At 39.8% G+C, this 144,179-nt stretch overlaps 4 protein-coding genes across 9 annotated transcripts; 2 read left to right on the forward strand and 2 right to left on the reverse strand.

The window, feature by feature from the left end:
* Nucleotides 1-4,549: 4,549 nt before the first annotated feature.
* GPR83 (G protein-coupled receptor 83) lies at nt 4,550-17,528 on the reverse strand. The gene is made up of 4 exons (XM_026505335.3): nt 17,145-17,528; nt 12,821-12,946; nt 10,401-10,534; nt 4,550-7,248 (listed from the first exon to the last, which is right to left on the reverse strand). Exons 1-4 carry the CDS (start codon nt 17,526-17,528, stop codon nt 6,624-6,626), a joined length of 1,269 nt encoding a protein of 422 aa, XP_026361120.1. The 3' UTR covers nt 4,550-6,623.
* A 9,748-nt stretch (nt 17,529-27,276) lies between these two features.
* Nucleotides 27,277-102,587, reverse strand: MRE11 (MRE11 homolog, double strand break repair nuclease). Of its 5 annotated transcripts, none has more exons than XM_026505330.4 (20): nt 102,480-102,587; nt 101,578-101,705; nt 99,602-99,734; nt 94,744-94,904; nt 87,904-87,991; nt 86,460-86,601; nt 83,553-83,667; nt 79,346-79,531; nt 78,265-78,436; nt 77,231-77,311; nt 72,927-73,053; nt 70,466-70,566; nt 69,087-69,260; nt 61,920-61,982; nt 53,304-53,523; nt 52,233-52,313; nt 44,558-44,616; nt 42,049-42,116; nt 33,458-33,536; nt 27,277-30,451 (listed from the first exon to the last, which is right to left on the reverse strand). In XM_026505330.4, exons 2-20 carry the CDS (start codon nt 101,595-101,597, stop codon nt 30,395-30,397), a joined length of 2,127 nt encoding a protein of 708 aa, XP_026361115.1. In that variant the 5' UTR covers nt 101,598-101,705; nt 102,480-102,587; the 3' UTR covers nt 27,277-30,394. The 5 variants fall into 5 exon arrangements, with proteins under 5 accessions (XP_026361115.1, XP_026361114.1, XP_057172683.1 ...); XM_026505329.4 differs by having other exon boundaries at nt 102,436-102,587; XM_057316700.1 differs by lacking the exon at nt 102,480-102,587 and adding an exon at nt 102,077-102,367.
* Nucleotides 102,588-102,672: 85 nt separating this feature from the next.
* Nucleotides 102,673-108,645, forward strand: ANKRD49 (ankyrin repeat domain 49). Of its 2 annotated transcripts, none has more exons than XM_026505327.4 (3): nt 102,673-102,748; nt 105,535-105,889; nt 107,132-108,645. In XM_026505327.4, exons 2-3 carry the CDS (start codon nt 105,632-105,634, stop codon nt 107,591-107,593), a joined length of 720 nt encoding a protein of 239 aa, XP_026361112.1. In that variant the 5' UTR covers nt 102,673-102,748; nt 105,535-105,631; the 3' UTR covers nt 107,594-108,645. The 2 variants fall into 2 exon arrangements, with proteins under 2 accessions (XP_026361112.1, XP_026361113.1); XM_026505328.4 differs by lacking the exon at nt 102,673-102,748 and adding an exon at nt 102,775-103,374.
* Nucleotides 108,646-128,311: 19,666 nt separating this feature from the next.
* On the forward strand, nt 128,312-143,918 carry CUNH11orf97 (chromosome unknown C11orf97 homolog). The gene is made up of 3 exons (XM_026505915.1): nt 128,312-128,456; nt 132,987-133,091; nt 143,737-143,918. The coding sequence occupies exons 1-3, from the start codon at nt 128,312-128,314 to the stop codon at nt 143,916-143,918; spliced, it is 432 nt and encodes a 143-aa protein (XP_026361700.1).
* Nucleotides 143,919-144,179: the final 261 nt, after the last annotated feature.

The raw sequence follows: 144,179 nt of genomic DNA on the forward strand, positions 1-144,179 counted from the left end.
ATATCTAATTTACCTAACATCGTTTATTAAAAAGACTCCTTTCCCCCATTGGTCTTTGCACCCTGGTTGAAAATCATTTGACCATATATGTGAGGGTCTATGCCTGGCCTTTCTGTTCTATTCCATTGGTCTTTATGGCTGTCTTTTAGCCAGTATCACACTGTGTTGATTACCACAGATTTATAATAAGTTTTGAAATCAGGAAGTGTGAATCCTCCAACCTTGTTCTTCTTTTTTCAAGATTATTTTAGCTATTTAGGGTCTTGAGAACGGTTTTAACTAATTTAATAAGCAATAATAATTTTATAATTAATTTAATGATCTGCTAGGTTTCTATTATCTCTGGGCTCAGTACTGGTTTATGCCAAACAAGCTTGAGATGTCATAAATTCCTTTACAAGTTAGGAGAAGTAATGCAAAGACTTTGAGAAATAGGAATAGTGCGGTGGATTTATTAGGTATGGCCCATGCATTTACCCTTAAATATGTCCTCTGAGAGGGGCCAGACCTTTCCAAGTCATAGAGAAACATACTACTGAGAGAAATGCAGACATATATAAAGGTGCTAGAGTGGATCTTTGCCATGTATCAGAAATGATTATGAGGATGCTGTCTTTGAAATGGACTTCCTAATGTGAGTGAGGTTGATGGGATTGGATTCTGGGGTGGCAGAAGCCAAGTAGTAGTACTCACCTCTAGCGACACAGAGAGTATGGTTACTATGAGAATCAGCAGGGTCAGCTCATTAATCAATGATTTGGCCCACAGGAACTTCATAGTGACTACATTATCAGAGGGACCTTGAATAAACAGAAGGACATTCTACTAAGGTACTACTTGATTTGTGTAACAAAATAAAACAAAAAACATCTGTAGGTGTGGCAAATGGAGACCTAACTTTAGCTACTACATTTGAAATCCAGAGCCCCTCATTTAATTTCCATACCCAAGTTAGTTTACAGATCATGGATCCCTTGAATAAAGAAAAGACTATGACAGTATCACTATAAGTGCTATAGTTCTCCCAATCAGCTTCTCCAAAGGGGCTTATGGAATGATCAATCTGGGGATAACTGGACTGGCTTTTCATTCACACCAACTCTTAGAGATGAAAAAAGCCACTGTGGTCCACAGGTGAAAGTAAGAACTTGTAAAGGTCAAGTGATAAATGGAATTTTGGCTTGTGTCACACTCATATGGGGTCCATGGGTCTATCCTGTGGCTAATTCCTGAGTTCCAAAGTGTAGAGTTGGAATACTTAGCAACCGACAGAATCTACACATGAGGTCAGTTACAGTAGAATCAAATGGAAGCCCCCGAAGCTCCTCTTCCCAGTGAAAATATAAACCAAAAGCAATGTCATCTGTCTGAAGGAATCACAGAGGTTGTGCCAATATTAAATACTTCATAGGGGCAGAGGCAATGATTCTTATTATAGCCATTCAACTTACCTGCTTGGTCTCTACCTAAAATAGATCATCAGGTTACGTACATAGGACAAGGAATCAGAAAGTATCCAATTTCTCAGCAGAAGTGCTGGAAAGTAGGTGAGCAATGCTGGTAGGCAGAAAAATGGCCCCCCACATCCTGATTCCCAGAACCTAGGAATATGCTCAGGCAAAGGAGAGATAAGGTTGCAGATGGAATTATGGTTGCTAGTCACTGATTTTAAAATAAGAAGATTATCCTGGATTATTCAGGTGGATGTGATGTAATCACAAAGGTTTACAAATTACATCCTTGTAATCACCTTTGAAAAGTGGAGGGAATGAGCAGAAGAAGAGAGAAGGAAATGTGACTTTAGAAGGTCAGAGAGATGTCATGTTACTGGCTTTTAACATGGAAGAAGCGGTCCATGATCCAAGGAATGTGGGTGGTCTCTAGAGGCTGGACAAGACATGGAAATGGATCCAACCCAGAGCCTACAGAAGAGAATGCAGCCCTGAAGACACCTTAATTTTAACCCCATGAGACCTGTGTCAAATTCTGACCTACCTACAGAAGTGTAAGATAATAAATTTGTGTTGTTTAAGCCACTAAGACTGTGGTCATTTGTTATGGCAGCAATAGAAAACTAACAGAATGTCTTCAAAATTCAGTTAGTTTCTATGTACCTTTTCTTGGGCAACTGCTAGAGAATGTGGTCTTTCAAAATAAAGGAGTAAAGTTAAAAAAAAAAAAAGAGGAAGACAGGGATCTAGGAAACTGCAAGACCTAGCCACTGGGTAGAGGTGAAGGGGGATCCTGGGAAAGCAGGTGTTCTACAGACAGAAAGAGCTGCTAGTCCCGGGAAGATCTGCTAGTCCCGGGAGGAGCAGCTGACAGCCCAGAAGGTATGGAGGAGAGGGGTTGGCAGACACTCCATGTGCATGGTCAGGTCACAAAGGGGCTTTTAACTCTTCTGAAAAATTGGGAAGGAATTAGTGATAGTGACATCAAAAAGTAAGCCAGAAACGAAGAGGAAGTTTTAACTCCAGAAGAGCAAGGTTGTCTGTAAAAAGGAAATATAATTGTCATACCCTACTTGTCTTGGAAGCGAACTCTATTTGTGTGTTTTAATAATACAGACATAGGGGTAACTTGATTGGAAGGATACAGGGAAGAAAAATAAAGGCTTGGACCTCTAGATCTCCATTTTTATTGGTTTACTGCTTGCTTGTTTGTTTATAGACTACAGAGGCACAGAACTGAATTAATCATAATCCTTGGTTTATGGCTCCCTCTTAATGTTGCTCCCAACGAAAGCTAGAACCTCGACAATTACTTATAACCCATCACCCGACATGTCAACCCACACCACTTCTCCTCCTCTCAAGTAACCAACAGCCTAAATCCTGTATTCATGATTCCTTTGCCTTCTTCACTTTTAATCTGAGCGCTTTACATTCATGACGAGTCTGAGGATAAGGTTCCTGCCAGGCTAGAAACAGGAGGAGAGAAGCTATTAACATCAACCTCTTTGTACCCATAAAGCAGCAAAGAGCTTATTCTCAGCAAGAGAGGCTACAAAGTCTCAGAAAGGAGAGTGAACTCCAGGGCTTTCTCACATTAGAATATTCTTTAAGTGCCATCCAGCATTGCACGTACCTTATTGGTTCCCTCTTTAGCTACTCCTTGAAATGAGAGAGAATGGCGGGGGCAGCTACACAGAGATGCCAAAGGAAGATGCTAATGACCTGATCTCAGCACTACGACCATCTTTTACCACCTACAGGCAAAACTCTAAGACGAGCTTATTTTCCCAGTAGATGTTCCCCTGACATCTTCCAGATTTGCCCCTAGCCCCAGACACTCTGGTATGCCTCCTATTATCTAGAGCCCGTACCTTGGAGAGCTGCACAGAGGCCCTGGAGGCATGCACATCATACCAGTTTGGAGCAGTGAGGGTTTTAGCTGAGTTCTGCCTGTGCCATCTGAGGACCCCGAGGCTAAAAGACAACTGTTTGCCTTGGCAACCTACCATGGTCGGTCAAGCAGGGCACCAGCAATCTGGAAGTCACTTACGGTCTGTTTGGAAGATATTTCTAACTAGAATTGAGTTCTCAAGGCAGCATGAGATCCTGCCTGTACTAGAACCAAGAACTCATTGGCCATGGAGCTGTGAGGGCCTCAGGGTCCGCCTAGTCAAGCATTTCCAAAACATGTAACTCAAGCACTTATTTTTAGGATGGCTAACAGGTTTTACCCCCAAAGTGTCTCAAAATCAAGGAAATTTGTAGAATGTTGAATTAAAAACAAATCAAAATTCTTTTTCTACATGCTTTCTCAAAATCTAATTTCCCAGAAGGTAGCGTTTTCCCAATTTTGCTGTGTGATCTATAGCTGAGCCTGTCTCCTCAACCGCAATATAGAAATGATACCCTAGAGGATTGCTGTGAGGGTGAATGAGATCATGAGCTGAGAACCATTTAGCATAGTATCTCTCATATTAGGTGTCAGCAAATCTTACTTCCCTTCTCCTTTTCATTTTTCTTTCAAGTCTTCTCCTAGATGCAGTAAATTACCTCTATATACAACCTTCCGTGATATTATGTGATGCTGATTTCCTGGGCTCTGGGTGGCATCAGAGTAATTATGTATACCACGAAGGCCCCTACCCAGCTTACCTGGTAGGACAAGGGGACCCCAGGCCCAAGGGGGCAGAAATCCTGGTCAACACAGGAATGTGGCATCCATTGCACACTGTGAGTGGCAGAACCAATCCCAAAGCTCCAGGGGCAGCTCCGCCTCCTCCCGAATCACCAAGGACTCACGAGTGGAGTCCTGGGTCCTCAGCACAGATTCATAATCACTAAAGAGGGGACGTGGCAGCCAGCTCAATGGAAGAAGCCCTAGACTGAGATCAGAGGTTTCCAGCTGGCTATTTACCCTAGCCAAATCATGTCTGTGCTTCCTCAGTTGTAACACGCAGCGGTGTGGGCAGATGGTCTTCATGCTCTCTTTGTGATCCACATGGACCCCCATTTTAAAGGTTACCAACTGTGGTTTAATCAGAAGTCCAAGAAGCATAGTCCATGCATCCTAAATATATTTTATTGAGACTGGAGCATTTACAGTAAAGTACTCATTATGACACATCAGAAAGACTCAAGTTCAACAACTTTTACATTCACAAATACAAATTGCCTTTTGCTCTGAGGCACACAGAGAACAAGGGGAATGGGGGAAGACAAGGTACTGATGGGAGACCCAGACCTAATGGGCCATCTGTGGGTCTTCCCCTGCAGAGAAGGGCCTCCTCTGACTTGGCAGCATTTCTAGATGCCCTCAGCAAGGAGGAAAAGTGACGCTTTCCCCATGAGTCCAGAGCAGGACAAATTATCTGTAGTCTTGCTGCTTTTCTTTCTGGTTCAAAGAATTTCTATGGCAGCATTAAGATGAAACCATTTGCTACTTGACATCACAGAGACAGTAGGCACAGGCCTGGAAGCATTCAACCTGAAAAATCCATCTTGGGATCCATATGGCTTAGAAGCCTCTCTGTCCCATGAAAGTCAAACATTTCAAACATTCTCATAAATAGAGAGAGTAGGAAGCAGATGATATGACCAAGTTCAGTTTCAATGAGCAGTCAAGAGACCTAAGTGAACCTTGGACAAAGCCCTTCTCCCCAGACCTCGGTTTCCCACTCAGCTCCATATCCGTGTTTGCTTTCAAGATCTATCTGGTGCTAGAAAGAAACCTAAAACCAGTGTGCAAATGGCAATTGTTTAGGGTGGGTGAATTTAGTTCTATTCTGCCTGTGTCTCCTGGGTGACAGTGAGTCACTCAGGACCAGACGGAAGGTGATGAAAACACTCAGTCTCTGGAATGAGATTTCTCTGGCATGTTGAGTCCTTAAGGACTATCACGGTGTCATAGGTTTCTGAAGGTGACATGTGAGCCGCCAGGGTGATGTTGACAAGTGAGTCGTCTTTGGGGAACTGGCATGAAGAAGCCTTTTTATTCAGACAACACAGAAAAGTGGCCTGTCTAGACAGCTTGGGAGGATTTGAAGTGTCTAAGTGCAATTATTTCCGGCATGTTGGAGAGCCTGCCCCATCATCTCCTGTAAAGGCAGGGCAATGTTTTACCACCTCTTGTTCCATGTGAGTGCAGGAGAGAAGGAATTATGCCTCCGAGATGAGTTTTGTTCCCCGGTTCATCACGATGGCCGCCATCCGAGACGAGGTACTTCATCCAGGCCTTTCCCACCACTGGCTACAAGATGAGGGCAGTCTGTTGGCTCCATGACAGCCTTCTCCTTGGGTTCCTCTCCCACCTCTTCTTCCACTTCTTCTGGTGGACACCACTCCTGGGTAACAGTTCTCTGTTATGCCCTGTTTCTTGCTTATCTCTACATGGAAAACTGTAATTCAGAATGGAAGGAAGAGTGCGCACACACGCACACAAAGGAAGAAGTTGCAGATAAATCCACAGCATATTAACGAAACTCATCACCGTTGGTGGCAGAAGGGGGTGATTTTTGTTTTCTTCTTTGTGCTTTCCTAATTTTCCCAAGTTTTAATAATAATTCTTCTTTAAGAGAACTCAGTAATTCCTCTTTATTTTAAGGGACCAAATTGGTTCTTTCTTGTCATCTATCCAGCCAGATGCCACACCATTGTGATTCATCCTGGCACAGGTCTTCAGAAAGTGAGGCAAAATAAACCTTCCATGTCAGCGGTGGCTCCCTCACTTTTCACTGGCCAATGAACCTTGTTCAAGTACAGTTCTGTGCATTGGGGTCACACTCAAAGTATGACTCAGTTATCCTTTACGAACATTCGGTGGCAGGGAGGATTGTTAGGCAGCTGGCTGAGTCAGCCCTCGTGTGGGCTGAAGCTGTCCTGGGTTTGCTGGCTCAGGGAACCAGGGTGATACACCTCACAGCATTTCTTAGACAGGAATTCATAAACACATGTCTAATTGGTATTTGTCTTTTAGTTTTCACATCAAATGGGGTAGGAGGCTAGACAGTGTTTCCTAGGCAATCAAGGGTCCTATGGCTTCTATAGGACCTTGTTTCCGGCACTGTGAAGGTCATGTGTGAGAGGACAGGCTTTTTTCCAGGCTCTGTCCTCAGGCCCTTTTACAACCTCAGCTGGAGACAGAGCCCTCCCCCTGCCTCTTCCCACCACCCTCTAACTCATTGCCACAGTGGGCTCCACAGAAGACAGGTCTGTCTTCCCAGACTGGAGTTGGGAGGAGGGCAAGAGGTTGCTGGCTAGTGGAACCCTCCGGCCACTGCTCTTCTCTGTCCAAGCCACCCTGAAGGAAGGGACTGGGGAGGGCGGCCTTTCCTCCTGGGGCTTGGGCAGCCTTTGGCACATGCTCAGTAATGCCTTCAGCTCAACCCTAAAGTTCTCGTTGAGCCAGCAGTAGATAAACGGGTTGTAGCAAGTGCTGCTCGTGGCAAGCCAGTGGAAGGCGAAATAGAGGGCATTGTTGGTGTGGATGACCTTGCTGGACAGGAGGAGGACATAGCAGTTGAGGGGGAACCAGCAGAGGGCAAAGAGGACCACCACCAGCATCAGCATCTTGATGGTCTTCTTCTTCTTACGCCGTAGGGCCAGGTACTGCTCTGTGGTCACATCCCCAATTGTGTTGCACAACCACAGCTTCTTGGCCACTCGGGCGTAGGCCACGGAGATGATGAGGAGGGGTAGGATGTAAAGCAGGATGAAGGTGGCCAAGTCCAGGTACTTCCAGAAGAGGTCAGCTGGCTCAGGGAAGTCTGGCAGGCACAGGGAGCGGACAATGTCCTCACTGGTGGCAGGGGAGAGAGGGAGAGACAGAGACAGAGAAACAGAAAGAGGCAGAGAGAGAGAGAGAAAGAAAGAGGAGGGTTTGCCATTAGCGTGGAAAGGCCTCATCCCAAGAAGCACTGCCCTTTCTCCCCCTTGGGCTCCTGGCACATCCCTTAGAGTGCTTTTGCTATAGTGCAATTATTTGATACATTTCTGGCTCTCCGACTAGGCTGGGAGTTCTATAAAGATAAGGAAAACACCTGCTCTCTCTGTGTCCTCTTAACCTTATATTATTCTTGGCCTATAACACAGACCCAGTAAATACTTGTTCAATGAATGAATGTAACAGTGGTATTCCTAGTCTTAGAACTAACTCAACCTGAGAGTACAATGTACTCAGGAAATCTTGGAATTCCTCATTTTACTACCTACTTTCATTCCAGAGGGGAATTAAGGAGTGGGGCAAAGACATGATGGGTTTTAAGAACGTGAGTGGCAAAGCCTGAACTAACATACCTTCAGCCATTCATGTAACAAGTATTTATTTTTTATGGAATGCACCTGGTCCTCTTTGAGGAACCCCCAGAGCAGGGTTAAGAGTGTTAAGAGTGTTAAGACTCTGCAGATTATGACCTGCTGATTGAGGAGGCACGAGCCACCCATGCAGGGTTGGCAAGTATCTCCCTTGGCATCCAACCTCCCACTTTGGCGAAGTGAAAACCCTAGGGCCATTTTGATGGAAGGTGCAGTTTCAATACACTCACACAAAGGAAGCAAAGTCACAAGATTTATTACTTACAAATCCCAGAATGGAGGCACAGGGAGCTGGGGAAAGGGCAGTGCTCTGTCCCGGGGTCATGAGCAAGCAGGAGATAGAGGGCAGGGTTGCAAGCACCTATGTGTGGAAGGTGGTTGGGGCGGCGGTCACTCATTTTTCACAGCCTCGACTCTGAGTGGTCATTTTAGGAGGTGACCCGGGAAAAACAAGGCAGGGACTTGTGGTGGGAATCCTAACCCCGTGTCCTAATCTAAATGTCCAGACTATGGGTATGAACAGGGTTGTCATATTGCAAAACGTCTGAGCAGCAACTCAAAATGGCTGCTTTCTCCTCACACCATGTGGCTTGTTGCTCTTGTCGTATGTGCTGGTGGCCATCACTACTAAAAGAGAGAGAATTCTCTTTGCTTTTGTTAGCAGGAAAAAAACACAAAAGCCCAGCTCCCCATGTGTACGGGCAGATGGGAGTCTGAGTGCTCGGGGATTTGGGTATGTGATTCATTTCAGTATCGTAGAATTTGGGAAGGGAGCCTTTATAAATTACAGTTGACCCTTGAGCAACATAGAGGTTAGGGGTACCGACCCCTGCACAGTTGAAAACCCATGTATGACTTTCGACTCCCCCCAAATTAAACTACCAATAGCCGACTATTGACCGGAAGCCATATTGAAAACATAAAGTTGATTAACACATATTTTGTATACGTATTATATACTGTATTCTTCCAATAAAGTAAGAAAAAGAAAATGTTATTAAAAGCAGAAGGAAGAGGAAATACATTTATAGAGCTGGGCTGCATCAATTGCAAAACCCACACCGTTCAAACGAGTGTTGTTCAAGGGTCAACTGTGGCTGAACCAGCCTTCAGGGCTTACTCTCTTGACCCTGCCTGTGTCACAGAAATGTGTGTTTTTAACTGCACCCCTCAGGAGGAGCAGCACATGGCTACCACACCAGCACTGTACCCCCCTCATCCCCTCAGATCCCCTCTACTGGTCTGGAGCGCCAGGCCGCTAGCTCCCGGCCAACCCTGTGATCTTGTAGGTGCCGAGCTTCAGGGGCCACTGAAATCATTTCCTACAGATCCCCTAAGAGCCACAATAAGAGCCAGAAGGGGCTGGGAGTTTCCATTTTCCCCAGGGAAGCCTGGAATAGGAAAGCCCCGCTCCCTTGCCTCAAGGCCGAATGCACTCTGTTACCTTTGCTCTAGAGTACCCTGTGCAGCTGGCTGTGGCTACCCAAGCCATCCCTCCAACCCCCAAGCTCCCCCTTCCCTTCATCTCTCTCCACTTGCTATCCTACGTCACCACTCCCTCAGCCATGACCCCTGTGAGCACTTCCTTAAAATCACAAAGCATGACCTGTATCTCAGGGTCTGTTTCTAAGGAACCTCATCGAAAACACCTATGGAACTGATGAAAATCACTCGAAGCTCATTCATTCATCCATTCATTTATTCAGTAAGTAAGTATGTGCTGAGGGCTTGTTATGTGGAGACAGTAAGTCAGGTATTAGGTGACAGGAGGGCAGCAAAATCAGACATGGCGCCAGCTCTCCCCAGCCTTACAGTCGAGCCGGGGACAGCACCTTCAGTGAACTAGTAGCACACACGAGTGTTTAAGTAAAAAAAAAAAAAAAAAAATGAAGTGCTTTGAAAGAAATTCTCGTTCTGTGAGAGCATATGACACAGAAGCCAGAACGGGACGTAGGGGAAGTGGAGCTTCCTGCCTCGGACACACGGACACGGGCATGTTTCGTCCACAGGTCGGGCGAGGGAATTCAAACATCGCCACTTTAGACAAGGCCCGCGTGACCTTGAATCTCAGTCTGTGTGTGTACACTTCCCCAGGGAAAGAAGTTGTTCGCTACTGCCTTGACCTTGCAGATAAACTGGGTGGAGAACAAGGAGGGAGCTAAAGTTGTTGAGAGGAAAAGAGGAGAAAGAGCGGAAGGAATGCCGCAGATAGGCCCGGGCTCAGAAGCAGGAGGTCGGGAGAGAGACAGAGCCAACAGCGGCGGGCAGCACGTACTGGGGAGCTCGCAGGCAGAGGGGCTCAGACTCCCCTCCGTCAAAGTCCTTGGAGGCCCCAGGCTGCTCCTTGCTAGTTAACTCACCTGTACTTTTTTTCTTTTGAATTTTTTTTATTGTTATGTTAGTCACCATACAGTACAGCATTAGTTTTTCATATAATGTTCTTTTTTTTTATAATAATTTTTTATTATGTTAGTCACCATACAGTACATCCCTAGTTTTTGATGCAATGTTCCATGATTCATTAGTTGCGTATAACACCCAGTGCACCATGCAATACGTGCCCTCCTTACTACCCATCACCATTCTGTCCCATTCCCCCATCCCCCTCCCCTCTGAAGCCCTCGGTTTGTAACTCACCTGTACTTGAAGGTAAATAATTTCTGGCAGATGGCGTGTGGGAGTGAAAAAAACGTAGCCATGGTCCAGATGACTGTGACGTAGATGGCACCTTTTGTGATGGAGATCCGGGGTTTTAACGGATGCATGATGACCTGGAAAACAAGGAAAGTGTGCATCGCCGGCTGAAGAAGTTCTGAAGCAGACGGAATCCTGTGTGGCATCGCGGTAAGGCAGGTAAGTCCTATTTCTCGAGAGGCACCCCTTCTTTCAGGATGAAGCCCCTGGGCTGCCCCGGCCTCACAGCTCCCCTCCAGGGTGTCGGCTGGACTCAGAGGTCTCCTGTCGCTCATATGTGGCAGAACCAGGGTGCAGCGAGGGGACGGGGCAGGGGTGGAGTAGGAGGTCTGCTTGTGTGACAGCCACAAGGCCAGCAGAGGAAAAAGCCATGGTCAACTCCACCTTGGGATCTGATCACGCCCTGCCCCCCCCCAATTAGGTTATGGAGGGCTCTGAGAGGGTCTGAGGTGACAAACGTGGAGAGGAGACTCTCCCCACCTGTCATGCGAAGTTGCACTGACATTTATTTAAGGGTTCACAACACTGGTGATAAAATTCTCTGATTTGTTTATTTAAACTATTGCATTTATTGCTAAAATTGCAGTGGGGTCCGGTTTTCCCATGCCTATAGTAAAGCTGGGTTGTAGGCTTTGGGCTGAAAGGCATCTTGGAATTTCTACAGTATGACAATCCATCCTCCTGAAAGGTTTAAGTCAAGACTTGGGAATTTCAAGGCATCCTCATTTTAAGAGTAAGAGCATTATTTCTTGAAAAAGGCATCCTGAGACGGGTGACTCCAAGGTCAGGGGGAGAGGTCATGAAGAGCTGCCACTGCCAAAGATGTCATCCAAGGATACAGTGAACACTCTGGCTGCGTCCCCCCAAATTTTTCTCGTTTTTTCCTAGGTTTTATGGGAGGAAATGACTAGGCTTTAGAAGCTGCTCAGCACATCCCCCTTCTGGATTTTGTCATCTCTGCCCCTCACGCTCCCTCCTTGTTCGGATTGCTGAAGGAAGTGAGAGCCTGGGTCCGAGGCCTGGACATCACTCGAAGATTTCAATGGCTTTGGGACAGGGCCCTATTTCTTGGGTTTATGTCACAGCAATGTAGTCAATGTGGGCAAGACTTATCCCCTTGTTCCTCAGACTGACCCGTCTTTGGCCCAAGGGTCAACTGTCCCTTAGCTATGTTAAATGGGTGTAAGCACAGGCCAGGTAAAGGTGATCCAGAGTCCCTCTTGTTGAATGAGGGGAGAAGGTTAAGAAAAGGCAGAAAAATATTTGTATGCAGCCTTTTCAGATTTTCCCCAAAGCATTTGCAATATAAATGCCAAAATGATGGAATTTCAGGGCCAAAGAAATCTCATAGTTTGCCAACCCCAGATCCCTACCAGATGATGAATGTCCTCTAAAACACCCCTATCAAGTGTCACCCAGCCCTTGCTTAAAAATGGCCAGGAAATGAAACTCATTACCTCCCCAGGCAGCTTTGTTGTGTTAGAAAATTCGTTCTCATACTGAGCTGTGTCTTTGAATCTGCATCTTTGAAGCCTCTCTCCCTTGGTCTTTGTTTGCACCTCTTGGAGCTACTGAGAATAAATCCTACCCTCTCTTTGTCCTGCTGGCTCTTATGATGCTGGCCTTGTAGGTGCCCCTGAGCCTTCTCAGAGTAGGGGGGGCTAGTGATCAGAGCAGAGGCTTGAAGCCAGACAGACCTCAATGCTAATCCTAGCTGCTTCATTCACCAGGCAGGTGATCTTGGGAAAGCTAAGCGTGCACTCTCCTGAGCTTCCATTCCTCGATTCAGCACAGACCTAAAGCTGCAACATGGATTTACTATGTTAGCACCTGCGAGGTTCTTGCCACGGAGCCATCCTCTTCCAGGATAGGCACGCCCAGGCCCTCGTTGGTTTCCTTAACCATATCCACCCATGTGCGTCTGATGGGGCAGGACAGTGAGCAGTGCCTTCCTGCCCTACCCTGAGGCCTGCTCCTGCCGCCTGGACACCCGAGCTTGTCCTCCTCAATAACTGGGACCAGGGAGTATCTATCTCCCTTGTCTCTTCCCTGCAATGATTTGCCAATCTCCTTTCATCTGCGATTTTCAGGTTTGCTTTTCTACCCCCCAAACAAGCTCATTAACTTCTGAGACACAAGATGGAAGCAATGAGCCTTTGTTGGAACAAACTGGGAATAATGACTTTTTGTAGCACTCAGCACACATGTTTTAAAATGCCTCATCTAAGTGCTCTTACTGGCCAATAAGAAGACAAATACACTTATTGGAAAATGTGCTAAACAGTGTCGTGAGGGACCCTGCAGTTCCCTGAGAAGCAAAGCCTGAGGGGGAAGGACAGGGTGTTGGGGGTAGGTGCCCTCACCTGGTGGCGATCAACAGCAATGGCCGTCAACGTCAGTGCTGAGACGTGCAGGGAGCAGTACTGGGCAAAGCGGCTGACATGGCACATGCCTTTCCCGAACACCCATGTGCTGTTCACAAAGCGGACCTGGAAACCGGCCCACAGAGTCAGAAGACAAACAGGCCTTGACCATGACACCCACCCCCCGTGGCCTCTGAGGAGTATCCCTCAGGAGGCTTCTTCCAGCTCCTCCCTTCCTCCATTCTACCTACTCAGTTGTGGGTCACCCATGATGTTCTCCAGTGTGACTCACTTTCAACCACTCGATTCAACAAAACCTAATCATATTGCTGGAGCCAAACCTTGTGAGGTGTCAGGAGAGCATGGGAATCCGTGAACTTTGGACTTGGACTTGCTGCCTCTGCTAGTTTCTAGCTGTGTGACTTTGGGCAAGGTATATAGTCTCTCTGAACCTCAGTTTCCTTATTTGCAAAACAAGGCTTAAAAATCTCTACCTTGTACGCTTATTGTAAGGATGAAGGTTTTAAAAAGTCTATAAAGGGTAGAATACCATGTCCGGCAGATTGGTAGAAAGATATTATTAGAAATAAATAGTAGCTATTTTTCTGGTAATAATAAAATCCATTCTTAGCCCACATGAGTTCAGACTTAATAGGGGAGACACATCTGAAAAATCATAACACAGTGTGGGGGCTGTGCTCTCTAATGTTGACTAAGCAAACCTTGCAATTTCATCGGGGAAGGGGATCGAGGGGCCTGGAGAGGGGGTGGGCAGGGTGGGGAGAAGACAAGCTCCAGGACAGCGCGGGGCCCTGGGAGCAGGCCCAGGCCTCGTCCCACATCACCCAAGGCTGCCTGTTCACTCCCTCAGCGCTCCAGCCTCTCCTGAGTGATGCCCCACACCCAAGAAAGATCAAGCGCTGATTCTGAACGAGTCTGGGGAGAGCACTCAGCTATCTCAGGCTGCAAGAAGGAAAGCATTCAATGCCCTACAGAAGGCCTGCACGAAGGGCATGGGGGCCACAAGCTGGGGTGGGAGGGGGCTGACAGAGAGAGGAAAAATGATAGAGAAAGAAACAGAGCAAGTCAGTTGGACAGAAAGAATGTCATGCAGTGATTTACAACAGAGGATTTGCCCCTTACGACTCTCACCCGGGACAAGGCTCTTAGGCTCTATGAGCTTCGCCGTCCTCATGGGTAAAATGGGCGAACCATTGTCACGAAAATCAAACAAGAGGTAACACGCGGAAAGTAGGTAGATCAGTGCTTTGTACAGAAGAAGCACTTACCACGATGAACTACCCTTGTTATGACATATGCGACACTTGAGAGGAGCTTTCAAGAGTAAGTAGCCTTTGTAGCTGGGGCTGTACTTGGCCCGCAGTCGGAAATCCCAGGCCCTGTCTGAGGAATAAGCAGTGGGATGGTTTAGCCGGACCGTGTGGAAGAGAGTCGTGAGGGACGACGAGTGTGGCCAGATGCTGAACTAGGACAGCAGACCGTAGCTTTACTCTCTCTGGGGTTGGCGGGTAGCAGCCATACGAGGCTTTCGAGCAGTCCGTTAACATTATGGAGCTAGACATCCTTAGCGACTCCTACTTCTCACCTCCCACATTCCATACATTACAGAGCCAACCAGGGCTGCCTCTCAATGGCTTTCAGATCCATTTCCTCTTCCCCAGTCCCAAGGCCCCGGCCCTCGTGGAGTGCCCCACCATTTCTCACTCGGACCGTTTACAGCCTCCTAGCGGCTTCCCCTGCCCTCCGGTCTTGTCCACTTGCCATTCAGCCTTCACACCACTGATGGTAATTTTCTTAACTAAAAATCAGATTATTGTCACCTTCCCACTTAGCATCACCTTGGCCCTCAGGACAGACCCAGATGCCTCTGGAGTATCCAGGCCCATTCCCAAGCTGGCCACAGCCTTCCTTTGTGGCCCATCTCCACCTGTCTCCAGCTCCCGCACACACCCCCACTGCGCTTCCTGCCTCACTCCTCACTCCAGCTGCCACCGCTCCTGCCTCACTGCTCCAGATCCATCGAGCCACTCAACATCCCCTCAACACACCATGAGCTTTGATGCCCTTTGCCTTTGTTCTCCGGGTCCCTCTGTCTGCATGGAATGTTCACCTCGACCTGGAAAACTGCCCTTCCAGGCCCCTTTGAAATGTCACGTTCTTTGTACAGTCTCCTTTGACCCTCTCCTGGGCCTCTGGCAGGACGGAGTAAGTGATTCTCTCCTCCAGCTCCCACCACACTCCGTGCACGCCTCTGCCATGGGAATTGTAACTGTTTGCTTTTCTCTCAATGACCAGAGCTGAACTTCATGCTCACCGTCGTGTGTAAAGCGGACAGGAAAGGAGACCAGGGAGGAAGAATATTGTCACCAGCTCGCAGGAAGACAGGATGCCTTACATTAGAAGACCCTTCCCCAACCCTTTCATCCTCCCTGCTGGCCAGCACCTTGTAAGCTCTGACAAGAGTTTAGATTGGGGCAGTTCCACGGGTCAGGTTCAAAGCCAAGCTGTGCTGGGTTATCTTGGGAGGAGTTCTGGGTTCTCAGGACCCTGCCACTTCCTCTCTTGCAGAATCATCCAATGCAGGACTTGTCAGGTCTCAGCAACAGCCTAGGCTGGGGTCCATGGCTTCTCTCCCTCCCCTCTTGTGTCTGCTGAAGATTCATTCTGCATCCTTCTCTGGGCAGCATTTCTCATCCTGGGTGGCCCAGCCCAACCCCAGCATTGCAGACTGTCAGGATAGAAACCAAGGGTTGGGGGGCAAGCCAAGGGGAGCCAGGGATAAACTCTCTTGTGCTTCAAGGTAACAGGGGGTAGGGGATGGGGTAGGTATTGGAAGCCCTTTTGTCCTTGGTTAGTGACGAGAAGATTCTGAGTAGCCAGGAATCGATACATATTAGCTGGCCAGAGAGCAGGAAAAGTCCATGGTTTGGAGTAGTGGAAGCTTAACATGGTCCTCATGAGGTGGCTTAGTGGACAGACCCCTGGACTTGAGTCAGGAAAGTAATTCTTATCCTGGCTCTGCCAATTACTAGCTAAGTGACTTTGGACAAGGGACTGAACCTCTGTCTGTGCCTTGGTTTCCTCATCTGCAAAATGCAATGTTCTCATAAGTGAGGACAAAAGAGAGACTGTAGTTTTAAAATGTGAGATTCAGCAGGATGTTCACACAGGTGGATGGACTCGTGGGAGTTCACGCTCTTCCTTTGGCGTGTCTATTATTTCTAATTGAGAGTGTGTGTGAGACAGACAGAGAGAGGTGTGAACAGATACTACTTTGGTAATAACTCACATAACAATAAGGTTATTCCATAAAGTGAAAAATCATAACTCATGCTACAGAACCCTAAGGGATAACGAACCGTCATTAAACTGTTCAGTCCTAGCCCTCACATCCCACACTACCCAGGAGCACCACACTCCCAGGTCACGGAGGGACGGAAATGGTACCACTAAGCCGAGCAGCCGGCATGTGGAGGGGAGCCTCATCTGCCGCCCACGTGCACGTGCCCCCAGCCTGGTCCTGGGACCCAAGCCCACCTCATCCCCATCTCTTCCCCAACACACACTTCCTACCACAGGCTCACAGTCAAACCACAAAAGAGAAAGGCAATTTAAGTGGTCCAAGAAAATGCACGTGAGTTTCCAGTAACAATTAGTAATTGTTTGATATTGCAGCTGTGGCACAAAGCAGCATCTTAGGGTGGCGGTGAAGGGGGGCACTGAATGGGCTGGACTTCGGGGATGAGGGGTGACTTAGCAATCCCTGCCAACATTTCCAGGAGCTTCCATATACTGCTTGATATCAAATAGCCCAGTGCCCAATGATATTAAATAGGAAGTGGTCATTCGCTCCTGGGTGACTGCAGACACTCCAGTCATTGACCCCAGTGCCCCCAGCTGCAGAAGCTCAGGCTCAGAAGGTGATGAGACAGAGACAGAAGAGAGAGAGAGAGAGGACAGAAAAACAAAACCACAGACAAGGACAGGAAGAGAGGGAAAGGGGAGCATAGAGACCGGGAGGGAAGGACAGTCACAGGGAGGGAAAAAGATGCAGGCACAAAGAGAAAGAGACAGCAAGGAGGGACAGAAAGTCTGCGAGACAGAACAGAGGACAGAGTTGAGACTTGAGCGAGGAGGGCAGAGGGGAAGGAGCCGGAGAGGCGCAGCCAGCCAGCCCCAGGGAAGCCGGAGGAGGAGAACTGTGTGGCCCGAGGAGAGGGGCCGGGGGAGCCGGACGGGAGGGCACGGAGGGCCGAGGAAGTAGAGCCGCGCCCGCCGAGGCAGGCGCGAGCCGGGGCCTCACCAAGGTGAAGGGCGTGTTGAGCAGCGTGATCATGATGTCGGCGACCGCCAGGTTGACGATGAAGAGGCTGGTGGCCGAGTGCATTCGCTGGTTCTTGAAGATGACATGACAGACCAGGACGTTGCCGAAGAGCGAGAAGACGATGATGAAGGAGTAAGCCACGATGAGCAGGGCTTTCACCGTGGGGTTCTGGGACTCGGCCCCGTAGCGCCTCCGGCCCACAAAGTTCTGCCAGTCGGAGAAGGTGTAGTTGCTCCAGAAGAAGTGCGAGGCGTTGGGCACGGCCAGGGCCGCCTCCAGGCCCGGCTCGTCGGCCCGGCCCTGGGGGCGCTCGGCGGCTCGCACCAAGGGGAGCAGGCAAAGCAGCACCCCGCGCGGGCCCATCCTGCGGGAGCCCCGGCGCCCGAGCCCGAGCCCGAGCCCGCGCCGACGTCCGCGGGGAGGGGAGGGCGCGCGGCTGCGCTCCGGGCTGCTAGCCGCACCTGTCCGGCTCTGCGCAACACCGAGGCTCCGGCTCCCGCTCCCACTCCCGCCCAGGCTCCCGCTCCCGCCCCGGCTCCCGCCCCGGCTCCGGCTCCGGCTTCGGCGGTGGCGCGCGCCCGCTCCGCCAGCTCCCGGCCGGCCGGATGCCCCTGCGGGAATGCAACCCCGCGGGGCTTGCAAGGCTCTTTACCCGGCGCGCCCTTTCTGGCGCTGCACCCCGCCCGCTCCCACGCCGGGAATGCAACCCTGCGGGGCTTGCAAGGCTCTTTCCCCCGCGCGCGCTCGCCCGCTGCCTTCCTGGCGCTCCGCACCCCGCCCGCTCCCACGCCGGGACTCAAACTCTGCCCGGCTTCCAGGGCTCTTCCCCGAAGTCACACTCGCCGCTCCATCCCGCCTCAGCCTCGTTACTGTCAAGGGAGCAGGGGCGGGCGGAAGCCGCCCCCGGGGGTGCCTGGCGACCGTGGCGGGCACGCCGTCAGGCTGGGTGTGCGGGCTCCAGGCGGCTCCCCGAAACCGGGATGCGTTCCACCCGTTTCCGTCTGAGCCTCAGCCGGGCGCGGTTTCCACACGGCGGCGGATCCCTGAGTCTGGCCGTTTTCGAAACAAGGCGAGCTTCTCCAAGCCCCTTCACGGACCAGACTTCAGATTTGCTGGAGCGCTTCCTAGGTTTTGTGTCCCTACATGTATTAAAACAAGGAGGGGGGGGGGGGGTTCCAAGGAAACTCTTCAAAGCGGGGCAATCTGCTGACAGGATCAAAGAATCAAAGGAGATAGTAGCTCTGTGCCTCTTCTTGCCACAGAAGCTTTGAAGCTGTAGTTAGGGGTATATTACCCCTGTGTTCGTTCTCTGCCTGCTTCACAGGAAATCTTGGTATCTTGCTCACCCGTTTTCATTCCCACTGTGTAGCGTCTCCCAGTCACCCCAGCCCGGCCACCCACCGACCCCATCCTGTGGAGTCAGGTTCAAATCACAACTTCGTCACTTCTGAGCTATGAAATCCTGGGCAAGTTTTTTAACTTTCCTGGCCTCGGTGAAAAGCTTTCCGGGACACCTGGGGCGCTCAGTTGGTGAAGTGTCTGCCTTCAGCTCAGGTCCTGGGATTGAGCCTGGTATAGGGCTCCCTGCTCAGCGGGGAATCTGCTTCTCCCTTTGCCTGCCACCGCCCCGCCCCCGCTTGTGCTCGCTCTCTCTCCCCCCCAAAAATAAAATCTTTACAAGAAAAAAAAGCTTTCCTTTCCTTGCATGTGAGGTTTCCAGAGACCCCTGTAGGGATCTCGCTCTCTGGTGCTAGATATGCAGTATTCCATTGACTACTTGAAACTGCAGGCCTCACCCCCATTCAAATGGTAAAGGTCAGGTAGACTGTTATTGTAGCATTCACCCTGTTGGGACTCCAACAAATGACTTAAGCCCAGATTCCTTCTGAGAATTCCACTTGGCCCAGAGGAAAGCCTGCTCCTTTGTCCCACGGGAACCCTGGAGAATGGGCCCCTTGCCCCAAAGTCTTCTTTTCTCATGAGGTCATGAGGAGAGAAAGAGGCCCCAGCCACCTCTCACTTTGGAACTTTTCCGGGAAAGTTAGATGTCAGCTTCTGTACCCTCGTCAAGCTTCAGGGATGCAGTTCAAGCTCACCTCCTAATAAGCAGCTAGGAAATGGTTTAAGTGTCATCATAATAAAATACAGGTGCACTTATCCAGGTGGGAGGGAGTTTGGGAAGTCTTCCCAGAAAATGATACTTTGGCTCAATCCTAAGGCACCAGCAAGAGATAGGTCACAGAGGAGGAGGCAGAGGGAAGAAGATGGAGTATTCCGTGAGGAAGGAACCATGGTACCCGCAAAGACATGGAGGTGAGTATGCTTGTGGCACATTCAGGAACTGCAGGAGTGATTTGAACGCTTTCCCGAGGGCACTGGAAATTCACAGAAAGGCTGTAAGTACAAAACTAACAAGATCAGGTCTGCATTTTAGAAAGAACACTGTAGTGACTTCCTGGGAAATAGAGGGGCTGTAGCCAGAGACAGGAGGTTTGGAGGCTATTCAAGTGATGCAGGAGCAGAGGTGAGACCTGAATCAAGGTGCTGGCAAGGGGAGGAGCAAGGGTGACAGAGATAGGAGGGACAAAGCATAGCTGATTCCCAAGTTTTCAGTTTGAAGTCAAGCACAAAAAACACAAAAGATCCTCCTGTGACCTCACCCTCTCCTGGAGCTTTGAGCCTATCTTTCTCCATTATTTTATCAGCAAGTTCAAAGGAGTCCACTCCTGTCTCCAGTTTTCATTTCCCATTCACTCTTTAGGCTACTATGTGTAGGGGAGAGGATGGCGAGCAGATATCCTTCAATTCTGCTGATGGACCTGGTGGGTCCTGCAGGATTAGGTGGTCAGAGGGATTAGGTGACTGGTCCTAGGAGAAGGGACAGGAGTGCCAAGCAGATGAAGTAGTGGGTATTTAGCTCTAGAAAAGAAACCAAGAAACTGCCTGTAGCATGTAATTCAAGAGCTTGGGTAGACTTGATATTCTACTGAGGTGACTTGGCAAGAGTCAGGGAGGCAAGGCTGGACTGTGCTGGTAATTTAGAGAACAGAAGCCTACTTAATCACACTGTGCGCACTGTTGAGAAAGAATGAATGCACAGACTAAAGCTAGTCAGCATCGAGCGCAGAGAAAGGAATCAAAGGTAGGCAGTGCCCTTCCAAGCACTGTCTTGCAAGTACCCTGCTCGGTGGTCTGCGACGGGCGCACTAAGCTAACGCCTTCGCTTTGATTCCTTGCTCCCCATGCCCACCTCGTAGATGTGAGGGCATTTATGCCAGGTGCCTGAAACCTTGTCCCCAAAAGACCGGGTGGCATGTTTTAGCTCTTAGCTTTCCACAGAAGCAAACCCTGAGACAAAGATTCTAGAGCAAGGGTTTATTTGGGAAGTGAAGGCAAATACCAGTAGGGAAGTGGAAAAGCAAGACAAGGATGGGAAGGTGGCCAAGAAAGAGTCTATTGTCAGGCCAGCTACTACTGTGAGCAACTGGAGCTTCATCCTGTTGGGAAATCCATTGTAAAGCATACAGGTCAGCTCGCGGAACCAGTGGACAAGAGCTGGATACCCACCCACCAACTCCTGTCAGTCAGCGGTTAAGGCCGCTCCCAGGGGTGTGATAATTCTCTTGTACTCCTGGCCGTCAAGTAGGCAAGTAAACACCAGTGCTGGTAGTTGGAAGTTGGACTGATGAGCTCTGAAGGGGTGGAGGCTACTCACAATATCCAAGGTTAAGCACAAACCCTAGAATCACTTCCTCTTCCTCTTCTCTGGGCATTTGGCTCTCCACTCAGCCTCCCAAGTTCCCAGCGCCCAGCTCTCCTGGCCCCAATTTACCCTCAACTGTAGCAACAGCCCAGTGCTTAATGAAAGAAGAGCATCCCCCCACCCACCCCACATCAAGACTAGGTTTTAAAAAGAAGTTCCTTCCTCAGGGACTTTAATGGTTCTGTAACATTATCATTTGCTATTATGAAGAAGAACTGGGAAGACACAAAGGTGCTCTTACAGAATGAGACAGCTCCTTCCTTTGTGCATTCTGAATAAAACTGAGGACACCGTGTGTAGTCAGGATGTGCCAAATAGTAATTATATTTCTGTCTCTAATAATAGTCACACGTATTAAATATACCGAAAAGCAGAGAGTTTAACTCTTTCAAAAGGACTTGAGACAAGAAAAATAGTAAATCAGCTCCCCAGCATTCACAAGACAAAGAATTATAGAATAATAATACCACACAGAGGCCTCAGAAGGAAGCGTTTGTGCGCCTCACTACATCAACAGTGCCGGCATCGCAAGCAATTGCTCCTTTAACCCCAGTGTCACTTCCTAAAAAGGTCCTACTTGAGTTAAAAACTCCCCACACCCACAATTCTTTTCTGGTGCCAATCATAGTGGCAGAGGGGAAGAAAGAACAATTAGCATCATGTCAGGCACATGACAGTCACTCGAAGTTGACCTGTTTTAATGGCAAAGGTGGGATGTCATCATAGTGTAGTTACAAATGAATCAAGCAGACCTGAAATATGAAGTATGGCTTAAGAAATTCCCAATAAAAACACGGTGTGTGGGCATGTTACCCTCGGTTTCCAAGTGCACTGGAAATATTCCAGTACACTGGAGCCATAGGCTAAAATGACGTATTTCAGTGACGCCTGGGTGGCTCAGTCGGTTAAATGCCTGCCTTCGGTTCCGGTCATGATCCCAGGGTCCTGGGATGGAGCTCCCACATCGGGCTCCCTGCTCAGCGGGGAGTCTGCTTCTTCTTCTTCTCCCTCTGCCTGCTGCTCCCCATGCTTGTGCTCTCTCTCTGATAAATAAAATCTTTTAAAAAATGATCTATTTGGGATAAGTAAAAGGAAGTACACCCAAATTCCACAATTTGTGGCTCCAAATACTTCTGTAAGTTGTTTGAACTTACTCTGCACTTTTACATAGGAAGTTTTATAAATGATGGAGTGGGTACTGGGCCAACTCACAACAGCCCATTTAATCCATACAGTAGACAAATGGTAGCATTAGTTGTACCACTACAGAACTCCTACTACTGTTGGTGCTCCAGAGTGCCATTCTCCATTGTCTGGTCCTCTTGAATTAAATGTGCTCCTGGGTGACCTCAACCATCTCCATTGGTTGAACCATCACTCACAAGTGACTGCAAGATCTGTATCTCTACTTACCAATCCTCTTGAAAGTTCCAGGTTGATATTATACATTCAACTGTTGCCTGGACATTCCCACTTGGAATACCCCCACACACTTAAAATTCAACATGCTCCAAACTAAACTCATTATGTCCTCTTCTTCCCTCACTTTCTTACACTTGCTCCTTTTCTTGTTCCCCTTTTCACCGTGGTTAGAATCTTGAGGTCATCTCACAGCCTGCCCCGTTCATGATGCTATTGCATTCGAAGATGCTATTTCTGTCTATAATCATCCTGATTCCAGGGCCAGAAAGACTCCTCTTCATTGAAGACCTAGCTGAAGTGTTCTCTCTCCTGTGAAGACTCACTGACCCCCTTGATTTCCACAACCTGAGAACAAGCGGTGTTGCTCTATCTATTCAGTTAAAAGTGCTCTTGTAACTTGACATCCATTCTCTGATGTGCACTTCCCTTGTGGTACTCTATTTGTGACTTATCTGTCAGCTCTTCCAGGCCAGGATGGTGTTATTCCCAATGTCACATCTTAGAGCCTTGCACAGTGCCCAGACAGGGAAAATGGTAGTATATATTGTGGTAGACATTGGACCTGGAGTCAGACAACCCAAGAAGCAAGACTTAGTTTTTCTGGGTACGCCTTTTGCTATCTAGTAGGATCCTGGGGCATATCTAAGTTTTCATCATAGAAAATTACATAAACCTTCATCTTCTAAACTCAATATAAAACCTAACTTCTGTGAAAATATCTCCTGATTCTGTTGCTAGTTAACGACTTAAAATGAGGATTCCTTCGTTAGATCTCTGAGAAGGCAAAGAGAAGATAAGATTCCTCTAACAGGTGGAGCCATGGAGTTCATGTTTCAAAGAGGTTTTCTGTAATCCTACAGGTTGAGTCATATTTCCTAGCACAAGCTCTAAGTCTATGCTCTTAATTGCTATTGAGCTATTTTTCTACTTCTCTTTTATTTCTGCTGTGTGCTTTGTTTCAAATCAGATCCTTAGAAAGTGAAAGAAAATTAAGCATAGTATCTAAACTATTTGGTTAACACTGTATCTTATGGAGGGAGGAAGGATGTTTTCTGTTTTTTTGTTTTTTAAATAATGCCAAGTAAAAATATTTCTAGAACGCATCACTGGATCTGCAACTCATTTTCATAGGATGTAAGTAACAACTATCGTCGATCTTACACTCTTGAAAAGTGTTTTGTTTTTTTTTAATTGTCACTTGAGGTCATTAGCTTTGAGGGCCAGAAAAAAAGTTGTCTTTTCTCATATTAATTTTGTGATTTCTATTTTAGAAAGGTAGTACAACAATAAAGACAAATTCTAGCAATTACGGTTGAAAATTCAGCTTGCAGGCAGTGGAATCAAGGAAGTCTGTGGTGTTTGAAATATGACGATCACAGAGGAAGAGTTATACACAGTGAAGTAAACAAGTCGGATCTAAATGTAAAAGTCAGATCTCGACCAGCCTGGAATTAAGGGCTTACCAGTAATAAAATCTACTTTAAATTGTGTGGGGAAGATGACCACACTACTTATACGACACCTAGAAAGTTACTTGCTAAATAAAGGATCTTAGCAGCAAGTGACTTGAAACTATAAGCATACAAAAAGAGTATGAGCAAATTCCTCTGTAACTTGGGTATAAAGACAGACTTTCTAACTAAGTCCAGATGACGGGGAAAAAAGAAAAAAAGAAAGAAGAAAGAAAAAGAAAAGAAAAAATAGGACTACATTAAAAATAAACTAGTGCATTACAAAAAATACTATAAGCAAAATCAAAATACAAATAACAAATTGGAAAAAATTGGCATTATTAGACAAAGGGCTAATATCCTTAATATAAATTTTTTTTAATCAAAAAAGAAAAGGGAACTAAAAACCTTAGAAAAATGGACAAAACACATGAACAGGCAATTCACCAAAAATGGATACAAAAATGGCCCTTAAACATGTTTTTGCAAGTTCTTCATTCATAATAACAAAACTGCAAACTAAAAGTCCAGTGAGATACTCATCCATTAGATTGGCAAAAAAATCAAACGCTTGACAATAAATTCTGATGCCAAGGCTGTGGAGAAACAGGCAGTCTCACACATTGCTGCCAGAACTACAAAATGGTGCAATCTCTAGAATAGAGAATTTGGCAATGTTTAATAGAACTACATATACATTTACTCTTTGACCTAGTTACTCCAACTTCTAGGAATCTACTCTTGAAGATATACTTCCAAAAACATCAAAATACTAACACATGAGATGAGTATTACTGCATTATTTGTGTAATTGTAAATGTTGGAACTACTTAAATGCCCAAATATGAGAGAATGATAGTGTAAACTATGGTATTTAAATGCATTTGAATACTACGTGGCTATGAAAAAGAGGATCTTTGTAAAATGACATGATTTCCAGCACAGATTATTCAGGGAGGAAAAAAAGAGTGCGCGTGCGCACAGACACACACACGTTTTTGTGTAAGAAAGAAGGGAAAATTTAAAAATACACAAAACTGCTTATTTTAGCAAAAAGAAATGCAGAAAGGGTAAACAGAATGGAATTGCTTACCTACAGTTGGTAGAGCAGAAAGGAGTGAAAGGGTTAGGGAAGGGAGATTCTGAGTACACATTTTGAATGGTTAGACTTCTGGAAGCATGTAAAAGTTCTAGGTATGAAAAAATAAAATTAAATCCTGGATTAAAGGGAAAAAACGTACTATGTAAGGAAATTATTGGGACAACTGACAAAATTGGAATATGGACTATAAAGTATTAAAAAATAAATAAAGGGGCGCCTGGGTGGCACAGCGGTTAAGCGTCTGCCTTCGGCTCAGGGCGTGATCCTGGCGTTGTGGGATCGAGCCCCGCATCAGGCTCCTCTGCTATGAGCCTGCTTCTTCCTCTCCCACTCCCCCTGCTTGTGTTCCCTCTCTCCCTGGCTGTCTCTGTCTCTGTCAAATAAATAAATAAAATCTTGAAAAAAAAAAAGATACTTTAAAAAAAAAAAAAATAAATAAATAAATAAATAAATAAAATTTTGGGGCGCCTGGGTGGCTGTTAAGAGTCTGCTTTTGGCTCAGGTCATGATCCCAGGGTTCTGAGATCGAGCCCCAAGTTGGGCTCCCTGCTCAGCGGGAAGCCTGCTTCTCCCTCTCCCACTCTCTCTGCTGGTGTTCCCTCTCTCGCTGTGTCTCTATCTGTCCAATAAATAAATAAAATCTTTAAAAAATAAAATAAAATAAATAAAAATTTAGTGTTAAATCAATGTTAAATTTTCTGAAAGTCTAACTGTATTGATGTCATGCAAGATAATATCCTTACTCCTAGGGAATATACATTAAGTATGAGGGGTAAAGAAAGGAGCATTACTCCTTGAAACCTACTCTCAAAAGACTGAAAAAAAATTGTATTTATGTGTGTGCATATTCACGTATGCATATGAATATGTATGTATGTAATATACACACATATATGAATAATTTTTTAAATGACAAAATGTTAAAAATTAGTAAATCTAAGTAAAAGGTAAAAAAGTTCTCTATTATTCTTGCAAATCTTCCACAAAATTCAGTATTATTTTAAAATAAAAATTAAAAAAACATGATCTAGGGGTGCTTGGGTGTCTTACTGGTAAGTGTCTGTCTTCAGCTCAGGTCATGATCTCAGGGTCCTGGCACTGAGCCCCAAATGGGCTCCCTGCTCAGCAGGGAGTCTGCTTCTCCTTCTCCCTCTGCTCTTCCCCCACCCCGCTTGTGCTCTCTCTCTCTCAAATACATATAAAATGTTTTTTAAAATTAAAAAAAAAAAACCACGATATAGCTTTAAACCATTACTAAAAAACTCTGTATCGAGACTGGGATGCTAAATCACTGGGGGCTTTTGTCTATGATGGATGGATAGATGGACTGACTGATTTCAGTATTTATAGTAAGGCATTTTAATAAATGCAAAATGGATACCTTCATTTCAGGCATCCTATTTCCAGACTGTCATAGGACCAACAGAAACGCAGTTGTGCCTCTCACCCTATTAAGCAATGGCTTTTTGCCTTTGGCAATTTGCTCCATGTCCAGATACACCCTGTAATCAATTCAAATGCACTAATAGGTAGACTGGAGTTATATTTATAAGCTTACAGTTGAGCAAATACTGATTTTTAAATACAATAAACACGAAACCTTTGAAACTAAACAGGAGATGTGATCAAGGGTACTTAATGCAGTAACGCTGGTACGTCCACGTGAATCATCGGGACTGCAGAGTGGCTCTAAGAAGCAGAAGAGTGTGGCGCAGGTCAACCTGCCTAATACCCACTGCGCTTCTTTCAGTTAATCAACTATCACGTGCCAAGAGCCCTTTGAAAATCATCTTACCACTTTTGATAGCAAGGCACACAGATTAAACATTCTTGCATTTGACCCAAATGGAGTGCTAACATTTCAGTCCTGCGTTGAAAAGCAGCAGTTAGTCCTCAAAACAGACAATGGTGGTTTAACTAAAAGAGGTTGACAAAGCAGATGTGGAAACATCAACATGTCAAGCACCAAGCTGAAAATACACCTTGATACAGGGACTAAAATATTTGAATACATAATTGGGGGTTCTAATTCAACAATTTTTGTCAGTAATCATGCTAAAGTAATTGGAGAAATATGTACCTAATTGTTGGGAGTTAAGTCTGGGGAGAGGATTACAGGGAAATATACAATTTTTAATACATATTCCGATTTTTGAATTTTAAAGAATATACATTGCCTTTATAATTTAAGAACAGCTAAAACTGGATCTAGTGAACGAACAGTAATGTTCAAGATTCAACTGGCTTTACAGAGATCAAACTAAAATTCTAGTGTCTTCAGACCCAGCTAATGAACATTGAGTTAAAGAGGATTAAAAGGGATAAGCAAATGACAAAATACAGACATTTTTTATTCAAGAATATGGAAGCTCGTTGGACTTAGAACACAAATCTTTATTCTATAAAACTTTTACAATAATCTTAATGGTAATTAGCTTTAAAAGCTACAGAACACCATGAGTTAAATGCATGATAGATTAAAAAAATCAGAGTACATTGGGGAAAAGTTATTTTTAAATATTGTACATTTCAAAAGACAAATTTTACAATGGGAGACTTTTTGATTTAATTTTTCTAATAAAGGGGTTTTCTCTTTGTTTATTAAAACATAAAATAGTTTCTTCTTGAACTGATACTTGCAAAATTTATCAAACTGGCAATTTCCTTAGTTACGGGCGGAGCCAGGTGAAATCTGTAAAGCAATTTACATCTAAGATTAGAAGGCTAATTTGGTATTACTGCATAGGCTTAGTATTAGTGCATAGGTTCCAAATGTACTGCAAAACTATACCAACTTCCTCCTTTCAGATTTGCTGTTGCATCATCCCATTTGCCATCTAACGGGGGAAGCACCACCTTGTGGCAAAAATAAAAGCTTCTCAATGACAGAAGTCAAGACTGGTTAGCTGGAGAGAACACTCAGTGGGCTTCCGGGGCACTAGTGAGTCTATTTCTTGACCTGCATAGAGATGCCATGAGTGCTCACTCTGTAATTCTTTATTAAACCACATGACTTGTCTGTTTTTGTACTCTGTAATTTTAAAACTTTAGGGAGAAAAAAACGATTTCTATGTACCTGAATTAAGTCATATGCCTAACTGCTTGAACTTTCTAAGCACCAGTCCTATTTCCTAAAATTTCCTAGAACTACAATGCATTCTTAACCTTGTAAATGCACTGCTATATTTTTATGATAGGAACAAAACACCAGAAAGAGGCATATTCTTTGGTAAATGAAGGAAGGATTTTTCCCTCGGAATGTTTTCATCGCTGCTCTCTCGGCCTCCCAGAGCAACTGCACGTGCTCTGCGATCGTCTGGAATCACCTACACACACCTGTACTAACGTGTCTGAAAACCCAGAAAACCCTAGATTTTATGGCATAGATACAGAACAGCAAAGCTGTATGGCATATTTATGTTAACAATATTCAATCAGAAAGGATTTTCTTTCATGTTTTATTTACCATATTGAAGTGACACAAACTGTTAACAAAATGACTTGGATTTGCTGAGAATTTCACTTCTCTAACTGCCATGGAATCACCTTTCTTAGGAGCTATCGACACGACATTTAGTACCTTTGTCATACCATGGAGCAATTTTTCGAGAAAAAGTCGTCTTTCTTCACAAGAACCTGTCAGCACGCTTTCGTGACTGTCTGCTCTGCGATGACCCTCACGCAAGCACATCTGGGTGGCAGGAGAGAAGAGCCATGAGCTGGCACTGCCCTGCATGCGGGCAGCGCTACATTGCCCAGATGCCGCCACCCAGACCGTCTTCCACTCCACATGGAAAGCAACTCTCATTCCTGGCTTCACTTCTGTGGGGAATAGTAAAGATGTCGGGACATGTACCTGAGAATATTTCACAGGACAACGCTTTCACTTAGTTAATGCTGTCTGCTCACCTAATCTTTATGATCAAGTTGGGTACAGAAAATGTTTTTTAAAAAATATTTAAAACAGATGTTTTATCCCAACATCCCACAGAATGTTATATCCCAGTTCTTGACCAAGGCCATTTCAAAGGGCTATAATATGGAGAAAGCCACATGCAAATGTTCTTTTATAATTTGACATAGTCCAGGTGTGACCATGCCAGTAATCATGAATATTGCTCAGTCAAGTATTTAATTCTACAAGTGAAGAAATGTCAGGCTGTTGGACCACCACGATCTGTGACTTCCCTAAGGAGTCTTTAAATACAGCTACCTCAGAGATGAAAAGAAGAACTTAAATCTGAAGAGGTCAAATTGTTATGTCCTCCCCTGAACATCAGTGAAGAAACACAAGCTTGCCCACGGCCATACCCCCTCAATGTGCCTGATCGTGGAAGCTAAGCAGGATTGGGCCTGGTCAGTACTTGGATGGGAGAAAAAAAATGGACTTAACAAGGCTGCTTCATTAAGATTTCTGGAACTGGCCATGTCTGATGTTAAGATAAAATATTATTAATATGAAATTCTGGCACAGATAGTCCACAGAAGTTATATTTCAATATTTTAATCTAATCCAATGTTCAACTAATTACTCTATCTGAAAAAGTTCTACAATATTTTCTAAGAAAAATAAAGTTAAGAATTAGGTTGTTTTTTTTTTAAAACTTTTCCTTGTAGAAATAGATGAGAGTGCGCTAGAATAAGAGAAAGAGAGAACCATGAAGAATGAAGAAAATGACTAATGGGAACCCGATGGGAACACAATCTTTTAAAAACCTTTAAAACAACTAAAACACAATCTTTTAAAACATAATCTTTAAGAAACCTTTAAAAACAACTAAAATCAAAAACAATAAATCTGAGATTTTTCTCTTTTTTAATACAAATATATCTAATTCTTCAAAGCATAAGGTGCCTCTAACATTCTAAAGTCTCAGTGGTGGACACTATCACAAGCTTTAGAAAAAAAACAATACATAGTAATGAACAGCGAGCTTAGGCACAGTTTCACAAAGACTGTTTTACCTTCAGGAAATCCAGAATCTCTAGAAATTATTAAAATTATAAAGGGGTCAAATTTTATAAGGTGTTTTCCTCAACTGTGGCTAAACTTAACTACATTAAAATACTCATAGTCTTTGATCATGAAGCAGAAACATATAGTGATAGATTTCTTTTAATCCTTACTCTCAAGAATGGTATTTAAGCAAAGCCCTCATTCCATAAGACGTTCACTAATATATGTGAAGAAAATAACATTCTGATTTTATAGAGCAGCCCCAGGTAATGTTAACAACTAGATTAAGAAATAAGGAGAACCAGTATTATCCTGTATGTCCTTGAGCTAGGAAGCTTCTCAATTAAAGGAGTCATGTTCAGGAAATGATACTCAAAAACACAAGTTCTTTACATTAAATTTCCCTGTTAAGTAAGTCTCTTTCAAATTCTTTAGTTAACAGCAATACTTTAAAAATCGTCAGCTGTAAACTCTTAGCTTGCAATGTTTTGATTCTTCCTGAATCTTGAAAACTTCCAAGTTATATTAAATATATTATCTTCTGTTTCTTCTTAAAGAACTCATGTTCATAAAAGGATCGTCATCGTCATCCTGAAATGACATACAAATGTTATGTGAGTGACTGCTCCATGCTTCACTCAGACAAGACAGATATGCTCACGGGTAAACAACAATACCCGTAAAAGCCATTTCCTCCTTTCACAAGAAGACTTTCATTATTCTATTACCTTTATAAATATGAATAGTCTGTTCATTTAGCTTTCCTCCCTTCCCTAGTAGCTATTTCACCATGGAAATAAGTCAATTAAATTCTTAGCAAGCACTGAAAATAATTCATCCTGATATGTGTGTGTGTGTGTGTGTGTGTGTATCCCTACAATATATACCATATGTATTTCTCTCAATTATTAACCTTAATAAAGGCAAATAAGGTATGGGTAAGCCAGGAAAATTAATACTCTTCAAGTCATTTCTGTTTGCTTTTTGAACAGGTTTTTTTCCAATTACATTTTATTACTGGTGTTACCTAATGTTCTGGAAATTCACCCCCCAAAATAATGAAGGCACATGACCTAACTCAGAAATAGCTATAATTCTTATTTCCTGTTACCCATTTCATGCCAGCAGTAAACAGCTACTCTCAGGCTGCTGCAAAAAACCACCCAGCAAGTCAATCTTCCAAATATCTTTCTGGAAAAAGATGCAGTATGAAGAGTTCTCATGCTGGAATGAGGCTGAAGATTATATGCATAGTAAGAGCAGACAGGAATACCAGATATTAGAATTAGTAATTTGCTTAAAGAGTAGGAAAACTAACAAACCTCAGGTAAGCCCAAATTATAAAATTTGATGAGGATAACTTAGAATTGATTCTTACATATTCTCTAGCTAAATATTCAGAAGAAAGCAAATCTGCCTGTAAATTTTTTTTCTTTTTTAATTAATTAATTAATTTGAGAGGGAGAGTGAGCGATGAGAGTACAAGCAGGGGGAGTGGCAGAGGGAGAGGGAGAAGCAGGCTCCCCAATGAGCAGGGAGACCGATGTGGAACCGAGATTATGACCTGAGCCGAAGGCAGATGCTTAATCGACTGAGGCACTCAGGCACCCCTGATTTATGATTCTTTTAAGACATTAATAAAAAGGGATAATTATTTGGTATTAGGATTTGTTGGTGATATCACCATCAACAAATTCAAATGTTAGCTAAGTTAGCTATCTCTAGTGAGAAATGAATGCCTTGAAAAATACAAACTCACATTCATTGATTTATTTTCTGCTATTAACAAAGGCAGAACTTATTAAAAACCAGAGATAAATCCAACTTAAGGCATAATAATTTGCTAATTGTTCTTCTTTGCAGTTAACATGAACTATATACAAATCTTTAACATTTAACATGTCTATCTAGACGCTTGGAATGAACAAATGGGTCCACAACTGCTTGCTTCCCTCCTGGAGGCAACACAGTAGGTATTTCACAGGGAGCCTGAGCTCATGCTGCCATTTTTCTCTGCAGCCTACTGCTGGTGAGTCCTCTCCTCAAGCTGGCTCAAAACCACAGCTGGGATACAGGAACATGACAGCAACAGTTGAAGTTCAAAATGAAAGGTGTGAGTCACATGCTACAGCAGGGATAAACCTGCAGGACATTATGCTAAGTGACATAAGCCAGTCATTAAAAAGATAAATATTGTGACTCCACTGACAGCATGTATCTTGGGGAGTCCAATTCACAAAAACAAAAATTAGAATGGTGGTTACCAGGGGCTGGGAGGAAAGGGAAATGAGGAGTTGTTCAATGGGTGGAGATTTTTAATTCTGCAAGATGAAAAAATTCTGGAGATCTATTTGCACAACAAAGTGAATATACTTCACACTAGTGCACTGCACACTGAAAAATGTTTAAGATGGCAATTCCTTTTAATAAAGATTTTATTAATTTATTTGAGAAAAGTACAAGAGTGAGAGAGAGAGCATGAGCAGGGACAGAGGGAGAGGAAGAAGGGAGAAGCAGACCCCCGCTAAGCAGGGAGCCCAACATGGGGCTTGATCTCAAGACCCTGGGATCATGACCTGAGCCAAAGGCAGATGCTTAAGGGACTGAGCCACCCAGGCACCCCTAAGATGGCAAGTTTTACACCATATGTTTGTACCACAATTAAAAAACTTTTTAAATAAAAATAAAGAAATGGGGTGCCTTGGTGGCTCAAGTCAATTAGGCGTCTGCCTTTGGCTCAGGTCATGATCCCAGGGTCCTGGGATCCAGCTCCTGCTCAGCGGGGAGTCTGCTCCTCCCTTTCCCTGTGCCCCTCTCCCTGCTTGTGCGCTCTCCCTCTCTCTAATAAAATCTTTAAAAATTTTTTTTTAAATCCCCAAAGTAAATAAAAATAAAGAAATGAAAGGGATTATAGAGCTAAGAAAAACATGTGAAAGCAATTCAACAAAAACTAGCCAAGGCCCCTCAGCTGGCTGCCATGGCGGAACGGGAAAGGCCAGGCTTTAACGCCGCCGCTGAACCAACGGATGAATAAAGCCAAGAGGCGAGTCTTGAGTCTGCCTCTTCCCATTCCTTCTCATTCAGGTTAGAAGAGATTTGATCGTTTTCTGGCCCAGACAGAAATCAGAGTTTCTTTCACACGTCCTGCCATGTGGCACTTTAGGCAATATCTGAACGCCTCTGTAAATGAAAATCACCACCACGTACATTTTATATATGAAATGTGTAAAGCATATAGTGAGTACTTAATATTTTATTAAAGTAACATTGAAAACTTCTAGAATATCACCACTTCTCCAAATATAAATGACAGAAGCTGAGAAAAACTATTCTGATCCACAATTAATAGGGCAAATTAAGTAGGAATTCAGTGAATATCATATTTTAAAAATTGGCGGGCCTTTTATATTTGAGTATTTACATTTACAGGTACTCAACAAATGCTACTTGTCGACTCTGAACATTAAGTACAGTTCAAAGGAAGGTTATCAATGCAAGTATTTTAAAAAATAACTTCAAGCAACTAGCTTAGCAGTCCTTATTTAAATTTTATAAACAGCTAAAAATAGATGAGATTTAACAATATTACTTTATTACCTCATCAGATTCAAAATCAACCCCTTTAGCTATCTGGCTCTGGGACATGCGCTTGCTTGATGATGATGTGCTCGACCACCTGAAGCAGAAACATGGAAAACACAAAGAAAATGAACCAGAGAATTCATAAGCCCTTTTAAGATAATTTTTCATTCTAGTAGCAGCCATGAATAAAAAAAGCTGATACCTTCCCTTCAATCTACATTAGAGACAGTAAAAACTTAATGGTGAGGAAAAGGACTCTGGGGCCAGGGTCTGAACTCCAGTTTTGTCATTTATTACTATGTGGCTTCAGACAAGTTACTTAGCCCCGCTGCCTCAATTTCCTCATCCATAAAATGAGGATAATAATTTTTCAGAGATTTACTGTGTTAATATACTAAAAGACTTAGATCAGTGCCTGACATATATTAAACACTACACCGATCCTTGCTCATTATAGTGCCTAGCATACATTAACATGCCTCTACTACCATCCCCCACTCCGGAATACTTTAACACTGAAATATTTGTGTTCAAATACCAGTATATGCTTCTGTAACAAGATAAAGGGATTTCAGGAGAGGCTCACCACTTTCTAGGGCTGCCTCACTGCTCATATTATTCACGTTCAATCCAAATCAAATAGCAAATATATACTGAGTGCTTGCTCTTTTCCAGGTACTCTGATAGGTCCTGGGAAATATCAGCAAACAAGATCATGATTCCCATCCTTATGAAGCCTAACTTGTGGTAATGAACTCATATTCATATGTCTTTTTATCAGTAAGAATTCTAAATCCTCTTCGATCAGGCCACTGCGGCCTATCCAACCTGCCTGGTTCTTTACTGCTTATGAACTAAGAATGGTTTTCCCATTTTGAAATGTGGTACATTTAAATGGTTATACAAATACCTATATAATATCCTCAATTTTGCCTCTTGGTCTGCAAAGTCTAAAATATTTAACCATCTGGCCCTTTGAGAAAGTCTGCTGACTCCCATCTTAAAGCAGCATTAGCTAATTAATTTATTACCATGCTTTGGAATGTTATAGCAAGAGAAGTACGTCTGAAGGTCTTGTCTGGACAAGGAGGTTGAGAATCAAGAGGTCATGTGTCAGAAGGAAAGAAAAAAATCACAGGTTCTTCTGCATAAAAGTAAAGGACAGGAGGATCTGTCATGCAAACTTGAAGGGCAAAATGGCTCTGAGAGTAGAGATCAAGGATATTTATCAAGTGACCCATCTGGGACGTGCCGTGTGCCCATCTCTCTATACTTGACCTAAGCAGGAACTCGTAGTTGCTGACTTGTTTCTATCTGTGACAGGAAGAAGCAGATCATCAAAAGCATAAAGCCACAGTGGCAAGGTAGCAAAGTTAGGTGAATGCGTTCTTTTTGGGGGTTGGGCAAAGGGGGGGCTTATGGAAGGAAACACCCACTGAAACCCGACTCTGCTTCTGATGTCTCCCCAAATAACCAATAGGGTCCAGAAACAAGCCAGTCATCTATGATGGACAGTAGCTTATCTGATCATAGCAAGAGTCCTGAGTTCTGCATCAGGGAACCCCACAGACCTACAGATCTCACCTATAAAGGATCCCCTATCCTTAGAAGTCAACAGTGGGGAGGGAAAGAAATGGTTATGCTGTTTTTATTGCTGGGTCGCATAAATGGGCCTTGTCCTGGATATGAGAAAAGGTTTAATTTGATTTAGCTTCATGTGGAAGGCTAAAATAAATAGAGAGGGTGTGTCAAACTGAGTGCCAGGAGCTGTCATTTTTTTCCCTTTTTGTTCAGATATCATTTGGGGCCATAAACGAGAGTTCCCGTCTAGAGCTGTTCAGCCAAGAAGTCAGTTGTAGCAGCGTTATAAGCACAAGGTAACATGTTAAATTAGCCTTATGTTGTGCCTGGCACATAACAGGTGCTACAAAAATGTGAGTTCTCCACCACTCCAAGGTTGAACGGAATCCTCTCAATCTCTGCTTCTCTCCCCTGGCCCCATGGGGCTGGGTCTTCTCTTATTCGCTGTTTTGAGGGAGGGTCCTCAGTTTATTTGCCACCTCTATCGAACCTGAAGGGTCCTCTTATTCCTAGTACAAGGACAAAGTTAGCAACAACTTTTCCAGGGAAGAGTAGGCTTTCTGTTACCCATCTGGCAGAAGGGAGTTTTACAACTGGAAGTTATTTCCTTTTTCAAGTTAATTGCCAGACATATTAGTGCCTTTATTGCTTACCATTCCTCCTGTTACTCTTGTTCTATTTTCCCTAGCCTGTTATTTAATTTATTTAATAAACACTTACAGAGCTGTTACTGTGTGTCAGGCACTGTACTTAGCACTTTATAAATATTAACCCACTTAAATCTCATAACCCTATGGGGTAAATATAATTATATTCATTTTATAAATGAGGATACTGAGGCACAGAGAAGTGAAAAAAACTTGTACAATGCCCATACCTAGTAAGTCGTAGGGCTTAAGAACCATAAATAATCAAAATAACCATACAATCCACGCCATTAGTAAATAACGCTTCAAAACCCGCCTAAATTATGTCATTCAGTTGCTGTCACCAGAAACACAAATCTACCGTGGCTGATTTCAGATCTGCTGCCAAAATGTTAATTTCTAAATTGCCTCTCATCATTTAAATGGTTCTTACTGCCTGCACAACAGTTTGAGAGGTAAATCTATTATGCTCCGAAGTGACAGCAGAGACAGGTCTGGAGCAGAATGCCTGGCTGTGTGACTGGCTGGGCCACTGTAGGTAAGTCTCTTAACCTCCTGTGCCTCACTTTCTTCCAAGGGACAATGGGGATAATGTAGTTGTAGCTTCATCCCCCTCCTGGGGTGCATGTGAGCACCACACAAGCTAATTCACATGCAAAGGCTCAGAAGAATACACAATTCAGTTATTCGTATTACCTTACGAGTGAATAGGAAAGCAACGGACATTTATTCTACTGAAAAGTAGACAACCCAAAATGGTAACAAAATCAAGATACTTTTCTTTAATACCCTTAAAATATATGTCAAACATACTAAGATAGTATTTTCATTAGTCCCAATAATGAAAAATAAGGACCTCATGCAAGGTAAACTTCTATAATCCTCTCAACTAACGCACTACAGGAAAAAAAAAAAAAACAACTCGGAAACCTACACTTGTTTTTTGTTCGTGTGTGTGTTTTAAATATTTTATTTATTTATTTGATAGAGAGAGACAGAGCACAAGTAGGCAGAGTGGCAGGCAGTGGGAGAAGCAGGCTCTCCGCTGAGCAGAGCGCCTAAAGCTGGGCTTGATCCCAGGACTCTGGGATCATGACCTGAGCCGAAGACAGACTGTCTGAGCCACCCACGTGCCCCTGTTTATGTTTTAATTCACAAAGATAAGAATGACCAAACAGGTACTGAAAGGGACTCTCTCTCTTCGATGGACTGAATAAATCTCCTTTCAATAAATCTCCTTTTCCCTAACCAAATTTGTGTTAGGTTTCTATTGGACCAAAGAACCAAAGGAGTCTTGATTAATATAGGACTCAAATTTAAGACTGTAACTCAAGACTAAGAAATTCTACCCCAATTATCCTCAACTATGGACCACAAATACACAATCTAACCGGCACCTGAGCCCGTCTTGCTATTTTGCACTCCTTCTACCAAGGCCGGCACTGGCTTTGGCAACCCCATACTCTTCTGCGTCTTTCTCATTGCTTCTACTTTTCCTAAATTCTAAAAGTTAAAACTCAAGTACTGGAACACAAGCCCTCTTTTCTAACTTCTCTTTTAGGGTGATAATCCATTCCAATGGCTTCAAGTTAAATAACTGTATATCAGTTATATGCTGTTGAGAAGTAAATTTAGGTATCATTCAAACCTCTTATCTGAGCTCTGGACTCATATATCCAATTGCCTACAACCAATTCCTTCATATAAATTACACAGGCATCTCAAACTTCCCACGTCTAAAGCAGAACTTCTGATTATCTGCCTACCATCCCTTACAAAAATCTGTTTCTCTTCTTCTATGCCTTTCTCAGTGTATGGCACTAGGTATTCAAGTAGGAAACCTGGAAATCAACCATGATATCTCATTATCCTTCACTCCAAATATTCAATACACCCTGACCTCTGTCGTGTCTACCTCCCAATATACCCTGAAACCGTCTACTCTCTTCCTTTCCCCTGCTACTCCTCAGTGCAAGCCTCTGTCATCTTCTGGGGACTACTCACAGCATGCTCCTTTCAGGTCAGCCTGCTTGTACCCTGCCTCCTGTGCTACAGGGATCCTTTATAAACGTAAATCAGATGGTGCCACTACTCTCTCAAAATCCTTCCATGGATTCCCTGCATGTATAATAAAGTCCAAATACCTTACCCTGCTCAACTGTTCCTGCCTCATGATGTACTCCTGCCTTTCCTACTCCTATCTAAAATCCCTTCTTTTCCATGGTTTAGTCACTGGCTCCTAAACTACAGCAAGGTTGTTTCTTTTTCAAGAGATGAAGGATCTGTACTCCAAAACTACAGAACACTCATGAAAGAAATTGAGGAAGACACAAAGAAATGAAAATGAAAAATGTTCCATACTCGTGGATTGGAAGAACAAATATTGTTAAAATGTCTATGCTACCCAGAGCAATCTACACATTTAATGCAATCCCTATCAAAATACCATCAACTTTTTTCACAGAGCTGGAACAAATAATGCTAAGATTTGTATGGAACCAGAAAAGACCCTGAGTAGTCAAAGGAATGTTGAAAAAGAAAACCAAAACTGGTGGCGTCACAATTCCGGACTTCAAGTTCTATTACAAAGCTGTAATCATCAAGACAGTATGGTACTGGCACAAAAACAGACACAAAGATCAATGAATAGAATAGAGACCTCAGAAATGGACCCACAACTCTATGGTACTAATTTCTGATAAAGCAGAAAAGAATATCCAAAGGAAAAAAGACAGTCTCTTCAACAAATGGTGTTGGGAAAATTGGACAGGCACAGCAGAAGAATGAAACTGGACCACCTTCTTATACTAGAAACAAAAATAACCTCACAATGGATGCAAGACCTAAATGTGAGACAGGAATCCATCAAAATCCTAGAGAAGAACACAGGCAGTAACCTCTTTGATCCTGGCCACAGCAACTTCTTGCTAGACATGTCTCCAGAGGCAAGGGAAACCAAAGAAAAATGAACTACTGGGACTTCATCAGGATAAAAACTTTTGCACAGCAAACAGTCAACAAAACTAAAAGGCAACCTACAGAATGGGAGAAGACACTTGTAAATGACTTATCAGATAAAGGGCCAGTATCCATAACCTCTACAGAACTTATCACTCAACATCCAAAAAACAAAAAATCCAGTCAAGAAATGGGCAGAAGACGTGAACAGGTATTTCTCCAAAGAAGACATACAAACGGCCAACAGACACACAAAAAAACACTCAACATCACTCAGCATCAGGGAAATACAAATCAAAACCACAATGAGATACCGCCTCACACTAGTCAGAATGGCTAAAATTAACAAGTCAGGAAAAGACAGATGTTGGTGAGGATGTGGAGAAAGGGGAAACCTCCTACATTGTTGGTGGGAATGCAAGCTGGTGGAGCCACTCTGGAAAACAATATGGAGGTTCCTCAAAAAGTTAAAAATAGAGCTACCCTATGACCCAGCAACTGCACTACTAGGTACTTACAAATATATACGTGTATGTATATGTATACGTATATGTATATATATATGCATATACATATCTCGGGGGGGATATATTTTTATAAAGATACAAATGTAGTGATATCAAGAGGTACCTGCACCCCGATGTTTATAGCAGCAATGTTCACAATAGCTAAACTACAGAAAGAGCCCAGATAGCCATCAATAGATGAATGGATAAAGAAGATGGGGTGTATATATACAATGGAATACTACTCAGCCATCAGAAAAAAAAATGAAACCTTGGGTATTATGCTAAGCAAAATAAGTCAATCAGAGAAAGACAATTATATGATCTCACTCATATGTGGAATTTAAGAAACAAAACAGAGGATCATAGGGGAAGAGAGGAAAAAAAAAGAAACAAGAAGAACCCAGACAGGGAGACAAACCATAAGAGACACTTAATCACGGGAAACAAACTGAGGGTTGCTGGAGGGGAGGGAGGTGTGGGTATGGAGTAAACGGGTGATGGACATTAAGGAGGGCAGGTGATGTAATGAGCACTGGGTGTTATGTAAGACTGATGAAGCACAGACCTGTACCTCTGAAACCAGTAACACATTATACGTTAATTAACTGAATTTAAATTAAAAAGAAAAAACAAACTAATAAAAAAGAGAGAGAGAGAGAGAGAAAGAGACTCCATATGTGCTTTTCCCTCTGCTTTTTGCAAGGCCAAGTCCCTCAGTAAGATTTCAGCTTAAACCTGACCTCAGAGACCTTCCCTGATCTCCCTTTCAAAGCAGATGTCTGTGGCCTGTGACATTACTCTTTATTGCTGCACCCTGATAATTCTGTAGGGGCCAACGGGCAGACGACCCCAACATGGGTTACTTTGGCATGACTATTATTTTGAGTTAAAAAGCAATAAAAACTCAGCAGATTCAGAAAAACCTCTTTACTTTCCCCTCCAATGCCTATATAAAGGATTTAGATATTGGGACCTGTTCTAGGAAGAGAGTGATCACCATAGATAAGTAACTACATTATGAACTAGGTATGGTAGACAGGGAGGAACGTAGCAAGGCTGTTTGGTTTGATCAAAGTCCTCTCTGTCCTACTGATTCTGAGTGGTAAACATTTGTTTACCAAGCATTTACTCTCTTTCATCTTCCTGTGAATTGCTTTCTTTCCTGTTAATGTCCAAGATCCCTACACCCCCTTCTCCTTAGTTCAGAATGACATACATACCTCATTTTGTCTGTCTTAGGAATTTCCACGTTTGTGTGGATTCCCCCTATGTACGAAATTAAATTTGATTTCCTCCTATCAATCTGTCTCGTGTCAATTTGGTTCTCCGCCCAGCTAGAAAGACCTTGAAATGCAGAAGAAATTCTTCCTCCTGGACAATTTCTTTTAAACATTCTTACACACCTGTTGAATATCCCCAAATGTTACCTACCTTCTTTGTGAAGTCTTCGATGACCTATTCTAGAAGACAGTGTCACTTCCCTTTAGATTTCATTACACTTGAATAAAACATTTACTTTGTTGGATTATTAGTGCCTTGTAATTAGCATACTGCTAAAGTGGAAATTCCTTGAAGGAAGGAGACATTTCTTCCATATTTCTACCCCTAACTCCTAGCATAACATGTAACTGAATAAACATATGGATATGGAACTACACATACCAATTTTCCCAACACAGACCCTTAATTCACATAAAGCCTACATTTTCAGTGGGGTCAATATCACACCCAAGGAAGAAAAGTGGTTCTAGGAGATGGGTTAGGTGAAAAATCTGAGATACTACAATGGTTTTGGCCTTTCCCAAGCTCAATCCTACCCAGCAAAATTTCATTCTTTAGTATTTATTTCTCTTATTTTAATTAATTTAAATCTAATTTAATTTTTATCCTTAGGTAATAAAAACAAGGTTGAGATCATGAAAACAAGGGTGAGAAAAACTGAGGTAGAGTTTTTTTCTCATTCTCCCCCTTATTGCTAACAGCTCCAGCTCAGGTCATTACTCTAGGCTGTCCTCCTCCACCCCTCTCCTACAGATGCTTCCTATCCCAAAACCTCAGCTAAATGTCACTCCCTCTAGAAAAGCTTTTTCTTCTTTCATAGCCCATAATTCTTGCTCTGTTTTCCAAGGGACTATGAGCACTCACACCTAGTCTGTATCATAAAATTTCACACATAATTATGTACTGACTAATCATCCTTTAATGGATTGAAATGTGTTCATCTCTCTTTTCCACTATAACTTAGTTACCTAAAGGCAGTAACCATGTTAAAACATTTATTCTGTCCCCCATCAGACCTAATATAATGCTCACATAGTAAATTAGAAAAAACAAGCTCCTGATTATTTTCTTAAATAGAAATTTTCATTAACTGAGCTTCAGTTAAGCAGCGTCCACCTAAAATACTAACACAGAGAAAGGCTAACAGTGCTTCAAGTCAGGCTTAACAGCAAGAATAGCAAAACCCAAAAGGGACGGGAAAAAGCACACAAGTACTCCAAAGGCAGGAAAAATCAATGTGGTCCTCTTTTTAGTGTTTGGCACAGCACCCTGTGTAACTCAGTATGTAAAAATGTGATAATGAAGAAGAGAAGCTGAAATCAAATATTAAAAAAAAACACGAAACTATTTCCTGTTAATTAGAGAGAACACAGAACTCCATCAGGAAAATCCTTGAGTAATAAAGGCAAAAGGAAACCAATTACAGGTTCAGTTTCATTGGAAAACACCTACAATAATGCTGCATCACCTCTATGAACGAGCCTTTGCTCTATTTTTCACTTCTCTATTTACGTGACCAGTTGAAAATAAATCTGTTAAACTCCTATGGCATAGAAAAACGTACAGGTAGAGTTCTGGATAATTTTAAATTTTTCAGAGGTTTCTTCTTGCAGAAAATCACTGCACCTACCTTTGTTCTGTTTTTGAAGTGGTAGGAAAAATGTCGTCTTCCACATCGGACTCATCCACCTCAATCACCTAAGGGAAAAACAAAATAGTGACTAGTTTTTAGGGGAACAGAATTTATCTGAAATAAAAATAAATAGTTGCATCTCAAAAAACATTTTTTTAAATATACAAAAAAAAAAGTCAGAAAAGGGAGCAGAAGCCACATAAAAAGCAATTGTTAAAACTGAAGCTTTGGGGCACCTGGGTGGCTTAGTTGGTTAAGCGTCTGCCTTTGGCTTAGGTCATGATCTCAGGGTCCTGGGATGGAGTCCTGTGTCAGGCTCCCGGCTCAGCAGGGAGTCTGCTTCTCCTTCTGCTCCTCCCTCTTCCTCCCTGCTCATGCATGTTCTCTGTCTCAAATAAATACATATAATCTTAAAAAAAAAAAAAAACAAACACAACCTGATGCTTAGCCTGACCTCCCTCCAGTGTCACTCTTCAATCACAAATGGTATTCTATACATGTCTGAGCTCACTTTTCTTCTGGACACCACGGCAGCCGGGGTACCTAGAGGAATATGCGGTTAAACTGACTGGTGAGTGACTCACACAGGGTCATGTGCACACAGTGCCTGGGGTTTTCTTGGGTTCTAGTGAGGAGTCAGACCATTAGTGTTCCATTTCCACTTTAAAATTCGGTGTAAGACCATGTGGGAAGTACTGGATATCTATCTTTCTATTACATTTATCCCGGTTAAACACCATTTGTTAGTTTTAGGTCCCAGTAGATATTTGTTAATTCTTTTTTTTTTTTTTTAAGATTTTATTTATTTAAGAGAGTGACCAAGAGAGCACAAGCAGGGAGAGCAGCAGAGGGAGGTGAAGAGGGAGAAGCAGGCTCCCTGCAAGCAGTGACCCACCCCCCCCATGCAGGGCTCCATCCCAGGACCTTGGGATCGTGACCTGAGCTGAAGACAGACGCTTAACCAAATGAGCCACCCAGGCACCCCGAGATATTTGTTATTCTTGATTCTATCATCCAAAATACTCCTTATCCCTCTACATTTTGTGTTATCTTGACACTTAATACATATATTTGCTATGTCTTTAATGAATGAGGCCAAGGACAAAACAGTGAAAAAAGAGCACCTGAGATCTCCCCCTCCAGGCTGACATTGAACTATTAATAAAAAATTGTTAAATGTAGTTGTCCAAGAAGCTATGAATCCAGCCAATATTTCTGCATTTTGTCATAAAACTATCAGAAGATTGTCTTATGTGCCTTGAAGGAATCAAATGTATTCAACACTCCTCCAATCTACCACTGTGTAACCACAATCAAAAAATGAAAAAAAAAAAAAAAAAAAAAAGCTGGTTTAGCACAACTTGTTTCTTCTGAACTCATGTTCCTTCCTTACAAGAGAAAAATCCAGAAAAGAAGCTACCTTGTGGATGTGTTGATTTTGCTTTTAGATGATCTGCAAGTGACAGCAGGCAACAGTTGAACACAAATAATAAAATGGAGCTCAGGATAAAAGTTATTAGCACTGGTACCCACATATCAGCAACAACAGGAAGAAGGGGTGGGGGTGGGGGGGGAGATGAATTTAAGGGAGATAAAATGACAAAATGAGAATCAGAAAAGAGAAGTTTCCCGGAAAAGGAGGGTGGTCAATTGTGTCACATACTCAGAGACGAAGAATGAAATTTGAGAAAAATGCTGCTGGGGCAGGTATGATATAGAACACGGATTCTCAACTGGAGGTGATAATAACTATTATTCTGGAAACATGGACATATCTTGAGAACATTTTTGATTGTCATAATTAGGGGGGCTGCTACTGGCATCTGGAGAGCAGAGGATAAGATGTTGCTAAAAACCCTACATTGCAGTGGACAGCCCCTCCCAGTATGACTTACTTGGTCCAAGACTTATCTGGTCAATAGTGCTGCTACTGAGAAACCCTGACACAGAAGCAAGAGCACTGCCTTAGGCGTAAAGACATGTGGGTCTTGAAAGGCAGGTAATAGAAGCATCAAGACCATATAAAATCTTGGAATCCAAAGGAAGTGCAGAGGGCCTATATGTTAAATCTAGAGCTTAAGACAGAGGTCTTTTCACTCTGACTGCTTAGTTTGTCTTGAGGCTAGCTCCAGCCATGAGCGAACAAGCCACAGTATTATGAGAAGTAACAAAAGGAAGCCAGATTTAAATAAGACTTCTGTCTGCACTGAACTCCAGTCTCCAATATTACTATTTCATGCATGGACCTTTTTGGCTCAACACTGTTAACCATGAAAATATTACTGGAAACATACACTTATGGATTTCTAATCATGAGATACAGTATTTAAAAACAAAAACAAAAATCCTAGAAGCCCTCGTCTGGATAATCCATAAAATTCTTTCCAGCTTTAATGTTCCCCACTTTTTCTTCTTTTATTTACTTTGTAGATCAAAGAATTGACAATTCATAATGCGGCGGGGAGCATAAATTATTAACACACAACTATAAAACTTTTTATCTTACCTCTGAATAATTCTTAGTAGCAACATTTCGGGATGGCTGCTGTCTTGCAGACTTAAAGGCTATAATGTGAAAGAATAAACATCCATCATGTTATTCTTAAAATAACTGAGAAAAATTTGTACGTATCTTTAGCTGAAGATTTTGCAAGCTCTATCTATAAAAATCCATGATCGCCAATTATAAAACATTTATATTTTTTAAAATCTAAAGGGAGGTGGAATTATATGTTCAAATAAATCAATGCCGAGCTGCTAGTCTCCTGATTTCCTGGCTTATTCAAATATAATGACAGGTGATGTTCATAAATACACCTACACTAAAAATATTTTATAGAAACTACATGAAGGATAAAATCTAATGGATTAAACTCCAAATATATTGTAAGCCTCCTCATGTCTTCTTTCTCTTACAGTTGGCAGTACCTTTCCCTGTGGCTATATTAGGAGCCATGTGGTTCCACTAACAGCTTTCTTATTCTCCTCTACTGTGTTAGCCATATTCAGTATCTAAGAAAGAAGAGGAAATCCTAGGAAACAGCGTAATCGTTTATGCTATGATAAAACTTCCCACTAAAATCTTTACATTTCAGCTTTAAAAACTTATGAACATCAAGTTTAGCTAACCCTTTACTTTCCCCAAGATCAAAACCATGATACTATGATTTTCTAATAAGAAATATGTCTTTGGTCTTGGTCCCCATTTCTGCCAGAGCTCCTAAAACCCTAGGAAATTCCTAAGTACTAAGAGCCAGGAAAATGTCTTTTGCTATGTTAATGAAGTGACTTTTGGACCAAACCTAAAGCTGGGGGCTGGTTGCCAGGGGAACCAACCAGGAAATGGGGAAATGGAGGTTGAACTCAGTCCCACCCCCATGATTTCCAAGGAGACACGGGGACAGAGGTTGATTCAATCGCCAATAGTCAATGATTTAATCAATTAATGGTAATGAAGCTGCCATAGAAACCTAAAAGAGGGGCTTGGCAAGCTTAGAGGTGGTAAACCAGAATGCTTCCACATGCCAGGCTGCTGGCCCCCAAACTCTCTGAGGATACAAGTCCTTTGTTTGCAACCTTACCTTCTGTATCTCTTTATCTGGCTGCTGATTTGTATTCTTTGTAATAAACCAGTAATTTAGTGAATAAACCAGTTTCCTGAGTTCTGTGAGCCGCCCCAGCAAATTAATTAAACCCAAAGAGGGAATTAGGGGAAACTGATTGACAGCCAGTCAGCCAGAAGCACAGCTAGATTTGTGACTAGCCTCTGAACTGGAGGGAGGCGATTTTGTGGAACTCAGCTCTTCTTATCCTGTGGAATCTGATACTACCTCTGGGTAGACAGTGTCAGAATTGAGTCAAATTGTAGGAAACCCAGTTGATGTCCAAGAATTGCTTAGTGGCGTGAGGCAACCCACCAGCCTATCCCACTCCCCCCACACTGAATTGGGTGTAGATATTTAAAATCTAGAATAAATTTCAAACTGCCAATTAGAGTTTTATTTTCTCCTAAGCCTTACCAGTTTCTTAAATAAAATAATGTTTTCCCCCAAGACAACCTCCAAACCAAACAGAGCAAGAGGAGAAAAAAAGACTAAAGGCCTTGAAAAGCCAAAAGCTCAAAGAAACCCACAAAGTCCAAAATTCTTGCAGTCTGAAAACTCAGGAATTGTTCTCCCTAGCCTAAATTTATGATTTATGATAAATTCCTTTGGAAACTTTCTTTATCTCTGTTCCCCAAGATACATGCTGGCAATCATCCCCCAAGTGTATGACCCACCAATATACATCTGAAGGGTCTCATGACGGAGTTTTTACTAAACAGTAATAAATGACCTTTCCTAACAACAGCTAGCCCCCTGAGGATCCTGGAAACCTTATTTCCAAAATACCTGGGAGGCTTACACTATCCCCAACCCCCTCTCAACTTGAAAGTATATAATGGGCCATTCCTCATGATCTCCGTGCAGCTTTCCGCAGCTCTTTCTGCCCACGGCTCCTGTCCCTGTGCTTTAATAAAACCACCTTTTTGCACCAAAGACATTTCAAGAATTCTTTCCGGGCCGTTGGCTTCGAACCCTAACATCTTTCCTACGTCATAAAATAGTGTTAATAATAATTCATAAAAGAAAATCTTTGCAAAGATAAAAAGAGGTGGTTAACGGAAACGGTTCTGCCAAGTGCCTAGAAGTAGCAGGTATTCAAATAACGTAGCCAGTGGCAGGAGACGCAGATGCAGCGGTGGCCAGGCAACGATAAACTACACGCAATCGCAGAGCCTTCAAAGGGACTACGCACTTAGTCACCATCCTCCGCAGACAAACTTCAAGGGAAAAATTTGGACTGTCAACTCTTATTTACAACTGCTGCTGGCTGGAAGTGTAATATCTACTGTTCCCAATAAAATTCCAGTACAATAATAAATCTCTACACTCCACGGGCTTGTAATAATAGAATCATACCGTTATAGCTCTCTTCATACCTCCATTTACAATAGGGATTTGGAAGTTTCAGTTTTAAAGGTGCTTTTGTCCCAACGTTACAGTAGCTATAGTTAGTACCCCATGGTTATTTTGTCAGAAACTTAACACCAAATCTAACCTAATAGAAATGTTTTACATGTATGTGTTAAAAAGTCTATTTCACGGGCACCTAGGTGGCTCAGTTGTTAAGCGTCTGCCTTCGGCTCAGGGCGTGATCCCAGGGTCCTGGGATGGAGCCCCGCAACAGGGCTCCCTGCTCTGCTGGGAGCCTGCTTCTTCCTCTCCCACTCCCCCTGCTTGTGTTCCCTCTCTTGCTGGCTGTCTCTCCCTCTGTCAAATAAATAAGTAAAATCTTTAAAAAAAAAAAAAAAAAGTCTATTTCACTTTTCAAAAAAAGTCCCAATGTCAGAGACAGTTCAATTGTAAACCATCAGACCAAATCAATTTACATAAAAGACAAATTTAGACTAATATTTATAAAACATCCATTTTCATAAGTTTATCTTAAACACGGCCACAATACTAATAGCAGCAATCATTCTTTGGATTCTTACTAAATCCCGTGCTAAGTAATGTGTGAGTTCACCCATGAGTTCACCCATACTTGTGACTACTCTGTGGAGTTAGTACTACACTGCCAATTTTACAGCTGAGGATCTGAAGCTTATGGAAGAGAAAGAAACAGTTTACGCCTCCTGGGGGCTTAATACGTATACATACTACGCCAAATAGTCCACATATATTTTCTCATTAATCCTCAAAAAAACCCAATGAGATAAATGCAATCACCCCACTTACAGATGAGGACACTGAAGATGGAAAGCCTAATTAATGTTCTGAAGGACACATAGCCAGTAAATCAAGAAGTCAGAATTCAAGCCAATGGCTGACTTTAGAAGCATGCTTTTAAACTTAAAGCTATCCAATCTCTAAGTAACTTTTACTCAGTCATTCTGAAGTATTTAATGAGTATCTACTACAGCCAGGCACTACCCATACCATGATGAAAAAGAATGACTCCGCCCCTGTTCTGCCATTGTTCGTGGTGTAAGGGCACAGAGCCAGCCAGTGAAGAGCTGGCTGACCATACCAGGTCTAACTCCAAAGCCCAGGTTCTTAACCACACCATCTGCTGCAAAAGGCACCACAATCAGATCTTCTCCTAAACATAACTCAGGAAATCTTAATTAAGTTTCATATTAATTTGGCTTACTTTTTGCAAATGAATATTATTACTTTTAAAAAAGGGATTATTTGTGAACATTTTAAAGCACTGTAACTAGTCTCTTGTTTTCTCTATACAAACAGAAGCTTTCTTCCACATTATCAATGGGTAACACAGCAGGGCTCATGAAAGAATATCTGTGAAAAGTCTCACAGGCATAGTAGTTCTGAAAGGAGCTGAGGGTAGAATGTGAAAAAAACAATGCTCACAAAAAGCCCATGAGATATAAAGTTCTAGATGCAAAGGAGGCAGCCACATGTGAGTTTTAAAGAAAGAAAATAAAGGTAAAACCTCTGTTATTTGTTTACTGTGGGCTAGGTTGTCAGACAAACACTGCTGCTCAAAGCAACTCGAACTGTTCATCAAACATATAAAAAAAATTCTAATGGCACTGAGTTGCTCATCACATAAATAATTAACAGGCCAAAACAGAAGAAAAGCTCAAACTCAGAGGCAAGCAGAATCCTTTTCCCTGGAGACCTGTTGACCTGGACAAATGTTCACACTGGTTTTGACAGCTCTGTAGAGAGAGGGAAAGAGCTACCACAGGTTAAGGCCGGCTCAAGGTGGGGGGCCTGATGCATTTCCTCCCTACCTTAAGCTGGGACCCCAATGGTTAAGGAGAGAAGCAGACGTAAACAGGATTTTCCAAGTGCATTATCAGCTGGTCGAACCTCAAGTCACAAATTTAAACGTAGTTTAATGTGGCCCAAGACTTGCGGTGTCCCTAGAAGCCTGGAGGAACAAATATGCATCGACTCTGGGGGAACTTAACTTCATCCCTGATCCCAAATTATTCCTCCTGATCATTCTTAGGGACAATAGATAACAAACATGCAATGAAACAAGTCACCATAAATGAGCACCAAAAGAAAGAGAAATCAGAAACGGACAATAAAAAGAGGCCAAAGACATTCAGACACTGGGTTATTAGACACAGAATACAGAACAAATATCCTTACTATGCACATACATATGCTTAAAAACATCTGCAGGGATTTTTAAAAATCACACAGCGTATTTCAAAAGAAATAAGTGGAATTTCTACCCCATCAAAAACAATGAAAATAAATTCAAAGGACAGTTTTAAGAACAGATGGGCAGGGGGGCTTGCTTGGCTCAGTCCATAGAACAAGTGACTTCTGATCTTGGGGTCATGGGTTTGAACCCCATGTTGGGGTTAGAGTTTACTTAAAAAAAAACAACAACAGATGGGTGAATTGGAAGATCAATACAGCACAGAAAGATAAAACAAGGGAAAATACAAGAGATTAATAGTCATGGGAGGACAGAGTGATTCTTACATTTATTTAACTGAAGACTCCGAAGGGAGGAGAGAAAGAGCACAGAGAAAGGATTTTCTAGGAATGATGAAAGATACCAATTCACAGTTTCATGAAGTCCAATAAATCCTAAGCAGGATAAAAAGAATCTCCTACCTAGATTCCTCAGTGAAACCAGAGAACACCAAAGACAGCCAGCTGGAGGAAAAAACTGACTACTCCAAACAAAAAAAGCAAGTTAACTAATAGTTCATTTCTTAACAACAAAATGGAAGCCCAAAGATTCACTTTAAGTGATTAATTCTGCCCACTGGTGCCAAGGAAAGCTTAACATAAAATAGTTAAGCCAGGACAAAAAAAGGCAGTTTGGGGAAGGTAAAGGGGGGGGATGCCTTTGTGTCATATGCTAACCAACGTCTGGTGACTTAACATGGAACCCTACGTATTTTTTTCACTTTTCTTTTCTTTTTTTTTTTTAAGACTTTATTTATCTGACAGAGAGAGACAGCCAGCGAGAGAGGGAACACAAGCAGGGGGAGTGGGAGATGAAGAAGCAGGCTCCCAGCGGAGAAGCCTGATGTGGGGCTCCATCCCAGGACTCTGGGATCACCCCGGGAGCCGAAGGCAAACGCCTAAGGACCAAGCCACCCAGGCGCCCCTCACCTTGCTTTTCTATCTCCCATTGTTTTTGTTTTTTTTTTCTAATAAGTAACATTTTGTAAAGGCCTACTATGTGCCAGACTCTCTGCCTTTCATCTTCAGAACAACCCACTACGTAGTCTCTTATGTAAACGAACTTAGGAGTCTGAGTGATTTGCTCAAAGTCACAAGGCTCTTCCATGTTGAACTCTGCCTGGATCCTTTCTATGCTGCCTATTTTTCCCCTTCTCTGCTTTTTATCTCCTGCCAAGAATGGGAGAGAACCTTTTTGGACGCCACTTTCTAAAAGACAACATGCTTTTGAAGTCAAGATGAGAATCTCGGTTGGCTCTCCTCAAGTACTGAATAATCACTTAGTAAAAAATACACCAACAGGGGCGCCTGGGTAGCTCAGTCGTTAAGCTTCTGCCTTCGGCTCAGGCCCTGATCCCAGCATTCTGGGATCGAGCCCCACATCAGGCTCCCTGCTCCCCTGCTCGGCGAGAAGCCTGCTTCTCCCTCTCCCACTCCCCCTGCTTGTGTTCCCTCTTGCTGTGTCTGTCAAATAAATAAGATCTTTAAAAAAAAAATACAGCAACAGAACTTTTAAAAATTATTATTATTATTTTTTCAAGTAGGCTCCATGCCCAGCATGGAGCCCAACACAGGGCTTGAACTTACAACCCTGAGATCAAGGCTTGCATTTCTCCCTCTGCCGCTCCCCCTGCTTGTGATCATTCTCTCTCTGTCAAATAAATAAAATCTTTTAAAAAATTAATTACTAAAAATTAAAAAAAATGAGTTTCTTTAAGAGTCATTTACTGGACTTGTACTATTGATAAATTGTTGAACTCTAAAACAACAACAACAACAAAGAGTCATTTACTGGATGTGATGTTTGTATCCTTCCTTCAATGTCAGTTGCCAACCAATAAATGTCAAAGACTTCCTCTGATGGTGTCACAATTCACTTCCTTCTGTGGCGGTTTACTCTATCTCCACATTAATTAGATACATTATTCTGTATAATGCAAAGACCTCTCTACTGAGAACCAGTAGCTAGGTCTCTAATCTTACCCTGCTCTGGAAACTAGCAGTACAGTTGACCCTTGAACTCAGGGGTTAGGGGCACTGACCCCTGCGCAGTCCAGAAATCCCCATGTAACTTCTGACTCCCCTAAAACTTACCTACTAATAGCCTATTATTTATTGGAAGCCTTACTGACAACATAAACAGTTGATTAACACTTATTTTGTATGTTGTTTATACACTGTATTCTTATAACAAAGTAAGCTCGAGAAAAGAAAATGTTAAGAAAATCATATGGAAGGGAAAATACATTTACAGTACTGTATTCATCAAAAAAACCCCACATATAAGTGGACCTGCGGAGTTCAAACCCATTCTGTTCAAGGGTCAACTATACAGTGGTTAACCACTGGTTCTGGAGTCTGGGGAATGTGGGATTAACCCAAGCTCTAAAATTTACTAGTTGTGAGACCATGGGTAAACTGCTATCTTTTCAAAGTCTCTGATCCCTTTTCTGTAAAACAGGGATAATGTAAATATCTAACCACAGAGCTTTGAGAAACATGCAATAACTCTTTCATAGACATTAGCTATTATGAGTATCATCTTAAATACAAATCATAGGACTTCCTTGTGCTAACCACAGAGCCGGAGAAAAGCAGCATAAGAAAGTAAACACTACACTAAGAAGCAGCACTTTCTCTCTTGATCATTGCTGACATACTGACCAACTGACTCACTTTTCTGTCTTCATGATCCCTCCTCTATAAGAAGGAAATAATCATATTTGTCTAAAAGTATGGGATTAAAAAAAAAATAATTTTTAAGGTTCACCCTCTTCAATAGCTTATGAATGGCAAAGACCTTTTAAAGAATAATTTATCTTGTAATCCTAATAACCCTTTTGACTCCCCAGCGATGGCAACACAAACCAACAAGGTTTCCTAATGAGGATTTCCTAGGTCTTCCTATGTTGGGATTTATAAATAACTGCTAGATAATCATTTGTAATCCATACTCACCATCTATAATAGACATGTTTCCAGATGTTGACACAGTGGTCTTTGAACTTCTGCTTCGAGTAGAAGTCTCTAGACCAGTGCCTATTGTTAGAATAATGAGCGGTCACTATACAATTCCATCAGTAGCCAAGGTTTTTTTTTTTTTAAGACAATGCCAAAATGAAATGTAAATAAAGTTATGTCAAAGCATAGTTTATGTATAAGAAGTCAAAGACATATATAACAAGAAACACATAGTCTAATCAACTTTCAAAAAACTATACTTAAACCACATTTGGTTCATACTCTTCCACTCAAAATTTAAGGAAACACTGTGTCAACTTTAAGGATAATGAAAATAAATTATCACCAGAGTATGAGGATCTCTTTCCTTGGAAATTTTTAACTTTCAAGTACTATTTTACCAGCTTAAAATTCCTATGGATAAATATTTAATAAAAACAATTTAAAAATATTCCTAGAAACAAATTTATACAATGCATCAGGAAGTCACTGGATAACCAATTTTCTATTATTTGGATGATTCAATGACAACAGTCCCACGTTAAATATAATGATGGCAATTCATGTTAATTACTGCTTTAAGAGATCAAATTGTTTTAGGGTAGTTTTCTTTTTGAACAAATTTTATGAAGCCATAAATGCCCATATGAATGTGGGCATTTGTATCTTAGGACAGTAAAAAAATAATAATGTTTATGACTTGGAGTTTCTTTCTGCTGCCAATGGTCATTAGGTAGTCATTTTCCTCAGCAGCTCATATTTGCCTATTATTTTATATGTGTGAGAGTAAATAAGACGTTAAATGTACGCAAAAGGTACTGTGAGAGGAGCGTAGTGAAGTTCCTGAAGAAATGTTAAGAGTCATTAAAACATTACATGCACGTGGCCATTAAAATTTATTTAAATAAACATACACGTTAGAACTGTATTAAGGAGTGACTTTACGCATTATAAAAACAAAATTTCAGAAAACTGCATAACTTAATTTTGACGACAGGAATACAGTCCTGTGTGTCCCATTCAACTGCCAAGTCTGAATATGTGTGAAAGCCAGTACTTAATGCTAACCTCTTCCTCTCTGAGACCCTCCTCTCAAGGCTGAACTCTGCCCTCTTCCTCCTCGCCGGCCTCTTCCTCGGCCTCTTCCTCTGTTGGCTGCTGCTGTGACATCCTCATCAGAGTCATCGGCCATCTGTTCTGCCAAATCTATACTCATAAGATCCTCAGCGCTAAAGGCGGAAGCAGAGTCTTCAGATTGAGATCTGAGGGCTCTGGCCCTTGTCATTGCCTGAGAGGGAAAGTGGAGAAAATACACATTAGTAGATAATGCAGCATCCTAAGTCATTAATCTGGTCATTCGGGTAACATTTAATATCATGAAACTGTCTACACTATTATTTTCACTAATCATGCTATAAAAATGCCAAGCAGGAGAACTCCCCCATCTATCAAATTCAATTCCTATGATTTGTCAGATCAATCTGCCATACTATCTGTAAAATGAGACCTTTTGAAAAGGTGTGCTGAGAACGATAACATTTCACAGAATCAAAACTTTTAGAACAGGTAAGAATACTGGCAATCACCCCTAATTCAACATCACCATTTGTAATAGACTGTCATCATTTGAGCTACTCTGTACAATGGGCTCTTAATAAATAAGAAAAATGGTTACAAAAAAATGGCTGTTATCTCTGGGTGATAAAATTTCACGGTGCTCTTGTTTTCTAATTTACAAATATTATAAATTTTCTACAATATAGTTTTCTAAAATATTACTTTATAATCAGAAAATCATGAGCAATAATCTCTTATAAAAATTAAGGAAAATTAAGAATAAGAAGATAAAAAGAGGGGCGCCTGGGTGGTTCAGTTGGTTAAGTATCCAACTCTTGATTTTGGCTCAGGTCATGATCTCAGGGTCGTGAGATGAGGCCCTGCATCAGGCTCCATGCTCAGTTTGGAGCCGGCTTGTCCTTGTCTTTCTGCTCTTCCCCACCACCTTGTGCTCTCAAATAAATAACTATATAAAATCTTAAAGAAAACAAAACCGAGATAAAAAGAATTAAGTAGAATATAACAACTGAAGGCCTAGAAAAGAATAAAAAGCTTAGGACCAAGAATATGCCACAAATTTTAATTTGATAAGAAACTGCCTAGAAAAGACAAGTTTGAGACTTAATGAAATATTTTAACTCTGAAATGAATACAGATTTTCCAGATAAAAATAAAATAAAAGCAATGCTGCCCTGGGTGCTTCCCTTAAACCAATCAAAATGTAGTTGAGAACAGAAATGAGACATAATATTCTCAATAAAATTAGAAAATAGCTCCAACTTCAAAACACAAAATCTCTGAAGAACTAATGGATATAATGAATATCTGACCTAAGGAACAAGGTAGAGAAGAGTCTTAGTATAGAGCTCTGTAAAACGGATCTATATATCCTCAGTGACCATGACTAGTCTCTCTTGCTTAGAATAAAAAATTCTGGGTCTAAGAATAGGTAGGTGGAGCATTTCTGAGCTCTCTGTGATACCATGAACTAAAGAGAGGCAAGGCTAAATGAGGAGATGAGAACAAAGCACGTAGGGTAGAAGTAGGAGTGAAGTGGGAGGTGGGAGATAATCCAGCTGCATGAGGATGATCTCAGTTTAAAGGAAGTAACAGCTTAATCATGGCATGAAGAGCTCAGCATAACATTACCATGTAAAAAGAAGAAACTTCAGAGAACATAACAAAAAATACAAAGAAAAAATAGCAGAAAAAGATTTCAGCTCATTTTTCTTGTTCCAGGTGAAGTACAGTCAATCCTCATTATTCCAGGATTCTGTATTTGCAAATCACCTACTTGCCAAAATTTATTTGTAATCCCCAGAATACTCCTGATACTTTTGCAGTCATGTGTGGACCTGTGCAGAGTGCTAAAAATTCTGAATCTCCTGACACACATGTTCCCAGATGAAGACGAATGAAACACTCAGCCTTCCTGTTTCAGTTCTCACACTTTAAACAAGTGTTCTTTCTGTAGCATATTTAGTGCCATGTTTTTCATATTTTTGTGCTTTTGGCTGGTGATTCAATGTAGCTGAAGTGCTGTCCAATACTCCCCAGAAGGCTGTGATGTACCTTACAGACAAAATATGTGTGTTCAATAAGCTTCATTCAGCTATGATTATAGGGTTGCTGGCTCTAAATTCAATGTCAATGACTCAACAATATATATTAAAACAGAAACACACATGAAAAAGGTTTGTACTGATCAGTGGATAAAAATGTTGTAACCAGTAGTTGGCAGGAACCCAATCCTGTATTTCCCCTAAGAGCATACAGTTGAGTATTCACTAGTTTAGTGTTTGCAGTGACAAAGACCATAAAGAAATAACAAGAACCAGCTGTACTACATTTTCTTACAGTAAATTTAAAGGGAAAAAGGAGACCTAAATTACTTAATTAATAAGACAGATCTAATTGATGTATGTTGAACTTTCTACTCTGTAAATAAATATATACTTCTTTGCAAGACCTCATGAAATGTTTAACTAATACATCATGGGGTGTTAAGAAAAATATCAACTAAGTTCTAAATAGTAAAGGCTGTTATATAGTCTAATTGACACGAATAAAATAAGAAATTAATGATAATAAAACAAAAACACCTGCCTCCAAACCATAAAACTAAAATTGTAGAAATCTAGAAAATAATACAAATATTGTATACCAAAATACATGAAACAAAGCAGTGTTTATAAAGGAAGCTTACAGCCTGTTAAAAAAGAATGAATGTAAATAAGTAGATTTGATATTTAAAAAGTTAGGACAAATAAAACCCATCCAAAGGCAATTATGAGAAATCAATAAAGATACAATCATAAATAAATTTTAAGCAAAAATCCATTAAAATTAGTACTAATTTAAGAACTGATCCTCAAGGACAAAGCCACATTGATAAAAATCACTAACTTAATAAAAAGGGAAAAAAAAGACAAATATACACCATTAAAAATCTGAATGGAGGGGAAAAAGGATTGAGGGAAAATTAAAAGAATCTTGACAAAATTCTCTTCAATTCTAAGTAATTTGAAAACTCAAATGACCTAAATGGATCCAACAACAGACATACAGTCTCAACAGACTAATAATAGTATCAAAGACTAAAGTGAGAAAATTGTTAAAGGAACAATATCCCCAGAAAAGGAACCATAACCAGAAAGTTTCACAGGAATTCCATCAAATCTTCAAAGAACAGATAATTCCACTATTTCCACAGTACCAGAGCAAAAAGAAAGCAAGTTTCCAATTTCTTTATACAAAGCCAGCAAAAACTGACAAACAACTGCAGGCCCGAAAAGAAGATTACAGGATCTTACTTATGAATATTAAAGTAAACAAAGAGAATCCAGGAACATATGGAAAAACCAGGATACCCATTACCAGAAGGTTCACAAAGGGGTAACAAGGATGGGGCAATGACAGAATATGTTTTAATATAATTCGCCAAATTAATAGAATGAAGGAGGAAAAATCCCACACGCCTAACTCCACAGATGTCAAAAAGGCACTTAATTCATCACCTGTTCTGGATTTGAACAAACCCCAAAACTCTTCTTTTACACGACAAATACCCTAAAATATGCTACCCCCTCCCCCCCACATACTGTATATGCACACTTTCCTGTGAACGCTCTTACAGAAAGACCAATGCCCTAGGCACAAAAACCAAACCAAACACACATTACTGGGCAAAGAACATGACCAGGTGTTTCATGTAAATACAAATGGTTTATAAACATAAAAATCACTGAGTCACTAGTAACAAAAGTAGTACGAGTTAAAAACAATTGTAAGAAACAGTTTCCTCACCCCTCGGATTTGTAAAGATCAAAAGACATCATAATTTGTCATGATGACAAGGACGTGGGGAAATAAGCACTCCCAAATACTGGTGAGAATGCAAACTGGTGTCACATCTCTGGAGTGATATGGCAGTATCCAGCAAAAATTTAAGATGCATATGCCCTTTTATGATTATTTCTTGAAATGAATTACCCACCATCGTTTCCAAATTTTATACCTTCCCTTTGTCTAAATACCATACCTTCATTTTATCATTTAACATTACATTTAACTATTTTAACTCCACTTTTCTGTGCAACAGACTCTGGAGTTTATGGATATATGTGATATATGTTACTTCTAAGAATAAGCAGTGGAATTCTAACTGAGCTCAGGAGTGTAGGTCCAGAGCCATCGTTAAGTGCAGGTCTAGAGCCACTGATAGGACAATATTTCCATACACTTTTTTGTGAGATTCGAAAACCTACTATCCAGGTAGTACACCTTTTTTTTGTTGTTTTAACTGTGACAAATATACATACGTAAAATTGAGCATCTTAACCATTTTTAAGTGTACAGTTCATTGGCATGAAGCCATTCACACTGTTGTGCAAAATCACCACATCCACCTCCAGACCTTTCTCGTCATTCAAACTGAAACTGACACTCCATACCTGTTAAAAAATAACTCCCCATTCCCTAACCCCCCTTCCCCTCATTACCACTATTCTACTTTCTGTCTGTACGAATTTGACTACTCTAGAGATCTCATTTCAGTGGAATCATGTAATACTCATCCTTTCACCTGTCTTACTTTGCTTAGTATGTTTTCAAGGTTCGTCCATATTGTAAAATTATTGAGCTTCATTCCTTTTAAGGCTAAGCAGAAGTCCATCATCACACATATACACCTCGTTCTGTTTATCTGTACACCTTCTGATGTCCATTTGAATTGCTACTACCTTTTGGCTACTGTGAATGCTATGAGCATGGGTGTACAAATATCTGAGTTCTTGCTTTCAATTCCTTGGGGTAAATACCTAGAAGTGCAATTGCTAAGTCACATAATTCTATTTTTAACTTTTTGAGGAATCATACTATTTTCCACAGAAGCTTTTACATTCCCACCAGCAATGCACGAGGCTTACGAAATTTCTCCATATTCTTGGCAACACTATTTTCTTTTTTGTAATAGTCATCTTAATAAATGCAAAGTGGCTTTGTGGTTTTGATTTGCATTTCACTAGTGATGTTGAGCATCTCATGTGCTTATTGGTCACCTGTTTATCTTCTTTGCAGAAATGTCTATTCAAATCCTTCATCCATTTTTTAAGTTGTTTTTTTGCTTTTGTGATTGAGTTTTAGGAATTCTTTTTATGTTCTGGATATTAATCATTTACCAAATACATGATTTGCAATTATCTTCGCCCATCCTAGGGGGTGCCTTTTCACTTTGTTGACAGTGTTTAGTATTACAGTTTGAAATAGAGTTATCAACCGTGCCTCAAATTCAGGTAGAACACAGGAAACCAGAGGCTGGGTAAACTATGGACTATGGGCCAGACTAAGAATAGATTTTACATTTTTAAAGGATTATTTAAAAAAAACAAAACAAAACAAAACCAACCACATACACAGAGAAGAATATGTGACAAAGACCACATACGGCCTGCATAGCCCAAAATATTTATTGCTTGGCCTTTTATCTAAACGTGAACTTATAGTTAAAGAAAATACTTAGAGCTTTTCAATGTGAACAAGAGGTTTTAAAGCCTCTTGGAAGGACTAATGCTTTTGTCTGTTTGTTTAAATAATTTAAACACGGTACTAGGATTCATGTTCTGACCTAAATGATTCTACATGGCTGGGAGTTACAGCTCAGGAAAGTCTCAAACTCCATTACAAGTCCTAAATAGTATGCTAAGCATAAAAACCATTTATAACATCCTATGGCAAGCTGACAAATTACCTAGGAAACCCCGATTACCTGCTAAAGTCTTAAAATATAGCTGAAAAATCTAAACCCAAAAGTGCTTTCTTCTGATAAACTCCCAAATGCAATTTGTCATGTCCTCTACTACCTTCCTTTTATAAAATATTCGCTCTAATTCTTTAAAAGACTAATGAAAAACTGAGCTTAGGGGCTCCAAACACAAAGGGCATGCCAAGAACTATTTCTGTCATCTGTTAAGTTGAAATGGTTAAGTTTAAATGACCTAAGAACTAGGAGTCATTTCTTTCTTCTAGTATTCATTCTTGCTATTTAGCAAACTCTCTTCTAACTTTAAGGGTGCTCTGTAAGATGAATACAAATATAAATATGGGAAGGGATCCCTAATCTCTAGCTTCCTCCTCTTAGCTCCCCAAAACCATCTTGTAAAACACACAGCAGTTGCATCTATGCTTCTGAGGGACACTGATTTTTTAAATTCTGTACATCAAAACTTTCAGAAATTTCAGATATTTAGTCATTCATTAGCCATACATTATATTAACATTATTATAATATAAAGTTCTGATAGGACACAGTATGGTAGAAAAGTCTAGACTTGAAGGTAGATATAGGTTCAAATCCCACCTCACCATGTATCCTTTACTGTGCTCTCACTGTCATTTGTGAAATGGAAACTGAAATTGTGTATGTGACACATCTAGAAAAAATCCAATAAGTGAAAATTTAATGAATACCATTTGCCCTTTCCCCTTTAAAACAGCAATGAATAAAACCAAGTAGGTAATGCGTTCTGCTTTTTCCACTACATTTATGTAGGGGAATGACTTTGACATCGGGAATGTTGAATGTGAAATTCAGTGGATGGCGAGAGCTTTTAGTTCTATAATCAAGTACTGAAAGCTATTAATGAAAGGGAAGAAGGAGGCAGGAAAAAAACTGTAGTCAGTACTGGTACTACTGCTGCTAATGCTAGTAATGTTGAAAAATTCTCCATACTACATGATGGAGACAGTGTAAGTTGTACAAAGGGAAGAAACCGGACACAAAACTAGACACTGAGATTATCCTTGCATATCCTCTCTAAAAAATGGTTCTTAACTGAGTTACTGTACTGCTCCTATTTCTACATATTCTAATGAACGGGGACATAATTTTTTGGGGGGTGACTTCCCCATAGTAAACACAGGGCATCAAACTTTTGTAGTACGAGAAAAGAAAAAAATAACACCCAAAATGCTATGTTCCTATTCCTTAATATTCCAGGTAAGGAACGTTATTGGATCAGCCTAAAATCCTAAGTAGCCTGTACGCTATGACAGACGATGAAGTAAATCAGATACAGACTTGGAGATTTTATTTAAAAAAGAAAGAAAAAGGTCTGTCTCATGGCCTTTAGAGATGGCACCAAAGAATATTTGATAACTGATTTTTCCTCTGTCAGGATTTAAACTGCTTCACATGAAAGGCTGCGGTATTACCTAGTGGTCATCAGTAGATCAACCACTAAACAGGGATTCCTTTGGAAAAGAGGTCAGAGGAAAAAGGAGTAAATTGAGAGTCCCATTCTCCTTAGGCAGGGTTCTTTTCCTTTTTAGTGTCCTGGGTACTGACTTTTACCTAAGGAGTGTGCTTAAAACAAGGCAAAAAATATTTAAAGGGCAGGGGTGGGGGGGAGAAGGGTGTCTTATTAATTCTTTTTTGCTTGCAGCAGAGAAAATAGTGGAAGCTATAAAAATTAATTTGAGGGATGTGTCGAGTGCTCTGGCTCTTGCCAATTCACCGCCTGTCAGAGGCAGTTCTGAAATACTTAGGAAAATGTCAATGGACTAGTGAGACTGTTAATTCAGCGAGGGTGACCCTTTAAGGTCATGCTAAGGTTTAATATTTTTCTTTCTACATATGTCTGCCTCACCTACTAAACCGAGAGTCTCTGCTGAACACGAACCACACATTTTCCATATCTGTATTGCTAATGCAAAGTAGAATGGCTAGGCTATAACGGATACAAATGAAAGCAATAAAGACAAAATCCCAACAGTAAATAGTTATGAGATAACCTTTAAATACTAGATGGCAATCATAAAACACTAAGGACAATCATGGGCGCCTGGGTGGCACAGCGGTTAAGCATCTGCCTTCAGCTCAGGGCGTGATCCCGGCGATCCGGGATCGAGCCCCACATCAGGCTCTTCCGATATGAGCCTGCTTCTTCCTCTCCCACTCCCCCTGCTTGTGTTCCCTCTCTCGCTGGCTGTCTCTCTCTCTGTTGAATAAATAAATAAAATCTTTAAAAAAAAAAATAAATAAAACACTAAGGACAATCATAAAATAGAAAAATATATTTCAACTGTGAATTCACCAAGTACCAGATAGAGGCCCGAAGTTTCAGTAAATGGTTGCTAACCAGAAGTTCCTAAACTGCAAAGAGACTGAGAAAGACAGCATGGATAGTGATCAAGCCCATTTCAACATTTTAGAAAGCCCAGTGGACACTGCATATTTATCTTTGGTAATATTGCTAGCAAAACTCAAGTTTCTTCCTTTTTGCCCAAAATAATATCAGCTCAGTAGGGTAAAATTTCATCTTAGGCTAATAAGATGCTCTGATAGCAATTATGTATTATTTTGATTACTAAGGGCTCTTGTTATATATGCCCCCCGCAGACACACAATTAAATAAGTTTCAGACAAGAGAAAAAGGATAAAAAGGGGATATCAGCAAGCCGAATATTGGTAGTCTGCACTGGTATAAATCAAAGGCAGCTATCCTCAGCCAATCCCTGCTCAGTTCTATCTACCAAAGCAAGGTCCCATGGACTATTCTAAACAAACCTACTAGTCATTCTAGCTTAACAAACTGACATAGAAGCACAGTAATTTACACGAGAAATTACCTCTCGAACTTCATCATCTTCTTCATTAGTGTTTTTTTGTCTGCTTTCTCTGAAACGGCGTACCTGTGTTAAAACAGTAAATCAAAAAAGTTGCTTAGTCCTATCATGGAAATATAAAACAATGGGCTACGACTCATTAAGAAATGCTTTCCATTACAACATAAAACTTGGGAATTTTTGTTTCATATTTTTATTTAAATTCTAGTTAGTTAACAGGTAGCGTCATACTGGTTTCAGGAGTAGAATTCAGTGATTCATCACTTACATATAATACCTAGCGCTCATCATAACAAGTGTCCTCCTTTTTTTTTTTTTTTAAGATTTTATTTATTTATCCGACAGAGAGAGAGACAGCCAGCGAGAGAGGGAACACAAGCAGGGGGAGTGGGAGAGGAAGAAGCAGGCTCATAGCGGAGGAGCCTAATGTGGGGCTCGATCCCATAATGCCGGGATCACACCCTGAGCCGAAGACAGACGCCCAACCGCTGTGCCACCCAGGCGCCCCAACAAGTGTCCTCCTCAATTGCCATCACCACCTAGACCATCCCCCACCCACCTCCCCCCATCAACCTTCAGTTTGTTCTCTATTGTTAAGTCTCTTATGGTTTGCTTCCCTCTTTTTTTCTTCCCATAAGTTCATCTGTTTTGTTTCTTAAATTTCACATGAGTGAAATCCTATGGTATTTGTCTTTCTCTGACTTATTTTGCTTAGTATAATACATTCTAGCTCCATCCGTGTTGTTGCAAATGGCAAGATTTCATTCTTTTTGATGGCTGAGTAATATTTCATTATATACATACACATCACATCTTATACTACCATATTTATCACAATTATTCTGATGGCTAGGTAATATTCCATCATATATATATCATATATCATACACACACAAATACCACATCTTCTTTATCCACTCATCAGTCGATGGACATTTGCAGTCTTTCCATAGTCTGGCTATTGTTGATAATGCTGCTAAAAACATCAGGGTGCATGTGCCCTTTCAAATCTGTATTTTTGTATCCTTTGGGTAAATACCCAGTAGTGCGAAATTGCTAGGTCATATTTTTAACTTTCTGAGCAACCTCTATACTGTTTTCAAGAGAAGCTGCACCAAAAACTTGGAAATTTAAGGAGTTTTGTCGATTGATTAAAGAAATCATATTTTCCCAGTGACTTACATTAAAATTTCAGAATTGTACTCTAAAAATATATATTGGCCCTAAGCAAAACTGTATTACCACCTGCCAAAATGTTCCATGTCACTGAAAAATGGTCTATTAGACTGCAAAAGAAAAAAACTCTGATACCTATGAGTGTTATACTTCAGTAAAATCATTAAAAACAAAAATCTCTTCTTTCAGAGGCTTGAAATATTACATGGCTCAAATCATTCTTAGACACTTGGCTCTAAGACATCCAGGAGGCTCGCTAAAATAGTATCTGCGGGCAGCTGGGTGGCTCAGTAGGTTAAGCGTCCAACTCTTAATTTTGGCTCAGGTATGATCTCAGAGTCCCGAGATGAAGCCCACATACATCTCTGCACTCAGTCTCTCCCTGTCTGCCCCTCCCCCTGCTCACATGTGCATGCTCTCTCTCAAATAAATAAATCAATCTCTAAAAAAGTAGTATCTGAAGCGGGTGGGCCTCTGGAAATCATTTTATCAAGTCAACTACTAAATGTTTACTGTTTGCTGACAATGGTCCTGGAACCAAAAGGGAAACTAGAGATTTTAAAAAAATTCCTGCCCAACAGGCTCTTATATAGTATAGTTATGAAATTAGGGAAAAGCTCTATTTGCTTAATAATTTACTTAGCACCCCTTTACTGGGCACCCATTATGTGCCAAGCACTACTGTAGGAACTGAGAATCCAACAATGAACAAAATAGCTATGAATTCTGCCCCCATGGAGTCTAGGATCGTGTACCTGTGTATGGAGCCAACAAACAAAAACAAAATAAGAAGTTATATTGTGTTTTAGAAGGTGCGCCAGACTGAGTTAATTTACAGCTAGACTAAGAAAGCTCTGTCATCTCTGGGGAGCCATTTATTTACTGATGGTTCTCAACCTGCATAACCAGTTAGAAGCATGGCTTGATTATGAGACCAGAGGGGTATAAAAGATCCCCTGGGAACTTCTGCACAAATCTTGGTGTGTTCAATCCAGGGACCACTGTGTGCAAATAAGGACATGAGAGTTCCTCACAGGTATCTAATGCCTGCCCATAATCTCTTTCTTGACGCATCATATCTTTTGCCTTTAAATAAAAACCTTAAATAAGTATGCTCAGTGGAGTCTTGAGTTCTTCAAATATTTGAACCTGTGAACACTTTGCAAAAGACAATAAGTATGCAGAGAGAAATAAAGCAGGAAGAGGGTGAGGAACACTGCCGAGAGGTCACATATGAATAGAATGATCATGCAAGGCCTCACTGAGAAGGTAATTTATGAGCAAAGGGAATGAATTTTGCATAACTAGGAGAGAATATTCTAAACAAAGGAAAAAATGTGCATAAAGGCACTGGGGGAGGGGTGCTTGGGTGGCTCAGCCAGTTAAGTGTCTGACTCTTGGTTTTGGCTCAGGTCGTGATCTCAGGGGGGTGAGATTAAGCCTCCACATTGGGCTCTGTGCTCAGCTTGCTGTCTGCTCGAGATTCCCTTTCCGTCTCCTTCTGCCCCTCCCCCTGCCCTAAATAAATAAATAAGTAAATAAAATAGTTTTTTAAAAAGGCATTGGGGCAGAACGTATGGTATGTTTAAAAAATAGCAAGGAGGTTGCTGTGGCTCAAGTAGATACGAAGTTAAGAAAGTAACAGAAAGCCAGACTGAATAGGGTCTTGTAAAAAAAACTAGAAGCACATTTCTTTAAGTCAGGAGTGACTTGATCTGAAATGTTAGTATCACTGACAGCTGAACTAAGGACAGAATGGGGAGTGGAGGAAGGGCACAGGTAGAAAAAGGGAGACGAGTTTGGAGGCTATTAGAATAATCTAAGTGAGAAATGGCAATGCGATGGACCTCTGGTAGTGATGGGAGACTTCAGAAGTAGTCAGATTCTGTATACATTCTGAAATAATGCCAAAAGGACTTCTAGACAGTCAGATTCCAGGTGCCATAAAGAGAATCTACACATAGAGCAAAGACTGAAAATCAGCAATTCAGACTGGGAATGTTAGTGGTTTGAGGTGTCTATTAAACATCCAAGTAGAAATGTCTAGCAGACTGCTGACTGCAGAAATCTTGAGCTGAGAGAGGTCTGAGCTAGACTTTGGAAAATCACCACATTTACATCCAGGCAGCTGGATGAGATTACAAAGAGAAAGTGTAGCCGAAGAAGGGCTCCAAGGACTGAGTTCTGGGGACTTCCAATCTAAGAGGCAGGAGACATGCGAGAAACCAACAAGAGAAACTGAGAATATGCACCATTAGACAGGAAGAAAAGCAGAAGAGTGTGAGGTCCTAAAGCCAAAGAGAAAAAGGTTTCAAGAAGAGTTCAAGGGAGATTTAAGATGAACCCACAGTGGATTTAGCAATGGAGGTCATTGGTAACTTCGATGTGAGCAGTGTCACTGGAATAACGGGTCAAAACCCCTGGATGATGGGTGGAAGAGAAAAGGGAGGGAGAAAAATCAGGGCAGCAAATACAGAAAACTCTGAAGCAATTCTGCTATAAAAGAGAAACAAAGAAGATGAGTAGTAGCTAAAGGGAAATGGGAGTGAAGAGGGCTTTATTGTTTAAGCTGAAAGAAATGACAGTATCTTTGTTACGATTCAGTGGAGGGGATAAAAACTGTTTTTAAAAATGGCACAGTATGTGACAGTGCTCTAGGTAGTATATACCAGATCAAAAGTGCTAAGTCATTCGCAGAAATGAGTCAGTAAAAATACTGAGTAGGTACCATGTGCTGCCAGTGTTCTGGGACTTTACATGTATTCTTTTGATCCTCACGACAATCTTGAAGGAGTTTATTATCCCCATTTTACAGATGAGGAAATGGAGGTGGAGAGAGGTTTAAAAACTCACTGTTAGTTACACAGGTAGTAAGGGTTTTGATTTTGAACACAGGTGGTTTGGTCCAGAGTCCACACTCTTAGCTACATCCCCCCATCCCTTATGCACCCTCTCAGGAGTCATGATAGCTCTCCAGGTGGGGATGCTGAAGTTATTTGCTTTTGTGTTTATCTGTGTGTGTTTTTTTGTTTAAGTGTAGTTTTAGGTTCACAAAAAAACTGAGAAGGAGGTACTGAGATTTCCCGTATACCCCCCAGCCCCACAGATGCATAGACTTCCCTATTATCAACCTCCCTCCACCAGAATTGGTACATTTGTCACAACTGATGAACTTACACGGCCACATCATAATCACCCAAAGTCCAAACGTGGTGGTGGTTGTTGTTTTTAAGATTTTATTTTTAAGTAATCTCTATACCCGGCGTGGGGTTCAAACTTAAAACCCCAAGAGCAAGACTTGCATGCTCCACCAATGGGGCCAGGCAGGCACCCCCGAAGTCGAATTTATATTACGGTTCACTCTTGGTGTGCTAGGAGTCTGGAAAACGGTATAATGACATGCATCCACCTAAATTACAGTATCATACAGGGCAGTTTAACTGCCCTAAAAATCCTCTGCACACCTATTCACCCCTTCCCTCGCTCCTCACTCAACCCCTGCAACCTCTGATCTTCTTACTGTCTCTATTAGTTTTGCTTTCTTCCAGAATGTTGCACAGTTGAAATCATACAGTTTGTACGATTGTATAATTGATGATGTTGTATAGTTGAAATCATACAATCCTTTGCAGGCTAGCTTTTTCACTTAGTAATATGCATTTAAGTTTCCTCCATGACTCTTCACGGATTGACAATTCCTTTCTCCTTGGCCTAAATAATATTCCCAAGTCTGGGTGTTTCACAATTAACTTACCCATTCATCTACTGAAGGACATCTTAGTTGCTTTCAAGTTTTGGCAACTATGAATAAAGCTGCTATATACACCTGTGTGCAGGTTGTTATGTGAACATAAGCTTTCAACATCTTTGGGTAGATACCAAAGAGCACGACTGCTGGATCATATGGTAAGAGTACATTAAGTTGTTCAGGAAACTGCCAAACTGTCTTCCAAAGTGACCATACCATTTTGCATTTCCATCAGCAATGCGTGAGCATTCCTGTTGTCCACATCCCCACCAGAATTTGGTGTTGTCAGTGTTCCAGATTTTGGCCGTTCTAATAGGTGCATAGTGGTATATTTCATTACTAATCTGCATTTCCCTGATGACATATGATATAGAGCATGTTTTCATACGCTTATTTGCCATTTGTACATCTTTGGTGAGATGTCTGTTAAGTTCTTTGGTCTGTTTTTACATCAGTTTGCCTATTTTCTTACTGCTGGATTTTGTTTTGTTTTAAAAGATTTATTTGAGAGAGAGAGAGAGAGGAAGGAGGAACAGAGGGAGAGGGACAAGCAGACTCTGCACTGAGCATGGAGCCCGACTTGGGGTTCAAGTGGAAACCAAGAGTCGGACACTTAACCAACTGAGCCACCTAGGCGCCCCTTACTGCTGAGTTTTAAGAAGTCTTCGTATTTTTTTGGATAATAGTTCTTTATTAGATGTGTCTTTTACAAATATTTTCTCCTCCAAGTCTGTTGCTTGTCTTCTTATTCTTTTGACACAGTCTTTCACTGAGCAGTTTCTCATTTTGATAAAGTCCAGCTTATCAATTCCTTCTCTCACAGATCATACCTTTGGTGTCGTATCTAAAAAGTCATTGCCACACAAGGTCATCTAGATTTTCTCCTATGTTATCTCCTAGGAGTTTCATAGTTTAATATTTACATTTGAGTAGGATGGTCATGTTTTATTTCTGGTACCTAACGGAGAAATGCATCCCTGCCAAAAACTTATGAACCCCATATAACCAGAGTACTTGGCCTGGAATATTACTAGTTGCATACTGACATCATAAGGCTCTAAGAGAACCATGCTGACTAATTAAAAGCACTAAAATCAAAGTCAAAGGGAATGAGTTTTAAAAATGTTTTGTTCTGCTTAGAGGGAATCTAGAAGATACAGAAAATGATCCCCTATAATCTCATTACCTGAACATAACCAATGAGAATGTTTGGAATATTTTCTTTCATTCTTTGCACGTACACATACACTTGCATATAAACTAAAAATCACTGGAATCATACTGTATATAGTTTTAAATCTATTGCGTTCTTTCCCTATATAACATTGAAAATATTTCTCCACCTTCTTCAAAAGTATGATTTTTAATGCTGCACAGTATCTAGTGTGTATGTGCCAACATTTACTTCATCATACATTTTCCAAATTTTCCCACTGCAGACCACACTCAGATAAATTACTCCATACACAAATTTCCACCTCACTGTTGTCTTGGGAAAGGGATGAGTTAAAGGACAAATCTTAAGCCTCTTGATATACACTGACAAACTGCCTTCCAATGCAGCAGCTCAAACTAGACACTCCCATGAGCAGCATACTAAATACTTTTCTCAAACTGCCGTCACTCTGACAAATAACAAACACATCTGAGTTCCTTTGAACACCATTTTCATATGCTTATTACCATTTGTATTTCTTTTGTGAACCACTTATTCATGTCTTTGTTCATTATTCTATTGAAATGTTATGAGTATCAACCTTTCTTGCGCCCACATAGGAATATGTTCTTCATGTCAATACATTTTGTTTTTTGATAATCTGACATGCAAACATTTACAATTTCTATGCAGTCAAACCTAAGGGGCTTCTCCTCTGATCCTTCTACTGCATTTATGCTTAGAGATGAATTTGAATTTCTAGATAAAATTCAAAATCTCAAACAAAACCTACTAAAAAATTGAAAAGAACATAGTTTTCATCCTGTAAGGTTCATTTTAAAGCATTTTCATGATATTCAAGAGAAGATGCTATCTATGGAGAACAAAGCTAACATTTAATGGGTTTCAAGCATGTTTAAGATTCTGTTCCAGACCTTTTCTACTTTAATCCTCATTTTACAAACTCAATTTTGTAGATGAGGAAACTAAACAAATCAAAGAGGTTAAACAGTGGTTTAACAGAAAGAAAGTCAGCGCTGCTCTTGAGGAAAGAGTGTCTAACTAGACTTCTCCACCCCAAATTGGTTACCTCTTCATCGATCTTATCTTCTAGGGCATCAATATGACGCTCCTTAAGAAATCGCTGTGTTTTTTCCAACTGGTATTTCACTAATTCCTCTATGGCGTCTTTTTCTTCCTTGTCCACAAATTCTTGTACTGCTTCACCCATCCCCCTTTCTGTTAGAAGTGAGAGCTGCACATTCTGTAAAAGAGGCACAAATCACTGGATGCAGAAATCAGTATCTATTCCTTACCAAATAATTCTATATGAGCAAGGAAAATCAGGGTATAACGTCACCAGGGAAAAAAGACAAAAAAGTTATCCAGTTGCTGAAGGGAAACAAAATAAAACGAAACAATGGACAGTAAGTAAGCCTACTAATAAATTTTATGGGCCAGAAAAAGCCACGTAAAAATAAGAAACAGGAGTAGTGTTTAAGACAGGTGGGAATGTAGAGGCCTGAGTGGCTGGGATGTAGAGTCCTGAAATGCTAGCTGATGATTAAGAGATTAGGTTAACTGTGTAGTGGGCACAGTAATGGCCCCCTAAAGATGTCCACATCCCAATCTCTGGGCTGTGAATATGTTCGTGGCCAAGGAAAACTATGGTTGGTTACGGATGGAATTAAGATTACTAAACAGCTGACTGTACAATCAGGAGATTATCAGGGACTATGCAGGTGGGCCCAGTGCAATCATGAGCATCCTTAAAAGTGGAAGAGGGAGGCTAAAGGAGGGAGTTAGAGGGAGATCTGACTGGTGGAAATGGCCAGAGAAATCTAACATTGCTGGCTTTGGAGGTGGAAGGAGGCTGTTAGCCAAAGAATGTGGACAACTCTAGAAACTGGATAAGATTTGCCCCTAGAATCTCCAGAAAGGAACACAACCCTACTAACACCTTGATTTTAGGCCAGTGAGACTGGTGTCAGATTTCTGAGCTACAGAACTGTAAGATAACAAATGTGTGTTATCTTCATTTATTAAGTTTGTGGAAATTTGTTTCAGCAGCAACAGGCAATTAATAGAACCAGATCTTAAAGTGACACAAACTCATAACAACGAAAGTAGCTTCACCATCCTGTGGCTGTCTTATTAAAGTAGTTCTGAAACTACATCTAGACGCAACAGAGGTAAATCCTGGATTCAGAAACATGCGGTAGAGATAAAAAGGAAGAGCAAAACAACGCCACCTATAATAGCCACAATAATAACACCATTAATTAAGCACTGATTTTTCGTGATGAAGAGTAACCGGAAGTAAATGTAATTAATTGTTGTCCCACTTAGTTCATGGAAACATTGTGAGGATCCCTTTTGTTTGAAGTATGAATTATACATATCCCAAATTAAAGTCAGTTATCCTCAGAGAGCCATTCTTCAACATGTAGGCCGTAATTAAGAAATTACCTTCTCTGCAGTCTGAAAATACTGTTTTACAAGGTCTTCGACTCTTAGGGTTGTTCCTTCTGAAGGTTTTGTGATGAGCTTCCCGAAGTTGATCTCTTCTCCTAGAAAAAAGAAGTCCGTGGAAAAGTAGTAGCTTCTGTGACAGTGTGAAAGTGCCCAGACTCATGGCAGGTTTGGTCAGTAGAGGAGGTTTGGCCAAACTTGATTAACGATCAGCTTGCTCAACATGGTAAATTTTGAGGCAAAAACATGGCATCATTGTTAACAGCTGCAGTCTTTTCCTGAAAACGTGTATCTCTTTGTCTATCTCTAAGTCTTATGTCTCCTACAGCTATTCTCAAAGGATGATCTTCAGACCTCTGATCTCCAAGACCATTTCAGGGGATGTTCAGGGACAAAACTCCTTTCGTAACAACACCAAGATGCTATTTACCTGTTCCGCTCCATTGCCATTTGCCCTGATGATACAAAAGCAATTATGGGTACAACTGCCGGTCCCTTATTATAAATCAAGGCAGTGGCTTGGAACTGTACAACATTCACCACCACAACCACACAGCTCAAAGCAAAACAAGGAAAGTCAGTTTCACTTAAGAATGTCCTTGATGAAACTGTAGAAATTATTCATTTAATTAAATCTCAGCTCTTAAGTATGTACCTTCTTAATATTCTGTGAGACAAATGGGATGTATGCTTACAGCACTTTCGCTGCATTCCTAACCAGGACAGCGGTCTCAAAAATAGGTAAAGAATACAAAGAGTACTGGGTAGGAAGCCAAGAAGCAGAGAGTCCAGGACCTACTCTGCTGATAACCTTTGTTAGGAAAATAAATATTAACTGTCTAGTGGATGTTGGACCTGGCCATGAAAACACAATGGTGAAAAGACAGGATCCCTGCCCACAAGAGCAAATGATTACAACAATGGTGGGAAATGCTACGAGAGGTAAAAAGACAGTATGGCACACAGAGAAGAAATAACCTAATTCTTCTCAGAGAAGATTGAAAATAATGTAGCTATCATTTGAATCAAGTCTTGCAGAATGAGTAAGATTCACTAAGCGAAACAGGGAAAAGAAAAAACTACTTGAGACAGAGGGAAAAATACGTGCCATGGCTTGGAGGGTGAAGAGGCACAACGTGCTGTGTGCCTTTTGCAAGGTGCTGAAGACAAGTGAACAGAAATCTTTTTCAAATCTCAGGACAGTAGAATTAATATGGCTCCATAAGTACGATGACTACATTTTACGATGCCAGACACTATGTTTAGACTATTTAAACACATCTATCATCTAATCGTCACCACGATTCTATGACGAAGGCTCAGTCACTATCCTGATTTCACAGACAAGAAGATCAAACATCAGAGGGCTTATGTAATTTGTACAACGTTACACAGGTACGTGAGAAGTAGAGCTGGCCAAAATAATAAAAAAATGCTTTCAATAAAACACACAAAAGGGTTATTGCTTCCATTTAGCAATTTATGTTTAAACCAAAAAGGAATCATTAGAATAAAACTGATTATGATGAAACTCAAGTAACAACGTACTAGTTCTATATTCTGTATTATTATGAACGCTACACCCATGAAATCTCAAGGGATTGATAAGGATGGACAATTAAAGTAAACCACTATCAATAACTAGTTAAAATTCATAGCATAAGAAAGTAATTATCTGATAAGGATTTTTTTCCTAAAACACTATTTTATGAGTTCCACTTAAATATCTGAACGAATATTTCAGGTTGAATTAACAGCATACAGAATTTGGTCACAATTTGACACTGAAAATCGAAGCTCATTAAATCTCAGTTAATAAAAACTGAAATAGCTTTACCTATAAAACAAGGGCCATATTTTTCTATAAAAATTCTCTGACTCAACAGCTTAAAGAAAAGGCTCTATATGTAACATGATCAACATTTCTTATGTAAAAGCACTATTTCAGCTGGATAGCCTATTTTTATAAATGCATTTCAAAGTAAGGGCAATGAGTTTTTATAAAATTTAATTACAAATTAATTATGTGATCATGAGAAACATCAAACTATGAGACACCTCTTATTCCAAAAGACTGGAGTCTTCCTAAATCCTGTATACTCAAAAGTTGAAATACTTGATGCAGAATTTGAGTACATTGTCTGAACAATAATGTATTGTCAACAATATATACTTTGAGCAATAAATCTTTAAAATCTGTGTGCACTGTTACTCAGCAGCACTGTTTTTAAAAACTACATCTGCAGAGAAAGGCTTCCCTTTCTTTACTGTTACCCACAGGTTTAAAATGATTACACTCTAATTTTTAGAAGAGATTTAATTATTTCAACTGCCAGCTTAAGATACCAGAAATAATCATATAGAAATATTTTCATCATTTTCTACTTCTTTTACTAAAGAGAGATTTTTGTAAACCCTGTAAAAAGCAATTCTTAATTTGTGAAAATAACTAGCTTACCCGTGTTTTCCTTTTGTTCTCTATGCCTGAAAAAATGGATAACATCTTTTGGATTAGCTACCAGATCCACAAATTTCTGGCTAAAGCGAAGAACACTGAAAGGCTCAAAACCTCCACTATAGTCCACCTGGAAATACAAAATAAGTTATGAAGGCCTAGAAACAACAGTTTACTAATTTCGTTAGTTATGTTTATGCTCAATACTTTTCAGGTAATAAATTAATGTTCTATAATTCATGTTAGAGATCATGATGGTGTTATACTTTTTATTCTACTGAGAAAACAAAGCTTCAAAGGTTTACGAGCTTAACGAGACATTTTGTTCAATGGACCCAAGATACAACAAGAATTCCCACAAGGTCTGAATGATTACATCTCCCTATGGTAACATTAAGAGCCTAGGCACCAGGAGTACCACCTGGAAAGGAGGTGAAATTTCTAAACATAAAGTATTTAAACTTTTGAAACAGGAAGAAAACTCTCCACTAAAATAAAATGCCAGCCCTAGATGCATTAGTTAATTGGTCTATCATCTTAGGGATATACTTTCACACTAACAAAGAAATGCTGGGAAAATCCACGCAGGAAAAGAATCCAATGTGTTAGCTTTGAGAAATGATTACCTTCAAAGCACGTATCTATTTAGATGTCACAATCCCACTCAAAGCAGGCTCTTTCTAAGTTAAGAAGTTTAGAGTCATACAGAGACCTTTCCAAAGAGAAATGCATACTAGAATTTTTTCCCAAGAGATATATTATTTCCCTAAACTAGCTGTTCTAAACACAGGCTCCGGGAACCAGCACTGTACCGCATCACTGGCCTATCCAAACTCCTCTCCCCTCCACCCAGTTTACACTATTCATCACACTTCGCACTGGCTGGCATTTTGCTCATTTATTTGCTACCTATTTTTTATGTCTCTCCTCACACCGCCACCTCCCATAAGCCCAATAAATTCAAAACCTCCTGTTTTATCGTCACTGTGTCCCCCAGCATGCAGAACAAAATGTACTCCAAAAGTATTTGTTTACTGAATCATAAAATTAATGAGGGTCCCTGAGTTGATACAATGTTACTTCTGGACTATTAGTAATGAAAATATCTGTTCCTTTGTTTCATGAATGATTTAATAATTCACTGTGTTTAGGAAAAGAAATGCCAATTTTCTCTTTAACAGTGCTTGGTTCTAATGGTATTAGGCAGACATAGATGAGAAACATGGGATCTTTTGCCCAGATAAAGAGAAGTATGTGGTTCTCCCAAAACAACTGTGTATTACATCTCTACAGCAACCACATTACAAAAAGAGAAAATACTAAATGCTTAGGCTATGGGGTTTCCAGAAAACTCTTCATTTTATCAATGATACTCCAGCTTAGGTTGATTTGTAATTTTCTGCTGCTAAGAGTCACAAAACTTGTCCATTAAGCAAACTTTACTGAGGAGTTCACAATGTGCTAGGCACTCTAAGGACCAGGGATACAGCCATAAAAAAACGTATAATCTTGGTTGTCGAGAAATTCACAAGCTGACTGGGAGGACAAACATGTAAATAAATAAGTACAAGCAGAATGGGAACGGTGCTTAACAAGTACATACAAAGCAGACTGAGGGCACAAAGGTAGAAGCACTGACTCTGAAGGGAGGTCAAGACAGGCTCTTGGAAAAGGGAAAAGCTTTAAGTGCATGTTGAAGGAGATGCTATGGAAGGAGAGAAGCACATTCCACAGAGCAGGGTCAGCGTGGGTGAAGGTACGGAAGATTGAAATAGACTCCACTGGACCCAGGGAACACTTTTAGTCTAATGTAGCTGGAATTTAGAAGGTTCTGGCAGAAAAACGAGGGAGAAGCCAAGGAGGTCGGTTTCGACCAGGTCATGTAAACCTCTGAATGCCGTGCAAGACTTGTTCCTATTAGCACTAGGAGATCAAGTCATTTTCAGCAGAAAAGACATGCAAGACTGTATTTTACAAAGATGAATTTGGCAGTAGTGTGAATAGGCTACAGGTGTGTGTGGGGGGAAGAAACTGAAGGCAGGGTCAGGAAGGAAACTGCATTTATAGGCCAGATAAAAGAAAAATCAGGGCTCAACTTCAGCAACAACAATGGGATAGACAGAAAGGACCAGATTACTTACTGTGCAACAGGTAATATTTAATTCATTTTGATCTTGTAAATCTATGAGGTAGAAACCAAGGGACAAAAGACCCAACTGCTCAAGGTCACATAGCTAGTAGTGGCAGAGCCAGAACTGAACCCAGGCATTTAGGCTCTAGACTGTACTCTTTATCTTCACACTAAATATCCCAGAGCTTCTTAGATTTTAATGTGCATACAAATATCTTAGGGATCTTGTTAAAATGCAATTCGATGGGTCTGATGTAGGGCCTGAGATTCTGCATTTTAAAAAATTTCCCATGTGAGAATGAAGCATGAGAGACTATGGACTCTGAGAAACAAACCGAGGGCTTCAGAGGGGAGGGGGGTGGGGAATGGGATAGGCTGGTGATGGGTAGTAAGGAGGGCACGTATTGTATGGTGCACTGGGTGTTATACGCAACTAATGAATCTTGGAACTTTACATCAAAAACCAGGGATGTACTGTACAGTGACTAACATGATAAAAAAATATTATTATAATAAAAAAAATAAAAAAGTAAAAATAAAATAATCTCATTGAGAATAAAAAAAAATTTTTCCCATGTGAGGGGCACCTGGGTGGCTCAGTCGGTTAAGCTTCTAACTTCTGATTTTAGTTCCAGTCATGAACTCAGGGTTGTGAGATCGAGCCCTGCACTGGGCTGCCCGCTGGGCATGGAGTTTGCTTGGGATTATCCATTGCCCTCTGGCCTCTGCTTCTCTCTCTCCTTCTCTAGAAGTAAGTAAGCAAATAAATAAATAAAAGCAGTAATTGTTAAAAAAAAAAAAAAAGTTTCCCAGGTGATGTCAGTGCTGCTGTTTTGATTATTCCTTGAGTATCAGGCTTTGTGTGCGTGTGGCGGGGGGGCTCTTGGGCCTCAACAAGGACATCTAAGCTGGAGGTAAACATGTGGGCATCATCACTGTATAGCTGGTCCTTAAAGCCATACGCCTAGGCTGAAAAGAGGGCTAAAAGAGAGCACAGGTCAAACACAACTCGAAGAAAAGAATGTCAAAGAGTGATTCAGCCAGAAGAAAACAAGCTACTGGCTTTGACAACTGAACGTCATCTTTCCACCTGAGATGGTAGCGTCAGAGCCTTGGTTACAATGGACTGAGGAACAGAATGTTAAATGAGCAGTAAGAGCTATGTATTTCGAGAGGTTTGGAAGAAAATAAAAGACAAGGGCAGAACTAGCTGAAGGGAAAGGCACAGGGACCAAAAAAAAAAAAAGGTTACTTTTTATATGATGGAAATGAGTAAGCAGGTTTACAAGCATAGGAAGCGCTTCAATTTCTTTAAATTTTTTATTTTTTTTCTTTTTTTCTTTTAAAGATTTTATTTATTTATTTGACAGAGATAGAGACAGCCAGCGAGAGAGGGAACACAAGCAGGGGGAGTGGGAGAGGAAGAAGCAGGCTCCCATCGGAGGAGCCTGATGTGGGGCTCAATCCCAGAATGCTGGGATCACGCCCTGAGCCGAAGGCAGACGCTTAACCGCTGTGCCACCCAGGCGCCCCTCTTTAAATTTTTTAATACTCTCAAATACTTGATTCTTCTAACATATTTCTCAAGCACTTGCTATATGCCAGTATTGTTCTGAAATCTTTGGATACATCAGTTAACAAAATTCACGAGTTCCATGCTCTCATGGAGCTTACAGTTTTGTAGTTGGGGACACACAATAACCAAAATAAATACACTGCATATAGTAGGTTAGGAAGATGTGTTGTGGAAAACAAAGAAAAGAACAAGCAGAAGAGGGTAAGTGAAATCAGGAGTGCTGGTGAGAAGATATGGGGGTCCCATCTCATTGGGGAGGGCCTCACTGAGCAGACAAGGAGGGGAGAGTGTGAGAGCAGAGAACTGCTGGAGGCCACAGGGAGTGAGGGGAGAGATAGTAAAAGATGGAGTCAGACTCGGCCAACCTATTAAATAGAACAATAGACTATTCAGAAAAAATCAGGAAAAAAAATCAAATTTATTAGAATCAAACTATGATTAAATCAAATCCTGACAGCTTTATTATTTCTGGTGCCAGATGATGATTGCTCCTATTACTGTATATACTCTCCTTACTAATTTAAAAAACAAATTTATGTTAACTGTATAGTACTATCCTCTGAAAATCAATAAAGTTTAATTTATCTACATAGGACTTACTCGCAGTCGTATAAGAGGCTTCTCTGGCTGTTGAGAATTTCCCAGACGTTCTCGCTCAGCATTTTCAAGCATTTCTTTAATCTCAAAATAAAAATATTGTCGTGACTTGGGGGAAGGATACTACTGGCCTCTGGCGGGTAGAGGCCAGAGAGGATATTGTTGAAATCCCACAATGCAACCTAGCACAACAAAGGATTACCCAGTCCAAAATCTCAGTTGTGTCAAAGCTGAGAGATATGACATAGACCTCACCAATCAATCCATTTTCCACCTCCCAGGGACACATACGTGACCTCAGTACAACAGAACTCAGTGCCAGGAGTTGATTTGGAACTACTGGGAAAACAGGCTCTTTCAGGTTTAAGGACATTGTCAGTCTAGGGGCCACCCTGTGGACATACCCTCCTCAGAGTGAAGCGTCAGACAGCTACCTACAAAGCAGGTGTCATGGGGGCTAAACACAGAAAAAGAGACAGAAACTGCAGTCTTAATGTAAGCTTTTGGGTCTAATCCTCTTGAAACCAGCAAACTCTACAGCTTTTCACCTATGTGAGTTACGTGTTGCTGGGAAGGCCATGACACTGGGTGAGTGATTTCATCTACGGTTCAGTTCCTCTTTCCATAAAACGATAGAATCTACGTACCTACAGCATCGTTGAGTGGATTAAATGCAAAATGCTGTCAACAGTGCCCAGAATATGTAAGCAATCAATGAATATCAGTGACAATTGTAAGAATTATAGCAACCGTAAGCAATGAACAGTATTGCGCTGCTGATTTACATATCAGTAAGTGCATTCGCACAATTTCTGCAGCAGTTTCTTCTCCACTTCACATTCTTCCATCTCCAAGACTAAAAAGAAAAGGTCTTTGATACGATTAAACTCATTTATGGAACAACAGTGCTTCCTTGTGGGCTTTGTGAGACTGTAACAAGTCTAAAAGACTTCCCTTCCTCTATGGAACTATTTAATTCAAGGTAAATCATCTCTCAACTAAAGTAGATCTCACTGACCCTTATCTAGAGGAATTACCTTCTCCAAACAGAAGCTCTGTATGGCCTGGGTTACTTTAGGGTTATCCGGGTTAAAAATGTCTGGGTGATCAGCCAGAACAACATCCTCCATGAAAAACTGCCGTACTGTGTGAAGAGGAATCTTCTGCATATTCATCTTCCTTCCTTTTATACGCAGCAAACCAACATGTCTGAAATGAGGGAAATGAAAGTCTAGTCACACTGTAAATTTTCTCGGGAAAATGTGCACACCAAAACTACGTTATCTCTAAGTTTCTACAAAATATTTCTCTACAAAATCATATTCATAACAAATTTTTTTTGACAAGTTACTGTTATATCACAGGAAAAAAAATGTCAATATTCTTCCCCAGAATAAAATCCACTCATCCCTCCCTGACTGAACAGACACTCTAGTGAGGGAAGACAGACAGAGAGACAGTAGGTAGGACACAACACTACCAGGACTATGACCGTAGTATCAATAGGACAGACTATCACACATATATGGATTATCTGTGAGTATATACGTACACACACATACATAAAATGAATTAGCAGAACTCTGAAGAAAAAAGCCAAATTTACATCCTACTAACCAGATTCTTTAAAGCTACTATTATCGTAACAATCAAAATCTGAGTGGATTCAAAAGGTGAAATCCATTATAAAAATTGGGCTTAATCGCCATTAACTACTTTATCATATAATTCCCCTAAAGAACTAAAAGAAATGAGATATGTTATAATGTTGCATTTATAACCAGAAAAACCTCAATTAAGTGGCTTTAGGCGAATTTGTTTATAAACAGACTTTGTGAAATTAGTAAAATCATCATCCATAGCACTCTAACCTGAAATTTAATTAGTAAAAATGCTAGCCCTGAATATGCGTAATAAGCAGCTAAATCATTAACACCATTGGGATATCTCCTGTTGAAAATGCCTTAAGATCTGGGAAAATAGTAAGACTACATCAAATAACCATCTTCATAAAGAAATCTATCATATAAAAAACTATCAGTACACTGAACCTGTAGGATGATGATAGCAAGAAATTTTTTTATTTTAATTGATTTGGAAAATATAACAATTACTTACTTCTTTACAGCTTCTCCTGGGGAAAGAGAAGTAACCACTGAACTTCCAGGTTGTGATACATAAAAGAGTTGTTGTTCATTTTTGGTTGGAGCTATTTTACACTCATGTTCATGGCCCCAGATAACAAGATCAATGAAGTCATCCAAAAATTGTTCTGGAATGAAGTTAGTATTTCCGTGCTTACTCCTATACCAAGATTTTTAAAAGTAAATATTAATGTCCAGAGATACAGAAACGCTTCATATTAAGAAAAGCTATACAGATCTTTCTTTCTCATTAAAGCCTTATTATATCTCTTCTTTGTGCCAGAAACTATTCAAGGGATTAGGGGTGCAAAGATAATACCTAATTCCTGCCCTCAAAAGGTTTACAAACTTGCAGGACACAGACAAGCAGGAGCCACAAAAGAGAAAATGGTCAATTCTACACTGAGAAGCAGACTGCAAAAGGCTTTAACAGAGGGAAAGTCAGAAAAGCATGAATTCCATCAATAGTGTTGCTGAGCAGAATGAAAACAAGGAAGAGCTGGAAGTGAGATCAGAAAAGCAGCAGCATGAGCTCTATCGATAGTGAAAACATACAAAATGGTTTGATTATATATATATATATAGAGAGAGAGAGTAAACGAAAGTAAGTTAAGTCTAAACTTTGTAGAATAAAAACAAATCTCTAAAGACGTCCAGCCATTTTTTAACATATAAGAATGGGAGTAACAATTTCAGTCTTACATAAGAGATGAGTTTTCAATATTAAATAAAATATTGTATGAAGATTTGCAAACTATGGTTTTATACCTAGACTAGTTGTTATTATTGAAAGATACGTGAAAACCCAAAGTGACGAAAGACAAGAAGGAAGTTTTCCCTAACACCGACTTTATCATCACTGGGAATGTAAGTAAAAGTGTTCAAATACTTCAACCTAGCATTCACTTACGGCAAATCAGTATTCATTCAACAAATATTTCCTGTTTGTCTAGTCTGTGCCAGGTGTCCCAGGCCTCTTCTAGACACCAAAGACACAGCAGGGAACAAAGTTCTTGCTGTAGTTGGGGAACAAGCAATAATGCAATATGTACATGTATGTGCATGTGTACTCACATAGAATCTGTCAGGTGGGCATAAGTGCTATAAAGAGAAATAAAGGGAGAAGTGACACAGATCAGGAATGCTACTGTGCACAGGGTGGTCAGGCTAGGCTGCCCTGCCAGGTGACACATGAGCAGAGAACCACGACGAGGAATCAAGCATGCAAGGGAAGAAGTCCCCGGCAGAGGGCTGAGTCCTGGGCAGAGTCCTAGAGTAGAGCGATGGCAGAGGTGTTGAAATGGGAATGTATTTGGCAAGTTCAAGGACCGCAAGGGGAGGAATGGCAGAGCAGAAGGAATGCAAGGAGGAGCTGGAAGTGAAATCAGAGAAGCAGCAGGCTCATGTATCTAGGGATGCTCTTATGTCTACCTGGGGGAGGACATTATCACAATTACTGAAGAAACACAGAATAACTCAAACACTATATGATGCAATTGTGCTTTCATAAAGCACTGACTCTTTCACGCAAGAGGGGATTAAGCTGGTGAGCTGACTCTAATTTGTGACTTAGAAGTTGACCAAACATCCCTGTGGAAATATTTTGCATGACAAGGTGCTCTTCTGCTTCACAGTCTTTTTTTTTTTTTTCAGCCAAAGAAAGAAACCGGCCCATATACAGACACAAACAGAAATAAAATAAAATGTAAAAGGCTCATGAAAAAGTCACTCACTAGGACAAACCCTGTTTTTTATACTCCATGAAAGCAATAAAAAAGTACATAAGAATGCAGAGGGTGACAAATGAGCGTAACAGTATTAACAGTATTACGGACGAACTGCCTAATCACGCTGCAGGGGGTGGGGGAAATGGAGCTGGCCTAAGTGACCCTAGAAGGGCTGTTCTGACTAGATACAGTAAGGCTAAAGACTAAAGTAACTTACATAAACACTGTACACTAGTTGGCAAATTTGTTTCTCATGGGTACAGGTCAGCAATTTTTGAAATTACCTTACATGTCAACCAAGACTGAAAAAATTAAGTAAATATATTATAGATAATATGATCCAGGTTTCTAACTGTTAGAGAAAGAACTCCCAAAAAAGGAAGGGAGAAGAAAAAAAATGAACCCTACAAGGCTGGATTAGAGTAAGTTCAAACTCATGCTTGCATGTGTGTTTTTACAAATACAGATGCATATGCATGGGTTAGGATATAAACATGTATTTTTTTTAACTCTGATCACTGAGGGCTAAGAGAGTCCCAGCAGCAACAAGTAAACACGCAACAAGCAAACCTGTATCTGGGTTTCTAAATACGGTTCTCAAATAAAGGCAATCAGGGATCCTTAGAGAAGTGATTGATTTTAGGGCTAGGGCAGAAAAACACAAGATGAGCCTGCAGCATCTTGCAGTACCAGAAAGTGAAGGACATGATCACAAATAAATAAATAAAAAGGAAGAGGGCATGTTGAAAGGACACAGAAGCTAATATAAAAGAACCCTCAATGGTCAAAACTAGAACAATCTGAACAACAACAACAAAAAAAAAACCTGATAGTATTGGATTATAATTCAAAGGATAAAATAAATATCCTTGGGTCTGTAACAACATAGATAAATAAATGAATAAATCAACAAGTGAGAAGGGACAAATCCTCCTTACAGAAGAAATTGCAATTAATAAATGCAGAAAGAATGAGAGAAATTAAGAAATAACAATTCCAACACCACAGTATTTGTTGCTAGAAATGAAATCCACCAAAGGATGCTAAAATTAGCAGGCAGAATTTTAAGGCCAAACAGGATATTCAAATACTCAGAAAGTATTTTTCCCAAAAATATTATTACAAAATGGAAAATGGGACCTTGACATTGGAGCAACCTGGCACACACCACCTTAATCAAATGATCAATGTTAATATCACCAGCAACTAGGCATTATCAACATCATGCATACACCCATTCCTGAGGCTGCCATTCCACCTCTATTTCTGGCTGAAGTTCTTGGAATCACTTAGATTTTTCCTTCTGACTCTTCCCTACTTTGGGAAAGTAGAGTGTGTAGCAGAACTGGGAAGCCCTGAGCAAGAAAAAGAACAAACTCCCAGTCGTGCAAAGTTATAGGGAGACTGCACTTATTAAAACTCTGGCCTGCTCCTCCTTCGAAACTCACTGTTTGAGAGCGTCCATAAGGCAACAGAAGGCTGCCTCATGGAAACTTTCCTCTCACTAAGCGCTTAGTGGGTTTTAATACCAGAGTATTCTGCATTGATTTCTGTTTAGTAAGTAATAAATATAATCGGGCCCAAATCCCTTTGGATTCTTCCTTGTAACATCTCAGGTTTGTCTCTTCCACATCAGTTTCACCGCCGTCATTTCACTACCGTCATTCCACACTGTAACTGCAGTCATCACACAATAAATCTTGCATTGAGTCTTCTTTCCTTTCAATCAATCCCTCACACTACCAACAGATCCAACTTCTTCAAAATACTAACAAAAGACAGTTGATCTCGCTATATTTAATATATTCTAGAAAAACACCTGCCTATACGCACCAGGAGATGCATGTAACAATATTCATAACAAAAAGGTTTAAAAAAGCAAGACTCTGGAGATAACATAAAATATTCACCAATACAAGAAAAAGTATAACTGTACAGATCAGTGAAAATTAATTATGCTTTTAAGCATCAAAATGGATGAAACTTAGTAATAGAACATAATAAGCCAGCTGCAAAATATACAGCAGGGTTCCAGTTGTACCAAAACTAAATAAAATACTCATGATAGATATGTGATTAAATGGTAAAGAAAAGCAACAGACTGATTAAATACAAATTAAAAACTGTGCTTCTCTCTGGGGTCTGTGGTAAGAGATGGGGTCAGGGAAGTGCACAGGATAATGTACTGGTAATGTCCTACTTCTTTGCTGAATTTAAGAGTATTCAATTTTATGGTTATTCTTGCACTTTATCCACGTCATAAATATTCTTTACAGATATCATTTATTAGAAACAATTTCAAAATGCAGTCGAAGCACATGTAAGTTATGCATGATCCTGCACTGACAACTTTCAAAGAATAAGGAATATTTTACGGAAATACAGAAGCCTGGAAACAGAGATTTGAGGAACCTCACCACTTGACTCAAAAATTTTTTCCAAGAATACTTTTACCTGTTCTGATGAATCACAAATAAGTTAAACCAAGAGTTCTCATCTTCTTTTGGTCTCAACATTGTTACTTTTTTATTGACGAACATTCGATAGAGCCTTTCATCTGGAATGGACCCTAAAACAGACATTATTTTAAAACCGGTTTCTTATTTGGTTTAAAAATGAATGTTTTGCTTCTAAACTATGTGCTTCTCTAAGTATTTCATTTTCTTATAAGAGATATATTTGAAATCTGGAATCATTATTTACAAATGAGTATGTTCCAAGTTCTTGCACGACAGCTGCTGAGAAGACACTTGTATTTAAAAAATGTTTCTCATGTCAGGCATACATACCTTCAAAATCTGGAAAACATGGAATGAAAATTTAAAGTTTTCTATGCTTAAATTCTTACTAAAATTTCCAATAATATGGTTTTTCACTATATTTATTATATATACTTTCGATCTAATATACACATTATAAAACAGAGATGTTAAAATAGGATGAGATAAAAACACGTACTTAAAAATAATATTCTTATAAATTATTTTTAAATAAAGATATTATGCTTTTAATAATATATGACTTTTAAATAATTCTTCTTGTACCCCCAAAGGATCACCTTAGTCTAGTAGAGAAGGCCAACAAAAACAACTTAACACACAAATTACACTTTTAAATACTATAAAACGGAAAAACGATGCTCAGATGGCAAATACCAGCGGGGGAACAAGTTGCTACTTTATACGGTCATTAGGGAAGGCCTTGGAAGAAAAGCCAATAATGCAGAAGCTAAAAACCAGAAGAAGTCTATCTTCTTAAAGAGAATTTATAGAGTGTGACCAATGGAACAGATGGTGGAATGCAGAACATATAAACTGGAAAAAAAAAAGTCAAGGCATACAAAGTCCAGGGCATTAGAAGGAGGATCTACTTAGGTGTTGGAAGCCATGAGAATGCTGACAAAATCTGAAGTGAAAAATTTGAGGGGAAAGGGCAGGGCAGTTTAGCCAATTAGCCTCGAGAGGTCAGGGTGTTTGCAGACAGGAAAGGAAGGGGCAAGCAGGAAGAAGGGCAATCAGTGACCCCCCCCCCCAAAGTCTGTAAGTCTTCTGCCCTAAAGTCTGTAAGAAGCCTGAGAGAAGCTTGTGGGACACAGAACCTTAGGGACTGGTCAGTTTCCCTGTAGGTTGGGGAGTAGAGAAGAAACGTGAAATGAGGGAATCTGCTAACTGTAGAGAGAAGGGCTGGGGTGAGAATGTGGGGTGGGGGCTGGAATCCAGTTAAGGAGAAGAGAACAAGATGAAACAAGAGTTTGGGAGAAAATGGATGACTTGAGCGATGCCCCAGGCGGTGCCTGAGGCATAATGGGATCCGTCTTAGTCTGAAAGTGGAAGATCATCCATTTTCTGCAGCTACGATCCCTAGCACTGCAGTCATTAAAATACCTGTTCAAATCTTTTTAAAAAAATGTGTTTCACTTCCTGCTCTACCACTTGGGAAATCAGATATAACACTTTGATCTCATTTTCCTTATCTCTAAAATATAGATAACCATGATGCTTTTCTACTTTTTAGAAATCATGAACACTGGACAAAGACTATAAGCTCCCTAGGGTAAGTATTTAAATAAACCACCCATTATTCTTTTAAAAACATATATAAAGAGGGGCTCCTTGGGTGGCTCATTTGGTTGAGTGACCTGCCTTTGGCTCAGATCATGATCTCAAGGTCATGGGATCTAGCCCCATGTCAGGTTCCCTGCTCAGCGGGGAGCCTGCTTCTCCCTCTCCTGCTCTCCCTGCTTGTCCTCTCCCTCTCTCTCTGGCAAATAAATAAATAAAATCTTAAAAAACACACACACACACACACACACACACACACACACACACATACACACAGAGACTTGAATGAAGTAAATAAGGTCTCCTAAGGCTTCTATTATACTAAACTCACCCCAAAAATATAAAAACTGCAGGATGAAGTTGTTTTCTGATTTCTCTCAGGGTACTTTAAGGTTGATTTAACATGGAATATAATTTTTATAATTATACACAATAAAAACAGTAAAGCTATTACATTCATAAAACAAAGCATATCAAGCTGAACTTAATCCAAGGAAGACTCAACAAACAGACTTTGAATGTACTCTAAAAATATTCTTTGGTCTTTGTTTATATGGAATCAAACCTAGCAAATAGGTTTTTACCTACTGGACATTAAATAAATTGTAGATAGCCAAATTGATAAAGCAAATATTCTGAGCATTATAGATAACAGCTCTGGACTAACACTGTCTAATAAAAATATAATGTGGGCCACTAAAGCAGTCCAAATATGTAATTTTAAATTTTCTAGTAACCACATTAAAACAAGTAGAAACAGGTGAAATTAATTTTAATTTATTTAAGCCAATACATTAATAAGGTATTTTACATTTTTTTCTAAGTCTTGGAAGTCTGCTGTGATTTTATATTTACAGCACATCTCAATTCAGACCAGCTGCATGTCAAGTGCTCAATATCTACATGAGGCTGGTAGTTACCGTACTGGACAGTCAAGCTTTAGACATTCCGAAGACTTCCAAGATACCAAAATGCAGCTTTTCTAATTACTCTATAATTCTAACATTCAGGATTCTATACCTGAGTCTAAAATAAAGAAAAAAATTCAACAACAGAAACTAAAGGAATTTTTTTTTAAAACTAAAACTGCTATTAAAAGAAGTATCAAGGGATAGTGGTCCTTATTAAATACTAAAAAATTTCAACCAAAACCTTCTGGCATTTTTTAGTCACTCACCAAGAATAATTAGATCTGCCTCACTTTTTTCTAAACAGCAACAAAGTTAATTTCAGAATCTGATTTCAGTTGCTGTTTAAGCAACTATTTATTGACATAAATAGTAAAATAAAACCATCTTACCTAAGCCATATAAAGCAATTTTTGTGCTTCCTTTTTGGAGCAAAACTGGACTAATGTCGATCTTCTCCACAGACACTGAACGTCCAAAGTGATTTACAAATCCAGCACAACTTAAAATATCCAGGGCACACAGTGCATCTGCCTATGCAAAATATTGTCAAAGAATATTAATGTATATCTAAAAATAAGTAATCTACATATCGTATTATTACCTATTAAAGTATATTCCATATACTACTTACTAAAACATAGATTAGGTAGTGTCTCCTCAAAACAAAATTACAGTAGTAAAAGTATTTTCTAACTTTCTTCAATTACAAATGACCTACTGCAACTCGAACCACATGCTAAATACAAAGTTAACATTTCATCAAAACTTAAGATGTGAGACACCTGGGTGGCTCAGTCGGTGAAGCGTCTGCCTTCGGCTCAGGTCATGATCCCAGAGTCCCAGGATAAAGCCCCACATCAGGCTCTCTACTCACCAGAGGGGCTTCTCCCTCTGCCCCTCCTCCTGCTCATGCTAACACACTCTCTCCCCCAAATAAATAAATAAATAAAATCTTAAAAAAACAAAAAACCAACAAAACTTATGAAGTCTTGGCCACCAAAAACAAAAACCAGGGGCACCTGGGTGGCTCAGTTGGTTAAATGTCCCACTCTTTTTTATTTTTTTAAAGATTTTATTTATTTATGTGACAGAGAGACAGCCAGCGAGAGAGGGAACACAGTAGGGGGAGTGGGAGAGGAAGAAGCAGGCTCCCAACGGAGGAGCCAGATGTAGGACTCGATCCCGGAACTGCGGGATCATGCCCTGAGCCAAAGGCAGACGCTTAACGACTGCGCTACCCAGGCGCCCCAAATGTCCCACTCTTGATCTCAGCTCAGCATTAAAAAATAAATAAATAAATAAAAACCAGCCCTGAAATATGCACTTTGTAGTGTTAAGCAGACCTCTTAAGCCATGGGGGAAAAAACTACATAGCTAATGATTTATGGTATTAATGATCAGATAAAACAAAACAAAAAAATACTTGAAGTGCAGGACCGCTATTATTACCTTCCCTATCAAACAGGCAATAAGATGATCTAATTTAGATGTGAAACTACTGATGAGAAATCATTTCCTACAGCTAAGATTTTGAGCTAAGATACAAAAACACCAGGTAAACTATAAAGCTTTATACAAATGTTAGGTATTTATCCCTACTCCTGGTTACTTATTGTCAACCTCAGCACTAATGAAATAAAAGCATACCTCACACACCAATTATTATTCCAGATTTTAAAAAATTATCCAAAAAGCAGTATAAAAGCTTATATGAATGATACAAAGTCAATTTGACTTTCTGACTCAATTTGACTAAAGATTTCTGGGAAGGACAAGAATGCTTTCCACAAACTAAAGTGACAACAAACTGTAATGTAAGAACCCAATAATTACCCCTGTAGGATCGTCGTGATTGCCGTGAATACTAAACACTGGAATAGAAATGTTGAGATTGTCATCTTGGTAGTTCACCCATGGAAACCTTTAAAAAAAAAAAAAAAGTTAATGTTTCTATAAAAGACAAAAGCTGTTTTTCCCGATATCCTCCTCTAAAAAAGTAATGCAATTATGGGCAAACTGGATGATATAAGTTGGCAGAAGACCACTAGCTTGGAGCTTTAAAGAAATAAAATGCCAGGCAACGATTCATTTCAAGTTTGAACTATCTCAAAGTATTACACTTTAAAGAAAACACTGTAATATATGGTATTTGTGAGTTATATAAAAGATAGGCACACCTGACTAATGGGGAGTAAAAAAGCCTTAAGAATTTCGAAAGCCTTTGCGTTAGGGTTATTTGGAGAAGGGGGAGGGAAGGAAACATCCACTTTGGAATCCGAGATTCAAAATTCCAGTTCTACACTTACTACTTGTGCAATTTACAAGTCTCCCACCTACTCCTGCCCCTAATCATCCAGCAACTCTTCTCAGAGGCAAATGCAATTAGCAACTTCTAGTGTATCTTTGCAATAATATCTTATACCTTCATTAGCAAATAAATGCATCTCGTTCCTTCTTACACAAATGGTAGCGCAATATAGATTTCTGTACCCTGCTTTTTCATTTAACACGTTTTAGAAACCATTTTGTATCAGTACATAAAAAGGTTCCTTGTGCTTTCTTGGGCAGGACAGTACTTCAATTGAATGAGCTACCATAATGTGTTTAAGTAGTTACGTAACTAATGGACATTTAGAATATTTCCAGTTTTTTTACTTTACGAATAATGCTACAATGGGTAATCTTGTACAAAGTTGCCCTTGTCAAGTATAAGAAAATATCTAGAGGAGAGCTAGATCAAAGGATGCACATGCAGTTGTAAATTTGGAAATACTGCCAATTCCCTCCATAGAAGTTGGACAAATTTACACATAATACAACAGCAATTCATGAGAGACAACTTTTTCCCTTTATTCTATCTACATAGTAAGTTACCAAGCTTTTAAATTTATGCCCATGGTTTTAAACCCTAGTGGCATGTTAGAATCATCTAGGAATCTTTTAAGATATAACAATGCTGATGACACACTGAGAGAGTAATTGATCTGAAGACCGTCATCAGTATTTTTAAAAATATTTCTAGGTAACTACAATGTGCACCAGAATTGAGAATTACTGATCTATGCCAATCTGACAGGAGAAAAATATCTCAGTAGAGTTTAATTTTGTATCTTTCTTATGAATGAATTGTTTTGTATTTTTCATATTCTTATATGTTTAAATGACACTTTTCCTGTGAACTATATATCCGTATTCTTTACCTACGTTTTTATTAACTCTTGGATTTTTAAAATTGATTTGAAAGAGCTATTTATCTATTGGGGAAATTAGACCTTAATTTGCAATGAGTTATAAATATTCTTCCTAGTTGAACTCTGACTTTCCATTTTGTTTGAGGCAGTTTTTGCCAAGCACAAATTTACTTTTACAAAGAAAAACATCAATTTTACTTTTACGGGTTCTCAGTTTGTATCATACACAGAAAGGCCTTTCCCACATCTAAATTTTTAAAAAATAACTAACAGTTTCTTCTAGTACGTTTATTGAATAATCCATATTTTTCCTGGAGATATGAGACACCACCTTCTTCAAATACTAAATTCCTACATGTGTTGAGGCTATTTTTGGAAGCTCTATACTCTTTCTCTTATCTGCCTGTCGAGTCGTGAGTCTTATCACATTTTTAATTACCGCAGCATTGTATTTTTTCCAGTTTTATCATGAAATAATTGACATACAACAATGCATAACTGTGAGGTATACAATGTGTTATTTAAAACACATATATTGCAAAATAACCGTTACAGCTAACACTCGCATCATGTCACTTTCCTTTTTGTGACAAGAACATTTGAAATCTACTCTCTCAGCAACTTTCAAGTATAAAATATTACCAACTATAATCACTATGCTGTACATTAGATCCTCAGAATTTACTCATTTTGTAACTGAAAGTTTATACTCTTTGATCAACATCTCCCCTTTTCCCTCAAGCCCTGGCCCCGGTTAACCACCATTCTAGTCTGTTTCTGAGTTCAGCTTTGTTAGAGTCCATACGTTAAGTGATGCTACACAGTATTTTTGTCTGACTTATTTCACAGCGTAATGCTCTCAAGGTCCATCCATGTTACAAACAGCAAGATGTCCTTCTTTCTCATAGCTAAGTAATATTTCATGTTCATATATACATGCCACATCATCTTAATCCATCTTTATCCACTCATCCATTGATAGGCCCTTAGGTTGTTTCCGTATCTTGGCTACTGTGAATAATGCTGCAATGAACACAGAAATGCAGATTATCTCTTCAAGATCCTGTTTGCATTTCTTTTGGATACATATCCAGAAGAGGATTGCTTGATCATATGGTAGTTCTATTTTTAATTTTTTGAGGATCCACTACACTGCTTTCCATTGTGGCTTAGTCAATTTACATTCCCACCAACAGTGCACAAGGTTCCTTTTTCTCCACATCCTCTTCAACATTGGTTCTCTCTTATCTTTTTGATGACAGCCCTTCTAACAGGTGTGAGGTGATACCTCATTGTGGTTTGGATTTACATTTCCCTGATGACTAGTGATTTGGAGTACCTTTTCATATACCTGTGGTTATTTGTAGATCTTCTTTAGAAAAACGTCTAGTCAGTTCCTTTGCTCATTTTTAATTGGATTGAATTTTGCTATTTTTTTTGCTATTGAGTTATGTAAGTTCTTTACATATTTTGGATGTTAACTCCTTATCAGATGTACGACTTTGTATTTTCTTCCATTCCATAGGTTGATTCTGTTGATGGTTTCCTTTACTGTGCAGAAGCTTTTTAATTTGATGTAGCCCCACTTGTTTATTTTTCCTTTTGCTGTCAAATCCAAAAAATCACTGCTAAGTATGATGTTAAGGAACTTACTCCCCATGCTTTCTTCTAGTTTTACGGTCTCATATTCAAGTCTTTAATCCATTTTGAGTTGATTTCTGTGTATGGTATAAAAGAGGGGGCAGCCTCATTCTTTTGTATGTGGCTGTCCAGTTTTCCCAATACCATTTATTGAAGAGACTGTTCTTCCTCATTGTACAGTCTTGGCTCCCTTGTCATAAATTAATTGACCAAATATGCATGGGTTTATTTCTGTGCTCTTTAATCTGTTGTAATGACTTATATGTCTGTTTTTATGCCAATACCACACTGTTTTGATTACTACCGCTTTGTAATAGAGTTTGAAATCAGCCTCCACCTTTATCTTTCTTAAGACTGCTTTGGATATGGGGGGCCTTTCGTGGTTCCACACAAATTTTAGGATTGTTTGTTCTATTTCTATGAAAAATACCATTAGAATTTTGATAGCAATTGCACTGAGTCTGTAATCACTTTGGGTAATAAGGACAGGTTAGCAATATTAATTTTTCCAATCTACACACATAGAATATCTTTCCATTTTTTGTCTTCACTTTATTTCACCAATGTCATACCCTTCAGTATACAGACCTTTCACCTCCTTGATTAAATGTATTCCTAAGTATTTTATTCTTTTTTCCTTCTATTTTTTAAATTTCTCTTTCTGTTAATTCATTGTATATAGAAATGCAATTGGTTTTTGTATACTGATTTTGTATCCTGCAGCTTTACTGAATTCATTTATTAGTTCTAACAGTTTTTTGATGAAATCTTTCAGGTTTCTATATATAATATTGTCATCTACAAATAGAGACGATTTCACTCCTTCATTTCTAATTTGGATGCCTTTTATTTCTTTTTCTTGCCTAACCGCTCAGGCTAAGACTTCTAAAATGATGTTGAATAGGAAGGGTGAGAGTGGGAATCTTGTCTTGCTCCCCATCTTAGAAGAAAAGCTTTCAGCTTTTCACCACCAGATATAATGTTAGCAGTGGGCTTGTCATATATGGCTTTTATTACGCTGAGATAGGTTTCCTCTATGCCCACTTTGTTGGGGGAATTTTTATCATAAAAGGATGCTGAATTTTGTCAAATGCTTTTTCTGCATCTATTGAGATTATTGTATAATTTTTATCCTTTGTTTTGTTAATGTGGAATAATACAGTTTCATATCTAATGAGGCTAGTCATTATTTAGCAGTCTTTCAGTTTCTCTATTTTTTTCTCTTATCTATTTTTCTATATGAACTAGTAAGTAAGAAGGGGAAATTATTCAGAATACAGCACAAAGAGATAAAGTAATGGACAAAATAACAACAAGGTTAAGAGAGATAAATAATATTTTAAAAGAGAAAGAACAGGAAATAAAGTCTGAAAATGTAATGAATAAAAATTTCCTAAAATTGCTTAAAAAAAAAAATCCTCAGATTGAAATGCATGATACCCAACAGAACAATTAGAACTAAATCCACAGATATATATGTCATAGTAAGACTGTGAAATGCTAAGGAAAATTAGAAAAACTTAATAGTTAAGTTTTCTTAACTGTTTTCTTTCTGCCAGTTACTATTCTAAGCAATTTTCTTATTAACTCAACTACTTCTCACAACAACTCTGTCAGATCACCACTATTGTTTTCCCATTTTATAATTATAAAAGTAAGATAGAGCAAAGCTAGGACACAAATTCAGATGGTCTTATATCAGAACCTATGCTTTTAATCACTATGTTATACTACTTAAATGATAGCAACTAAAATGATAGCGGACTTCTCAACAGCAACCAAAAATGAGAGTTTAGGACTCACTGACACTCAGTGAAAAAACTACTGAAAACTGTACTTCAGAAAGAAGAAAACGGAAGCCAGAGATAAAAATGAAATAGAAGAAGCAACAACAGTGAGCAAAGAAATAGGTAAACAGGTTGCAAAGGTGGGTGGAGCAGTTTAAAAATAGCATACAGTTTAAAAATAAGATGAAAGAAAGAAGAAAACACTCAAGTTCTAGATCTGAATAGAAGACAGTAAAGATACTGATCAGAATTCATAAAAACAAGGCTGTATGTTTAAAATTACAGTAATCTTTTAAAATCCAGTTCTATACTAACCAAATTATCAATCCAGAGTAAAGTTAAATATAGCCATTTTCTTACATATAAAAATCTCTAAAAATTTCCCTCCCAACCTGAACTTATTTTAAAAATATAGATAAATAAATAAATACAGATAGGTCTGTTTTCATGCGTCAGTACATATATGTGTATTTCTTAGCTCTGGGGACTGAGAGAGCCTAGATGCAGTGACAAGATAATAGCAATGTGCAAGCCCAGCATCTAGATTTGGGCTTTTAAATATCATTCTCCAATGGAACCAGGGCTCTCTGAAGAAATGGATGGGTCTAAAGCTAGGGAAGGGAAAATAAAAATTTAGCCTGGAGCATCTTCTAGCACCAAAAAGTAAGAGGGGGGAAAGGATGAAGGTATGTCAAAAGCAGATAGGAACCCATCTGAAAAAGCATCCAATGGCTAAACTGAGAACAAATCATTTGAGCAACAAAATAGGTTACAATAGTATTAAATTATAATCCAAAGGAAAAAAATGGGTTCATATTGATATAAGCAAAATTATAAGTGCCTACTGATAGACAGCTGAGTACAACAAATGCGGGATAAGGGACAAATCTTCCTTACAGAAGAATTCTAATTAATAAATGTAGGAAAAATGTGGGAAACGGAAAATCACCGTTAAAACACCACAGTTATAACTACTATAGGCAAGAACCACTGGTGAATGCTAAAATAGAGGACAAACTTTAAGGAAATACAGAATAGGTGCACAGCCTCAAAATATCTCCCTCAAAATAATTACTAATGACTACGATAGTTTCAATATGCCCATATCCTATGACACTCCTTCCTCTCTCTAGGAAGTGGAACTTAAATCCCTCTCCTCTTTGAGTGTGGGCTAGACTTAGCAACTCATTTCTAATGAATAGTGTATGAAAAGGGAAAAATCCTAACTTGACAGCAGGGAACCCTGGCAGACACCACCTTAATCAAGAGATCAAGGTTATCCTCACCAGTAATAAGCCATGCTGACAGCATATACTCTGGATATGCTATGAGAAGGGCACTTCACCTCTGTGGAATATTCTTTCCTGAAAACCCACAATCCTGGTCTAGTCACGAGAAAAACCGAAATTGAGGGACGGTCTATAAATATAAAATAGCTGACCAGTATACTTCAAAATTGGCAGGGAAATGAAAGGTAAGAAAAGACAGAAACTGGCATAGTCTGAGGAGACTGAGAGAACATTTCAACTACGTGCAGTGTGGTATCCTGTACAATGTTTAAGAAAAGATATGAGACTATCTTTACAACATGGGGTTCTAGGTGGATATTGTCAGTCAGTCCCCAGGAACAAATCTTAAGGAGAAAAAAAATGAGGTATCTGACTAAAATTTAGTATTTGTCAACAAAAGTCTCCACAAAAAAAGTCAAAAGACAATCCACTGACTGGAAAAAAAAAATAAAGGCCTAACAAATGTTTAATCTCTAGAATATATAAATAACCTCTACACATTCAAAAGGAAAAGACAAAAATCCCAATTTTTAAAATGGGCAAAGATATGAACAGGACCCAAATGTACAATAAAAATGTGAGAAGATACTCAGTCCCACAATTAGGGAAATATAAATTAGTACAATGATGTACAGAAAATTCAAAGAATTACACTTATTATGAAAATAACTTTTTGTAAAAGTGAAATGGCTAATTGTTGAGGTGTCTTTTACAAAAAATATTATACACAAGGAAACATTCACTTAAGCATTTAAATATACTTACTTACTAAAACCAAAGTTGACTGACTGATCGCTGAGAATTTCAAACTGTACAGGACGATCACCCATGCAATATTTTCTTAATAACTCAAGGCAGGTATGTAATGTTTTTCTTGACGGCTTATTTTCATGAAAAAGATCACCACCTAACAAAATAAAATCCACCTAATCAACAGAAAATAGTGTGAAAATTAGTATGTTTTCTGGGTAAAAATGTCAAAACTACAGATTAAAGAGGTAGAAAAAAAAATCTCATAAAAGATACTATTGTGTATGGAGATTTAAAGTTTTATAATTTATTTATTCAAGGGGCCTGCCAGTCTGTTGATTAATCTGACTCCAACTCAGGTTCCTAGGCCACCCTTCAAAAACGCCACCTTCAAATTATTATACCAAACCTCTGACTCATGCTACCCGAAGTGATCATTATTTCTTTTGTTGTTGTTGTTATTCAAATCAAACAAATTTAGCACTTTAACAGCACCTATGGACAAGACAGCCAATTCAATTCAGATTATTCATTCAATTCATTCAACAATTATTTAGGGCTCCTATAGGCACTGGCACCTAAGGAAATAGCAATCTACAAAACAGATGATGTCCATGCCCTCATTAAACACTGACAATGTGCAATTCCCCGTACTGGGCCCTGAGGATACAAAATGGATAAAATACAATCTCTTCCCTAAATATTTTGAGTCAAACTCAGACATGCAACAGAATGGATATGTAAACACACCAGGAGCAGCAATGACATCATAATCAATTCTAACTGAAGGGAAAAAAACCTCATCTGAGGGCAGGGAGTCCAGAAGGGATATGCCAACACGGTGGCATCGGAGTAGCACTATAAAAAATAAATGAGACTTTAAGGAAGAGCATTCTAGGGGCGCCTGGGTGGCACAGCGGTTAAGCGTCTGCCTTCGGCTCAGGGCGTGATCCCGGTGTTATGGGATCGAGCCCCACATCAGGCTCTTCCACTATGAGCCTGCTTCTTCCTCTCCCACTCCCCCTGCTTATGTTCCCTCTCTCGCTGGCTGTCTCTATCTCTGTCGAATAAATAAATAAAATCTTTAAAAAAAAAAAAAAGGAAGAGCATTCTAGAAACAAGAGAGAAGCAAGAAATTACACAGAAAAAGTCCAACACTCACACTTTCAAGAAGTGTATAATTTACCTAAAGAAACTTGATTAAACTCTTACTTATACAAAAGAACCCAGCAGTACAGATCACTTGGGCTACAGCAGTGAACGGGGGAGGAATACAGCACCCCCAAAAGAGGCACTTTGGCATGTGGACTGCTTTGAGCTAAAGGCAGTTAAGACTCGGCAGACTCAGGAAAAGCTTTTTTTTTTTTTTATTGTTTTACCCCCCTTAACTGCCTGAAAGAATTTAGACAGGGGCCCATACCAGGAAGAGAGCTATTATCAGAGATAACTTTTTATATCCAAGAGACTTCTCTACACGGTATGGAAAACATTTGTTCTTCCCATCTTCCTATGAATTATCTTCCTCCCCTTTAAAGCCCCAGACCTCTACCCCCTTTCTCCTTAGCTTAGAATGGCAATATAAGTAAGCCTCAATTACTGACTGTCAGGGAGTCTAATATTTTTATGAGGCTCCTGTACATACAAAATTTGTTTTGCTCCTGTTCATGTCTCTTATGTCAATTTAATTATTAGGCCAGCCCAAGAACCTAAAAGAAAAGAAATGAAAAGTTTTCCATCCTACAGTAGACAGAGAAGCTGTAATGAAAATGTGGGACTTAAGCTAGGTCTTCAAAAATGAACAAGATTTAAGGAAGGAAATGATCACAACAGTAGGAAAAAACAAAACAAAACAAAAAACATTTTGAGGGGGAGGGGGAATAGTGATCTAAATGATACAGTTTCACTTTCGCACCATGAAGAATTCTGGAGGCTGGGTACACAGCAATGTGAATGTGCGTAATGCTGATAAAGTGTACACTTAAAAATGGTTAAGATGATAAATTTTGTTATTTGTATTTACCACAAACTAAAAAAAAATTTTTTTTTAATTTTTAAAAGCTGGTTTGTGACTCCAGGGAACACTAAAAAGGAAACAACCTGCTTCTGTGGTATTCCTGCCAAAAGTGAATCTAATCATGAGGAAATATCAGACAAATCCAACTGAAGAATATTCTACAAAATAACTAACCTCAACTCTTCAAAAATGTCAGGGTCATGAAAAGACAAAGGCAGACTGACAAAAGGCAGATTAGAAGAAACTAAGGAGGCATGACAATTTCATGCAAAATGTAATCCTAGTTTAGGACCTGGACTCTACCATCCTGCCCCCAAATTGCTGTAACAGACATTACTGAGACAATTAGCAACATCTTAAAATTATGTAACAGTACTGAAACAATATTAGTTTCCTGGTGTTGATAACTGTACTGTGGTTATACATGCAATTTACTCTCAAATGGTTCAGAAAATCTACCCCAGCTCACGCTCTCATGCTCTCTCTCTCAAATAAATAAATAAAATCTTAAAAAAAAAATGGTTCGGAAAAAAAGTGTGCCTGTGTATATGTAATGAGAGAGAATAAAACAAATGTGGTAAAATGTAGGAAAATCTGGATGAAAGGTAAGGAGAGGAATTCTTTGTACTATTCCTGCAACATTTCTGTGAGACTGCTATTGTTTCAAAATTAAAAGTTAAAAAAAAAAATTCCAAGGAATCAAGGAGTAGAGATAAGGCTAGTTAGTGGCATGGACACACAAAATAGGGGACTCAAAGTCAGGAGAAATTTAGATTTCAATAATAAGAAATACTAAATACAAATAAAGGGTAACAGTAAATATACATCTGGAAGTACCAGCATGGGGCTGTTCGGGAGGGGGATGTTAAAATTAAGGAATGCAGGAAGGGAAACAAGGAAACAGAAGGGAAGCAAAGGACAAAGTACAAGAAAGAAGGTTATGCTCAGGAATAGAAGTATTTAGTACCTAAGAGAAGAAAGAAAACATGACTCTCTAGCAGGAAACAGACCTTCTTTAGCTGCCAAGTTTCTCTGCCCTCAGGGAAGGAGGAAGCCATCTTAAAAGGCAATAGTATTAGACATTCCCTCATTCATTAACAAATTTTTAAGAGTTACTTACTGCTTGCTAGATCCTTCCTAGATTTTAAGATAAAGCATGAACAAGCAGAAAAGATTTTCACTCTCATGTTGACTTTCTAGTGGAAAAGATCGATAAACAAGTAGACAATTCAACATATTATTTCAGATGGTGTTATGAAAGAAAATAAAGAGTAATTGAAATGTTTGGAGATATCCAGGAAGACCTCTCCAAAAAGGTAAATAAACTGTGCTCCAAGGAGAGGGAATCAGACATGCAAAGGTCCCAGAGTAGAACATGCCAGTGTGGATGGAGCACAGTGAACAATGCAGAGCTGTAGAAGTCTCCCGGCAGGGGCCAGATCAAGTTAAGCCTTGTAGTTTGAATTTTATTTTAGATTCAGTGGAAGGCCACTTGAAGATTTTAAGCAGCAGAGTGATATGATCTGACTGATGATTTTAAAAGTTCACTTGTGCAGCTATGCTGAATAGATGTAGGGAAAAAGAATGCCAACAGAAAGACTAATGGGGAGCTACTGCAGTCCAAAATAGGATAATATTTTGGGCTAAACATATAGGCACAGAAACAGAGTTTCCATATACATTCAGGAAGAAGAACCAAAGGACTTACAGAAAAACTGAACGAAACTCTGAGGAAAAGTCAAAGTTGAAGAAACTAATTTGTAAGTGCTAAGCATTTATGTTTACTCCCAAGCTCCCTCCAGAAATGTCCAACAGGTCATTTCAATGGCTTGCTGGAATGTTGACCTGAATGTCCTATTGGAATCTACAACTCAAAGGGTCTAAATCAGAATTCATCACCTTCCCACATAAAGAAGTACCTCTCCCTTATTTAGAAGGTATTCCTATTATTGGTACTACCATCCACCCAAATATAACATACTCTACTTTGTCCTCCCCCTTTCCTTCAACTCTACCCCTCAAGTATGCAAATCCAATCTTTAAATACCTCTTGTATTCACTTCCTCTTTTCCACCCCATGCCATTACTTTAAAAGTCGGCTGGTCTCCAATTCATGCTCTACCCTGTTGCCAGAAGATGTTTCATTGAATTGGGTACAAACTCCTCAATCTGGCATTTGAAGCCCTCCATTAATGCAGCTCAAACAGCATTTTCAGTCTTTCAGCACGCTAACATATGGACTACTAATGAGCCAAACTGACCTGTTGTACCCCTAACAGATCTCATACTGTCTCACCTCTATGCCCTTCTTCCTGCTTCCTGTGAAATGTATATTTTCTACGGTCTTCACCCATCAAAAGCCTACCCTTCCTTCAAAGCCCGAGTTAAGTGCCACCTCATTCATTAAACTGATCTTGCTATCCTCTATATGTGATCTCTTCTACCTCTAAACTCCTGGAAAGGCTATTCGTAAGTTTCTTATGGTTCTTACCACATAAGACCTGGCATCTGAGCATTATGGACGTTTGTTTTATCTCACATACCGGTATCCTCTATGTTCTTGGAAAGCAAAAACTATGAGTCATCTTTCCATTTCAAACAGAAACTGCCACAGGATCCTGCACTTAGTAAACACCCCATAAATACGTGTAAATTTTTACACACTTCTAACAAACTAGCTCCTACCTGAATTAAGGTCACAAAGCACTTAAAATCCGTTTTGCGTTTATAGTATATTGATATTTAACCAGGCAATGTGAGCACATGAGCCTAAAAACAAACCTCCAACTTTAAGAAAGGAAAAGAGTCTGCTGACGAGGGGAGCATAGTGGAAACTTAAAAAATGTAAACCAAACTCACTTCATTTTCCTGGGCAAGTCTTAAAATTTCATCCAGTGTTACAAATGTATCCTTTCCTCTGACTGCATCTTTCTCCATAAATCCCAGATGAATATCTGTTGCAACTAAGATTTTAAATGTATTTCCATCATCACTATATAAAAAAAGAACAAACATTTCAGATAATTCATTAAAAGATGCTCAAGCAGATTAAAACCTAAATTCAGAAGATAAATAATAGTAGTTATACAGTGAAGTCACTTTTCTAGCTTTAAAATAGGTCTGAAAATTTGAAGCGTTCAACAGATCTACGTTACATAGTTTGCCTACAGCTAATTCAAAACAGAATACACATGAATTTTAAAAAGATTCTGTGACTCATTTCAAAAAAGTATAACCTTATTACAACTCCAGTTTTATACACTCCTTTGGACCCTGGACCTAAAATCTCCATTGTTTTCCAATTCTGTTCCGTCCCAAAATCCCAAGAGGATTTGACTCCACGTCTAAACTTGCTATTTATCTATTTTGTACTCTGCCAGGAAAATCAGAGTTGATTATTAATTTAAAAAGCCCTTCCTCTTACTTTATAAGTAGATTTTATCCCAATAAACTAGTAACTTACATTCAAGCCCCTGAAGGCACTTGCTTGATTCTATTCCCTATACAAAGTTAGTGTTTCATTAACAAATCTGGCCAAGTAACAAAACAGAATTATTTACAATTCCATTTGAATTTGGTAGTATTCAAAGGTACTCTCAGTTGAAGCAGCAATGTAGTAGTTATTAATACCTTCTTCAGTTTAATGAAACTTTTAACTTTCTCTAAATACTCAGGGTGCCTGGGTGCCTCAGTCAGTTAAGTGTCTCCCTTCAGCTCAGGTCATGATCTTGGGATTAGGATTGAGCCCCAGGGATCCCTGCTCAGTGGGGAGCCTGACTTTCCCTTCCCCCCCACCCCCCACTGGAGCTCTCATTCTCAAATAATAAAAACTTTAAATTTAAAAAAAAACCTTTCTTTAAAACTTATGTATCTGTGATCTCATCTCAACTTCCACATGTAAAGAAGTAGGTATTACTATCTCTGAAAAATGAGAAAACTAAACAGAAATTAAATGATTTATCACACAACTAAGTGGAAGAAACAGGATTTAACCACTCGGTTTATTTTCACTAAAACATAATGAACTTAAAAAAACTTTCACATATATCTCCAAAATTGAAAGCTTTATAGATGAGATTTTTCCAGAAAAGATTTCTTTTCAGAAACTTCGAAAATGATATATATGCACACAGTTCTAACTGCTACATACACACAGGCTTATCAGAATACTTTCAAGATCACATTACCCTATGCTTCCATAGCAATTTATAAAATATTTTCAAATGAATTCTCAGTCAAACATCTAAATTAACCTGAGAAAGGCAATTTTATTCCAATTACATACATAAAGTGAAGAAATTGAGGCAAGTTTCAGAGAATTGCTAACCTGCCCAAGGTGACACAGTATTAACCAAGGAACTGAAATCAGGGTGAAAGACTCCAAATCTAAGGCTTTTTCCACATAACTTCTGATTCTTTGATTTTCATTTTACTCAAATTCATTTCCAATTTATTCAATGCTAGAGCAATTTACTACTCTAAAAATCTGCTTAAATAGGTTTGCATTGACCAGTAAGACGTCCTCACAAAAGCTCAAGAATATTGATAGCTTCAATATTTTAAGACAAAATCTTAGAATATAAACTACATACTACAGTAATATGCCAAATTACTGCAAGGCCTCAATCTATAGCTGTATATTATCTTTTAGTCAGTAAACATATAATATTAATTTTCTAACAATCTAAATATTCTTTTTGATGAATAACATTTCTGTTCACAGGCAAGCTATTTACTGCTAATTTTTTAAAGTAACTTTTCGTTCATGGAGATCATAGCTGATGGGCCTTAGAAATCCAAAGCAACAAAAATGATTCCAGAAGGCAAGTTCTTACAGGGCATCTGCAGGACTCATTTCTGTGGTCAGTCCAGTTCCTCTGGAACCAGTTTTCTCTCCAAGTACTCCCGGGTAGTGTGATCAAATACGTCAGAAAACTCACTCGATTCCAAATTCTAGCAAATTCTAAAAGCAAAATTACATTACTGTAAAACACATTATTTCAAAAACTATCAATTTTAGGAATCTCATTTTCATCTAAGCACCTACTGTATTTTTATTTTTTAAGAGCTCACAATAGAAAACAGCACATCTCCAGTACCATTTTAGTTTCACCACTATGATTAAACTATGGGAAACTAATGTTTATTAGATAAATGGACAGAAAGGGTCACATCCAGTAGTTCTGGTTTAACACAGAAACAACTCTGGATGTGCAGAAATGTTTAAATAGCAGCAAAGGCTACCCTGGAGCGTGGAGAAAATCCCGTATTTCCTGCTCAACCACAAGACTGTTTAAAGGAATGGTCCAGTTTAGGAAAAAAGAAAGGCCCCACCTTTAAAAGTAGTGTAAATAAACAGAAACACGTGCTCCGCGGAAAACGCCCGGCGCCCTATAGACAAGTGGAAATGGCCAAGATATTTGGGGAAATAACCCCTTCCACGTCCGGACTCCTGGTTCCTTCCAGATTCTAAGCCTCAACACACCGCCCCCCCCAACAACTGGACTCTTTGAAGCCAGAACCAGAATCCTCAAGGACTTAGCCGACCCGTCCTATTCTTTCCAAAGTGTCAATCCACTCAGGGCTTCCGCCCGGGATCCCACAAAATAGAAGGCGGTACGATTCCCAAATTACCCCAAACCTACACTCTCCAAAGCCCCCCGCCCTCACCGGACCCCCAGGCTATCTTTTACCCGGGAAAAAGGAGCGGGATTCGTGAGAAGAAAAGCAACAGAACCTCCTAAGCCTGCGTGTTGAGAACCCGCTGGGCCATAAACCTGAATTAGGCGGGAGAAGATTAAAAAAAAAAAGGCAGCTTTTTCTCTCGCGATACCTCATTGATGACGTGCGCTTCAAGTCTTCCTCGGCTCTCATTGGCTGCCGAATGCCGTGAGGGATCGGGGAAAGAAGCGGCGACGCCCCGCCCTCAAGCAGGAGCCAATCCTGAGAAGCCGAGGGACGACCCCGGAAGCGAGGTTCGCGAAGGTGGTGTTTCCCTTCTTTAAGGTGGGTAGCTCTTGCTTGTCCGGGACCGCGATCCTTGGTCCCCTCGCGCCACCTAAAAACTACTGGGCCCTAGGGGGCGGGTCACCTGTCGACCTTGGCTGAGCCCTGCAGTTCAGGTCGCGTCGTGGGTCCGGCTTAGGGCTGGAGCGGCTTCTCCGCTCTTGGCTGTTTGGAAGGCCGCAGGCGCGACTCCGGGCCTGGGAAATGACCAATCGGTGCCAGAGGGCCGGGACTGGGGGCCTTTTCCCTCACTCCCACTCCCCCGAGTTAGAGCATTCGGACCCTTTTACTCTCTCTGCTTCCCCTTATTTTCACCCCTGGATCCCGGGGTTGGCACGTCTGTACTGCTTTGTGATGATAGCCGAAAGATACAGTACAGTAAAAAAAAAAAAAAAAAAAAAGTGAAACTTTTGAATTACAAAATCAGACCTTTTAGTTCCATTGAAGCGTCCCTAATCTAGGGCACGTTTTAATATGTCCGAAGTTCGGTGCCTTCGCCTGTAAAATGGGGCTTATGACCGCATCTGTCACAGAGTACTTGTGAGGCGTCGACATGGTTAGATCTCTGTCGAAATGGCTTCTTTTAAGAAACATACTCTATTTTCTTCCTGGTGGAGTACCGTCAAGTAAGAATCTTAATCGATTTTTTAAAATCCTGAATCAGGGAGATGCACCTAGGTTAGACTCTTTAAATTAAATCTGTCTAAAATTAAAAAAGAAATTTTGTGTGTGAGTTATTGTATCTGGAGCAGTAAATTCAGAATTTATTTTAAAAAGTGGGGGGAGTTTTATAGAAAGGAAAGGGGAGGATAATATATGTGCCTTATTGGTTCTGTATTTGATATAATTAAATGAACTTTATGGTATCTGTTCAGAGTGTTTAATGAACTGATATGTGATCATTTTTGTGTTGCAAGGTTCAGGGATTAGCTTGATAGTAAAAAAATGAGAACCCCAATAGGAGTTCCTACATACAGATCATAAATAACAGAGAACAAACTGGTGATTGCCAGAGGGGAGAGTGGTGGGGAGATAGACAAAATGGGTGAAAGGTTTGAGGAGGTACAAACTTCCAGTTATAAAATAAGTAAGTCACAGAGATGAATAGTACAGCATAGAGAATATAGTCAATAATACAGCAAGTATAGTCAGTAGTATAGTATACTGTGGTGAGCGTTGAGTAATGTATAGAATTGTTGAATCACTGTGTTTGTACGCCTGAAACTAATATAACACTATATCAACAATACTTCAATAATAAAAAGTGAAAATTCCAAGAGAACTAATAAAACATAAAGCAATTCTGATGGGGTCTCAGTAGACTCTGAAAAGCTGAGCATGACTTGGAAATCCTTTAGTACAGTCATTACATTTTACAATGAAGTGACAGGCCCAGAGACATTATTAGTCATGAGTGATAAATTTAAACTTAAGATTAGTACTTTTGGCACTAGTAATAAAATCTAATGCTACATTAGGATTGAATACTATTAAACTTGTGAAATTAGAAAGAAATTAGTATCTTAAGGGAAGACTAACTCTGGAACTTCTCAGAATCCATTCCAGACGAAATCAATTGATAGGGCTTTAATTAAATTTGATTCCACAAATATTGATTAATGCCTTCTGTATAAGCAGGATATAAATATAAGTTAAATACGGTCCCTATCCTTAAGCTTATAATCATCTAAGGAAATAATTAGTGCTGAAATAAGGCAATAGGTAGAACAAAAAAAGCTGATAGAGAGAAATCTAATTTGGAAGTTCAAAGAAAGTCTTAATGAAAGAGATAACATCTGAGAAGAGCCTTGAAAGACTGATAAGATTTCAAGAAATATAATCGGGAGCCTGAGAAATGGTATTTTTTAAAGATACTTGTTAGTTATTTGCATTTTTAAAAATTGGTTAAGATTTAATAAGCTGTGTAACTCTTTAAACTGATGCTGGTTTATAAATTAATGTGGCAGCTTAGTTGAATAAATGTCACTTCCTTCAAGAAGCCTTCTCTAATCCCTTAGGACTGGGTTAATTATAACCCTCTTGTATACTCATTGTATCTGGACAAAGTCCTGTGGTAACACAGATCTTGCTATTGTTGGCAGTCACCTCCACTAGACAATAGCCTTCGTGAGCTAAGACATGGATCTTGTTCATTAATGAACCCCAATACCCAAAGACTGGCACAGACCAGGCATCCTTTCATATTTGTTGAATGGAGTGAATGACAGCCGAAATTCAGTTCAAAGCAAGAAGCCAACTAAGAACTATATTTGTCTATCAATGAATGGGACTCCTTTTTAAAGCGATGAATTTTCCCAAGCCTGAAATTATTAAAGTAGAAATAGGATAGTTATAGATGTTATAATAAAGATATCTGCATTGATGAGAGATTTGTACAGATGTCCTTGGGGCTATTCCATCTCTAAGAGTGCCTGATTCTTTGAAGTAATTTATTAGAAACTAAAAGTTTTTGTTTCTGCTTTACATCATCTATGTGTCTAGTTTATAAAAATCATGAATGTGCCTGTCTTTTTAATTATGATTTAAAAGCTTTAAGCATTTATCACTCTTAGTATAATACAATAGTATCAGAACAAACAAAATAAGGAGTTTTAACCATTAAAGGTATAGATAACAAATCTCAGCTCTGGTATTTAGAGAATGTAAAGACTACCAATAAAACCAAAAAGTTTAGACAGGGTTTATTGTGTATGTTTGCAAGATTTATCTATGCTGTTGATAAACAGTTACTGTCTTGCTAATAATTTTTGTGTTTGTGTTTCCAGATCTTGATGGATAAAATACAGCAGACATAATTCATCTCTAGAAAGATTATTTATACCCTGGCATTTGAAATGTTTTGTATTTAGTGTCATAGTAAAAATGGAAAAAGGGAAAGTAAATGATGATGGAAAACCAGACCCAGAAAATTCCTTGGACTTTTCTGAACACTTTAACCAACTTGAATTGTTGGAAACACATGGACACCTTATTCCCACTGGTACCCAAAGTCTCTGGGTAGGGAATTCTGATGAAGACGAGGAGCAAGATGAAAAAACCGAAGAGTGGTATCAATTGCAAGAAAAAAAGATGGAGAAAGATCCAAGCAAATTGCTTCTTTGGGCTGCGGAAAAAAATCGGGTAAAAAAAAAAAAATTAAAGAGGAAACCATCATATAGTAGGAAAAGTATTGGATTCAGAGCCAGAAGACATGCCCCTGAACCTCTATTTGGTTTGTAACTTTGGGCATATCCTACCATTCCTGAACCTCTATTTTCCTACCTATAAAAGTGGCCATGATAATACCTGTATCTTTTATACAGGATTTGAGGATCGAATGAGGCAATGTCCGTGAAAGGACATAGTAAGTCACAAAGCATACTATTGGGTGTTATTTGGAAGTTAAAGGGATAATTATAAAGTTAGCAAGAAATCACCTATATTTTTAAATCATTTATATTCAGTCATTAAGATCATCCTAGAGACAACTATCATTTAGAAGAGGGAGGATGGGAATTAACATATGATGTTTTGAATGCCGACTATACCATGCACTTTACTACATTATTTGATTTAATCCTCATATATCCCCACAAGATAAGTAATATTCTTCCCTTTTACAGTTCAAGAAAATGGGATTCAGGAATATTAATTTGCCCAATATCATCTAAGTAGCATCATCAAATGTATTCTTCCCACTCAGCCATGTCTACATTTTACTAAGTTCTTCCATGTCAGTGGTAGTAAATTAATACCTAAAAGTCTTGCATGTTTGGATAACTTTTTCACCCAGGAGCACACTGCATCCCACCAGAGATCCAAAGACCAAATTGAAAATCACTTCCTGAAAACATGTTTCTAAAGTTGTTTTAGTTTGAAGGAATTGAGCTCCTTAATCTCTGGATTTCCTTGTTACCATTGTATTCTTCAGATAAAGAAGTTTATTTTTCAAAGTTTTATGCACTATGTATATTGGTGCGATAATCCTACTGTGGAAAAATCAGTTATTATGTTTTCACTAATGAAGTATAAAATATTAAATACAATTATAGTCTGTATTACTCATCTAGAACTAAAGCTTTTATGCAATGGGCCTTAATTGGACCAGGAGTAAATGTATGATAGTCATACATTCAATATTGATATTTGATATTCAGAGAGTCACATTCTTAGAAGCAAGAGTGTGGTCAACACTAACTTGTTCATTCTTAAGTCTGTGGCCCTCTCTGCCCCCAAAAGAAATCTTTAATCATTTTTTTCTTAAAGTCATCTGCTAAGTTTTTATGGAACTTAAATAAATTTACCACCACTAGACAGTTTAATCTTCTTCATTTACTGTTTTGGGTCCAGTTGGGTTTTGAAAAGATCCCTTTTCCTTCTCAGCTTACTACAGTGCGGAGACTACTGTCCGAAAAGGCCACTCATGTGAACACGCGAGATGAGGATGAATACACGCCTCTTCATCGAGCAGCCTACAGTGGACACTTAGATGTGGTGCGTGAGCTGATTGCCCAAGGGGCAGATGTCCACGCGGTGACTGTGGATGGCTGGACACCCTTGCACAGTGCTTGTAAGTGGAACAATACCAGAGTAGCTTCTTTCTTACTCCAGCATGACGCAGATATTAACGCCCAGACAAAAGGCCTCTTGACGCCCTTACATCTCGCTGCCGGGAACAGGGACAGCAAAGATACCCTGGAGCTTCTCCTGATGAACCGCTACATCAAACCAGGTCTGAAGAACAACTTGGAAGAAACTGCCTTTGATATTGCCAGGCGAACAAGTATCTATCACTACCTCTTTGAAGTTGTGGAAGGCTGCACAAATTCTTCACCTCAGCCATAACGGTTCTAATAATTTTCTTAAGTTTCCAAGTACCAGTGCCTCCTTTGTGTGAGATAGGAAATATCCCCATGATACAAAGTTGACATCAAAAGTTTTACGATAGAAATGCAGTGGTACACATTCTAATGCCCTTCCAAGTGAAATGCCTAACCTCGATGTCAAAATGTATTTGAAAGTTGTTTGGATATATCTTTACCGATCTATGTGGACTTTGTAATTTTTATCAGAAATAATTTTAACACACTTATACTCAAAAACTTGTAACGGGTTGTACAGAAAACTAATGATATTTTTGGTGCTGATCCAAGAGAAGTGTATTTTTAAATATCCCCCATCCTGGATCTTTGTGGAGTATTTAGTATATTGACATGTATTTTTATAAGGTGAGGTAACTTGGAATTTAATTTAAAAATCTCAAGTATACTGGTGCAGTTCAGCCATTTTCTCTACATCACTATAGCCGTTTGCTTTCATTTTAAACCATCAGAACTAACTTATTAGTGACTTGAATTGTCAGAAGTTTAAAAAAACATTTAAAAAGCTTAGATCTTTGTCTTTTAGAGCATAGACCATTTTCAGCAAAGTAGTCAGCTAAAGAGTTTAGTCCGTGAATGTTATATACTGCCTCGGCTACCACAGCTCACACAATCCTGTGCACAGTCCTACCTCACCCTGGTCAACCCACATGATCCTTCTTCCATTGGTGAGTCAGCATGACCTTTTAGACATGCACACAACTCTACCTTGGTCCAAGAGATCCTCATATATCTGCTCGCCAATTGGTTTTACCTGCCTAATCCTGTTGTTCGGGGCACTGCTCAGATGGTCTCTCTAGTTCACAGGAAGTATTGATTTTCCAAGGTCCTCCTTTTATACAAATCGTACAAAGGCAAAGAGACAAGGGAAAAGGAATTCTAACAGTGAAGGGATGGTGATTATATTGGGGCTAGAACCACAAAGTGGCTCAGGCTATAAAAAGCCACAGTGTGGATGGTGACACAAGCATAAATATTCAGAAAAAAATAAAAAATAAAAGTTTTGAACAACAAAAATGGCACCAATTCTTTTTTTTTTTTTTTTTTTTTTTACCAGCACATGTCTTCCTCAGATCCATAATCTGTGTATTCATTGAGCATACATTGATTGAGCAACTACTTTCTGTCTCTCCAGCAGGAGTTTCCCACTGACTAGCCTCTCTGTGACTATTCCCAAACGGTTTTCTCTTCTTAACATCAGAGCTGACATCCTATGGGAAGGAAACTAAACCAATGGGCCTTTTCTTCAGTTACATATTCACCAAGGTTTGTCTTTTGGAGCCAGCCCATGTGATCCAATCACTCTAGACTAACTAATAATGTTATTTAATCAAATATGTTTCGTGGCTTTGGGGTTAAAAAAATTGAATCATCTCAGAAAAGTTAATGTATGAACTGAATCATCATGACAAACAGGATGCAAGAATTAGGAGAGCTTTAATTCTGTGATCTCTGGCTAGGGGATGCCTCCGTTTCACAGTATCAGTGTCTATAATGCAAGGGATTTGGCAGAATGTGTTGGGCCCAGGGTGCCTGGATGGCTCATTTGGTTAAGCATGTGACTCTTGATTTTGGTTCAGGTCATGACCTCAGGGAGATGAGATCAAGCCCTGTGTGGGGCTCTGTGCTGGGTGTGGAGACTGCTCAAGATTCTCTCCCTCTCTGCCCGTTCGCCCTTCCCATGTGTGTGCACATGCACACTCTTTCTTAAAAAAAAAAAAAAAAAGGTGACCCAGTTTAGGGATACCAAATGACAGGTACAGCTGACAGGCAATGACAATAGAATAGGACCCCACCTATCCTAGCAGACTGCTAAACGAGCTACCTGCTTACCTGAAAGTCACAGAGTCCATGGCTCCTTTCTTACTTTGGAATGAGTTGCATCCATGATTTGTTGTAAGCTTTCCACTTAAGGGACCAAAGAGGCCTCCTCATTTATGATAAGGAGCTGAGATGTGACTCACTACTCCCTTGGTTTCAGTCATCATTCAACCAGAACTGAGGAGCAAACTCCACATTTAAAAGAAATCCCTTCCATCTCTCAGGGACAAATTTGTATTGTTTGCTTCCTTTGTACTTCCTTAGTATTTACTAGTGTTTCCTATCCACAGAATGCATTCATTAATCACGCTTTTGACTCTCTTACTTACCTGTACCTTCCAGTTTGCTTTAAGAAGGAAACCGCCCCCCCCAAAAAACTCAGTTTGCAAACACAATTTTCTCTAATCTGAGAGAGTTTATCCAAACACTTTTTTAAAAAAAAATCTGTCTTTCATAACTATGGGCTTAATTTTGATTTGCTTATATGCCTAAGGAAAGGTGAATGTCATTATTCAAAGAACACATCATAGTTCACAGGCTCACAGTGAAATGAGTTGGCTTTTCTTATCTATGCTTCTCCAGGGAGCTTTCTGACCCACAACCTACCACGGTGATGGGATTTAGAGTCTTTATTCTGTGGGTGTAAAAGCATTCATTTATTTCTATTCATTGGCATCTATTATGACAAAAATCCAAACACCTCCATTCCTGGAAACACTGTTTATCCCATTTTCGAAGGTCCCTTTCAGGCATCAGAGGTCTCCAACTGAAGGGAAAAAAACCCCAAGGAATAAGAAAAGAAAAGAAAAAAAGGATTTTAGCAAATAATTACAAGGACTGAGAGGAAATGAGATTCTGAGAGAAAATGTGTTTTCCTGTATCCAGGTCTGAGAAGCTGAGAGTGGCTTATTTTTTGTTCTGTATACTGCTCCTCAATGCCTATTACCTGAGTTCCTCTAAATTCATACCTAATTTTTCCCCCTTTCAGGCTGAGTCTTATTAATGTTGAGCAAATGGAATAAAAGCACAAAAACACTCATATTTGGCTCATCACTGATTATCCAGTCAACACTTAGGTACATCTAATAGCCATCATTATGAATTTAATGACATGGCCACATTTGCCGGTGGGTCTCAGAGGTGGAGGATTTGTAGGCTAGCAAATCCGCTTAATGAAATAAATATAAAATCTAAAAGCAAACAGCTACCCAATTTGTTGATTTTTCTTCTCTTCATCACGTATATTCAGACTTTCATCGACTAGATGTACAGTCTTTGAAAATTAGGCAAACATCATTGGAGAGTTAATGTGAGTCGATAAGGAGCACTGTCTCCTGAGCAGTCACTGGAGTTCCGTTTTCGGACACAGATGCCTTAAACAGGGACGATTTTTAGGAATCAAAACAAACAACAACAACTACAACAACAAAAAACCAAGGGGTGCCTGGGTGGCTCAGTCAGTTAAGCGGCTGCCTTCAGCTTGGGTCGTTGATTCCAGGGTCCTGGGATCCAGCCCCACATCGGGCTCCCTGCTCCGCAGTGAGTCTGCTTCTCCCTCTCCCTTTACCCTCCCCCCTGCTAGTGCTCTCTCTCTCAAATAAATAAATAAATAAAATCTTAAAAAAAGAAAACAAGAAAATGAACCTGCCTTTCTTTAAAAAATCAAGTGCCTATCAGTATTTTCAAACCTCAATGTAATAATTCATGAAGAAAACATATCCTGATTGAAGCGACCAACTCTAGGACCAAGACACAGCTCTGTTGGGAGAATCACATTAAGACTGGATACAAAAATCAGATCCTTCAGGGCACATACCAGAAAAAAGCACTAGAGTTCAGATTTGCTTTGACATGCTTTTGTATGTTTTTTATTTGAAGATATGCAAAGCCTATAAGAAGAATCAAATGAGAGAAAAAAGTATTAGGGTCTTTATCCATTCTTTTGATTTTAGTCTGTGCCCTTGGACACAATGAGAAGGTTTTGGGTCCCATCCAGAAAAGTAGTTGAATGTCAGCATTCCTCACATTATTGACATTGGAGCCAAATAATTCTTTGTTGTGGGAAGCATGCTGTGCATTGGAAGATGTGAGGCAGCATCCTTGGCCTTGACTTATTAGATGCCAGCAGTACCTTCTGCCCCCTCTCCCTGGTTGTGACAAATGTGTCCAGACATTGCCAAGTATTCCCTGCTGTATGTAAGGCAGAAGATTTCATAGTTTGGCCAGCCTCAAGGTTGTTTTATTAGAATGTAATTAAATTTTATTTGATGTACATGTTTTCTTTATAGTCCAAACATTCACCAGTATACGTTCAAGAATTAGATCATCATTGATTCTATTTTAAATTTTTAGTATTTTATTAATGAGATTCTTTGAACACATTCAAAAATTGGGATAAAACATGCAATAAAAAAAAGAAAACTCTTCAATACTGAGTATCATTCGTAAAAACAGTCCACTTCCTACTCCCAGCTTTGGCTTCTAGGAAACTTACTCCTTTGCTCAGATGAGTTTATTTTTAGGGAAATTGTCACTTCTGGATATTAATTGGTATAATAATCAAATCCTGATTTTTAATAGGTTGCACCATTATAACTAAATTTTTATTGCATTGCTGGATAAAATGCTCTTAGGGAGATACACAGGCTTTTTACTTCTAGAAGGGAGAAGAGAAGCCAATGCCTTCTTTCAGAGAAGAAAGAAATGAGGAGGGAGTTAGCAGCTTCCAAGTGTAAACAGCTGGGAAAACAGCAGATAATCTCTTAATGTCATTACAGATCTAAAATTTTAGTTTGGTACTTACATATAAAAATAATATGGTATAATTTTTTGGCAATTACTTTTACCTTAAAAATTAATTCCAAGATGAAATGTGTCAAAATCAATGTAAAAAAAAAATTCACATCTGATCATCAGCCTTTCCCAATCATCTTTTATGTAATGCTCAAGTGACATAGTCTCATCTGATCTTGTTTGCAAAAGTTCTTACATGTCCAAGATGTGATACACCAAAACACTGTGATAATATTAATAGCTAACAATTGAGTGCTTGCTGTATGCCATCTGTGCTATAGGCATTCACTAACATCTCATGTGAGCCCCACGATAACTTTTGAGTTGCCCTTGTACAAGTCTCTTGGGCTTATGGAGGTTAAGTAAATGACCCATTGTGATGAACTACGTTTCCAGAAAGCTCATGTTCAAATACAGCTTTTCATCTGTGGTGTCCTTGAATCTTAATATCCATGTACCACCAATTAGTCTATCAAATAATCACAACAAAAATTCCACTTTCTTTTAAATTGTTTTGTTAGTTTATTTATAGTAGTGTTTGGGGACGTAAAAATTACCCTTATTAGGAGCAAATTGCATTTTATGGCATAAAACATTAAGCAGTTCCTAAGTCATAAGAGCGAAAGCAATTTTTAAAAAGAACAACAAAGCTGGGGGATTTACACAACCTGATTCAAAACGAACTACGAAACAGCAGTATCAAGACAGTGTGGTAATGGATAGACATGTAGATCAGTAGGAAAAAAGAGAATCTAGGAACAGATCCAGATATAAATGGTTAATTAATTTTTGACAAAGTTGCCAAGGATTGCAGTAGGAAATTCTCTTAAAGAAATAGTGCTGTGTTCCAATTGAATATCCACTTGGGGGAAAATTAACTCATTTATAGACAGCAGAGCAGTGGTTGCCTGGTGACAGGGACAGAAGTTGGATTGCAAAAGGGCAGGAAGAATCTTTCAGAGGAGAAGGAAATGTTCTATATCTTGTTTGTGGTGGTAGTTTTATAGATGTATGCAACTGTCCAAGTCATTAAGTTGTGTTCCTTAAATGAAATGTAGGTTTTTGTACATAAGTTATATTTTAATATAGTCGATTTTTAAAAGTAGGTATCCAGAGATGAAGAGTTTCATCCTTGTGTTATTTTCCATAGCAAGCAGGGGCATATGAGATCCTCTTCACTGAATTCTAGTGGTATAACTCTGGGCGCTGCAGAGTCCTGTGAGTCAAAGAAGGAGGAGAAGAAGAAGGAGGAGAAGGATGGGGAGGGGAAGGGGGAGGGAAGGGGGAGAGGGAGGGGGTTAAGGAGATGAGGGAGAGGGGGAGGAGAAGAACAAGAAGAAAAAGGAGGCGGGGAGGGGAGGATGTCGCCAATTCACTGAAATTTTACAATCCCAAGCAAAAAGCCCTTTATAACAGGAAGAAATGTTTTCTCCATTAAATGATAGAGTAGGAAACAAAATAATTACCTTAAAATAATTAGTCCATTTGACAGCATTCAACAAATTTGAAAGATGGCTTAGTTACTATAAGAACGACTTTGTTGGCTTTTTAAATAATTTAGACGAGAACTGTTAGAATCTAGAGTAGGAAATCAAAACGGTTATTGAATCTAATTCTCTGAAGAAAAAACAATAACATTAAACATCCATTGCTTTATTCAGTTGCCCTGTTTACTAAGCAGAAGACAGACTGAGGTGACTTCTGGAGATACACTTAAAATCTGTAAAATTAAACACAGAATATGAAACTTGATCCATCTAGCTTTTACTAATATACCATTAAGTAATATAAAGCAATATATTAACTCTGGTAATATATTAAGCCTTTATTTCTTTGCTAAAGTCTGTATGTTTTTACATTAAATAAAATATTTTTTACAAGAAAAATTTAGTCTTGGGGTTTGCCTCCATCTAGTGGACATGTTGGTCTTTTACATGTAATTGAAAAAAGGTATAAGCATCCTGGTTTTGTAGTTCATTTTTAGTTTTTTGGAATTAAAAAAAGTAAAGAAAAATGGTAACCACAATTCCAAGATAAAATAGTAGGTATTACACTTATTTTCATCAGAAATTGATTCCCGAGAAGATTTGAGGTGGTAACATAATTGAAAACACACGTATAGTAAGAAGAAATAGAAAATCAAAAGCCATTTAGGAGGAAGATGGAAATAAACCACCTAAATTAATACGGTACTACAATTGACAATTATCCCCAAGATTGTATTGGAAACAGAAAAGAAAAGAAACCAGTAACTGCGTAATTCCTTATTATGTGATCAAAGTGTACCACATTGTTTTTTAAGAATAAAAATATTTCCAGACTAATTTTTTTCTAACTAAAATATGCTTCATTTTTGTATAACTCTGCAGCGGTATAGAAAACAGAGGAAAGTTCAGATATCTTGGCGAATTCTACAAAGTGAACATACCCACATAACCAGCACCCCAAAAGTCTACTTTGTGCTCCCTTTCAGAGTTCCTTCAAAGGTAACCACCACCCTAACTTCTATCACCATCATTTCATTCTGCCTACGTAAACAGAACTATTTATTGTATATATTTTTGTTTGCTTCATGCACTCAACCTTACATCTGTGAGATTCATTCATATTTTTGTACATAGCAGGGGTTTGTCCCTTTTCACTGCTGTCGAGTATTCCTTATGTGAACACACAATAGTGTATTTATTGCTGTCTTTTGGAGGGCCTTTGAATTGTTTCCAGTTTGGGGCTTTTACAAATGGGGCTGGCATAAACATTCTAGGATATGACTGGGGTGTACACAGTATAGGTTTTTGTAAACTTGCATCCTAGTGTTAGGACTGCCAGGCAACAGAGTATACCTATATTCAGCTTTAATAAAAATTGCCAAAACTGTTTTCCAAAGGGGTTGTACCAATATACACTCATAGCAGCAAGGAATTAGAGTTCCAGTTGCTCCATATCCTCCCAATCCTTGTTACGGTCACCAGGTTTGTTGTTGTTTAAACAGCTATATGTATATTGTCATGTATCTGGTGACCATATATGATTGGAGCTGTTTCTAGACTCTATTTTTTTCTGTTGATCTCTCTGTCCTTCAGTACCACAGTTTTAATTCCGTAGCATGAATAGTAAGCCTTGCTATCTGGTAGTGTAAATGTTCCAACTTTGTTTTTATTCTTCAAGGTTTTTTTTTGTTTTTGTTTTTGTTTTTTTGCCATTCTTGGCCCTTTGCATGTACACTTCAATATGAGAATGTCCTTGTAAGTTTCTATTTTAAAACAATTAAGATTGAGATTGGAGTTATAGTATAGATCAGTTTGAGGAGAATTAACATGATTATAATGTTGTATTATAATTTTTAAAATTTATTTTTATCAAGTTTTTTTAAATTCTAATTCCAGTATAGTTCACACACAATATTATATTAGTTTCAGGTGTGCAATATAGTGATTCAAGAACTCTATACATTATGCAGTACTCATCATAAGTGTACTCTTTAATCCCCATCACATAGTTCAGCCATCCCCCCATTCAATTCTTGAATATGATTTATTTATGTATTTATTTTAAAATTCAAGTTAGTTAACATATAGTGTAGTATTGGTTTCAGGAGTAGAATTTAGTGATTAGTCACTTACGTGTAACACCCAGTGCTCATCCTAACAAGCGCCCTCCTTAATGCCCATCACCCATTTAGCCCATACCCCCACCCACCTCTCTTCCAGCAAGCCTCAGTTTGTTCTCTATATTTAAGAGTCTCTTATGGTTTGCCTCCCTCTATGATTTTGTCTTACTTTATTTATTTATTTATTTATTTAATATTTCCTTCCCTTCCCCTACATTCATCTGTTTTGTTTCTTAAATTCCACATATGAGTGAAACCATATGATATTTGTTTTTCTTTGACTGATTTATTTTGCTTAGCATAATATTTATTTGTTGCTGTACATAAATTAACTTTTTAAATTTCCTTTTCCTTATTGACTGTGTGTCGTGACCTTAATACAATTATTAATTCTAATAGGTTATCTGTATATTCATTTGAATTTTCTTTATGTAAATCATGGTGACAGAAAATAACAGCTTAATTTCTTCCTTTGTCTTTCTTTTATTTTCTTAATGCAGTAAATTATGTTGCTTGATTTTCAAATGTTAAACCAACCTTGCATTCCTAGTACAATCACTTTATTACGATGTGCTAACCTTTTTTTGTTAACATGTTGGGTTGTTTTGCTAATATTTAATTTAATATTTGAATCAATCTTCATGAGGTAGATTGTCCTATATTTTTACTTTTTTGTAATATTCCTTCAGATTTTGGGTATAAAGGTGAGTTGAGAAGTGCTAACATTTTTTTCTAACTCCTGGAAGAATTGGATAGGATTGGTGTAACATCTTTCTTAACTATTTGGAAGAATTCAGTAGTGAGACTTCAGGTTTTCTTTGTGGGACAGGTTTTAATTTGAACTCAACATCTTTAATAGTTCTGTTTCTATAATTACTTCAATTAAGGTTATATTTCTTCTTGTGTCCATTTTGGCCAAGTTGTGTTTTTTAAGTCATTTTTCTGCTTCATTTAAGTTGTCAAATTTACTAGCATCAAATTATTCATAATATTTTCTTACTATCTTTTTAACGTCTAGAGGACATTAAGGAAACATTCAATAAACATGTATGAAGTGAAAAAACAATGCAGAAAGAAGTGGAGCTGCCTGAGATAAAGGAGCACTTGCTTGGTCCCCAGGAAATCCTGTGGGTCCTGTGGAACAGTCTGAAGTCTATTGAACTAGATGATCTCTAGGCTTCTCACTGTTCCAAAGTTTTATGACTGTGATGTTCAGTCAGCAGTTAGTAATGCAGGATTGGAGTCAGGATAAAGACTGATTCCGTAGATATTTAAAAGGCACTGCACCTAAGGTGATAATTAAAGTGTTGGAATTGAATAAACTAGCAAAAAGAGAAAAGAACAAAGAGAAAACTTGAAGGAATGTCTGCATTGATGAATTTGGAATTCTGAAAAGAATGGAGACAGCAATGGGGACATGACTGCTAGAGAAGTAGGCAGAAAGCCAGGAAAATGGGCAGTTTTGGAAACCAAGAGGAGACTTTCAATAAAAATGGATCATAAAGCATCATCAAATGCTATTAGCGAGGTCATGAGACATGAAAAAGCCCAACTTGATTTGGAGATTAGGAGGTACTTGGTGACCTTTAAGAGACTGAATTCAATAGTGGTGAGAATGGAAACAGAATATAGGAAATAAAAGAAGTGAATTGGAGATAATGTTAAGTGAAATAAGTCAAGCAGAAAAAGACAATTATCATATGGTTTCACTCATTTATGGAACATAAGAAGTAGGAAGATCAGTAGGAGAAGAAAGGGAAGAAGAAGGGGGGGTAAACAGAAGGGGGAATGAACCATGAGAGACTATGGACTCTGGGAAACAAACTGAGGGCTTGGGGGGGGGATTGGAATAGGCTGGTGATGGGTATTAAGGAGGGCATGTATTGCATGGTGCATTGGGTGTTATACGCAAGTAATGAATCATGGAACTTTACATCAAAAACTAGGGATGTACTGTATGGTGACTAACATAATAAAAAAATTATTAAAAAAAATAAAAATAAAAGAAGTGAATTGGGTAAGCAACTGGAGACCAAATGTGAATTATCTTGTCAAGAACATAGGCCACAAAGGAAAAGAAGTAGAATAATATAAACCTGGGATATTTAGTATGGCCAAGGGAAGGATATATACATATATTTGAATAGAAATGGAACAATCAGTATAGGGATGAGGAAAGAAAAATCAATACACAGAAGATAGATAATAGAAATCTGAAGGAGTTTCAAGTAGAAGGGAAACCTATAGAATGGAACAAAATATTTGCAAATCATATATCTGATAAGGAATGAATATCCAGAATATATAGAGATATTTGCTCATCCATGTTCATTATATCAATATTCACAACAGCAAAGAGGTGGAAGCACCCAAGTGTTCATCGACAGATGAATGTTTTATATATATATATATATAAAGAAAATGTAGCATATACATAAAATAGAATATTATTAAGCCTGGGGCACCTGAGTGGCTCTTGATTTCAGCTCAGGTCGTGATCTCAGGGTCCTGGGATGGAGCCCCGTGTCAGCAGGGAGTCTACTTCAGGATTTCTGTCCCTCCCTCTGCCCCTCACCTCCTCACATAAATAAATAAATCTTCAAAAAAATATTATTATTGAGCCTTTATAAAGAAGGTAATCCTGTCACATGCTACAATAGAGATGAACCTTGAGGACATTATGCATACTATATGAGATACCTAAAGCATTCAAACTCAGAAACAGAAAGTAGAATGGTTCTTGCCAGGGGCTGGGGAAAGGAGAAATAGGACTTGTTGTTCAATGGGTGTAGAGTTTCTGTTTTGCATTATGAAAAAATTCCAAAGATCTGTTATACAACAATGTAAAGATACTTAACCCTTAAAAATGGTTAAGGTGGTTAATTACAAATGTTTGTGATTGTCCAAACATTGATTGGTCTCATAGATTGATTTTACAAGTAAATGTTATAATACAAACTTATAAAATAAATATTTAAAAAGATAATTGAGCATTTGACTCTTAATTTGCTCAGGTCACGACCTCAGGCTCCTGAAATTGAACCCTGCAATGGGCTCTGCACTCAGTGCGGAGTCTACTTAGTATTCTCTCTCTCCCTCTCCCTCTGCTCCTCTTCATGCTCACACACTCTTTCTCTCTTGAATTATTAAATAAATAAAATCTTTTAAAATAAAGATAATTGACTATTTAAACAACAATGTTAGCATATTTTTACAGAGTTTATAACATCTAAAAGTAAAATATATGTGACAATTATATAATGGCTGAAAGGGGAGAAATGCTATATGTAAAGAGGTATATTATCTCTTCAAGGTAGCACATGAAAGTTAAAGATACATACCGTAAACACTACAGCGACCACTAAAATTAAAAAAAAAAACCAAAGAATTATTGCTAATCTTCATGATAAAAACACTCAACAGATTACGAGTAGAAGAGAACTTTCTCAACCTGATAAATGACATCTATAAAAACTCAAAACTAACCTATTTAGTGGTGAAAGACTGCTTTCAATCTAAGATAAAGTCAAGACAAGGATGTCTGTTCTCACCACTTCTATTAAACATTGTACTGGAGGTTCTAGCCAGGGCAATTAGGCAAGAAAATAAAATAAAAGGCATCCAGATTGGAAAAGAAGTAAAAGTATCTCTATTTGCAGATGATATGATCTTGTATATAGAAAATCATATGGAATTCACTGAAAAACTATTAAGACTAATGAGTTCAACAACACTCCAGGATATAAGATCAAAATACAAGAAATAATTGCATTTCTAAAAGGACCAATGAGCAAACTGAAAATTAAGTTATGAAAACACTTTAATATACAAAACCATCAAAAAGAATAAAACACTTTGGAATAAACTTAACGAAAGTGCAAAACTCTTGCTCTGAGAACTACAAAACATTATTGAAAGAAATTAAAGAAGCACTAAATAAAAGGAAAGACAACTTATATCGATGGATCAAAACACTTATTGTTAAGATGGTTACATTCTCCACATTGATCTACAGATTCAATGCAATCTCTTTCAAAATTCCAGGTAACTTCTTTACAAAAATCAATAAGCTGATCCTAAAATTCATATGGAAATGCAAGGAACCCAAAAGAGCCAAAAAGTCTTAAAAAAAAAAAAAAAACGGAGTTGGAGGCCTCACACTTTCTGATTTCAACACTTACTAGAAAACTGTTAATCAAGGATAGACATATAGATCAATGGAACAGAACTGAGAATCCAGAAATAAATCCTCACATTTATGGACCATTGACTTTTTTTTCCTTTTTTTTTATAATAATTTTTTATTATGTTATGTTAGTCACCATACAGTACATCCCTAGTTTTTGATGTAATGTTCCATGATTCATTACTTGCGTATAACACCCAATGCACCATGCAATATGTGCCCTCCTTAATATCCATCACCAGCCTATCCCAATCCCCCCCCCCAGGCCCTCAGTTTGTTTTCCAGAGTCCATAGTCTCTCATGGTTCATTCCCCCTTCTGTTTACCCCCCTTTCTTCTTCCCTTTCTTCTCCTACCAATCTTCCTACTTCTTATGTTCCATAAATGAGTGAAACCATATGATAATTGTCTTTCTCTGCTTGACTTATTTCACTTAGCATCATCTCCTCCAGTCCCGTCCATGTTGCTGCAAATGTTGTGAAATCATTCTTTTTGATGGCCGAGTAATATTCCATTGTATATATGGACCACAACTTCTTAATCTAGTCATCTGTTGAAGGGCATCTTGGCTCCTTCCACGATTTAGCTGTTGTGGACAATGTTGCTATGAACATTGGGGTGCATATGGCCCTCTCTTCACTACGTTTGTATCTTTGGGGAAATACCCAGTAGTGCAATTGCTGGATCATAGGTTAGCTCAATTTTTAACTTTTTAAGGGGCCTCCACACTGTTTTCCAAAGTAGCTGTACCAACCTGTATTCCCACCAACAATGTAGGAGGGATCCCTTTTCTCCACATCCTCTCCAACATTTGTTGTTTCCTGCCTTGTCAATTTTTGCCATTCTAACTGGCATAAGGTGGTATCTCAGTGTGGTTTTGATTTGAATTTCCCTGGGACCATTGACTTTTGACAGGGGTGTCAACACAATTCAATGGAGGAAAAAAATAGTCTTTTCAACAAATGGTGCTGGGAAAACTGGTTATCTACACGCAAAAGAATAAAGTTAGACTCATACATCATACTGTAATGTTAATTCAAAAATTAACTCAAAATGGTCAAAGACTTAAATGTAAGAGCTAAAATTATAAAACTCTTAGAAGAAAGCATATGGGGGGAAATCTTCATGATATTGGATTTGGCAGTGGTTTCTTGGGTGTGACACCAAAAGCAAAAACATTAAATGGAAAAACAGATAAATGGGACTGCATCAAAATTAAAACTTTTTAAATTCAAGGGACATTATCAATAAAAGGAAAAGGCAGCCCATGGAATAGGAGAAAATATTTGCAAGTCATACATCTGATAAGACATTAATATTTAAAATATATAAAGTACTCCTACAACTCAACAACAACGAATCCAACAAGCAACATACTTGAATAGACATCTCTTTGAAGAAGATACATAGAAATCCTATAAGCATATGAAAAGATGTTCAACATCACTAGTCCTTTGAGAAATGCAAATCAAAACCATAAAGAGATATCACTTCACACTAACTAGGATAGTTGGCTATTATTATTTTTTTTAAAAAAGGAAGGTAACAAGGGTTGGCAAGAATGTAGAGAACCTGGAACCCTTGTGCATTGCTGTTGAGAATGTAAAACGGTGTAACCGCTTGAAAAAGTTTGATGGTTCCTTAAGAAGTTAAACATGGAATTACCATATGATCCAGCAATTCCAGTTTTAGATATGCACTCAAAAGAATTGAAAGCAGGAACTCAAATAGATACCTTGTATGTCAATGCTCATTGCAGCGTTATTGAAAACTGGCAAAGGTAGAAACAACCCAAACATCCATCAACAGATAAATAAGAAAATGTGGTATATCTATACAACTGAATACTATTCGACCTTAAAAAAGAATGCAGTTCTCATATATGCTATGACATAGATGACCTTTAAAAACATATGCTAAGTGGGATGCCTGGGTAGCTCAGTCTGTTAAGAATCAACTCTTGGTTTCGGCTCAGGTCATGATCTCATGGATTGAGCTCCATGTCCAGCTCTGTGCTCAGGGGGAGGTCTGCTTGAAAGATTCTCTCCCTTTGCCCCTCCCCCACTCTCTCTCTCTCTCTCTGTCTCGCATATAAATAAATAAATCTTTAAAAAAACCACATTATGCCAAGTGAAATAAGCCAGACACAAAAGGTAAAATAATATGATTCCACTTACATGAGGTACCTAAAGTAGTCAGATTCATAGAGACAGGAACTAGAATAGAGCTTATCAGGGGTTAGGAGAGGGGAAAGTTGGGAATTATTGTATTGGGTACAGAGTTTCTACTTGGGATAATGAAAAAGTTCTAGAAATGGAGAGTGGTGATGGTTGTATGACACTGTGAGTGTACTTAGTGCCATTGAATTGTATGCCTAAAAATGGTTAAATTTTCTGTGTATTTTACCACGATAAAAATAAAGCAATTAGACCTCCTGTTTCCCCATCCTGAGCAACTAGATGGCTGACTCCCACCCCAGCAGAAAAGTGGAGGTAATTCTCTGGAGGAAGCCAAATAGAGACCCTCTAGACTGGAAGGTACAAAGCACAGTTGAGGGCAGGACCCCCATACTGCACAGGGGAATTTCACAAATATTTACATCCTTCACGTTGAGCCCTGAGTTGTCCTCTCCCAGTTACTTCCCAGGGCACTGGCGTCAGACTAACCTCCAGCAGAGAGACTGGAGGACTCACTCCATGGAGCATCAGAGCAGTTCAGGAGATAAGAACTTAAAATAATGACAACAGGGGTTCCATACTGAATAGTCCAGATCACCCATCAGTGAAACCCCCAGTTAATAACCCCCGCCATACGCACAGATTCATATCTTCCACTGCTAGATAAGGCAAGACAGTCAAGGACCTTCTGAAGATTGAGGAAAGCTACTGAGATCAAAACAAACAGGAACAGGTAACTTGGCAGAAGCAGCAATTATACAAGAAGGAAAGAACACTGGAAATAAAGTATATCATTGATATCCTCAGAGACATAAGATATTGTATGCATGATATAAGGCCAAAACGTTTTATAAAAAGGAATATTCAGAGAGCTCTGAGAAATCAAAAATATGATAGAATTTAGAAAATAATATTGAGGAAGTCTCCTAGAAAATAGTGTAAAAATAGACATACAAGATAGGAAAAATAGATCAGAATATTAGAGGACAAATCAGAAGCTCTAACATACAAATAACAAGAGTTCCAGAAAGAACAGAGAAAACAAAGAAATTGCAATAAAATAATTCAAGATAAGTTCTCTAAACTGAAGGACATGAATTTCTAGATTGAAATGATCTGTTGAGTGTCCCCCAAAATGGATGAAAATTTTATCCATATTGAGATGTATCTGCATGAAATTTGAAAACAATGAGGACAAAGAGATGAACCTCCAAGTTTCTAGAAAGAAAAAAAAAGAAAGAAAGAAAAGGGCCTGTACCAGGGGCAAGGACTAGAATGTCAGCAGAATTCTCTAAGGCAACACTGGATGCCTGAAGACAATGGTACAATGACCTTAAAATTCTGAGGAAAGATCATTTCCAATCTAAAGTTCTTTACCCAGCCAAACTTCCACATTAGTAGAGAGTAAAATTAGACACCTTCAAACCTGGAAGGACTTGGGCATTTTATCTCCCACACACCATTTCCCAACAATCTACTGGGACTACACTTCACCAAATAAGTAAGTATACCAAGAAACCAAATAAGTAAGTATACCAAGAAACAGAAACGATGGGATACACAAAACTAAGGATCCAATGCATGAGAGAGCCATGGCGGCAAAGGGACATAATCCCTAGACAACAGCTGTGCAACCACAGGTCTAGAGAGCAAGCAGCCCAGCAAATTTTGTTTGTTTGTTTTACTTTTGTTTTGTTTTTTAATTTATTTGAGAGAGAGCGCACACACACATGTGAGAGAGCGCACAAGCTGGAGGGGCAGAGGGAGAGGGACAGAGAATCTGAAGCAGACTCCGCCATGAGTGCTGAGCCCCATGTGGGGATCGATTTCCCCACCCTGAGATCATGACCTGAGCTGAAACCAGGAGTCCCATTTGCTTAACTGACTGAACCGAACCACCCAGGTGCTCCAGCCCAGGACTTTTAAAAAAAGATAAAATTGGCAGAATTCCTCATGTATTTGAGCATATTAGTAGATTCACGCAAGGAGGAAGAGTTTGGGAATTCATTAGTGATAAGGACATTAAAAAACATGCAAATTAAAAGCCAAGACAGTTATTGACTCCAGAAAGTTAAAAGGTTATGCAGAAAGGAAAACTGACTGTAGGATATTACATAGCTCAGCTATGAAAAGAGTTAATATGGTGGTAGTAATACAAATGCTTTAGCCAGAATTTCAGTTTATTTATATTAGGAGTTTGAGGGGGAAGTAAGTATATGTGAGGTGACCATTGAAATTGGAAGGATTATTAGAAATTTTTATCAGCAGCTATATGCCAATAAACTAAGCAATCTGGAAGAGATGGAATCCTTCCTGGAAACCTATAAACTACCAAGATTGAAACAGGAAGAAATTGATTTCTTAAACAGGCCAATTAATTATGAAGAAATTGAGTCAGTGATAAACAACCTTCCAAATAGCAAAACTCCAGGCCCGGACGGTTTTCCTGGGGAATTCTACCAAACATTCAAAGAAGAAATAATATCTATTCTCCTAAAGCTATTTCAAAAAATAGAAACAGAAGGAAAGCTACCAAACTCATTCTATGAGGCCAATATTACCTTGATCCCCAAACCAGGCAAAGACCCCATCAAAAAGGAGAATTACAGACTGATTTCCCTAATGAATATGGACACCAAAATCCTCAACAAGATACTTGCTAATAGAATCCAATAGTACATTAAAAGGATTATCCATCATGATCAAGTGGGATTCATACCTGGGATGCAAGCGTGGTTCAATATTCGCAAATCAATCAGCGTGATACATCATATCAACAAGAAAAGACTCAGGAACCATATGATCCTCTCAATTGATGCCGAAAAAGCATTTGACAAAATACAGCATCCTTTCCTGATTAAAACCCTTCAGAGTGTAGGAATAGAGGGTACATTTCTCAATCTCATAAAAGCCATCTATGAAAAGCCTACTGCAAATATTATTCTCAATGGGGAAAAGCTGGAAGCCTTTCCCTTAAGATCAGGAACACGACAAGGATGCCCACTCTCGCCACTATTATTCAACATAGTACTAGAAGTCCTTGCAATAGCAATCGGACGACAAAAAGCGATCAAAGGTATCCAAATCAGCAAAGAAGAAGTCAAAATGTCTCTCTTCGCAGATGACATGATATTCTATATGGAAAACCCAAAAGAAGCCACTCCCAAACTATTAGAAGTTATAGAGCAATTCAGTAACATGGCGGGATACAAAATCAATGCTCAGAAATCAGTTGCATTTCTATACACGAATAACGAGACTGAAGAAAGAGAAATTAGGGAATCCATCCCATTTACAATAGCACCAAAAACCATACGTTACCTTGGAATTAACTTAACCAGAGACGTAAAGGACCTATATTCTAGAAACTATAGATCACTCTTGAAAGACATTGAGGAAGACATAAAAAGATGGAAAGATATTCCATGCTCATGGATCGGAAGAATTAACATAGTTAAAATGTCCATGCTACCCAGAGCAATCTACACTTTCAATGCTATCCCGATCAAAATACCAATGACATTTTTCAAAGAACTGGAACAAATAGTCCTTAAATTTGTATGGAAACAGAAAAGGCCCCAAATCTCCAAGGAACTGTTGAAAAGGAAAAACAAACCTGGGGGCATCACAATGCCGGATTTCGAGCTGTACTACAAAGCTGTGATCACAAAGACAGCATGGTACTGGCACAAAAACAGACACATAGACCAATGGAACAGAATAGAGAGCCCAGAAATGGACCCTCGGCTCTTTGGGCAACTAATATTTGATAAAGCAGGAAAAAACATCTGGTGGGAAAAAGACAGTCTCTTCAATAAATGGTGCTGGGAAAATTGGACAGCTACATGCAAAAGAATGAAACTTGACCACTCTCTCACACCATACACAAAGATAAATTCCAAATGGATGAAAGACCTCGATGTGAGACAGGAATCCATCAAAATTCTAGAGGAGAACATAGGCAGCAACCTCTACGACACCGGCCAAAGCAACCTTTTTCATGATACATCCCCAAAGGCAAGAGAAACAAAAGATAAAATGGATTTATGGGACTTCATCAAGATTAAAAGTTTCTGCACAGCCAAGGAAACAGTCAGAAAAACTAAGAGGCAGCCCACGGAATGGGAGAATATATTTGCAAATGACACTACAGATAAAGGACTGGTATCCAAGATCTACAAAGAACTTCTCAAACTCAATACGCGAGAAACAAATAAACAAATCAAAAAATGGGCAGAAGAGATGAACAGACACTTTTCCAATGAAGACATACAAATGGCTAACAGACACATGAAAAAATGTTCAAAATCATTAGCCATCAAGGAAATTCAAATCAAAACCACACTGAGATACCACCTTACACCAGTTAGAATGGCAAAAATAGACAAGGCAAGAGACAACAATTGTTGGAGAGGATGTGGAGAAAGGGGATCCCTCCTACATTGTTGGTGGGAATGCAAGTTGGTACAGCCACTCTGGAAAACAGTGTGGAGGTCCCTTAAAAAGTTAAAAATTGAGCTACCCTATGATCCAGCCATTGCACTACTGGGTGTTTACCCCAAAGATACAGACGTAGTGAAGAGAAGGGCCATATGCACCCCAATGTTCATAGCAGCAATGTCCACAATAGCTAAATCGTGGAAGGAGCCAAGATGCCCTTCAACAGATGACTGGTTTAAGAAGTTGTGGTCCATATATACAATGGAATATTACTCAGCTATCAGAAAGAACGAATTCTCAACATTTGCAGCAACATGGACGGCACTGGAGGAGATAATGCTAAGTGAAATAAGTCAAGCAGAGAAAGACAATTATCATATGATTTCTCTCATCTATGGAACATAAGAACTAGGATGATCAGTAGGGGAAGAAAAGGATAAAGAAAGGGGGGGTAATCAGAAGGGGGAATGAAACATGAGAGACTATGGACTATGAGAAACAAACTGAGGACCTCAGAGGGGAGGGGGGTGGGGGAATGGGATAGACGGTGATAGGTAGTAAGGAGGGCACGTACTGCATGGTGCACTGGGTGTTATACGCAACTAATGAATCATCGAGCCTTACATAGGAAACCGGGGATGTACTGTATGGTGACTAACAGAATATAATAAAAAATCATTAAAAAAAAAAGTATATGTGAGGTGAGAATAATGAAGGAGAGCTAAATCCTTATCTTTCAAAGTAGGAAATCAACATCTGATACCTACGATTGAAAAACATGAAACATCAAAATAAACATTTCGTTTTATGGTCGTAAATCCTAAATTTTCAGCCAAGAAGGATGAAAGTGGTTTCTTTGGGATGAAATAGAGACAGATGGGGTCCCCTGTATTTGCTTACAAGGTTGTAGAAGTATGACCCCGTAAAATAATGCACATGGAGCCTTCATAAAAGCAACCACACGCCATAATTTACTTGTTAATGACTGCAAAGACCAAACAAGAGTAACCTCGCGCTCCAAAAAAAGCCCTGGAGTTCCCCGCTTGCTACTCTGATCAACTTTCTCTGACTTTGAGTTTCTCATCTGTGAAATTAGTTAATATATATAGATTGAAACAGATCGTGAGTACAAAAGTGCTTGAAAACAAGAGTTTAAAACCACTTCGCCCAAGAGTTTGGGATCCTCAGCATTCATGCATTTGAGCACATGGTGCGTAGCAGGGAGTGGGACGCGAGGAGCGCAACGCTGTGTGGAACTAGCGACCTCACCTTGAACTCACCTGTCTAGTACAGGCTCCCACCCTTACCTTTACCAGGTGGTGATCTATTCTTGGGCCATGTGACTTCGGCTAATTTCCTTAGCTTTTCTGAGTCTCTGTTTCCCTACCTGGGAATAGTTAAGCTACTCCTGCGAAGCTGGAGTGAGAAACAGCCGTGAGATTTGGCTGTTTTGGTCGGAAGGTAATCGCAGCTCCCTAACTTCAGCTCCACCCTGGGCGCGCGGGACCCCTGGGGCCTGGGAGAAGCTCGCGCGGAGAGCGCCTGGGGATGCGAGGATCCGCAGTCACTATGGTAACCAGCGACGCCCGCAGTTCCCAGGCAGCCCGCGGCGGAGCCGAGAAGGCCCCGGGCCTCCGGCTGCGAAGAAGATCCCCGCGGCATGAGGCGGGAGGAAGCGGTGGTGGTGACCGCGGTGGCGGCGCCGGAGGCGGGCCGCGACGGGGAGCAGCCTCGGCAGCCGGCCGGGCTGGGCTGCGGGGCACGCGGGGAGCCGGGCGGCGGCCCCCAGGAGTCTTGCAAACAGTGTGAGTTCCCCGCTGGCCGCGTCCCCTGCGAGCAGGGACGTGGGACGGGTCGAACGCGTGAAAGGGGAGCTGGGGGGAACCGGGGTGAGACTCGCTGAAGCCGCGAAGGTGTTGGAGGGAGAGGGCAGAGCTGCTGTTTTGGCAAGGGCGGAGGTGCTGATGGCGCTGTAGCAGAAAGCCTCCTTCACAAAAAGCTACCTGAGCCCAGGTAGCCTCCAACCTAATAGGTAGTGGCGTTGGTCTGGAAGGTATTGAAAAAAAAATATATGTGTGTGTATATATAATTATAAAAATCTGTACTATATAAATTTGAAGTTTATATATGAGAAAATATAAAATTTATGAACATCTATATATATATATATATACACACACACACAGAGAAACATGTGGATCATTTTTGCCAGTTCCTTCATTTTACAGACCGGGAGACTGAGGTCTAGACTGGAAGAAATGAAGTGACTTGCCTACAGTGACTCAGTCAATGCTGGAGAAGTACTTAAAACACTTAACCTCCCTGTCTTGGACTCTCAGTTCATCAGTTATTACTACCTGGTGCTTTTAGAATCTCACAATTACAGGCCACATTCTAACACATGGTTTCCTTCCTTGCCTTGCCAAACACACAAACAATATTCAAGTGAGTAAAGGCGGTTCTGGCCCAGAGTCATGACCAACGTGGCTGAAGCTTGAGTCAGCTCCAGGCCTCGGCGCTCATCCATACTGTTCCATGAATTTATATTTCACAGTCCCTTGTGCTCTACAGGTTTTCAGGAAGTGCTACGGAATGATGATGGGGAAATAATAAGCCAAAGAGGAACGCCAGCAGTTTCTGGCCCTTCTGCATCGCCTCCTTGATTGCCTCTCTAGAGACCAGTCTCAGGTTGCAGTGACCCCAGGAGGCAAGGTGGGGCTGAAACAGCTCCACGGCTTCTCTGCCTCAGGGGGCCACACACCCTGCTCCCCGGACACCTCATTAAGGAGCTGCAGAACCAGGGTCTCCTAGAGAAAGGGCCTTTTCCCTCAGCATCCGCCCCAATATGACTAGGATACCTCCTCATTCCTTTGATTATCAACAGCATGCAGAGGCCTTACCTAGAGCAACTAAATTCAGTATATTTAAGTATTCAATATATTTAAGTAAGTCCTTACTCTGACTTCAAGTTGTGTCTGGGAATTTTCCCATTAAAGATGTTAGAAATGAAAGGTTCTTTAGTCCTGTGGAGTCCTGTAGGAGTAGAAGGTAGAATTAATCATTCACTCATCAATTCAACAAATGCCGAGGCCTTACTACATGCCAGGCATTGGGCAAGTTGCAGAGAAGTGAGTGATGAATTAAGGCATGTGTCCAAACTTTGAGGACATCAGAAAGTCAGGGTCAGGGCATAGAGCGCTCTTGCCTCAGCCTCCCAGAGAACCTCCTTTTAGGGCCTCAACCTGAATAGAGCCAAGCTATTCACACCCACATGAAGTACCCCTTCGATTGTCAAATGTTTTCTGGGAAAGTCTTCTGTCTCTCTGCAGCTTCTATTCCCTAATCACAGATCTGGTCTGAAATATACACAGATGAAATGTGGGCCTTTCCCAGTAAAACATCCTTAAATTGTATGAAGGTGGCTCTTTGAACAGCCACCAAATCTTTCAGACTTCAGGTCATCTTTAAATTACTTTGTAGCACTCTCCCCATGCTGGCTAACCTCTTCCAACGTTCTCCAGTTTATTAAATCACTGAATCCAGTATTGTAGCTATGATCAGTTTAGGACAATGTGCTGGGACTATTACCTCCTTTGATCTGAACATTCTACTTCTATTAAATGGACCCAGAATCAATTAGCTGTTTCAGCAGGCACATCGTATTATTAATGCATATAACAAATGCAGTCTATGACATCCTTAGTTTCTCTTTCCCCTGTTGTCCAATTGAAAACATTTGATCCAGGCTTTTTTTTCTATCTGTTATTTATGCAGTTAATTTGTTTCATCCTAAATACAAGTTGTTATATTTATCCCCATCAGTACCATTCTATGAATTTAAGCACTTCATTCCAGGTATAGAAGCAGCCCTTTGAGTCCTGAGTTTAGCAAGTGTGTGCCATTCTCACAATCCGTGACTAGGCAGTTCCTCCCTATATCCAAATTAGCAAACTAGGTGGTAGTCCCAACAGTTCCAAGGACAGTCTCTGGAAGTCCCTGACCTGTCATTCAGTATCTTCGGCGTGGGTATTCTGCCTCCTACAAATACACTTTAACAAATGCCTTGCTGAAATGCAGATACACTGTGGCTATGACATCTTCCTAATCTAGCTAGTTTAGTAACTTGAGTTTGGGAATGTCAGGTAGGCATGGCTTTTAATTTTTATGGCCAGTTTAGTGATTTCTGAGAGTTACTTTCTCAACTATAAAATAGGAATAATTATATCTGCCCACAGTGTGATTCTGAGAAAGGGAAATAATATATGTAAGAAGCTAATAATATATGTATGGTAGCATCCAATGAATTATAGCAATTATTATTAACTCTTTACAAAAGAAAGCAGTTTAGTCTGGAATAATATTGTTCTTAGTAGTCCTCAACACTTAGGGATCACTGTTTCTCAATATCTGTACTCACAAGCCATCTGTTGGCTAACCCACTCAAAATGTCGGTAAAGATCAGCATCAAACTTCTATGTTAGACTTTGTAGATTTTTTTTCTTTTTTTCTTCTTTCCTTCTCTCTTTCCTGCTCCTTCCTTCCTTCCTTCTTCCTTTCCATCCTTCCTTCCTTTCCTTCTTGGAGCGGGGAATATTTGTCTATACTAAGCTCTTTGCTACTCTAATTTTTCATAGTTTCTCAAAACCTTTAGTGATTTCCTCTGTAAATTCTTGGAGCAGCAGGGCTGAAATTCATCAAGAGACTTGAACTTAGAGCAGGGGATCTCTTCTGTTCTACTGAACTGTTACAGGATTTTCTTCCTTCTTAACCATGTTTCTTAAACCTTTTTCTGCCTTAGGACCATGATTTAGCCAAAAAAGTTGAAACCAAAGTTAAGCTTGAGTAAAGCTAACCTCCACCTCATTTTCCTATGACTCCTAACTTTTGGGAAACAAAAATGAGATGCAGAAAGTATCTAATTCTACCTTGATCGTGTCTGAGGGTGTGCTTGAGTCTTCATGACCAGGAGGGACCCAGGACCACAGCCAGAGGCAGTAATCTCTTACCCCATTTGGGCCAGTCTGTACACAAGTCAAATCTATTCACTTGTGTTTTTTATTGGTTAGTCTGGGAAAGATGAGGCACCTGCTGTTGTGAGTTTAAAGTCACATCTTAAATAGCTAAAGTATTGGGTTGGTTAGGTTTTCCATGGTTCCTTGCATTGAGCTGTTGAGTATTACGACTAGAGCTACTGGTTCCCTGACATTCGCAAGGCTGTGTTGGCATCCATGCACAAGAATGGTCTTTGAGCTCCATCTAATGTAACAATGCTGAGTTCTTCTTGAACACACATTTGGTCTATTACTATGCCAGATTCTGCTCGGGGACTTTCATGAACTGAACAGAAAACATCCCTGCCCTACGGTATTTATGGTCTTATAAGGAAGACATATATTCAGCTAAGAGTTGCATAAATAATGGCATACAAAACAAATGAAGACATACACAAATTGTAATAAATGAAATGAAAGAAAAGAGGAGAGTCTTATGCACAAAAGTATCCTGGAACATTTCCGGATTTTAGAGTCAGAGAAAGCTTCCCCAAAAAACTGACCTTTAAGCCTAGACTAGAAATTTGAGTAGAAATTACCCAGGCAAAAATATTAGGAGAAAGGCAGTTCAGGCACAAAATAGAATGTACATAGGCTTTGATGTGGGAATGGACAGAAGGGCCTCAATGGAGCCCAGAGAGCAAGAGAGATGGGCTGACAGGAAAGACTGGGGAGACAGTGCCAGGTAGCACAGAACTCTGGGGGGTGAGCAGAAGAAATATTGCTAAGGTACTTAGAAAAAATAAGCCAGTCCTCCACAATAGCAGCGATGTCTATAGGGCCAGGCTTAGAGGCCAGGAGAAAGTCCTATGTCCATAAGTAATCCACTACTACAATTCATGTCTACCTCTCAAAATGATGACTCAGTAAGGCTGAGGTTGTTCTGTGCTGTGTAGCTGGATTGTAGGCTCCATGGCCACACCTGTCTTATTCATTGCTTGTCCTCTGCCCCTAGCCAATGCCTGGCACAGAGTAGGTCATTAATAAGGATTTATCGAATAAATGAGTTTTCTTGAAGCTAATGAAAGACACTCCATGTATTTCTTCCTAACGCCTAAAATAGATATCTGACACTTAACCACAAAAGTTCAGGAATTATGTGAAAGTGTAAAGTCCCAAAAGAACCAGAAAGGGATCTTTCCAAAATAGAGTTGCAGGGTGAATCATCTGCTGTTTGTATGGAGGGATGTGTCTTTTTAAGAAATAGTTATTCATGTAGGTATAATGGCTAGAGAGTTTGCCATAATTTATGATAAATAACCAATTTTATTAATGTCTTTATAGGGAAGAAATTCTTGTATTCTGAGCCACATAAGAGAATTAAGGAAGTACTAGAAGAAGAACTTTATATTAAAAGAGATGAGTGCCACATTAAAAATCCACCTGCAGGTAATCTCAGTGACAAATGAAGCATATTTCTGAAATGAATATGAAATTACCTATTTGATGGTAGAGTGATCATTTTATTTATTACAAAACCATGCCTATCAAAAGGAAAATGGATCCTTGGGAACTTCTTATTTTTATAATTTTATCATTATAACTTACAATTACAATTTTTATAATTATCTTGCCTGTGTCCAAATGAGCTTATATGTACAAAAAATGAGCTAGGTATCAGTACCTACGTTGCTGTCCCACATTTTTAGTGGAATTATTTCTATTTAATGAGAAGTAGAATTTTTTCTAAGAAAAGCACAATAGCATCTTCAATCTTTATCAATATAAGTGTGACCAATAACAGTGGTTCCCAAAGTTTAGATTTCATCAGAATTCCCTGGGAACCAGCTAAAAGCATATTGCTGGGACCCATCCCTAGAGTCACTGGCTCAGTAGTTCTTGGGTGGGGGGTCAGCAATTTGCATTTCTACCAAGTTCCCAGTTGGTGTTGAGGCTGATGATTCAGGGACCCAATCTGAAGATCACTGACCCAGAAGAATCGAAGTCATTTAAATAGGTCAAATCATCCAAGGATTTTATTGTGTGTACATGTAGTTTATGGGTTGTCTGTCTAGGCATTGATAGTTCATTTGAGAAAATCATATGCTCTAGAAGCCCAGAATCCCTCACAGATTTTTAAAGTAGGCTCCACGCAGCCCAACGCGGGAATTGAACTCACAACACTGAGACCAAGACCCAAGCTGAAGTCAAGAGTCAGACTTAACTGAATGAGCCACCCAGGCGCCCCCCTCGCAGATCTTATTTTGAAACTACTAGAGTCCATCCTTCTCATGATGCCTTCTCAATGATTACAAGGTGCACATATCACACTTTTCAAATCATCAGGTTTTTATTGCAAACCTCTTGGGTACCAGCATTCCTAGAAGAAAGAAAGGAACCATAACACATGACTCTTGAACTCAGAGAACTTGACATTTTCTGAGGAGGAGGAGGACTGTTGAATACCCAGCGGCTCGGGCCCAAATTCTCTAAGGATTCCTAAGCGCAGATGCTGCAGACCTAGAAGTGCATTTTTTCCCCCAACTCTGACGTATTTGCCCCCTTTCCATTGCAAAACCAGCCATGCAAACATGTTAGGCCTTCCGTATTGCCCATTCTTACAAAAGGAGAGACCAGCAAAATGGCCAATTTTATTCATACTGTGTCTAGAAGGAAAATACGATGTTTATTTTGTACTCTGTGAACCGATGCAGAATGACTTATGAAATTGTTTCTCCGAATCCAAGTCTACATGTACTATTCCCTAGTGGTTAAAAAGGGTTTAAGTCTTATACTAGTCTATTCTGGGGTTACTTTCATTTATACACATACAGATTTATAACTTATATATCAGTTAGATGGTGTATTATTCTTATTGAATAATAATAATTTTTCTAAGCAATCTTTTCAAATGTCCTTCATATAAAATGGAAATACTTGGGCTACGTTTTCATAACATCCACCAGAGGTCGCACAGAGGTGCTCTTTTCGCCTAGAAAATCCTTTAAAGCTGAGAGTAGATTCTGTAAGGTTAGGTTTTAAAGGGGCTTTAGTTACGGAAAACAAGCTACTAATCTTTTTTCTTTTTCTGTTCTTTTTTTTTTTATTATTCATTCGACAGAGATAGAGACAGCCAGCGAGAGAGGGAACACAAGCAGGGGGAGTGGGAGAGGAAGAAGCAGGCTCATAGCGGAGGAGCCTGAGGTGGGGCTCGATCCCATAACGCCGGGATCACACCCTGAGCCGAAGGCAGACGCTTAACCGCTGTGCCACCCAGGCGCCCCTCTTTTTCTGTTCTTAAAAAAATAAATTAAAAGGCTGGACAGCCTGTGTCCTTGGCCACAACAGGGAGCCAGCACCTCGAGAGGAGGCCACGCCTCCTGCGTACTCTCGGCGTGGGCAGCTCTGGGCCAGCCACTGAACTTTCTATTGCAGGATTTTCGGACACATAGTCCTTTAAATATATGATGAAAGCTGGGGCTCCTCTTTCTGGAGAGCACAGCTTGTCACTTACACACAGGAATCTGCATAGAACTTTTAGGGACTTGTCTGGCTCCGGTGGCAGCTCTTCCTGGATGTTAAGAGTAAGTACACTAGACCCATTATCTCCACTTCTCCACTTCTTATTTACTCCTTCACCCATTGCAAATAGGCTTTGGTTTCCCCGACCCAGGGAAACTGTTCTTTTCCAGATGGTGAATGACGTTCCTCGTGAAGGTCAAATCAGATGATCTTGAAAGTCTAATACAATCCAGAAACCCATCAAACTCAACTTCTCTGCCGCATCTGACGTAATTGTTTACTCCCTCCCTTTGAAAACACTTTGTCAACTTAGCCTCCAGGTCAGCACGCCCCAATCTCCTGGTTTTGCTGGTACGACTCCCTGTCGTCTTTGCTGGCTCTCCCTCCTCATCACCTCTAAACTTTGGGGAGCTCAGTCTCAGGCCCTTCTCTTCATCTATATTCACTCCCTGAGTGATCTCATCCAGCCCTGTGTGCTAACAACTCCAAAATTTGTATCTCTAGCCTCTGCTTTTCCTGTCAAATCCCAAAAGCCTATTTAACTTCCCACCTGGATGTCTACTAGGCCTCTTGCCCTGAACATATCCAGAACAGAATTCTTGTTCTGTACCACTCTTCAAAAGCTCTTCCCCATTTCAGGAAAGGGCATCACCATTCACTCCGTCGCTTATGCCAATCACCTAGAAGTCAAATCTTCAAAATTCATATCCAGTCCCTCAGCTAATCCTGTCGAATCTACATTGGAAACACATCCTAAATCACCCCAACAGCAGCCTTGTCCAAGCCCCCATCATTTCTTGCAAGCTCAGAAGTAGCATCGTCTAGCACCTTCTACTGCTGTCCCCACAGTCCATTCTCTGCACAGAACCCAAAGGGATCTCTTACAACATAAATCATCGTACACCACCTCTATGTTCAAAATCCTCTGATGGCTCCTTATGATTCTTGGTCTAGATTTCAGTCCCCTTATACTGTTGTCTCACCTTTCTGAACTCAGCTCCTATATTTTCCCACCCCACTTTAGTCATACGGGTTTCCTTGATGTTCTGGAACATGCCAAACCCATTTTCACCTGAGAACCTTTCCACTTCCCCTAGACCATCAAAAGTCTTTCTCCCTCTTCAAGTTTCAGCGCAAATGTCACCTTCTCAGAAGTAACCTCTCTCCCAGGTTAAAGTAGAAACTACCCATTCCCCTAATTACTCTCTAATCTTTCTTAAAAAATTTTTTTTATTACATTATGTTAGTCACCATACAGTACATCCCTGGCTTCTGATGCAAAGTTCGATAATTCATTAGTTGCGTATAACACCCAGTGCACCATGCAATACGTGCCCTCCTTACTACCCATCACCAGTCTATCCCATTCCCCCACCCCCCTCCCCTCTGAGGCCCTCAGTTTGTTTCCCAGAGTCCATAGTCTCTCATGCTTCATTCCCCCTTCTGATTACTCCCCTTTCTTTATCCCTTTCTTACCCTACCGATCTTCCTAGTTCTTATGTTCCATAGATGAGAGAAATCATATGATAATTGTCTTTCTCTGCTTGACTTATTTCACTTAGCATTATCTCCTCCAGTGCCGTCCATGTTGCAGCAAATGTTGAGAACTCGTTCTTTCTGATAGCTCAGTAATATTCCATTGTATATATGGACCACATCTTCTTAATCCAGTCATCTGTTGAAGGGCATCTCGGTTCCTTCCACGATTTAGCTATTGTGGACATTGCTGCTATGAACATTGGGGTGCATATGGCCCTTCTCTTCATTACGTCTGTATCTTTGGGGTAAATACCCAGTATTGCAATGGCTGGGTCATAGGGTAGCTCAATTTTTAACTTTTTAAGGGACCTCCACACTGTTTTCCAGAGTGGCTGCACCAACCTGCATTCCCACCAACAATGTAGGAGGGATCCCCTTTCTCCACATCCTCTCCAGCAATTGCTGTTTCCTGCCTTGTTAATTTTTGCCATTCTAACTGGTGTAAGGTGGTATCTTGACTTGAATTTCCCTGATGGCTAATGATTTTGAACATTTTTTCATGTGTCTGTTGGTCATCATTGGAAAAGGGTCTGTTCATATCTTCTGCCCATTTTTTGATTTATTTGTTTCTCGTGTATTGAGTTTGAGAAGTTCTTTGTAGATCTTGGATACCAGTCTTTTATCTGTAGTATCATTTGCAAATATATTCTCCCATTCCATGGGCTGCCTCTTAGTTCTCTCTAATCTTTTATGCCACCTTCTTCTTTCTGCTTTTTTTAAATCACAACCTGAAATCATGTATTTGTCTGTATACTTCTTTATTGACGGTCAGTCCCACAAGAACATAAGCTGCATGAGGACAGGGGCTTTATTTTGCTTACTACAAATCCTCATAAAAGGTGATATAGGTATATAAGATTCCCATTTTACAGATGAGTAAACGGACATTTTGAGAGGCTTCTACTGTCCGAGGTTATGCATTAAGTAAGTGGCAAAACTGGATTCCAAAACTCAGGCCTGATCCCGAATCCCATTGGCCTTCTATGCACTATCGTGTTTCCACCGATGTACTATGACCAAGTCCCGTGGGTCCTGTTCTGCCCTTGAGATTTCTGCACCATTTGACATAATTGATGGTTCTCTCCTTAAACCTTGTTTTTTCCTCAAATTCCTTGACACTAAAATGTCCTTTTTCTTCTCTTCTCTGGGTATTTCTTCTCATCCTCCATTGAGAACTTCTTTTCACTCACCCGCATTCCCAAATATTGATGCCTACTAGGGTGTTACCCACAGTCTTCTAATCTTGTTCTATTGGCTCTCCCTGGATCATCTCAGCTATTCCCATTGTTTCTACCACTACCTCACTGTGATATGTCTGTATCTGAAGTCTGTGTCCAGGCTCAATTTCTCTTACTGGATGTCCCATAAGTACTTAAGGTCAACATGTCCAAAATGAAACTCATACCTCTCCTCGACTTACTCCTTCCCATATATCATCCACCCAAATGCATGACGTGGCATAATGTCCAAGTCCAAAACCGCAGAGCCGTCCTCCGTACCCGCTCCAGCTCAGCACGCCTTACATTTAACTAGGCTGTCAGGGGTATCTTAGTTTGGCTCAGGATCCCAAACGGTTGACCCCTATGCCAGGCTCATCTTGCAAACATATAGACATATTTATTTGTTCTGCATTGTTTTTTTTTAAATATGTGAACCAGTTGTCAACATTGAAAAAATTAAGGCTTTTTACATATGAATCTAGATTTCTAGATTATCTTGGGTGAAGAGGGGGGAGGGAGGAGAAAGAAAGATGTGACAGCCAAGTTGACGTTCACATGTGGCAGCAGAGACTGGAGTTGGCTTACGCTGCCCTAGCTGGCCTGCCCACTCTGTTACCCATCCACATGAAGGTCCCTAGCCAGGTGGGGCATATCACAAACTCTTCGTGTTCACCCTTCCACTGCAGACTTCCTCCTCTCATGGTGGAACTAGGAAAAAAATGTGTTTCTCTTCTATCCATGTCTCCAACAAAAGTGGAAAAAAATAAAAGCAGTAGAAGAGCCAATTATTTCTTACCCCTGGCCTGCTTAACTAACTTATATTACCTGCCTGGCCTTTCTATATGTATATTTGTTTAGTGACTATGGATAAACAGTATGTACTATTTCTTGGATATACCCAAGTCTATCTGAATTCGAGGGACCCCAAGGTATATGCATGTGTCCAAGTGTATTTGTGCAGCAATGTATGCATTAACCGGATTTGTTTAAATTTTTAAACGGTCAAGTCTACATTCCTGCACAACAATCTGATTGATGAAAGTGAGATTTCAGTAAGTGTCCAGACTGGATTTTCCCTCAACCATTGATAAAGCACCAAAACACTGGGTCCCATGGGAAGTATGCGTGAACTTACCAAAGAGCTTATACCATCTATTAGGAGGGGGATTTGTCTGACGTTAAGCAACTGAAATCATAGCATGTTTTCTTTGTGACAGAGCTAATGAGGACATCATGGAAGTGCCTGGAAACAGTGGACTTCAGTTCTTTCTGTGCTTTCCCCCTTTTCCTTTGGTTGAATAAAGTGGTATAAGATCAAAGTTTTCTTTTTCTTGGGTTGAATGAAATAAGTAAAAAGTCTGAGATTCATTAATTAGCTTTTATGGATGGTTAACAGAGCAAACATTACATTTCATCTGGGATATTTTTGTTTGGGTGGCAATAGGGAACTCAGGAAAAAGAGCTGTTGGTCTTCTGGGACCTTCAGCTAAATGAGATCCTACCTACTCATGTGGTTGTGTTGTGACGGCAGTTAATAAGACATCGCCTGTAAGGACATTGACATGACCAAGATGTTCCAGGTGGTTGATACCTGACACTTGGATCTAGGGAAGGGCATCGGTGACCACAGGAAAAATGAGCTGCCAGGCCCCTAAGCCCTCTCCTCTGGGATTTGGATTCCTTCCTGGCTCCGGATGCAGAGAAAGGTGGGCTCAGTGAGAAGCACTGGAGACTGGGGTGAGGGGAAGGATAGTGGAGGGTGTCTATATATATATATATATGTATATACGAACACACACTGATGATGGTAATAGAAGTATTAATAATACTACTATTATTAATTTTTTACAGTTTTTACAAATTATCTCTTTCAGTCCTTGCAGTGACCCGTGTTCTTATTATTCCCATTGTGCAGATCTGGACGCTGAGGCTCAGGGAGTTACAGTGACTTGTCCTTTGTCACACATAGGCTTGTCAGGAGCTGACCTCCTTGCTCTTAGCCCTTGGGCTATACAGTCTCTTCTGAAACATAAGCTTATGTTTTCCGAGAGGAAAAAAGACTTGAAATTGTACTGGTAGCAAATAGTATTCTCTTCAGTAAAAGAAAGGTGGGCACAATCTTTTCCAGGTTCTGCCTCAGTTTAGGTTCAAACCTGAGGCAGAACAGCCTTCAGAGGCTTTACGCATTCCTGTCAGATACGGACAGGGTCTGGGAGCTACTCAAAAAGGTTCTCATCATCCCGACACATAAATGCCATTATCTGGCCAAATCTTCTGTCAGATGCAAATGGGATTTCGGGCCACTTATGGAACTTTCTGGATAAGTAAGAATTTAGCTAACATCATCATTGACATATTCTTAGTGATTTCCTGAAGATTTTCCCCTCCTTAGAACTTTTTAAAAAGAAGAGGTAAGCTTGTGAGACTTGCATTATCAGACTATTGTTTTCATCTTACCATTTATCTTAAAATTATTTCTACATTTCTGAGAACTTTTATAGAGGACTTTGTGGAAATTCATGTTTTAATTTGATGTTTTCAAATTGCAAGAGCTTTTATATTTTTTCTGGCTGAAACCTGCAGAGGTTCTAGTAATCATGAAAATTTTGATTAATAAACTTTACTAGTTTTCTCTTACACAACTTCTCTTTTTTCAATGAATTTCAAAAGTGTCCTGCTCTATCCATGACTTTATGTCTACATGTCCCTGAATGCATAAAAACTTAATTTTGAATCTGGTTTATTTATTACACTTAGTACCAGTTTAGAAAATGTAAAAGATCGCTCAGCAAGTGTGGATATGTTTGTTATTCATTAATTCATTCAACAAAAATATTTGGTGTACCTACAATATAAAAGGAATTTACTAGACACCAAAGTCATGTCAAGATAATTACAGAGCCTAGAAGTCACCAAAGATAAATTTAAATTACTTACATTTTTCTCCCTGTGGTCAAATCTCTGACCGTGTTTACACAAAGGAGACACAGGTGATATAGCTCCAGACTGGCTTTTCAAGCTCCAGTGTTCATTACTCAGAGTCAGACACAGCTGAAGGAAACAAAAATATTTTTGAAGGGTGAGCTTATCTTCCCTGAAAGATCAGGCCAGTTCCCCCTGGCTAAAATTTCTAGCATCAAGTCATGGTTTAGTAACTTTACATTTCAGGATAAAAACACACCTAGAAAGATCGCTGAGTAGAAGGGGTTGGGGGCAGAGAAGGGAAGAGAAAAGGCTCTCCAGAAGATTCTGGCTTCCAGAAGGGATTTAATTCCTTTCTCTTAGCTTTTCTCTTGTTTTGCCACTCTTTCCTTTACAGGTTGTGTGCCAACACTGTGGCCTCCCTGGCTCTCCTCCCCTCTTTGTCTTTCTTCTGCCTTCTGGAATGCACATGCCCAAAACAGACGGAGTTGGATTTCTCTTCAAAGAAGGTGCTCCGAAGGACATTTGGGCTTCTTTCCTGACCTCTTTTTCTCCAGTTGAACATATCACCTTCTGTAATTTCTTCACCCAAACATCACATCAAATCAAAGTAGTGCTGTTTTTTCCAGCAACCTCTGTTCCTGAGTACAGCAAATCCTTATGCATAACTATATTTTGCTTTTACTTTTCTCACGCATTTCTGAGCAACTACATTTACATTTGAGGTATTTTCCCTATTAAGTTGTAAACTTCCAGATATTCCTGGATTCCAGATTGCCTCTGAAAGAGCACAATTTGATTAGATTAGTGTGGCTTTTCTAATTTAATGTGGTTTTTCTACATTGTTCTGCCTCCTGATTTCAAACTGTTTTCCATTTACCAGCACTTCTCTCAATGTGGAACAAATCTAAATCCATTTCTATGGTTTCGTATTGGGGGTTGTACACAGGAGGCATTTAATAAATATCTTTGGACTCCTAAATCTGGGAGCCTATTATCCAGAGGCTGGAAAGCAGCTCTTTTCTGTCTCCAGACAGGATAGAAGAAGAGGAAACTGGCTGGAAGGGTGGGGGAACGATTTGGGTTAGATATAAGGAACAGCTTAAACTCTGTAAGGTCTTGACAGAAGGGGATTGTGGAGACTTCCTTGAAGGTCTTTGAGGAGACGGGAAGAAATAAACTTTGCCAGACAGCTTCAGCTATTCCATTCAGGAGTGGGGAGGGAAAGACAAGTATCGACGTTCCATTTGAATGAGTCAGTTCATTGCTCGTGCCTCTAGAAACAGAATCCGAGTCCATGCTTGGACAGGAAAACCATTGTCCCTGTAAAAATAATAGCTACCATTTATTGAGTACAGAGCCCTTTAAATCCATTTCATCCAAATCCTGTAATGATTATTTGAGCTAGATATTATCGCCATCTCAAAACTGAGGAAACGGAGATGTGGTGTGTTCAATAACCTGACCAAAGCTATGCAACTGGCAGGTGGTGAAGCAAAGACTGAAAGCCAGATCCCCTCTGAACCCAAACACCATGTCCCTAATCACTATACAGTCCCGAATCCTTTAGGGAGGAATCAGAGGTGAGCGTGGATACCAGTAGGTAGCCTTGGATCCATGGAGAATATTCGGGCATGATAATTTGCAGCTTCAGAAATGGTAAAAACAACGTATTTAACTAACCTGAATAACCTTACGTGACTTGAGTCACAGTTGTCTACATGACAGATTTTCACCAAAAGCTTGTTGACTGACTCTCAAGAGGTAAATAAGTGCTTTTAGGATACGGAGGACAATCCAGTGCAGATGAAAGCTAAAACAATGCTTCCTGAAGGGTATCAGGACTTAAAGCTACGATTTGGTTTGTATCAATGCACAGACATCGTGTTCCGCGTATTTGTCTCTGGTGTTTTCCAGTGAGCTTGTTGTTTTCATTCAAGGAGGGATTAAACCGCATCTAGTTCAGGATTAAGAAGTTGTGGTCCGTATATACAATGGAATATTACTCAGCTATCAGAAAGAATGAATTCTCAACATTTGCTGCAACATGGACGGCACTGGAGGAGATAATGCTAAGTGAAATAAGTCAAGCAGAGAAAGACAACTATCATATGATTTCTCTCATCTATGGAACATAAGAACTAGGAAGATTGGTAGGGGAAGAAAGGGATAAAGAAAGGGGGCGGTAATCAGAAGGGGGAATGAAGCATGAGAGACTATGGACTGTGAGAAACAAACTGAGGGCTTCAGAGGGGAGGGGGGTGGGGGAATGGGATAGACGGTGATGGGTAGTGAGGAGGGCACGTATTGCATGGTGCACTGGGTGTTATACGCAACTAATGAATCATCGAGCTTTACATCGGAAACCGGGGATGTACTGTATGGTGACTAAAATAATATAATAAAAAAACATTAAACCGCATCTAGTTCAATCTAGTTCAGTCTTTTAGAAGATTGCTGAATGTATTTGATGAATTAATATGGTAACTTTTGGTTATATTGTCTTCGGAAATATTTGTACTTTGAGGAATTAAATTAGAATCAGTTAAGGCTGACCTCATGAAGTGTCTATATTAACTAATTTATTTCTGATCCTTTTGTGTTTTGTTGTATATGTTTCTATATTGACTTTTCATCTATATCTTCAGGGGCCAGCTAAATGATCTAACAGCACTATAGAGGTTTAACTGCCTATGGAATATTTGAATGAATGAACTGGCATAAGAGATTAAACAAATGCTAAAGACTTTGGGTGGTTTGATTAATCAAACAAAATAAACCTCCACCCAAATGACTGAAAAAGTAGTCACCCAGTAAAGACTTCTAAAATACATTGTGCTGAAAAGGAACTAAGCTAATAATTGTCATCTTGCTTCTGAAAATATTGACAGTGGCCCTGGAAGGGATTTGGAGCATTAAAAGGAATCTCCCTGTGGGAGGCTTGAAGCCAGGACTGCCGAGCAGAAACAGTTTGCTGCCACAAGCCAAGTACTACTATTCGAGGCACGGAGGGCTGAGAAGTAAGATCCTGATACTCTTGACTTCTACTGAAAGCCCTGAGTGTGCTGATTAGCTCACAGCCCAGTGGTGTATGCTTTATTTCAAGTTCTCAATCAAAATGCAATCTTCCTCTCGTTTGTTTGTTTGTTTTGAAGATTTGATTTATTTATTTGGGAGAGAGAGCACAGCCGGAGAGGGAGAAGCAGACTTCCCACCGAGCGGACAGCCAGATGCCGGGCTTGATCCCAGGACCCTGAGATCATGACCCGAGCCGAAGGCAGACGCTTAACCGACTTGAGCCATTCAGACGCCCTGAGATGTAATCTTCTTTTGA

The sequence above is a fragment of the Ursus arctos genome, unplaced genomic scaffold (genome assembly GCF_023065955.2).
Source record: "Ursus arctos isolate Adak ecotype North America unplaced genomic scaffold, UrsArc2.0 scaffold_22, whole genome shotgun sequence".
Taxonomy (NCBI): Eukaryota; Metazoa; Chordata; class Mammalia; order Carnivora; family Ursidae; genus Ursus; species Ursus arctos.

Coding starts and splice junctions, on each gene's coding strand:
- GPR83 (XM_026505335.3), bottom strand. CDS start 17,528: ATGGGCCCGCGCGGGGTGCTGCTTTGCCTGCTCCCCTTGGTGCGAGCC. Junction 12,947..17,144: donor TCAACACGCCCTTCACCTTG/GTGAGGCCCCGG, acceptor GCCGGTTTCCAG/GTCCGCTTTGTGAACAGCAC. Junction 7,249..10,400: donor TTATTTACCTTCAAGTACAG/GTGAGTTACAAA, acceptor CCCTGCCACCAG/TGAGGACATTGTCCGCTCCC.
- MRE11 (XM_026505330.4), bottom strand. CDS start 101,597: ATGAGTCCTGCAGATGCCCT. Junction 70,567..72,926: donor AGAACAAAAGGAAAACACGG/GTAAGCTAGTTA, acceptor TCTTTTTTCTAG/GAGAAGAGATCAACTTCGGG. Junction 33,537..42,048: donor ACTTCAAAAACAGAACAAAG/GTAGGTGCAGTG, acceptor TTTCTGCTTCAG/GTGGTCGAGCACATCATCAT.
- ANKRD49 (XM_026505327.4), top strand. CDS start 105,632: ATGGAAAAAGGGAAAGTAAATGATGATGGAAAACCAGACCCAGAAAAT. Junction 105,890..107,131: donor GGGCTGCGGAAAAAAATCGG/GTAAAAAAAAAA, acceptor TTTCCTTCTCAG/CTTACTACAGTGCGGAGACT.
- CUNH11orf97 (XM_026505915.1), top strand. CDS start 128,312: ATGAGGCGGGAGGAAGCGGTGGTGGTGACCGCGGTGGCGGCGCCGGAG. Junction 128,457..132,986: donor CCAGGAGTCTTGCAAACAGT/GTGAGTTCCCCG, acceptor ATGTCTTTATAG/GGAAGAAATTCTTGTATTCT. Junction 133,092..143,736: donor CATTAAAAATCCACCTGCAG/GTAATCTCAGTG, acceptor AAATATTGACAG/TGGCCCTGGAAGGGATTTGG.